We start from the raw sequence: 119,204 nt of genomic DNA on the forward strand, positions 1-119,204 counted from the left end.
GTCCTCCTGCTCTGGGTTTGGTGAAGTGCAGCCGCTGCCTGGTGTTTCAGGGAAGCAGATTGATACCAGAGACACAGGCTGAGCTATTGAGGAGCTGTAGGTTTGTTCAGCCAGGTTTGTACTGCGGGTAGTGCCCCACACAGACCTGACTGATGAGCCCTGAGGGACCCTGGCTAGCTGTAGCCTCCTCTACCAGGTGTTCCTGTCACTGAGCAGCACCAGGGTGCTTACAAGCCCCACTGAAAGCCAGCTTACTTGTCCTCTTCTGGTTTTTGTTTCTTGGTTTGTTTTTTTTCCCTTTGATGTGCCTCTCCATTTCTGTGTTTCCAAGGGAACTCCTCAACTTGCACGTGGACAGCCAGCTTGGGTCCAGAGGCATTCCTCTGCTGCTCTTGTGCAAGGAGATAGACTGCAAAACCCCAATGGAGTCAGCTAGGATCCAACATACTAACTAGGAAGGGTTTTCCCAAAGCCCAGCACCAGAAGTGCAGGGAGACCTGAGAAAGCTTGGAAGAAGGGTACCTGCCATTTGACAGAGCAGTGTCAGCCAGCACTGGTCTTATCAGAGCCAGGTTTAATTTAATCACTCATCTGCTCTCTGATCTCCAGGATCCCCCTGCTCTCCAGTATGCTGAATGATGGAGAGATGACAGTATTTAATGAGATTGAATGTCATCTTCATTACAATAAGAGCCTTTAATTATATCATTGAACATCATTTGATACCAAAGAAAAGCATGCTCTCTTAAATTTCAGGCAGTGACAAGGGGTCCAGAAGAACTGGGTTCCAGTCCTGGCTTTGCCAGAGGCCCATTAGGTAAGAGCAGGATAGCCACTGAATTAAAGGTTGTGTAAGCAGTGTAGCTCAGACACTTCCTAACTGTAGGGAGCAAGGCTCTGCAACCTAAACACTCTGTGTGTAATTATTAAATTGAAGCTGATTCAGAACCTTGACACATGAAGAGAACAACCTACAGGCTCTCCATCCTTTCATACAGCTTTACATTTCAAACAATTACTTTAAAAGGATTGGATCAAAAAGTTGGTGGTTGCTCAAAGGCCTAGATAAGAGCATTCAATTCAAATCCAAATTGTTTTTTTTTTTGTGTCTGTAGCAGTGTTTCCGTCACTCTGAGTATTTTGGCTTGATACTCTCCGAACTAGACTTGTGTCTGCTGGAAAAGAAAAGAGATGTACAAAAATATGGTGTTTTTTCCCAGCTTGGAGAGTGAGTAGATAATAGAGTAGGAATCAGGCTCTATTTTTAGAGCCTAGCTTTTTAATTCATTAGCTGTACAGAACTCTTCACAGGCAGTCACTTTTCTCTACTGGGTCAAGGCTAGTGAACAACTGCTGCATTACAAGGACAGAGATAAGTGAGAAAGTCAAGCTATAACTCTCCTAGTCGCTAATTACTTCATTCTAAGGCCCCCACAAAAATCACCAGTGAAATTCCATGACCTTCCGCTGCAAGAAAGGAGCCAACTGCCTCCTCCACCAGCATCTGTGCGTTTCGCAGGCATCATGCCAGCGTGCCTCTCCCAGCAGCACACAGCTGCCTCGGAGATTCCCAACGCTCCGGAGACAAAGCAAGGAAACAATTACACTCGCTGGTGATTAGTAAGTCCCTACTTTTCAACCTAGCTAGTGTTGCCAAGTAATGAGCACTTCTATTAGCTATGTGGAAGGGAGTTTACTACTTGCTTATTTAAAGAACATCGTAAATCATATAAACTGGTTTTACACATCCCACCTTTCGGGACAGAAATAGTCCCTTGCAACAAAAACTGAGTGATTAACTAATCTAGGCAGCTGACAGAAGTGTAATCCAGCCTGATAGAAGGTTACAGTCAACTATTTTCAACGGCACCTAAAACCAGGCTGAACCAGGCTGGTAGTGTACAGCCCCATTTCTCTGCAGTTTAACTGTGGTATTCATTTTGTCTTGCCTAGAAACCAGACAGCTCTTTTAATTACATCCAAAACATGCCTGCTCAGACTGAGAAATGATCAGCCCTGCAAACAGAGCCAAGTAGATGGCTTGGAAACAGATTACTAGATTCCTCTATGTCTTAATAGATTTGCCTAGTGAAATTCCTGAAGGTTCCTGTTCCCTCCCCCTGCCCTCCTTCAGCTACAGCTCGGTGTCCCTGTTTCAGGCAGACCCTTGGTGTCTGAACTCAAGTTACAGTCTCTCACTAGGATTGTCAGAGATTACTGGTTTCTACCACAATCTTAAGGAACACAGACTACTTGCAATCTCTTGAATTTGCATAACAGGTTCAAGAATCAAGCAGGAAAGGCAGAAATCACATAACCTCTCTCTAACCCTGATTTCCCAAGCCAACGACCCCAAACAAAAAAGTTTCTCCTCAATATTCTGCCCTTTTGAAATAAAGATTTTAATAAAATATAATTTGTCTTTCCGCTTCACATGGATTCTGCACAGCAACGTCCCTTCAAACCCAAAATCCTGTCTAAGAGCGTGATACACTTCCAGTGTGGAAAGACACTAAGGCAATCTGGCTTCTCAAAGACTTGGAATGAGCTGTGCATACCCAGGGCATCCTCTGAAGACACAGTGTTTCAAATTCCTTCATACCATGCCCTTTTAGACACACTGTCATCAGCGGTTTTCAATAAACTTTGGAGGGGATAATATTCTCCCTCTTATTTTAAAGTTCAAACAATTACAGGACCACAAGGGCCAACCTAAGGCAGGTCTCACTGCAGACACCTGCCATGTGCTGCAAGGTTTGAATGCTGGCAAAGGACACAGCATTAGTGCTGACTGCCTGCCCCATCACTTGTCACCCTCCTGCATCAATGGCAAAGGTCCCAAACAGCTTAATAACCCCTAGCACAGTATCATCAGTCTTGAAGTTGTTGCTTTAAAAAAAAATAAAAAACAACAAAAAAATCCCTATAGATTTGGGTTGAAGGAACCTTAAAGATCATCTAGCTCCAAAGCCCCTGCCATGGGCAGAGACATGACCTTTTTCTAGACCATGTTGCTCAAACACACGAAAGAAATTCCAAAGGAATGGACAAACTTGGCCACACTGGCACTACCCGAAGGCATTAAATCTACAAACCAGACATATCAGCCCCCTCTCTGCAAAAATCCCTTCCATGCTCAGGAGAGACCTCACTCATCAAATTTGCTCTGAGGAACTTCCACTTCTTGTCCTACACCAATTCAAGACTATCTTTCAAGAACACCACTGATACTTCAAAGGAGAGGCTAAAAAAATCCTCTGTCTTTAGAGCACACAGCTTTAACACTTTTTAACAGAAGACTGTTTTGCATTTTTCTTGTTTGAACCAAACAAAACATATCATCAAAGAATTGCCACCTTGAGCTGTTCTTCCTGGCTTTGAGAACACATTGCCTAAATGTCTCTTCGTCAGACTACTACCCTCCTGTAAGAACTTAAACTGGAGTATTAAGTGAATTTCTCAATTGAAGGGAGTCTTGACATGTTTTGTCTCAGGAAAAAAAAAAAATTCCACATCCTAAGCTTAAGTTCCAGGAAGACACAGCTACTTCTCAGGTCTTCTATCAACCTCTTTTCCTACCTCTATCTAATGGATATAGTCCAGAAGCTGTGGAAGCTACAATATCCATCCACCTAATTTACCAGGAACTGCATTTAATCTCTCAGCCTTTATGTGCAAACTGACTTCATGCTGAAAAGGTCACACTGTGATTTCACAAAAAGTAGTCTAAATACATTCATCTCTAGCTCTTATCTGAATGTGGTTATTTCTACCACCTAATCATGCAGAGTAAATTAAAATGCAGCTCCGTAATACGGAGACATATTTTCTGTTCTAGTATCAAAAGGAATGTTTAAGAAACTGTCCCCCCCCAATCTTGGCAAATTAATACCTACTCTACAGTCTATTCAGCCTAAAACCTTATCATTCTTTGCTATGTGCCCACATTTTAACACTGTGCATTGCAATGAACAAAACAAGCTTTACCTTTCCATTCAGTGCATAGCTGATTTAGACAATGTAGCTGAGAGGCCAAAGAGCTGGTACACTGAAGAAGTACAAAAAAATCAGAACTTAAAAAATAAAATAGCCATTAGTATTTAATCACCTATAAAAAAGAGATGAGCGCTTTCAGTTTACATCTCAAAGATCAAAGCCGGCTGTCAGTCCATGCACAGGACAACAGAGACCCCAACCTACAAACAGTGACTAAACTCAGACCAAGAGAAAAAGAACATGGACCAGCGCTTGGGCTTTCAATACGCACTGAAGAACACATGTCCTTCCATGTTACCAAGTGAAGCCCATCACAGAACTCTACACTCAGGGCCTACACAAGTAGCAAATTACATTTTCAATGCCTGGACTCCTGGCAAATTCTACGCTCATCGACGTAACCCAAGAAGCAGCAGAAGCAGAGTTAAATGGAACAAGCTGCACGACCTTTATTAGATGGGCACGTTTACAAGAACTAGCGGTAGCGGTGCAGCTGCAGGGTGTTGCGCCTCCTCCAGGCGGCGCGGCGCGAGCCCCCGATGGTGTGGTGGAATTTGTGGCCCTTGCCCAGCCCGCGGCTCTTGCGCCCGGCTGACGTCAGCCCACGCATCTCTCTGTGCTTGTGGACGGGCTTGGTGATCCATTGGGTGTCGGGGTTCCGCCTGATGGTCTTGTGGAAGGGATCAATCAGGATCACTTCAAAAAACTTGTAAGTGGAATCTTCGCCCACCCAATATGAGTTCAAGACTCTCAGAGCCCCACAGTGACGGCCAGCACGTTCCTAGAGGAAAACATAAATGTAACAGGCTGTAAAACCATGGATGCAGGGCACTCTTCATGCAGAAAGATTACTAACTCAAACATAAAATTTCAATTTTCCCTAGGGCAACCTCTTTTCCTATAAAAACCCTTCCAGCTGCAAAGGTGCAAGGAAAGTAATAGCTGAAAAGAATGCTGTGTTACAAAAAAAAAAAAGGCTGCTTGGATTCCTGCATGAAACAGGTTTTAAAGACCATGAGCAGGAGGGTGCTTGGCTGACAAAAGAAAGAACTCTGTGTTTACAGAAGCACCCAGTCAGTAAATACACAATGTCAAAAATAACTTCAATGTGACAGTGAAGAGCATGAGCTACACTTGGGGTCATGGAACAATCTTTTGTGGGAAGTTATGAAAGACTGATTAATTTGTGCATCCAAAGCTACAGAGGAGAAAGAAATTTCTGCAGAGTGTCAGCCTGGACTGGTAGGAGTAAAGGAGTAACTGATGTAAATCTTTGTACCTCCTTTGTGGTTAGGAAGACACAATCTTAGTTTAGAAAATAAAACCAAGCAGAATATAGCAATTATGCAACTCAATCTGCTTCTCATGTCAAGAATGCTCCCTATTTAAAACACACTGTGTTTAACTGTAGGACTTTATCATCATCATGGGGAAGCATGAACCAATGGACCCTATTCATTTTCTCACCCAATAGGATGTTAACCTATTGCTACAGCCTTCCCTAAACAGCCCTTGACTATTTTCTGCACATGGAGTAACATTTTTTTCAAGTTCTTTTATTCTAGTGAGAGCAACACCTGTATGAAATATTAGAACACCAATCACCCTTGACCAGCTTCTATCTGAGGATGGGAGCTCCAACTGAGGCTCTGCAGATCTGTAATCTGAAAACTGTAAGTTTTCCAGAAAGACTGTGTCAGATTCAGGAAATTTCAAGCTAGAACTGAGGGCAAATAACTTCTTCCATAGCTGTCATAAGTGAGCATGTGATTAGTCATTATCTGGGAATAATACATATGAAGAGAATGCCATGAGCACTGAAAACAGTAGCATTTTTAGTTCAAACTTTTCACCTGTGTTTCTTTTAAGTAGGCATGTCCCAACTGTATTTTTTCCCTGAAAAAAAAATCCCACCATATTCAACTTGCAAAAGTCACTCAGCAATATTTTCAAAGTCCTGAGAACAGAAGTGTCTTCTGCTTCAAGATGGAAAGGCAATGACACTCTGTCTTCTTCCACAATGTCTCACTTGAGAATGTGACCTGGTATTAACTCTAACCCACTGAAAAAGGTTTTTTTAGTAAAGGTGAGAACTCTGTCTCTTCCAGACTACAACCATGACAACAACGAAGCTTGCAAGATCTCATCAAAATTTACACTCTGAGTATTTCAGTAGCAAGATCTCACCTAAAAATAAGTTAGTCACCAAGCTGTGTGCTTGTGAGGTACCAGTTTTTTATAAGGAAGCAGAAGGTCTCTGGGACGCTGCCTTCAGCTCCTGCAACACAGCTAAGTGTGCTGTGCAGCACTGCTACTACACAAACAGGTGCTACAGGCTTCAAGACAGGAACTTGTGTACTTTGTGAAAGGACCATCACCTACAGCTGCTGATCCACACTACGTGGCAGGAAACATAGTAGTGGGATTTACTGACAAGTTAGACACCTCAGAACACACAAGTTCTTATTTCTCATGCCTAGCTACTATTTTACTGTGGCTTGGACTAGCTATGTGTTTTTCATAACAAACATTGTGGCATACTTGAGAAGTATTAACTTCACTAAACCACTCAAGTGGTTCTGATAGACACTATTTTTAAAGTCTGAATAGTTTTTTTATTGTCTCAGTAGAGCTCTTAAAGACATTCTGCTGCTTCCCTGCCACTATTATTCAAAATCTGACAAAGAATTTATTAACAAAGCAGCTGGTTTGGTTTTGTATTTTTTGTCTCTGAGTATTTTCAGCTTTTACAGACTAAAACTTTCCAACCCAAAGCTGTGAGCAATAACCCAAACACTCACCTCTGCTACAGACTGAAGACTGCGGGCAAACTTGAGCTGGTTAACACCATGATGCACAGGTTTGCCATAGGTTGCACCTTTGGGCACTGGGCGTTTGCGACCACCACGGCGGACACGGACACGGTAGATAACGTAACCTAAAACAAACAGTGACTTAGGAACTAGGACAATACTAGTAGCAATTTTCATCCCTGTACTGCATTTCCAAACCTCCAAAGTTTACATGAAATGCTGCAACACAACGTCATTATACCAATTTTTACCAGAATTTACAACTCAAGGTAGATAGTACTTTATGTTTTGTTATATTCATTACAACTGAGTAAGGAAAGTGACATGATGCAACTTTTTTTTTGTTCCAAACCTTTCCGCTATCCAGTCCCAAACCAACTAAGATTAGCAACAGCTATATCGTAATACAACCTAAAAATCCCCCCACCAAAATAAAAAAACAGCAAAACTACTACCCCAACTGCACTATTTAGATGGCAGTATTCACAAAGCACTGAAGCACAGGCCACACACAAACCCTGCTGAAATCTGGTCACTGAGAAATGAGGAAACTAGATATAGTGACAGGAGTGTCAAGTCTTGGCTTTTTATTTTCTTTGCGAATAAACATACTGGGTTTTTAACTGGAATTCCACAAGTTACACATGGATGCCCACCTTTCCCATTCCTTTCCCTGACCAGTAACTGCTTTTCAATGGACTACAAACTCCATCATCTTGCCCAAGTGCATGCAGCTGTAACACAGTAGTGTTACATACCAGCCATAGTATGGCTTAGATTGGAAGGAACCTCAAAGATCACTGAGCTCCAACCCTCCCTGCCATGGACAGGGACACCTTCTACCAGACTAGTTTGCTCGGAGCTCCATCCACCCTGGCTTTGAACACTTCCAGGGCTGAGGTATTCACAACTCCTCTGGGTTATCTGTTCCAGTGCCTCACCAGCCTCACAGCAGAGTTTCTTCCTAGTATCTAACCTAAACCTGCCCTTTCAGTTTGACGCCACGCCCCCTTGTCCTGTCACTATATGTTTCTGTGCAAGACTCTATCCAGTTCTCTTGTAGCTCTTTTCAAGGTGCTAGAAGGTCAGTCACAGTTCAGCCACCTGACAAAAGTCAAGTAACACATGACAAAACTTGGGCAGAGAAAGGACATCCCCCAAATCTAGGATACTAAAAACCCTGTTTAATTCTGTGGCACTAACATTGCACAATGAGGAGGCCCAAGCCAACCCTGCCAGAATGGCAGCAGACGGCACAGATGCAAAATTAAGTGAAGTTAAGGTCTTACACTGTGGGCACTGCTACCAACTGAGGACATTTACCATATTCTGCCAGTTTCATGCAGCACACCTCAGTTCATTGGGGGACAGCTCAGTTTCAGGCTTGGTTACCTTGCTTGGCCTTGTAGCCCAGGCGGCGGGCCTTGTCCGGCCGCGTGGGGCGCGGGGCGCGGTGCAGGGCCGACAGCTGGCGGTACTGCCAGCAGCGCACGCGCAGCAGGAACCGCATCACGTCCGACTGCTTCTTCCTCCACAGCTCCTGGATGTACTTGTAGGCACCCATGGCTGGCTACCTGCTGGGCAGAGAGCTGTTAGAACAGTGCACCAAAAACAACGCCCAGCTCCAACATCTTCCAGCAGTGGCAGTGCACCAAATCACACATGGAACAGCAATGGAACACAGGGAGCTCTCGCGCTTCTCTGCGCCACTGACACACCTGGGAACAGACCACACCTGGCAGCCTTCAGCGTGACACCCTGCAGCCACCATTCCCAGCCATTCTCTTATTTACTCTCAAGAGTTAAAACTCCTCAATTAAAAAATTTTCAGATGTGTTATGTCTGCTACTACCAAACCCAACAACTAACACCTGAAACAAGTTTTACACACAGATCTATCAAGAGCTACAGGACTAAGAGAAGTGTGGCCCTTATTGGTAACTCTGACTTTACTAAGGTTTTACTTCCAAGTGAAAGTTAACAGTTTTATTAGTAAGAGGAAGTTTAACAGTTGCTTAGGAAAAGAACTGGATTGGGACTTTTGCTTCCTTAGAGCTATTCACGTGGTGTCTCCCACATTCACTGAAACTGGGCTTTGAGTAAAATGGGATGTACTGATCACGTCAGACTAAAAAAGTGTCATCGCTCAGTGTCCTACTGCTGCTGGCATTTGTGTTTTGCTCCATGGATGTCCTGTGGGCTTTTTAAAAGTTGTTTTTAAAAATCCTCTTTGCTGAGCACCACCGGTGACAGTATGAATTGACAGAGCAAGGGCTCAACACAAAGTTCCTGCAGGTCAGATTTTGTCCTTAAGAAAACAATGATTATTACAAACTCCCTCTTCTGAGTTGAAAAAGGTCTTAAAGTTGAAGGCATTTCAAAAATCAAGAATTACTTTATTTTTTCATCGTGTTTACTGCTGTTTTCCTCTGAGGCCTCACACATCTGCAGTAACCAGCACGTGTACTGAACGCCATCAATCCCCCACCCAACTCACCATCAGGTACACGCAGCTCACTTTATTTACATTTTAAAACACGCCAAAAACAGTTCGTGTGTGATTCTGGATGCCCCTCTTGCTTCAAGCTGCCCAGCTATGGCTCGTGCATTCCCATCCCCAGCCACCCCACCTTTCCACGGCCTAACGGCACAAAAAAAACCCCACGAACAAACCGCAATCCCGTAGCAAAGCGGGGCGCGCCGCCTGCCACCGACCTGCACCCTGGGCGCCCCGCTCCCCTCCCCGCCCCACCGAGCGCAGCCCGCGGGCCCTCCCTCCTCCGCCGGCTCCCCGAGGCTCCGCGCCGCAGCAGCAGCCCCATCCCAGCCGGAGCCGGGCGGGCGCGGCGGCGGGACGGGCCGATGGGCGCTCGGAGCCCGGGATGGGCGCGGATTGAGGGAAAGGCCGCGCGCGGACCGGCCCTCACCTGATGGCGCCCAGCGACGGAAAGGAAAGGCCCTACTTCCCACAATGCCTCGGGCCACAGCACACTTCCGGCGGCGGCCGCGGTGCCTCCTGGGTAGCGTAGTCCGGCGGGGGTGAGGCCGCGCGTCGCTCCCCGCCCGGCCCGGCCCGGCCCCCGCGCTCGCCAATGGGCGCCGGGGGCGGGGCCCGCGCGGCTCCGCGGGGCGGCCGGACGCTCGGTCCAGGTGCGGGGCGGGGGGCGGCCCCGGGGGCGCGCTCGGGGGCCGGGGCAATGGGGCGCTGGGGCACGGCCCGCCCGGGGGCTGGGCCAGACGGGCATCCCCCGTAAGAGCCCCCGGTCAGGGGTTGGGGTGGGACCTTGCTTAAAACCCTGAAAAGAAGCCTTAAAAACAACAACAACAAAAATCTCTACAAAGATAATAATTTTAGAGATCGTAAGATTATGAGGGAGCTGGGTTTGTTTGGTTTCGAGAAGAGGAGGCTCGGGGGTACCCTCACCCCTCTCTACAACTCCCTGGAAGGAGAATGTAGTGAGGTGGGGGTCGGTCTCTGCAGTGACTGCAGTGAGAGGAGCAGAGGAAATGGCCTTCAGCTGAGACAGGCGCAGATTAGGACGCAGATTAGCTATCAGAAGACAATTTTTCACTGTTGGGGCGGTCCGGCGCTGTAATAGGTTGCCCGGGGAGGTTGCAGAGTCACCATCCCTGGAGGCATTTAAAAGGTGTCTGGATCTGGTGCTGGATGTGTGGTTTAGTGGTTACAGTGCTGGTTCTGGGTTGATGTTTGGACTGGATGATCTTAAAGGTCTCTTCCAACCTAATTATTCTATTCTATTCTATTCTATTCTATTCTATTCTATTCTATTCTATTCTATTCTATTCTATTCTATTCTATTCTATTCTATTCTATTCTATTCTATTCTATTCTATTCTATTCTATTCTATTCTATTCTATTCTATTCTATTCTATTCTATTCTATATAATAAACCCTGAGGGGAAAAAAAAAAAAAAAGCCCTAAAAAAGACCAATCCTAAAACCTTTTCAATGGAGGGTAGGGAGAAGGCACAATGGAGTCTCTGGCTCTGCAGACCATGGCTTTACCCACTGATCTGCTCCTGTCCCTGCTCCTGTCCCTCCTGCATATGGCATGGCACAGGCTGGATTTGAGCCACCTCTCTCATTGGTGGTATCCCCACCTGTGGCAGGGGGCTGGAAGGAGAGGATCTTTAAGCTGCCTTCCAACCCAAGCCATTCTATGATTCTATGGGCTAGGCTTTCCCAGCCTGCAAGTCCTTTCTGCTTCCCTACCTGCAGCTGCAGGATGACCTTTCTCTTTTTCAGTGTATGCTTTTCAGAGCACCCTGGCTTGTGAAGCATTACTTGGTTAAACGGGAATTGAAGCAGGACAACGCCAGCCCCTCTTGGTCCAGAAAAGGTACTCTTCAGCTCCCTCTGAGAAATGGCTCCTAACAGCAAACTGAGCCAAGGCCTGCTGCCCTGCCATGGCTCCACTAACAGAGGGAAGTGCCCCTAGCTGCTGGATGTCTCCAGCTAGAGCCAACCCCCACTCATCAAAGTGCTGAAAGCAGACTGAAAAACCTGCTTCTGCATTTGCTTTCCTGTGCTTCTGCCTTTAATTCTCCTGTTTTATAGTTCCTAGTCTGTAAAAACTAGAAGCTTTCTGTGAGCAGCATAAAAGGGAAGGAACCACCAAGTTTTTTGCATTTCCAGAAGCCATCCTGGTACCATGAGATTCCATCAAGCCCACTGCAAACCCAGGAAGCCTGATAACACCGTGCACACGCACACACCAACACAGCTCCTGCCCCGGGGGTGTGCATGCTCCAGTGCTCCCAGCCTCCCCAAACCTGACAGGACAAGTGTTGAGGCCGCAGGCAAGCATCAGCACCACTGGCAGCAGCCTAAAACCTGAGAAAGTGGTGTGGGAGGAAACTCTAGTCCTAAAAATATCAGTCGCTGGCGGGCGCTGGGAGGGAGCTGTGCCCCCGCTGCTTCGCGCTTTGCTGTGTGCCTTCCGTGGGCTTGGCTCCTGCCGGTGCCCATCCCTGCACCCAGCCAGGCTCCCAGTGTGCCAGGCTCCCAGTGTGCCAGGCTCCCAGTGTGCCAGCCTCACAGCCTGCCAGCCTCACAGCCTGCCAGGCTCACAGCATCCCGTGTCTGCACAGGGCTCCGCCGCGGGACCGGCCCTCGGGAAGCATGGGAAAGGGCTACAAGGTGGTGGTTTGTGGAATGGCCTCTGTGGGAAAGACTGCGATTTTGGAGCAGCTTCTCTATGGAAAGCACACTGTTGGTGAGACATTTTTACTTTTGGGGGGAGGTTGTTTCCTTTTCTAGCATCCTGTTCAGTGTGGGCCCCAAGCACCGATAGAGGAGGACTGCAAACTGCGCTGAGGTGAAGGAGGAAATTAATGTGGTTTTGTGGCATGTCTGGGCTATTCTTAAAAGTCATAGTCACTTGCTTAGGGATTTTTAAAAGAGTCTTGGAGAAGAACCCGTTCCGTGATGTTCCCAGTAATAAAACATAAGAATGTTTAAAAAGAAACAAACACTGAAAGTAGGTGATGTGCCTGCTGCATATTTACAAAAGAAATATCTTGTTCCCTGAAAGATGTTGTAGATGCCTGAAAAATAAATAGCTGTCACAGGATGAGCGTAGACACTGTTTAGACTTTTGTTTCATCTTCTTAAGCTTTATTTTGTTTGGTCTTGGCTAACATTTAATCAAAGCTCTGGAAAAAAAAACCAGCTCAGCTTTAGGTTCCACATTCTGTGCTGAATTTCGAAGGCCAAGTGTCTCAGCTCTCTAAGAAATCCTCACAGGGAAAACAGACTTGACAGAGGAACAGGGGATGCCTGATATTTGCTGCGCATAAAAGAAAGGAAACGAAGGCAAAGCCGGCACATTTCCCTCTGTTTCTACATTTGGCTTTGAAAGGAAGGGCAATGATCATCAGGCTGACAAATTATTCCCACCTCACCTAGAAACAAGGGGTGGCACCAGGGCTTTGACAGAAGATGTTTAGTCACTTGCATTTTTATTTTGAGCCAGTAAATTAGACGTCAGGATAAGCTGTTGGGTAAACACAAGGATTTCTAGCACGGTGCTTTACAGCACTGCACCTTTAAAATGTGTGGATGGGAGGAATTTGCTGGCAAAGCCTGATGCAGAACTGTGTGCTAATACCCGTGTTTAAAAGGAGGATTTCCTCTAATGTTGCAGCAACATCTGTTTCCAGCATCCTACCGAGCGCTAGGCACGTAGCCCCGTGTAGCTGTCAACGTGAAGGCTGCAGAGCTCTGCAGGCTGAGGGCTTTTGCCTTTGCTACAGCCCTGCCTCTCCTCTGTGCCAGGCTGGGTGACTGTCAGAGACACCCGAGCAGCATGAGCAAGGCCACGTTACTTAAATCTTATTGCCTTGCATTAATTCCTGCCTCCTATTAGCAACCCAGGCAGGAAGGATATTTGGGTGTTGCTGATCAGAGGAGCTATTTATGGAGCCAGCCATGTACGTGATTATACAGCGTCATGGACACTGGCTGGAGCTGGAGGGAGGCCTCGTGCCTGGGGTTTAGCCGTGGGTGTCCCTCTGTCACTCCCAAATACCCTGCTCCAGCTTGTCCATTGAGCAATGTGGACCTCCCACCCAGCCCCCCTCCACTTAAAAAGGTCATTTTTCCTTGTCTGCAGCTCTGCTCTTATTTTTTGGAGTCAGTGGTAAGGGAACAGCTGATAATGGATGGGGAGTGCAAGGGGAGAAGGAAGAAGGTAGTTTCCTGTTTTCTGTGATTTTAATCAAATCATATTCCTAAGACATTCAGAGAAAGAGGGCAAGTAGCAGAGTCCAGATCAAGATGGAGAGGATCATTATGGAGCTGCTGCAACCCCAAGAGTTGTGTGGCACAGCCCAGCAATTTTGATATCCCCTGCACAGGCCATCAGGCACATTTGGGGGGATTGGCCAATAAGCTGGTACTTTGGCAGTCCTGCTGAGTGATCAGCATCCTCCCTGCCTCTTCCTCAGCACATAGGCAGTTGTGGCAGAGGGTGCCTGGAGTATGGGCTGGTGGAAATGGTTCCCAGAAGACCTTCAGCTACTGTTCCACTCTGTATTGATTTAACTCCTGAATTGCAGAGGCAGGATGCCATTGTGAGGATCTCACTACGCAAGGACAGAATTTGAGGAATGGTGAGTCCTTGTCTGCTCCTTGGCTGAGCTTTACACTGCACAGTGGTGCTACCATTGTAGGGGTGCCCCTTCCTCACCTGAAACACGATCACAGGATCTTGATCCTCATTTCCTAAAGCTTGTGAGCTCCAGAAAGCTGACATGTACATCTTGGCTGCGGGCCTTTTTGGCTGGAGGCAAGAAGGGACTAGTGTATTTGCTGAAAGCCTGTTTAGAGCCAATCTACAAGGAAACTCACTGGGCATGGCAACATGGACACAAGCTGTTTCAAAACCTGTGCTTCCTGACTGACGTCAGGAGCAGCTCTGTGTTTGCTCCAAGGGCCCAGGAGCCGTGGGGAGGGTGGCTGAGCCAACACAGGGACTCTTTCCATTCTGATGGCAGGCACATCCTCCTCTCAGGGACCAGAGAAATGCTAGAACTTGGTTGGAGGCTCAGAGCACGAGGTCTGCTGCCACTTTCTGAGGTGTCACAGCCACTGTCATGAGGGCATCCTCCTGCCTGTAAACCAGCCCTGAGTCTGTCAATGCTCAGTGCCTCCTGTTGACTTTCCTGTGAAGAGGAGTGGTGGCACAGCTGGTGTCAGGGAAGTGATTAGAGTCCTTGGAGGTTTCATGCTGCTGTGTAAAGCCCTTGGCTTTGAGCCTGTGCTCCTGGCTGCCTGCTTGGTGATGGTACTGTAAACCCAGTTGCACTGTTTCTTTCCCTGGAAAAACATGCACCTTCAGGTCTCCATGGCTTGTCATGGATGAAGTCCCTGAGTGCCACTGTTACTTACATGGTCAGCAGCTAATACTCTTGCAGAGACACTAAGATTGCTTGAGGTCAAAAAGGAAAAAGTATTCAGGAAGGAGGAATACCCCAAAAAAGGACTGTCTGTGTCTCTATAGCATGTCATGAGCAATGATGTCTGGTATTGGATTTTGTGCTAGGCTTTAAATTGCAAGGGCATTTGCCTTCTGTACCAAGAGGGGGAAGAAGAGGACAAAGAGATGAGAGATGCTCTCAGGGCCATGTAAAATAATGTAGCTATTGCATGGCAGACACTCTTGCCAAACTAATACAAGGAATTAGGAAAAAAACAAAGGGAAATGTTTGAAATGGGTGCAGATTTAGCATTGGGTCATGTAGGGACTATATTGCCATAGCTCAGGGCAAATAGTTGTTAAGAATATGTGTGGTGCATATACAGCAGAGTACCCAGGTGGCCAAGAAGGCTGATGGCAGCCTGGCCTGTATCAGAAATGGTGTGACCAGGGCCAGGGCAGTGATTGTCCCTCTGTGCTCACCACTGATGAGGCAACACCTTGAATCCTGTGTTCAGTTTTGGGCTCCTCTCTACAATTAAGGCATTGAGGGGCTGGAGTGGGTCCAGAGAAGGGAAATTAAGCTGGTGAAGGGAAGGGTCTGGTGCACTGCTATGATGAGGAGCAGCTGAGAGAACTGGGGGTGTTCAGCCCAGAGAAAAGGAGGCTCCAAAGGGGGACCTTATTGCTTTCTGCAGATACCTGACATGAGGGTGTAGCCAGATGGGGGTTGGTCTATTCTCCCAAGTAACAAACAACAGGACAAGAGGAAATGGCCTCAAGTTGTGGTTTTGATTGGATATTAGGAAAAATGTCTTCACTGAAAAGGTGTTTAGGCATTGGAGCAGGCTGCCCAGGAGAGTGGTGGAATCACCCTTCCTGGAAGTGCTCAGAAACCATGTAGATATGGCACTTGGGGACATAGTTGATTGGTGGGCTTAGCAGTGCTGATTGAACAGTTTGACTCAATGATCCCAGAAATCTTTATCAGCCTAAACTATTCTCTGACTCTGTGATAGTCTGGTACCTGGGATGATCTCCTTTTTGTGACTTAAGTGTTGTGCTTGTCCTCCACCTTCTCTTGCTGTCCTGAAGAAAGAGGGACCAGTCTTATTTCCTCAGTCAAGAAAAGCCAGCCTTGACTGGCAGCAGAAATTGTCCCACTAAGTACCTGTGGTGTGGTACCAGGCACTGCTTGGCCTGACCTGTCTTGACCAGGTTGGGAGGCTTAGCTTTGGCACATGTCTGGGACATGTCTGTAAAGAGGATGGATGTTTTTCCTTAAACAGTGTCAGAAAGGAGTCTTCCTTCTGCCCTTAAAATATTTCTGGCCTCTCAGCCTATACTAAGGCTTATCAGCTCAACAGGAGAAGATGAGAACTCTCCCTTGTAGAAAGTTTATCTCTGCCTCCTGGCTGGTATGGTCAGGTTATTCATAAGCAGCTACTTGAGATCCTCTAACTAGCTAGGGATGAAAACACCATATATTACTGTGGTAGAAGGCATAATGACAGAAATTGCCTCTCTTGTTCCAGCTGGAGGGATTTGGGGTTTTGGCTTTCACACTGTGGATGTGGAGGCTAATTGACCTAATTATGCATTCATAGAATCATAGAATGGTTTGTGTTGGAAGGGACCTTAAAGATCATCTTCCAACCCCCTTGCCCGTGGGCAGAGACACCTTTTTACATCTTCACTTCTTAAATTAAAACTACCTGGTGACAGAGGTGCAGTCAGCTTTGCATTTTAGAAACAGATGAAAATGGAACTGAATGTATGTAAATGAGGGTCACAACCTGGCTATTTGTTGGTGAGACCAGTACTTCCCTAGCAGCTAAATCTAAACAGATTAGCTCCTCTTGAGGTTTTTCCAGCTCTTTCCCAAGTCAGGGATCCTCTGATACACTGTCTTTTTAAATCTAAATAAGAAAAGCCTGTTATTCTGTAGTTTACAAACAGAATGAATAACAAGTTTTAGGAGGTCTTTGCCGAATTCCTTTGGAAAAAGGGAAAAAGATTACATAGGAGATCTTCAAAAGTACTCAAGAAGACATAAAATTTGTACTGCATTAATGTTCAATATTCAACTGGGTACTTTTGAAATTCCATCCCCTTAGAAATTTTTATTTACTTAGGTATTTCAGTCTATCTGCTGTACCTAGCCTGTGTGTGCAGTATTCATTAGTATATCGAGACTTTTCTTTTCCTTGTTGGGAAGCCACAAGGGGTTGGAACAACACCCAATTTATGGCTGAGGCTTCCCGCTGCAGTTCCTCTGTGGCAGCACTTGGTGAAAAACAAAGAACTCTTCCTCTTCTCAGATTTTCACCAGCTGAGTAGCTGCTAGACAGTGGCATCACTTCTGTCTATTCCTCCTTTCCCTCTCCAACTTTTTTATATCTGGAGTCATCAAAGGAAGCTTGACACTGTGCACTATCTTGTTAGCTCCCCTTCACCCCTCTGACTTCTCAACCTGAAAGCTGCCTCCTACTGTAGTGCTCTGCTCCATGGAAAAACTACTCAAGCTGGCAGCAGTCTGCAGGACAGTAACTCCTCAGCACAAGCTGTCCTTACCCACCCAGGTATAGATGGTGGAAGGATGCCTGAGGATGCCAGCGAAGGGAAGGAGAAGCAGGATCTTTGTGGCAAGGAGGATGGGATGGTGCCAGCATCTTTCTAGGACACTGACTAGTGTTCCTTCTCTTACAACAACTTGCCTGACCCATGTTTGAATGGAGACCAAGGAAGTGTTTGAATGGGATGCTACTAATAAGAACTGTTAATGTCATTGTCAGCAAGATGTGGCTGGTACATAGTCTGGACTTTAGGAGCAGGACCTAAAATAAGGTGACAAAGGTATTTCTAACAATTATCTATGTTTACTTAGGAAACTACTTGCATATATTCTCTTCCTCAGTACATGTAGGTGAAATTTCACCTCTGGAAACTGATACTGGTGCATAAATTTCAACTCCCTCCTAAGTGCCCCCCCTATTTCACATCAAAATTTGTTGCTCTATTCTGCTGAGTTAAGTCCCAGGTCTTAAATTTTTCTCTTCATTTTTAAATTGGGTGTTAAAAGACATATTTTTCACTGCTGCTTTTAATGTCACTAGGAAGAGATTGTCACAGGATAACATGGATATATTAGAGGCTGTTGAATTACTGTACAATAATACTTGTTGCTTTTTAAAAAGAAAATTAGGTCCTTGTGGTTCTTTCCTTCTTGCCAAAGCCATGTTTACTGATTTCAGATATTTCCTTGACCTGTCTGTACAATTCAGCAAGGCAGAGCAAGAATATAATGCTGTGTCTAAACAACAGTGCTATATCCAGAAAGGGCTTTGTTACTACCTCAGTCTTTAAAAATGCCCCTTTAACACATTCTACAATCACACAGGATGTATTTTTGCTTCCTCTTTTTATTAACCTTTGTTTTGTCCTTCTGTTCTTCACATTAGCATGGCTGTATTTGGAGGCAAGATAAATTAAATCTTTGGAAACCTAATAAGAGTTTGATCTATGAAGGCTGCACAGAGAGGGGCAAAAAGAACAGCTTATGCCATTTTCCTGCACAGGAATGCTGCATACATCATGGGAAACCATCAGCGTGGGTGGAATGCTTTAGCTTGTTTGTCAATGTGAAGTGTTTTGAATAGTGTCAGTGAATATAGCAAAATCCTTATTTTCATAGGCCAGATAATCCTTTGTGTTTTCTTAAACAATACACTAAAATGGTCCCTTTCTGGCAGACAAAGAGAATAGAGCAGGACTCATTATTGTAGTCCTGCAACAGCAAACAATTGTATATAGGAGTGCAGTGGAGGCAAAAACGTGGGTAGCAGAGAGGAGAGCTTGTATGAATACTTAAAACCAACTCTGAAAGTGGCCCAGCTACAATGTACACAGATTGTTTCGACCTGTAACCTTATGCACCTGCATCCAGGAGGAACACAAAGCTAAGGTGATTTATGTGTTTTCAGGTTTGGCTTAGGAAAAATAATTTAAAATAGTTCAAATCAAGCTGCCTTGAATTATCTCACATTTACCGTGCGGAGATGAGGAGGGAAGGAGGGTCAGTGCAAATAGTCAGGGTGGAACAGGTGATACATATACGAAAGCTTGTTACCTCGTGCATGCTCTTGCCTTGCAATAAATGAACTTGTTCCTATTAGCAATCTGAGTCATTTTAAATCCCTAGGGGATGGAAAAAGCTCACTGTGTATTTGAGTAAATATAGTATGCAACTTTGTTTGCCTGCAAACATCCCCTTCCCTTTCACATATTGGTTAGTTGTACCACCAATACACATTCATTTCCAGAATTATTCCTTTGGCTCCTGCTTCTGCCTCATTATGAGGAGGCTTAAGATGTTAGTACTTGACTGCCTGGTGTTCCAAAAGGGTATGTTTGGGCAGGCTCGTTTTGCAGCATGTTTGGTGTGGAACTGGTACAACTGGGTGGTTGGAATTTGGAAAACTTGGGAGGAGAACATATATCTCATCCTATACTGAATGTGCCTGTTGTATAGATTAATTTTACAGGCATGATCTTGTGCTTACATATTAATGTATTTACAGTGTCACTATTGGAAATAGTGCAGTGATTATGAATACAGGTATAGATTAATTTTACAGGCATGATCTTGTGCTTACATATTAATGTATTTACAGTGTCACTATTGGAAATAGTGCAGTGATTATGAATACAGCCCTCCATGGAGATGCCAGGCAAGGTCAAGGCCTGGTGAAGTCACTCTGTAAAACATGCACTGAAAGCTACTGTGGGGGGAAAATTCTGCTGCACTGCAAAGAATTCTTACAAGTGAGGCTGCACTGGAACACTCCTGCTTGTTTCCAACCAGGCTTAGAAGAGGGTGCCACGATGGAAGATGTGTATTTGGCGTCGGTGGAGACAGACCGGGGCGTGAAGGAGCAGCTGCGGCTCTATGACACCAGGGGGCTGCAGGAGGGCGTGGAGCTGCCCAAGCACTATTTCTCTGTGGCCGACGGCTTCGTGCTGGTGTACGCCGTGACCAGCCTCGAGGCGTTCCAGAGAGTCGAGCTGCTCAAAAGGGAGATCGACGTCTTCAGGGACAAAAAGGAGGTAAATGCAGGGATGGCTAAATGCTGCATCAGTGACAGGAAGTTAAGGTCACAAAGCCCAGCTTTTGTTTCTCTAACGCTGTGTACAAAGGGAAATGAATGTACCCACAGCCTTGGGCAACCCAGCAAGAAGGAGGCCTTCACATCCCAGGGAGGCTTAATTCACATGCCATGCAGGTCATGCAAAAGAATGCTTTTTTTTTTTTCCTTCTTATTTCCTCTACTACAGCTAAAATTCAGTCAGCTGAATGCACCAGCCAGGACACTTATGACTAATAAAACATATGGTCTACAGCAGTGCAGCTCATGTTTTTTTAGATATTGTACAGGGGAAGTCAAGTGCATAGAATAATATAACGAAGAGCATTATCTTTGTTTGTTTTGTATTCATGTACTTGATGGCTTACAAACTAGTGTAATTGACAATGGGTCTCCCAGACATTAGTCAATTGGCAAAGCAGCTTTAATGTATTTTAACAACCATATTGAATCAATTCAATTGTGTGAAATGACTGCTCTATTTTCCCTTAGAAAGCAGCTAGTGTTTTCAGCTGACAGTGTTCCAGCTTAGCTAAACAAATATAACTTGCATGTGGCATTAGCATTACAGCTTTTCCTACAGTATCTGTATTCTGGGGTAGTTTTCCCTGTTAAATGTCTTTAGCCTCCAGCTTTCCAAATGCCTGTTTTATGCCGTTTAAAAGAAAAAAAAACCTGCTTGGAGAATTAATTGGATAATGGTAGGGAGACACTTTGCAAAAATGTAACTTGTTTTGTACTGACAGCACACAGGGTGGTGGAGGAAGGCAGGCTCAAGTTTGACGGAGAACGAGTGTGCAGTCACAGGAGAGGTATGTTAGGTGGTAGGGCTGGTGTGAGCTGCAGACTGTCACGTATATCAGGGATACAGGAGTCAAGCATAACTCCCCTGCAGGGCAAGGAAAGGTGGACAAGCAGGAAATTTTTCCCAGGCACTGTGTTTTGTGATGGCCCAGATTTGGTACTATACAGCATGTTGTAATGCAGAGAGGGAGTCACAGTCCCAACAGGATCTGCGTCCTGCTTGTCTGTGTTACCTGTCAGAGCTCTTCTCATTCCATGCAGGTATTTCAGAAAATAGCCAATTTGCTTATCCTTTTGGAGAGCTTAAAATTGTGATTTTGACTGAGGATAATGTAGTTTAAAAAGTGGTGGTCACAGTAAGATGGATAAAATAGTTTTCATTCCTGTTATTTCCATCAAAAAATAGGCTTTAAGGTGTACAAGGTGAGACCAGGAGTCCTATCTTAAGGTAACTGGTAATCAGCAGATTAATGATTCTGTGACCTGAAGTCTGGGCTCTGCTAGAATGAATTCTGTACTGAACTGGGGATGTATCTCCACACATGGTGCTTCTGAGCTGGCAGAGCTTCAGTTCGTTGAGTGGCACAGTCCCCTGTTGTGTGGCAGATGACAGAAAGCACTGATGGCTGGTTCCTTGCCTCTGCTGGCTATGGCGGCTCTCCAGCACACACCTTAAAGCCTGGCCAAATTTTATACTAAATAGAGGTTTTGTTCTGTTACACTGACAGAGCTTTGCCATAGCTAAAATTCAGCTGGAGCATGTGGTAAATACACATGAAGATTATAGCTTCTTTCAAAACCCTCACAGAGAGGGGCGGAAAAACCCCTAAGCAGCATTTTTCCAAACACCCTGGACTGCTGTAGAAAAGAAAGGAAGCCTCAGACCTCACAGGAACAGGATGAACATCTCTAGCTGGAAAGAAGCAGAACACATTCTGGAGTTAGCCTGATGAACAGGAAAGAGCAAGCAGGTGTGGCCACAACAAACCCCACAAATCATCAGCAAGATAGGACTTTATCACTTGATCTTTGTCAAACCACTAGTGTAGAGATGAAAACAGAGTTTGACTAAGGACCTTGAACTAAAAATGTAGGCATGATTTCCTCTAAGAGCTGGTAAAGCATTTTTAGAAAACAGTTAACTTATAATAAGGAGGAGCAGTAGCTTCACGCTTCACGTGGCCAGCACTGCCTTTGGCACTTCCTAGAGCTGAACCACTGGGAAAGCTTCATGCATTTACTAAGCTCAGCCACGCTGGATTATCTGGGTGATTCACAAGTCACTTGATGGATCCTTACAACTGCAGATCTGAGTTGTTACCACAGTGCTGCTTTCCTGAGCTAACCAGCTACTCTTGAAACTGCTTCCCCGAGGATGCTGCTGGTGTTTATCTGCCCCTCTCAGCAGATTGTCCCCTTCAGTCCTTCAGGGTGGCTCTTGGGGCTGAGCTGGGAGAGGGGCCCCATAGCCCAGCCTGACCAGGCTGCTGGCATGGCTGGCTTTATTTGCAGGATGGGGCTTAGGAAAGAAACAAACAGGGAAAAATCTACCACTGAGGGATCCAAGCTTTCTCTGCTGCTGTGCATTTTTTCACCTCTTGAGCATCTGCTGCTGTGACCTACTCGGATGTCATGCTCTTATCATTTGTCTAGGGCAGCTCAAGTGCCAAGTAAGTGGAGAATAGGGCTGTTTAACTTTGGATCTCTTGGGTATTGTTTTCCTTCAAGCAATCATTGAGGGCAGGGAATGGGGTGGCCAGAAGGGGAAGTCCTGCATATCCTATGATTAAAACAAGCTTCCAACCCATAAGGAGATGAGGCTAATTCAAATCCCAGATCCTGATCTTCCAAACTACATGCAACTTACCTTGTGCCAGTGCTGTTACAGAACAAGTCTGAACTGTGTTGCTGCCTGCCTGCTGTTTAAAAGGATTGTGACTGGTGGATGGTTTTGGTATAAAGCTCACCCTCTTGTTTGGTTTGTAGGTTGCAGTTATTGTCTTGGGAAACAAAACTGACCTCCTGGACCAAAGGCAAGTGGAAACAGAAGCAGCACAGCAATGGGCAAGGGCCGAGAAAGTGAGACTGTGGGAAGTGACTGTGACAGATCGAAAAACACTGCTTGAACCCTTCACCTTCTTAGCTAGCAAGCTGTCCCAGTCCCAGAACAAATCAACGTTTCCCTTGCCTGGAAGGAAGAGCAAAGGGAATAACTGTGAAAACTAGACTAGCTTAGCATTGTCTCCTGCTGCCAGGTCACAGTCTAAGTCCTTTTTGTGCCATTTGCTTCTTGCAAAGTTTCACTTCAAGCAATAATATCATTCAGCAATAAAATCAGCAAGTTTATAGCTAAGAGGTATCCTTCCTTCTCACAGACTTGGCTTGGAAAAGCCACTGGTGGTGAAAGCCACAAAAAGCACTTTATGAGAGTTATTTTGCAACCAGGGTTATGGAGGAGGAAGGGATTGATGGATACCTCTCTAGCAGGGGCTTTACTATGCCTGGATACAGCCATGTTGAGGGACAAATCAACAAGCTTACCAGTATATAATCCTCTTGCAGATCTATAGCCTGTAGTCACAAAAAGTATTAGCTGCAATAAAGCACTCAATTTGGAAAGGTGATATATTTGAAATGGCAACAGTTCTTTTACCTTGACCTTAAACAGGGCCACAGGGCTTTTTGATGCTGCAAGAGGCTGAGATCAGTGTCTTGCTGTATGAGAAGGGTATGGAACAGGAGAAACAGTTATCAGATTTAGCAAGAAAAAAAAATCCTGGGGAAAAAAATAATAAAAAAATCACTTCCCATATCTTCTGGGAAATACCCCAACATGTACCTTGTCAACAAAGTCTAGTACACAGTGCTTTCAGGTCAGGAATTCATTTGTAGAAACCAGAAAAGCTCTCAGAGCACTCACTGATTGAACAGCAACCGAAGGACAACATAGCTGTGGGTTTGTTCCAGTATGTCCACAACAAATCAGTCACTTTCCCATAGGTGGTGATTTTTCTGAGAATTATATATTGTATTTTGTATGCAGGAGGTATTGCTGGGCTCTGCTTAGGGCATGCTTACCTGGCTGCTAAGGCAAGCTGCAGCAATCCACCCTCCCTAGGCCAGATAACAACTGGTACAAAGGGCTGTGTGGCTCTGCAGGTGGGGGCTAAGGAGGGTAGGAGGCTGCCTTTTTGGAGACATCCCTGTGGGAATGCCCAGAAATCCCTGTACAAATGGCCCTGGTCTTCATGTGCTGCACACGGTCTGGCTGTGGGAGCACGACTGCATGTGCTATGTTTGGCTCAACACTGACAAACCTGTGTGCTGCAGGAACTGCTGTCCCAGGCCAGCCTGGCAGTAAACTGAATAAAAGGGGATATACAGAGTAACAGAATGAGCAACTTTTCCCAGAGACAAGTGCCAGATTTTGGCATCTAACAACCTCCTGTACTAATGGATGCTCGCTTTTCTTTATATTTGAAGGCAAGAGCAGGGAGAATGAAGTAACCAGTTTCTGCATTTTCCACTAAATTAATCCTCTTTTGAACAAATACTGAGAATTTCACTGTGAATCAGCAAAACCACAAGCAATATTTGCACTGTCATATCATAACTGCTAAATAGTGTGCTTAATGATGACAATTAAGCTCATAGTATTGTTCTTCCTGAATACTGATTAATAAAGCCTGTCAGCATTACTAAAGTCTGTCAGCATTATTAATGTCAGAGCAATAGTACACTTCACTAAAAATTAAGCAGGAATACCTACCATTATAATGAAGGCAGACGAAACTGTTTATGTGCTTTGCTCAATATAGTTTGAATTGCTGTGGCCAAGGAGTAAGATAAGAGAGCAATTATGAATGAGCAAACTCTTGTAATGCCCTGCTAGGAACATACAATTGTTTCCATTGCAACACTGCAGCTGAGTAAGCACTATAGCACGACCTCCCCCCACCTGGCCAGTAATAGTCATTGTCCCCAGCGATGCTGCAGGATGACATTCCCTCCTCACTCATTTCCTCCTGAACACACGTGTACTCCAGGCTTCTCCCTGCCCAGAAGACTCTGTATCTGCCTGCTTGCTTGGGAAGTGGAGGTGAATTCAGAGCAGCAGTGGTTCACCTCCTCACTGCAACCTCTTACCAAGGAACGGGGCCATGTTCCTCTTGGGCTCTGCAGAACCCTTCTTCTGGAAGGGACTTGAATCAGCCTTGGATCAGTCAAAGTGAAGATGTCTACTAACAGCACATCACTAAAGCTGACCCTAGAGGCAAGGCAGTGCAGGTTGACAAGTCAGAGTGAGCTTAAAATGCCTGGAGATGGAAAGAATGGGGATGACTGGTTCCTTTCCAGCTCTGCATGCTGCAGACTCGGTGCCAATTCTTCCGCCAAGACTGATGTCACCTGTAGGCTGCCAGAGCTGCGCAGTGCAAGTGTAGCTTGCTCCACTGGACTCCCAGGACTTGACAATGTTTTAAGACATGCAAGAGAAACAGTATCTTCTAAATGACTAAGGACATTTTTTCAAATAGACTACATAAACACAAACACATTTTCTTTGATTTGGCTAAATTTAGAGTTCAGATCATTCAAGGCATTTATATTACAAATAAATCACCACCCACGGTTTTCTTTCATAAACTTATTCTGATGTTTTTCTCAATATCATAGTGTTTTACTGACAAGTGATGGAAAATCTAGCATCTCCACTGCAAATGATATGCAGACAGTGGCTGGTACTGAGTAAAAATGAAACTTGCTGTAGTAGAGTTTAACATAGGGTGAATAAGCAAAGTACAGAGTATAACATAGTAGCTAATGGGCAGAACATTTTTTTTTTTTTGTTGTTCTTACTGCTCCACTGACTCAAACTGTTCTAGGTCACTGGGATCACTTACCTTCTGCAAAACCAGAGTCCCTTCACAAGATAATGGAGAAAAATATTATAAATAAGAAAAACAAATTAGTAAACTAAACTATCTGTCTCTGTTCTTCTAAAGCCTCTATCCTGCTGAATAAACACCCTACAAATCAGTTGCCCACACCGGTTACAACAGTTAATTTGACATGTCCTGGTGGCAAGAAGCTGGCAAAAACCTACTGAAATGAAGCCATTTGCATCTTTATTCAGTAGAGGAGAAAGAAAGATTACCAGAGATGATCCTAGTGTGATGTAACTATATACCAAACAGACAAACAGCTGAGGGAGCTGATAGACCAAAACATGCACTGTGTCAAATGACAGCAGTTCAGCCAGATGAGGGTATGGTGCTACTACCCACCCAGCAAAGGAAAGGACACCTCTAATTACAGATTACTTTGGACCAAGTTAGATTTGCTCTGTATCTAGGTAGGAAGAGAAGTATGTAAATGAAATACATACAGAATTTATTTTGAAGTACCTAACCAAATCCAAGAGTGCAGACAACCACCCAGCATTCCCAAGGATGTCGTGAGGTGAAGCACTTGCCATGTGAAAATGAATCTGTGCTTCCTGCCTTTACCTTCAGGGAGTGGTCAGAAATGCCATATCCATAACCAATTGCCCTGTTGTTACACACCTCAATGTAAACACTATGTCTCTAGGAGATAATCTTTATAGGTAGTTAAAGGATCTACAGATACTCCTTTACGGTGCTGTCTGCCACCTTACCAGGACATGATTCCTTCTCTTCCAAGTGTGAATAGACCACTCCATCAGAAAAGCATCAAGATATTATTTTCCTCCTTTTACTTTCTGCCTCTTTCCCTTCCAGATTGTACTTTCAAACAACATGCCAGTCCTGCAGAAGCAAGGCTGTGAAAACTTAAGTTAAAAAGTAACTATCGTGGACTCTGTGGCAAGTTACCTCCTCACGGCCAGGTCCCTGCACAACACTCAGTGAATGGTTGTGACGGTCTTATGCTGTCATTCATTGTATGGTTGTCTAGAACTGTCTTCCTAAAATAGCAGCAGTCAGTGCACTCACCTGCAGATCTCCTTGTCCTTAACCACAGCATAAATCCTTCAAAGCATACAGAGACACCATTCTGGCAAAATGACAAAGCAAGGGACTAAGCAGAAATCTTTTCTTCTTCTTTTTTTTTTTTTTTTTTAAACATCTTTTTATTAGCACAGTAACAAATGCAGACTTATGTAGCCCACAACATACAACCAATCCACTGAGTGACTCCTATTCCACACCTTACAGTTAAACAGCTTAAGGTATTTCACTACAGGTTACCGTAAGTCCTGATTAAACCCTTTATTCTTTTCACAAAGATAGATTGGCTTATAAAATAATACATTAAGTACTTCTCATTTCATATATGAGGCCATATATCCACCTCTCCATATCACAGATAATGAGATGACAGTCTTTAGAAAGAATTTGTTAAATACCAATGTGCCCTCCATAGGGGAAAAAAAAACCAAAACAATCTAAACATCTTTTTACAAAAAAAGAAAAAGAAAAAAACAAAACTCAACCCAGAACAAAATAAATCCCTCAAACCCAAAAAAACACAAAGCAAAAACAGTGTGTAGAGTCTTGAAAGGACTTTTACATAAATGTCAACCTATGTACCTGTACAAAATTAAGCTGTTTTAATCTTTTACATATTGCAAGCAAACTGAAAACCAAAGAAGTCTAAGAAGTTTACATTCTTCTCGGTACTCTATGTGAGCTAATATTGCTGAACTAATTACAGTCTTAAAGTATGCTATTCCAAATCCTAGCTGTCTACTGTAGCAAGATACCTTAAGTTACAACAACAAAATCTTAGGAAATAAAAGACTGAATAAAATCTGTTATAGAAATACCCTACTCTTTACCAGCACCCTCCCTCCCCCCACCCATTCAAAATCATAAGCAGCTCTTTCCATCACAGACAAATAATGTAAGAGTTTGACGAAAATCCAATTTATGTAGCGTATCTTTTGGTCCATTGTCTGGCCATTCTGTCATGCTCTGCTCTGTTAGTCATATACTGAGTGGCAATGCTTCCAACCAGGGGGTCAGCTGAAAAGGAAACACAGTGCTTATTTCAGACAAGTTACTGAATAAAACCTTTTAAATAAAGTTGAAGTGTGAATTTCATACAAGGCAAACACACAAGTACACTGTAACAACCTAAACACACTGAATTGATGATCTGTGTCTTCTCTGATTTTGTATATTTATGGTGATGTACTAATCTAAATTTAATAGAGTGAAATGCCAATAAAGTTTTAAGAAGTTTAAGATACAAAAATCCAGTAATATTTTACATTACTGAGGGTTTTCACCAATTCACGCATTTGAGGTTTATTTTATTCCTTCTAGGCTGCCTGAGATACTCATGCTAAGTGTACTTGTAAAGCTGCCTTCCAGGAAAGATAAAATCTCAAGAAAGGATTTAGTGCGCTGTGAAATCAGGCCTTTCTCTCCTCTTTAGACACACAAAAATGCATCCTGTAAAATGGCTTTGGAAACAAAGATATATCCCTCTTAACTCATGTGGACAGCGGGTAGGTTAGAGCAGCAGTGATGACCACTTGTGGCATAGTTGGTCACTTCTTTTAAACGGATGATGGAGAGTAAAAAGTCAACTCCCTGTTTTCAGAACTGTTTGTGGCTCTTCAAACTCTGTCAGTGAATTACTGTAGCCCTACAGACCAGTGAAGACTGGGTTGGGAAGGGGAAGGAGTTTCCATGTGCAGGAGGATCGCTGGTTTCCCCATGGGTCAGCCTGAGGAGCAGTGAACAGCAGGCTGGTAAGGTACATCTCACCTGCACCAACCTCCAGCCCCTCTCTGACTGCCCTGGAGAGGGAAAGTGCTCCACCAGAGGCATGAGCTGAGCCGGCTGTACCAATGGAATGAGGAGGGCTACGTTATTTAGGTGCTGGGAGGACTGTAAGGCGGCAGGTGGACTTACCGGGGTTACAGTCTGTGAGGAGGGAGCAGATGGAGAGGAGAACTTTAGAAATGGTTAACGCTGGACTCCAGTTGTCCTTTAGAATGTCCAGGCAGATGACGCCTTGGCTGTTAATGTTACAGTGGTAGATCCTTGTCCGGAACGTTACCTGCAAGAGAGGGGTGTGAGCGGTGCCGGGTGCCAGGGGCTGCGGGGACGGAAGGGCAGGAGCGCCGAGCCGGAGCGAAGAGCGCCGGTCCCGGCTGACCCACGGCGGGCTCCCCGCGCCGCCGCCGCCCTCTCGCGGCCGAAACAGCCAAGAGCCGGGTTTGGAACGAAAATGAGTTACAGTCTCGGGAGCCGACTTCCACGGTCAACGCAAAACCCTGCTGGTGGGTTCAATCTGATCTTTATTTTTAATTAATTTTTGTCTTTTTGTTCCCAGTGACAGAAGGGCCCGGAGCCTTAACAACAGCATTTTTTTTTCCCTTCTAGACTCCTAAGGATTTGTAAAATCCTCCAGACAGGTAAAGACACTTGGAATCACAGCTTCCATCCCTTCTAAGAGGCTCAGCAATGAGGGAAATTAGAATTACTTATTTTCATGATGTGACTGAGCTAGGGAAACACAAGCACCAGGAGCCATTCTCAGAACACCATGGGACCTGGGTCACAACAAACTGGGTGCAATTTGCATGGATTAGGATTATGCACATGAATAAAGGCTGTGGGTCCATATCCTAAATCCTCTAAATTTGTCAGCTATCCACACCTAGAAATTTTATTGTCTTTTTATAGGTCACAGGAGTATTTGCAAAACACACTTGGTAATGCAGAATGACAAGAACACACTAGTGCTTTCCCTTAAAATGGGACCAGCCCACACACAAACTTGTCAGTCAATCCTCATTTTTTCTACTGCCTTCCTGATGCAAAAAATTTGCCTGTGACCCTCGCTCTCACAGGCTTGGGGAAGAGGCACAGGGGACACAGCTACAGAGCCCTGGTGACTGGCATGTCCCCGTGCACTGAATTCATGCAGTGTTTCCAAGAATGCTCCCAATGCACAGAGCACATGGGCTATTTTTGGATCTGCAAAAGCGGTTACTTGTCACACAGGAGACACCCACACTGCATGCTTGGGGAGATTTTATGTTTTATTTCTTGTGAGCTGCTTGGATGTTGGATTAAAACAGGAAGCAAACAAAGGCAACCCCAAATCCCTGCACATTTGCACATTATGGGGGAAATAGCAAAATGACTGCAAGAGAGCAGAGATGTGTTACCCTCCCACACCTTCTGCAACACGCTGCCACTCCAAACCAAGAACTCCTGGTGCTTTCTACTTAGGGAGCCTTAGAGGTATAGCAGACAAGAAACCTAAATGACCTTTGTTTCCCAGATCATCTAATCTTGGGAGGAAAGGCAGCAATTACTCCCTGCAGTCATGTGGAAGTCCACGTGCAGCAGCCTGAGCAGAGGGCGGGTCTGCCTCTGCTGTACCTGCCCCAACCCACACTGTTCAGGGCAAAACAGGCTCGTGGCATTTGCACTTGCTGGCAATGGCTCTGCCTCGGGTTCCTCAGCCCAACCCTCAGCCCAGCCCTGCTGCTTGCTCAGGATTTCTGTGTTTGACCTGCACCTTTGGTCTCCTTCCAACAAGGTTTTGAACTATAAGAGAGGTAACAATTTTGACAGTTTAAACACTTCCAGAAGGGGCAGCATGAAGTATTTCCAAGTTGATACAATAAGGACTAAATTAACATAGGTCAACAGTTCTAATTCGTAAAGACAGAAAGTTGTTAATCCTGATTCTCAAGACAAAAGCTAAATACTCTGTAGACAGTCTTTCAGTCCAGTTGACTAATAACTGATAACAAAGCATGAATGCTGTTTGCCTTTAAGAGTAAGATTTATTTAAAAATTATTTTTCATGAAGGAGGGGAAAGTGAAAATGAAAGAATACTCCCACATACTTGCATAACAGCCTGGTTCCCTCACACACCTTAAGATATAATCCTTAAGGGATATATCCATGGCACTAAAAACAGTTTTTTCCAGCTAGAGAAACTCTACCAAGCACTGTGGAAAAAATCTAAATTTGTTTTCACTTCAGCAGCAACTCAGAACTAGGATGGTGTTAGACACATGTAGTCCAGCTGTTCGCCATTTACAATTTCTGCACAAATGGAACTGAACTGGAAGAGGGAGAAATTGGAGGCTTTCTTGAAAACAAACAAAAATATTTAAAGTAAATGCTCATTACAATCTAAAGAGGGAAAAAAAACCCCTCACATTCAGACCAAAATCAAAAGAAACTGAGTTACTTAGAAGGTAGTGAAGAGAACAGCATGTGGATTAGCAGAAAAATATAGTGTAACTGAACAATCCTTTGGAAATGTCCCACCTGAGATTACATTAATGCAGTAACTACATGGAGTTAAGCACAGCTTTTGAAAATACATAAAAGAAGCTAATCTCAACCTTACCCTGAAGTGATAGCAGAGGTTAATTTACACAAGCAGCAGAATAGGAGTGGGTGGAAGGAAGTGGTTAGAGGTTATTAATACAAATGATCAAAGCACACACACCAGGTCAACATAAGCTACTGTTTTCAGCTCAGTAAATGAAATCTAACCCAACTATAATGTAACTCTTGGGAAAATGTCCATTGTAATAGTACAAATACTGAACTCTTAAATTCTAATTATACTTGTTTATTGGATTCTCCTAAATTCAGGCACACCCAGCACGTGCCTGACTCATTTGCTATCTGAAACATAGGCAAAACCGGAATACAACACAAAATGAGAAAGCATAAAAAGCAGAGAACAGATTAACTCTAGCATTTTCAAGGTATTGTACAGAATGCTCAATTAAATGCAAAAGAACTCCATTATACATATTTAGGACATGAAAGAGAGTATCTGTCCCTGTATCAGATTTCTCCCACTGAAGTTCCTTGTACCATGCAACACATTTCCAAGTCAAATTTCAAGATCTTTCATTTCTCCAACCTCAAGCACAGTAGTGCAGTCCCTCTTAATATCCTTACAGGAATCTAAATATCACTTCTAGCACAGTCTTTTGGCTCTCTTACAGAGCATTTGCTCCAACATACTGAATCAAACCCTCAGCTGGAGCTAGACCCTCAAAGGCTACACCTGTAAATCCTTCATCACATGCCTCTAAGATTCTCATCAACCACACAGCATTTCTCAGTGTTTATGCCTTATCATCTCTCACACATATTCCTAAGGGCTGGGAAGCTTGCCAGGATGACCATTTTCACCTAATTTTATTTAAGAAAGTAAATCTTTTAATGACATTTCATTTTCAGGTTATGAAATCTGTTCAACTACAGGCACTTCACCATTGGGCAGCCCACTACAGCAAGAACTGTCTTCACAGGAGTTACCAAAGACTCACAGAGATTTCCTTCCACTGGTCTTACAGGGCTTACAAGGAAGATTCAAGGGTTACTATTCCTTTTTCCTTACAGAGCTTCATCTTTTCAGAGATCAAGGATTTTAAAATTACTTTCTACTCTATTTTAAAATTACTCCACTGTTCTGTGAGTGCTTATCACCAAAGTGATATACACTAGGTTTTGTTTCAACTAGCTATTTCTTTATTTCTTGCCCTAAAAGGCACTTACAGGAAGGCTACTGTAATTACATTAGCCTACCTCCTAAACAGGATCCACAGACAGTATCTACTCACTACTGCAAGTAGTTGGACAGTCTGAAACCAACAAAATAGCAGGAATAAAGCAGGAGTGATATGGTAATCATATTTTCCACGTTACCATTGATTAACACTAGTGGAGATTTTAATACAGGAGCAGCTTTGGTTCTCAAAGGAAGGTTCTCCATCTCAACCTGAAGTGCCCAAGTAGAAAAAGTGTGTTCTATTACAGCACCACCATGTTTTCTCCCACATACCATCTCAATGAGACTGAACTACATGTGTTTGACTTCCATGCTTATATGTGGTTTGTGAACCAACTTGGACCTTGCTGGATAAAAGACTCCATTTAAATGGAACTGCTACAATACAGTGAATTGCCGCTAAACTTGTGTTTTAGGGCCTCAGTAGGTGGTGCCTATCTGTTCGGTGTTTTAATGCCACCTTCTTTTCATCTGGGTGAGGGTTTAGAGCCAGAGATAAAGAAATCTCAGTCAGAAGCACTGAGCAGAAAGCAGGGCTGAGCTGGAATGACATAACTGTTAATTTGGTTCTGCATGAGGGACCTTGGCATGTAGGGCTGCCTCAGTAGCTCAGTAGTTACTGGCATCCTACTTGACCCTCAAAGCAGCATGGTGGGAACACATCTGAGAGCAAGGGCTGCAACTCTGGCTGGGGTGTCTGCACCATCCACCCTGCCAGTGGCAGGTTCTTCTGCCCAGCTGGAGCTGCTGAAGGGAGAGGCTGCACAGTGGGCCTCAGACTGCAGGCAGTGCTGAGACCTTTCTCCTGGGCAGGACAGCCAGCAGGCCTGCCTGCAAAAGGTGCTGTCCAGGTGGAGGACCTCCTGCAGCAGCAGGTGAGCTGGAGGAGGCAGAGAGAAGCCTGTGTGGCATCAGGCCTGCTGAGGAGGAGTTAGAGTGCAGCTGGTTCCAAACTGCACTGAACCCACAGGCTACAGCAAAACAGCCAGAAACTCCCACCAGCACCCAGGGAAGGGAGGGGGGCCATAATGCAGAAGAATGGAAGCTTGACATGGCAAGGACCTGCAGGAACAGACTTCCCCCCAAAGACTGAGGTGTCCCCACAGAACCACTTTGCTGTTCTGAGATTGGAAACACCCATGGTATCAGAAAAGACACTAAAGCCACACAAGGCACTCCTGTGAGTAGCAGGAAAGGACTCTGGAGCATGGGTAGTTTTTTCATCAATCCTCCTGGTCAAAGGGAAAGGGTTCAAAAGGGCTAGTCAAATCTAGCAAACCAACAAATGGTTATGGGCCTGGTGCCACAGCCAGGGGTAGCCAGAGCTACTTAGACCATGAGACTTGCTTTGGAAAATCTGGTCTGCTGAGCACTGATGAGATCCATCTGTCAGAGAAGGGAAGGGGCCTGCATGGATGAACAAGGAGCTCCTGGACAAACTCAAACACACAAAGGAACTGTACAGAAAGTGGAAGCAAGGACAGGAAGCCTAGGAGGAACAGAGGGAAGTGGGCCTGTGAACTCATGAAGTTCAACAAGGCCATGTGCAAGGTCCTTGCACCTGTATCTGGCAATCACAAACACTTGCAGAGTACTGCATCCAGCTCTGGGGCCCCCAACATGAGAAGGATATGGACCTGTTGGAGTGAGTCCAGAAGAGGGTCATCAAGGCTGGAGCACCTCTCCTATGAAGAGAGATTGAGAGAGCTGGGCTTCTTCAGCCTGGGGAAGAGAAGGTTCTAGAGAAACCTTAGAGCAGCCTTCCAATACCTAAAGGGGCCCACAGGAGGGATGGAGAGCGACTTTTTACAAGGGCATGGACAAGGAGTCCTTAAAATGAAAAAGTGTTCATTTAGGTGAGATATTAGAATGAAATCCCTTATTGTGAGAGTGGTGAGGCACTGGAACAGGTTGCTCAGAAAAGCTGTGGATGCTCCATCCCTGGAAATGTTCAAAGCCATGTTGGATGCAGCTTTGAGCAACATGGTCTAGTGGAAGGCATGCCTTCCCACAGTAAGTAGGTTGGAACTAGATGATCTTTAAGGCCCCTTGCAATCCAAACTATTCCAGGATTCTATGATGGGTCTGAACAAGCCTAGGCTGATAAATGCTTCTGACCTGTAGCATAGAAAGCAAATGTGTAACAAAACACACATGGAAAAGCAAAAGATCCCTCTTAAAATGCTTACTGGGCTCACAACATAATAAATTGCATACAGCTTGTTGGGCACCAAATTATTTAGCAAATTAAGCAAAACAAAAACAAATAAAAAACTACTTTAAAAGTGAATTAAATTCTGACATGAGAACTATCTATGTTGCCAGAGAATCTCCAAAAAGAGATGGACAGGTGCCAGCAGGAAAGCATTAGAGATGTCTCAAGGTGGATCACGCTGTTTGTGAATTGGAGCCTTATCTCAGAAGTAGAACTTAAGGATCTGTTGGTACTACCAGAAACCCTGAAGTTATGTGAGCAAGAACAGACAAACAGTTTCCTCAATTTGGCAAGCTTGTATTACTTTGTCTTGAGTAAGCAATTAGCATTGCTCTGTTGAAATGACTGATGGCCTGATGAAGCCTTTCTGCTGCAGACTGGACCAAAGTCTGAAAGATGGTGCAGCCACTGGCATGTATCTCATCAATCAAACAACTTTTAAGTAGAAAGTTAAACATGCACATAAACGCTTTCAGATACAAGACAAACACCAAGTGCATACACAAGCACCTCTTGTAACCCAACACCTTTCCTGTGGCCACATATTGGAACCACGGGATAACATTCACTTGCACTGGTATCTGCCTTAGAGCACTGGAACACAACAACACTGGAATGTAAGAGCTTCACAAATATAACACCCCTACCGAAAATTTATTACTGTACAAATAAGTGAACAACACAAGTGTCCAACAAAATTGAAAAATTAAATACTACTTTGGTGGCCAAAACACATGCAACTTATGCTTACAGAACACGAGTTGTTTGAGAAGTTAGTATTTGTAGCATTTCTCCTCAAGTTTATTTACTTCTCAGTTTCTCAGTCCTGTCCCAAAGCTTGCACTAAATGCTTAGCACTTCTTATAAACAGAAGCAGGAAGAAAAAAAAGCTCTAAAATAATTATCAAGAGGACTGGAAAAGCTGTTAACACTAGCTAATAGAAACTCCTGTAATGTCTAAAATGAGCTTAAGTTTGTTCTTAAGAAGAGTAGATTTCAAATGGGCTGCGTTCCATTTACACTACATACTATTCATGTTTAGCACTCATGACTTAAGATGTTAGCTACAGGTCTCTTACCTTTGGAGGCTTGAAGGGATATTCTGGTGTAAATGTGATGTCAAGGAAGAAAACACCTCCCTCATAGACTGAACCTGGAGGTCCTAGAATGGTTGATCTCCATTCGTAGATGTTATCACCTTTGGGGCCAGCGCTAAGAGATAAAAAAATAATTTAGAAATACTACCACAGCTCAAACAAATATGACTTCTTACATTCTTCAAGTATGGCATGGAAGAGATATTTCAGAGTTACTCTTCATACACCACCTGAACTAGACACAGGGATTAAAGGAAGATTGAATGCTTTCAAGCACTCTGAGATCTTATCTGAATTTATCAGCATTCCAGATTGTTTAGCAAAGCTGAGAAACTAGAGGTGGGGTATGGTTTCTATCTTCTCTCCCGACAGTTACAACAGCATTGCCCAGAACTACTCTGAAACATACTACACTATCAATACAACACAAGAGCTAAGTTTCAAAGAACAATTTCCTACCCTATTTCAGAAATGGCTCTTACATTTCAGTCTTAATAAAACTGTACCACATTAAAGACCATACTAAACAAATTAAGGATTTATGTTCATTTTATTAATCTTGTGTGTTCTTTAAAATATATCCAGCATTACTGTTAAGCAAAGGCTCATAGTATATTTGAAGGAAGCTAAATTAATGATTACACTGAAATACCAAAATTTTCCACACTTTTATAATTTTTCTGCACTGATTTCTAAAAGGAGGTCACATGATCTTACTCTGCTGATATTGCCTGAATTGTGAAACTGCTTTTTAAAAGGGGAATTAAAATCACTGTGTCAAATTAAAGCAGCACTTTCTCCAATTAGCTCTGCTTATTTGAGATTCTGCCTAACCTTCCAACAGCATACTACAAGCAGTATAAACTGAAGGTGTGGCAGAGATCAAATGTCTGCTTGGTAGACTTAGTTTTACTGATATCCTCAGCAGTGTGCCATATGTGACTGAGTATTTTTAAATACAGCTTGATCTATAAAGCCATTAATGGTGTAGGACTCCTTTGCTGCCTCTTCCCCTCTGTGCTGCTATGGTAGTATTTTGTTTGTAAGATGCCAGAACTGGAAAAACCTTTTGCATAATGGGAGATGCTGACATAGCTTTTTCCATCGTGGATGTACTATGGCTTCAGAAATCTCCCCTTGTTCTGAAGGGAAGGTAGCCTAATATTTCTAATACAAAATGAAAACTAGCCTTGCTCTTCTTTCCTCCTTTTCTTTTAACAAGGCTCTTCTAAGACAGAAGGTAAAAACTAGGCTCTTTTCATATCAGTATAATCACAGAGCAGTACTACTTGTGAGGGAAGGCAATACAATAAATTCAATATACGCATGACAATATGCATTTGATTAACATGCAGGGAACCAGAGTAATCACTAAGTGTTAATAACAATGTTACAAACAGAAATACAATTGCAAGAACATAAATTGTCATAATAACTACAGTGATCAGAGACATTTTTTTCCCCTTGCTCTTCCCAGTACTGGTGAACATGTTCTTGACAGCAGGGGAATCAGGAAAGAGAAAGGGAATTAATTCTGTTATCAAACCTGTTTTGGTTTGGTTTGGTTTTTTTTCCCAGATTAACCTAATAATAAAATTTCACAATATGTTGGTGCTAGATAATTCAACAATAGTGAAGTTATAACTAAAAGCATGCTTCTAGGGAAATGAAAGCATGTAAGAAAGCAGTGAAGGAAGACAGATTCTCTGCAAATGATGCACCAGCCACAAGGGAAAGATTTTTCTCTCCAGAACACAAAACCCCACAGAGCTCAAGATCAGTATTAAATTAAAGTAAAAGCCATTCCATCCTGAACACCCCTGGCATCCCACTCCACCTTAATGACTTGTCCCTATCCTATGCAGGTCCATATATTTGGGCACTCAGTACTCTCCAGCTACCACTTGTGCGTTGGACTGGAACAGTGTTGTATTTCGATGGGAAGTTCTGCCTCTGGAAAGACACCAACTTAACTGCACAAACTTACTCAAAAGGACTCTCTGGGGCACCCTTAGCCACCACTCCAAGGAACCACCTCTTTATGTACCTATTAGCAACCTACTGGCACACTGTCATTGCTGCAAGTTGTGCCGGCAATCATCCTCCCCTCCCTCCCCTAAAGGTGGAGCTACTGAACGGGAACAGCTACTTGAACTTCGTTAGCACGGATTTACTGCTGGAATTTATATCACAGAACTGCCAATGGAGAGCACTTCAGCACTCGAGAAATGTGATGTGTGATTAGCACTGAATACAGCCCTCTGAACCAATGAGAAATAGTTCAACAGTTCGCATTTTATTTCCAGCTTCAGCCCAAAGGACTGTCAATAAAAAAAAAATCGCACAGACTTTAAAAATATATTATCATTAGTAATAGTCTTAGAATTCTCTTGTATCCTATTAGGTTTCAAATTAGAGCTAGCACTGCACACAAGTAATATACTGCCATATTAAGAGTGCAACATCTTTGTAAGACATCAGTAGCCTTTAACAATGATGTGCTAAAGCTTTCCTTTTAAGCTTTTCATAATTCAATTAACTGAGTAAAATAGCTGTGCACGTCCAACTTTTACACATTAAGATCGATTTCTTATAAAAGAATGACTGAAAGAGGAAGATGCAAGTCAGCTTCAAGTATGATACTGCTTAGATTTAACTTAGGATTAGCAATATCAAATAGCTCATGAAGACCTAGTGCATGATAGAAAAGTGTCAATACTTGACCACAGTGTAAGAACAGTGGCATTAACTTTTGGTGGAGATAGGGAAACTGTCAAAGGCTAAAGATTACATCCTTTGTTTAAAATCCTTGCAATTATCTGCTTCAGAAAGAAATTCACTGATGCATGGACACAGGTCTCACTGGCAGAGCTGTCACCTTGCCTGATATGTGTCACCACTGCTCAAATTAAGTGTCCAGATCTACTAATACAGAACTTCGAAGCTGTCCAACATATGATCATTAGGAAGACAATTTTAACCAATTAAATAGAAATTGTTTCCACTGCAAGACGAGAGTGTGTGAGCAACAACTTTCTGTATTAACTCAGCAGACCACAACCTCTTCACTTCCAAAGAAAGAAGTGAATAAAAGATCAGCAATTCAGAGTGAAAAATGACATCCGAAAGAAAACTGAAAAGATCCCAACCCGTTATTATTCTATCAAGCAGCATGTGTTAATTGCAGTGCCACTGAGATCTCTCTTGGAAAAACAGTGATATATTCAGTGCAGATGTATTGTACCCACTATAACAACTGATCCTGATTGTTCCCAGCGACTCTGGCTTATCACCCAGACCAATGTTATGACAGAAACACCCCTTGGGAAACCTCCCAGAGCCAAGGTATTGTTCAAAGAATATCTAATTTTCCAAATCTAGAAGAAGGAAAATGCAAGGTATTACCATCTGGTAGATGCAAGGCAGAGAGAAAATCTCAGCACAAATGAGACCAAGCTCAAAGTCCTGCACAGGCCAAGTCCTAACCAGCCTTGTGCTGCTTTGGAAAAACCTGATCTTGCTCTGCCTCTCTTTGCTGGCAGGCGCCCTATTCTTTCCCAACTTCAAAATCCAACAGGTAAATTAGAAACGCCTGGAGCAGAGGCTGGGGAGCAGAATGTTGCCCAGGCAAATTAGCTGCAGATGCCTTGCAGGACTGAGTAACTGTAAACACAGAACTCTGTCTCAGAGATTCAGTGTTCATGAAGGAGACACACACACGTTCACTTTCACAAATGGAAAAAGCTGAAATGACAGTCAGTCTGCAAGAATACCCAGCTTGTGGCTTTTTCATACTAACCTCCATCACAGGTCTGCAATATATGATATGCACCCTGATATTTTGCACTCACAAACTCAGCTTCCTCCTCTGCCCTGGCATCCTGAGTGAATCACCCAAAATATGCCTATGCCACAGAAGGAAGGCAGGACTTTTTGGTGCTCACCACAAATATCTAATGTACGAAAATCCCTGGGAACACAGTGATGGTACTTTCCAGGAGAATGAATCAGAAAGAGTCCATTGTTTATGTAAATGTGCTAATTCATTTGGAAACTACCTGGTCCTTTCTAGGAGTTGACCAAATGATAATAAAAGTGCTCCCTTTAGTCAAAATTCAGACTGGCAAATAGTTTAATTTCTCTTCTTAGAGATACAGATGACAATAGCAGATCACTGCAGTGATTAATCAAAATAGTTGATGCTACAGACCTTAGGTTAATACCCTGATACACCAAAGCAGCACATACTCCTTTTAAAAGCTAACTAATTTAGCAGAGTAGTTTAGAAGTGTCAGAGACTGCTGTCCGTCAGGGTGATGAGAAGAAGGGCAATTCCATGGTACGATGAAAGAAATAACACCTAATGAAAACCTACAATATATTTCAGTTAAAATTGCAAGTAACAAACCCATGAACTCATACACCAACTACTCCATATCCCTAGGTGCTATTTTTGAGGCTATTTCGCCCTCAACATGAGAAGTCTGATGCTAGTAGCTAAGCTGTTTTGAAGTTGCACACTTGGGGAAAATAAACATAAATTCTAAAAACACTGCAGACATGACCTTTTCCAAGGGACATAGAAAGCAAACAGCACATGGGAATTTCAGGGCGGCAGAGAATCTAATGATTTCCAAAGTAAAACTGCACCACTACAAACTGACAGCAACATCAATTCTTTTTGCTGTTGCTTTGTTTTCTAGTAAGAAACAGTTAATGGCTGAACACAGAAGTGCATCTTTAGTTATGGGCTTACTATGCAGCTCTATGAAATACTTGAATGGTAGAAGGTCCCTTTTCTCTCTTTCCCCTCTCCACTCCTATTTTTTTTTTTCCTTTCTTCTTCAAAATGTAAGCTCAAAACACATAAGTAGTTTTGGATGCCAGGCAGGCAGTGTATCATTCTCAACAGGTTCTGTTGCACCTTGATTTTCCTAACTAACCCACCCCCTACTCCTGAACTCAGGGTAAATACACTTTCTTTTCCTGTAGCCCACCAGGTGGGTCCACCCTGAACTTGCTCACATACATTGTCAAGCTGAATCCAATAAAGAGATAGGAAAAGTATCCCAGAAATCACTGGGGGAGGCAGGTGCCACCTTTATAAAGCAGCAGGACAGCTCATCCATCTTAGCCATTGAAAACAAACACCAAATCCCCCATTCAAATAAATTTTGTCCTACAGATCTTTAAGCAAGCTGTCTTAAAATGGGAGTATTGAAGGACAGAATGAAAACCAACAAAAAAATGCAGCTAATCCTTTGGCCCAAACATCCCTTCAAAACCTTCATATTAATGCACAGTTCTAATTTTAGAAGTAAATTGTCTCCTTCTGTACATGCTTTAGCTACCAAAAATCTATTATTATTTTTATTACTACAGCACTGAGACATTCCATTCATAGGCAGGACCCCACTATGCCAAGCCTGCTATAATACAATCCAAAGACCTGTGTACACAATTTACAAAGGTTTTCCAATTATAAAATAAGCATTAAAACATTACACAGTTATTAGGAAGAAATCCAAATAGACAAAACAGAAGCAGTTAAAAGGATACCCGGGGCCATCCATTTAATTGCTATTTTTTGGCAAAGTAGTTTAACAGTGAGATACCTCCCATTTTAGGTCAAAGAATGGAAATTAAATAAAGGAAAAAAAAATAATCACAATACAAAAAAAAAACCACTCCTGGGCAACCATGGCAAATTAAAGGTAACATACTGAATTGCCATGTGCCTATGTGAACCAGTGGCAGTTTTTGCCCACAGTCATTACACACAACCAAGTTGATCCTCTGTGTTAAAATAAAAATGATGGCTTGATATCAGGTGAAATTCCTGCAGGCTCAATGAGAGACAGAGAGAAAAGACAACAAGAGAGAAAGTTGCAGCCGGCTTTAGTTAAAATATAAGAAGGGAACAAAGGAAGTAGAGAGGTAAATGAGCAAAGATGGAACATAATATTGCTACAGCAATCCAAACATAACATTTTGAAAACAGAACTTAATTCTCCTTCTAGTTCATGTTCAGGGATATGGTTTTTCCAATACAAACCTGAAAATATTATTTTTTTTCTTATAAGTCATTGAAAGTATTGTGTTTTCTGTCTTCAGTTTAAAATGCAGTCACAATATTATTGCACAAGCATAAGTGCCTTACAAATCCCACCACGTTTCTAACAGACTTAGAAACAGTATCATTCTTCTCTGCATTTTCATGCACAAAATTTCTGGTTTAGCATCTGGGAAAGCTTTTCCCTTAAGTATCAGCCTAATGTAAAATTAGGAAGGTTTGAACAATTGCACAAAGCTTAAACTGGCGGATAAATGGTGCAGTGAATTACTTTCTTACTAGGTTAAAAAAGGAACTAAATAACTAAATAGCTCTGATAATGGAGCTGATAAGGTGTAATGCAGGGATTTATGGGACTTCAAGGAAAACTGATCAGGGGGATTTCTTTGTGGGAAGAAAAAAAAAAAAAAAAAAAAAGACTATGCTTTCCAATTTATATAAAAAATACTTGGCAATAAGATCACACAACAACCAAGAGTTACCACAGCCAAGATCTCATTCTTTTTCAAACAGAAATGCCATGGAATGCTTGCAAATTTAGGACTTTTACCTGAAATATTTCACTCTCTGCAAAATATCACTGAGAAGTTACTACTGAGCTACCTGGTGAAAAGGCCAACCCTTTTAAACAATTTCACTGCAGAGTCTGATTTTTAAACCAGGCTTCAAAGATATAAAATAAAATCTCAGTTTTGACCTCAGGGAGGTCAGGAGGAGACTTACGATATTTTCAGGAGGGTGCTGCAGCTCTATTTAGTTTAACAATAATCACTCCAATTTAGGAGCAAGTCCTTATAAAAAGGTTCAAGAGAAATTAATCCATTTAGCATTGGTTCCAAAATTGAAAATAAATCCAGCCTGCTCAGTTTTCAAGAGTTTCAGTTTTTCTTTCCAGTGGCTTTTTTGCACCCTTCTCTACTGCAAAGTACTGGAAGTCTGTCCCACTACATACACATAGGAACAATTTCAGTGTCAAACATGACTGCAGAAAGGCTGTTTCTGGAAGTCTTAGACTTTAGTATGTACAGTACAGAATTACAGAAAATGCCAGACTAAGTAAACAATGAAATTATTTTCCTTGTATGCAAATATTTTTCTTTTCTTCTCATAGATTTAGTTTAAGGCCGTGACCAAAAAATAAATAAAAATGTCCCAGCTTATATGTGACATTACATATCCCATGAAATAATACCCTGTATAAGAAACAATAAAACAAATTGGGAAAGAGTAACAGAGAATCTGACACACCCAACAATTAGCAACATCTCATTTAAAATGACAAGAAGATGTGATGGTAGAATCTGTGGTCTACCAACATAATCTGATGTTATTTTTAAATCAGTTTCCTTTCTCCATTTGTCTGTTGACTTTCAACTACCAACACAGACAGAAATTAGTACACATCATCAGACCTTATTTCCAAATTATTTATGTATTTATAGCACAGATGTGTAATTTACAGTTAGTAATCAAAACCAGGCAGTTTCACAAATGCACTATTTCTGCATTTTTAGGGACCCTCTTCATATTCCAATAGTTTTTTGGAAATTGGTGTAGAAATATAACTAGTGAACCCATTTATTTCTGTAATTTTAATGGTTGCATAAAGCAAGCATACCCTAAACTGGTTGCCTAGCATCAAATTGACAGATCTATAATTAAAGACAAATAAAAGACAATCAATACTACTAACAAATATGAAAGTTCTTGTGTCACTAATCTCAAATGTGGTATACTCCTGAAAAGAAAACAGAACTACTTCCTCCTGGCACTTACTGGGATATAGTAGGTTCTCCATATATAGAAAGGGAACTACCCACCCTGACAGCTAAACAGTTCAATAATACCCCATTCCCCTCCATAAGCCCTAGAGGTGCTACACTGGATGATAACAGGGCTCTTTCCTAAATACTGTTAAGGAAAATATAAATCTACTACAACTAACCTGCCATTTCAAAATCAAGCTGGGACCTACATCTCTGTTTCTGTCTGTCATGCCCATCTCCTGTCCTGCTCTCATCACTGTGAGAATACAGAAGGTGATCTCACTAAGCAGATAAAACCCCTCAGTACATCATAAATATTTAGGAGCCCAATAGTACACCAATTGTAAAAGTAATAAATTTGAACCCACATGTCTGGATGCTTCTGCCTCTTCACAGGTTGCTTACCCTGTTAAGGAAAAAAAAAAATAGAAGATCCCACCCATTTAATAAGCATACCTATCCAGCACCAAGCTAACATAGTGGAGTGTTTATGTTGGACTTTATCATACATTTGCTCTATTGATTTCATTGTAATTCTGTAGATCAAGAAATGCATACCCTAAGTTCAACTGAAAGGGCAACAGCAGCTACAAACCAGCTTGAAAAAAAACAGCCCCAGAAAGTTAAAGATGATGTGTAATGCTTGGCAAGATGCCTCTGCTGTGATGAAAATTGAAAGCAAACAAGACTCCAGAGCATCCTCAAACTAATAAGGACAAGGTTCCTGAGACTTCACTCTACTGCCTCCTTGAGCTAACTGTCTTACTTCCATGAGGAGAAAAAGGGCTACTAGACAGAGAGGAGTCAATGCATTTCCAGACTAGAGACACACTACCATCTCTCTTGCACTGAATGGCAGGAATTCTGTACTCAGAACAGGTGAAGTAGTATTTTAAGATTACTAGTTTATAGGCAACTTTTAAGTTTTCAAGAGAAGATAACCTAAGGGAAAAAACCTGTTCCTGTACCACACACTCCTAAACTGATTTACCTGTCCCATCACCTACCTACCTACCAACCAACTCACCCTAAAAACATGGGACAAATTAGAACAATCCATCAGGCAACCAACAAAGAGAGTCTCCTTCCCATTAGATGTACAACAGGTAGAGTCAACATCACTTAGCCATAGAAACAGGCCATCCCATTATCTTGGCTTCACATCTTTATACTGCTTCTCATCAGCATGCCAATGCTGATACTGATAACATTATGTTGCTGAACAAAATACAGTATGTCTTGAAGGACATATCTTAAAGATTCACAAAAGATAGAAAAAAAAAGTCTAATCTCAATGTCTTCCCCTTCTCCATTACTTACATTAAACCTCTTTTCCTTGCCACTCACTAAATAAATCAAGGTCATTGCATTTGGATGAATCTATTTCATTGTGGGTCCTAACAGCAAAACTACACAAAATAGCCAATAACAGCTCAAAATTTGGTTATTCTTCTCAAAACAACAACATCAACAAAATATTCTCAATTATGCTGTACTACCCAGAGGAACTCCTTCCTGATTTTCACAGTTCTAAACTATCAAAATTACCTGGCAGAAAAGTAAAGTAATTTGAAAACACTGCCTTTGAGTTTTGAAACTCTGGCATGCACAGACTAGAAACAGAAATCTAAGATGAGAGTTTGCTTTAAGTAAACCAGTATTACCTACACTGTAATACAGCACAGCTGCCAGTCAACGACATAGCAGCCACTAAAAATGGTTTATATACCGCTGCAAGCTGTTCCCATTAATAACATGAGCCAGTCACAATAGCTAGCCAACATTTACTGTAGCAGATAGAAATATTTCAAATAGCTGATAAGAGGGGAAAACCTTAACAAAACCCAAAAAATCTAGCAAGAGATCTAATAAGAAAAATAGAACTTTTATTTTTCTACAGCAGATTCACATGCATAATGATAGACTAAACGGTGACTTTCCATACTTTTATTAAATTTTTTTGTTTAAATTTAATCCACATTAGAAGCCACAAGAGGACTAAGCAGTGCTCTTAAATAATATATGCAGTTTTATGGCAAACTTGCATGCCTTAACTTGAAGAACACGTACAGTCCTTCACAAATTATCTTTTTCTTTTCTCCAGAACCTTATTTGGCAATTGATATTAAGCAACTTCCCGATGCAATGCAAAGACCTCATAGATTAATTTCAAACTTCCCAATACCTTTACTTCATGATCCTTTTATTTGGAAATGTTCAAATGTCCTGAATGTAAGGAAACATTAATGACAATGAAGCAATGAAGTGACAGGCAGTAACAGTTTCAACTTAGAGCATGATATCACCTACACCTCTTATGAAAAACATGTTACATTCACACAAGCCAACACTTGGTGCCTTCTCCTCCCTAATTTCCACAAAAGAGAGATGATTTAGCAACAATTTAATAAGCTGAAAGACAACTCCCATGTGTGGCAGTCAAGTTCTGCTGATGGAGGACCACAGCAGGCAGGGAACAGGGAATTGCTAAGGAGCACAAAAAATTCAGGCATTCTCCTCAACATCACTCCTGGTCCCACATGGCTTAGAAACTTGCTTCTTCAGCTGATCACTGACATTCTTAGCTTAAACTAAATTTAAACTTTTCAGTGCCATGAGGAAAAAAAAAAAAAAAAAAAATCATTCTAGATTCACACTTCCATAGAGGCTTTTCTAGTCAATAAAAAAGAAAGGCATTTTGCTCACAAATTTCTGGTGCAATCCAAGAAATTTACAAAAAAAAGAGGTCTAAAATACACATTTCTTCAATGGATGGTGATAAAATTTTAATTGGTAGTAGTTCTAGCTGGAGGTTTATTATTGTAGAGGCAGGAGGAGGAGAGCACACCTCACAGAAACATCCAAGCGTCTTAGAGACGGAGAACAGCACACATTTTCTAACCTTTTAACCTCAGCATTGTTACAAGTTATACTTTGAAGCAAGAGTGACAAGATTAGGCGTATGTTTTGAGAGCTGAGCCTTGCTTTTGTTATGCTGTAACCATTTCCATAAATGCCGAGGAAGCTGCAAAACTGACATAGAGATAGATGAGTAGTTTGCACCTAATATTACACTATTAAGTTTTTGAACACAAACTGAACACATTGCTTCTAATTAGGCACAAATACGAGAACAGCAAAATAGCACACAGTGGAATGGAAAGAATACCACTGTGAAAGAACCTGGAAGAATTGCCAGCCTTAATACCCATGCTTGATGCAATTTTACATACATTACAACATAAGAGAAATAAATCTCCCACTAGCTGCAAATCGCAGGGTTTTCAGGTATGAAGGTAGGGAAAATCTCTGTAAGCACAAACAAAAGTGATTTGTTTCCAGTCACATCAGATTCATTCACTTTGATTTTTCTTTCTAAAAAGTATTTAAAGTATTTCTTGTAGTGAAATAAAGGTGTTCAAACAGCAATATGTTTACAACATAAATACAGTTACACTATTTACACTATGTTGGAAAATTTCTTATCCAGTCTAGACAACCCCACCTGAACTTTCAAGATAAAATAATAAGCAGGTATTTCTTCATTTACTTCTATGTCAAGACCTCAGTTCAGAAAGGCCAGTAAACAAAACTCTCAGAGTACGCACAAACAGCCTTCTTAACAAATTAGTGAGAACAGACAATTTCTAAAGGCAGCTGACATTCTCATCATTAAAAGTGACTTAACTTTTTTTTTTTTTTAATTATATTGGGTTTTTAATCAAATGTAGTTACAGGTTATGATGAGCCAACTTTTTTTCCAGTTAAGGTAAAATAGCTGAAAATAACTCTCTTCTGCTGAGTTTGTACATGTCAGAACAGTAGAACACATCACTCACAAAAAAGTCATCCAAATGACCATGTCATTAAAGATCAGCAAACTAACCAATACTTTTTTTTAATTCACTCTATATAAATATACACAAAACTCATGCAACTTTCAAGCCATGAGTTAATGTTACTAGAAATTTGAAATCTCATCAGGTAAAGACAACCTTAAGTATTGGAGTAAAACACCAAAGTGAGTCCTTGTTTTGTGCTTTAAGACTCAATTCTCTGAGAGACATACTAATTTGATAAAAACATAATAGAAAATACTTTTAGAAATCACACTTAATTGTGGTTTTGTTATATACATACATATATGAGAGTGTGTTTCATACAGCACAAAACTTTTAACAACATGACTTACAAAGATTGTTTTCTAAAACACATTTTTTCTCCTATAAAACAATGTTGAAATAAAGTTCAGTTCACACTAGAGATAGTATTACTTAAAAGATTTTGATCACAGGTCAAGTGCAAATTTTATCTATTAGCTTATCAGAAGAAATACAGATCCACCAGGCTGGATCTGATCTGAAGTCTACTTAGTTTAACACCTCATATCTCCCTGGCTTCCAGGGTCAAATGGGTCAGAGATGGGCATCAGAAGGTTTCTGCCAAGTCTTCTGTTTTCATCTAGCATAGCAACACCCTCAGTGGTAACTGCTTGAGCATCAAGATCAGGCATTCACATTTTCCTTCTGAAATCAGTATTATTAATAAGCTGCAGTAATTCTGTCTGATTTTGCCCTCCATAGAAGCCTGAGACTTTTTGAGGCTTGCTTAATTCCTGCTTTCAGTAATGCAATACAGCATGGAACCCCTGTGCCCCATTTCGTTCTGTAAAAAGTGAACAAATTAAATTTCACTATCTTTTAATCTCATTCCACATGCCTTTGTTCTTGTCTTAGAAGAGGGAATAAACCTTCCTCTCTATTTTCTCTGGAGGTTAAAAAAATAAGGAAAAGGCTCCGGTTGCCCAGGGAAGGGGTCACAGCACCAAGCCTGATAGAGTTCAAGAAGTGTTTGGAAATACTGTTGGGCACACGGTGTGATCCTTGGGCATGGTGCTCCACAGGCCCAGGAGTTGGACTTGATGATCCTTGTGGGTCCCATCCAACTCAGCATATTCTGTGATACTGTAAATGCTACGTTTGTTGGTTTGGTTTATTGTTTGTTTTTTAAGGAAACAATCATTGTGCCTTCACAATGAGAAGTCCTCTAGTTCCTTTTTTAACAAATTCCATCTCTCTCCAAAATCCAGTTACTTCTCCAATACACTCTTTTAGATAAAGCAGATAGCATTCCACAGAAGCTGATAGATGAGCTATTACTTAGTATGTATTTGAATTAAGCCTTTTTCTCATTCACACAATCCTTTTTTCAAGATGAGAAAACTTATCACCATGGGTGATAATGTCCCTAGTGAGCACAAGGCCAGTAAAGAGCAAGTTTCTTTCCCTACTTCAAAGTTTGTGGCAAACCACTCATTGTTAAAGATCTATCCTGTAAGCATAGATTTGTCAAGTCTCTTTCTAAAAGCAAGTACTTCTGTATCAGTCTGGGCTAGCTAAAGTCAATGACAAAAATTCCATCAAGCTCAACAGAACTAATTCATATGCAATGCAGGGCACAGAAATCTCTTGGGAATTCAGCAAAACCCTCCCAACAAAGCCAGCAGCAACTGCAAAAGCCAGATCACTGAAGAGCACTTGGATTGGGGGGTTGCTTCATTACACTTAGCCCAGTCAGTAATTATGGCATTCCTAATTCCCACCGCCAGCAAAGAACACTTTCGAAAGCATCCTTGTTCCATTTGCATCCCATGAGAAGACAAAATACTCTATTTTTCTATGGAAAAGTCTAAAAGTTTGTTATCAACCAATGCTGCTGCTGAGCATCATCAAAATATAAAATAAGCTTTGCTTTTGTCATTAAACTCACATTAGTTTATAGATAATAACAGAAGAGCAGAACCTTAAAAGGAAAGCACAGAGCTTTGCATACCGCTGAACTCCTCTACAGGAGACATTTTAAGGTTCTTTTGTTTAAAACCACACTATTAATTCAAATTACTTTTCCTACACTCCCAATATGAGAATTTGGAGGCCAGGAATATTTTAACTAAAGCCTAGTTATTTCTAATTTTTGTTTCTATTAGTTTTTGCTCAACCACCTTTTTCTTTTCTCTCTGAATCTACAGATGTGGGTTTGTGTTGGGTTTTTCTGTTATGTGGTTTTGGGTTTGGGTTTTTTTGGAGTTTTTTTAAAAAAAAAAAAAAAATCTTTAGCATATCCAGATATTTCTCCTCTCTAGCTCCAACATGTAGGAACCGTGTAGTTTAAAGTCCTGCTGAGATTTGCAGGCATAAATGTCAACTATAATAGTCTAGCCTTTTAACATATTTCTTTCTTCACTCCTGATATTTTTCCACTCTGTGGAATTAATTCTGTAACCTGAAGTGCCACTTATTAAAAAGCAAGCCATGGTAAAGAGCTTGCTACCATCATCACTTCCTTTACAGAAATATAGTGATTTCACTCATCACAGCACACTCAAGTTTAATCAACACTGTGGCTTCTGCTCTGTGTAGGTATTAATCATTTATAAGTCTTTGGATTCTATTGCTCACTTTGTAGGTCATTTCTGCAGCCATTCCCTTGCAACCTGATCAGACATGATGCATAAAAGTAATTTCTGGGATGACCTGATATGGAAAGGGATGTGGAAAAAGAGCATGAAAAAGGACAAAGTCAGTATGGGAGGAGGATTTCTGGCCCCAAAGAGATATAAGACAGGAGTGCACATCTATGTGGAAGGAGGGATTAAACACTCTGTGCAAGCTGGAATTGGACAAAGATTTCAATGTAATGCTCAGAATTAAAGTGGATGTTAGTCTATAGGCATGTTTAATTGGAAGAAACAATTTCCCCCCAGCCCCAAAAAAATCCCTCCACCATGCAGTTCTGGTACAACATCTCAAGATTACCTTGCTTAAACCGAGGAGCATGAGTTTAATATTGCTCTCAAATCACCCTAATTAATAACACTGACTTTGAACATTGATGGTAGCCACATGTCAACCCAATTCTATTTCAAATTCTGTTATGTTCTTGGCCTCAATAATTTCCTATGACAGTAAGTTCCAGAGATTAATTATATGTGTGAAATACACATATAATACCTTCCTTTTATTGCTCTTCTATTGCCATCTTTGATTTCAATAGAACATCTCTCTTGGTTCTTCTATTATGAGAAAAAGAAAACAGATGTTTCTAATTTATTTTCTCTTACACTAGAATTCAGTGCGGCATGAAGTTAGCAGTTAAATGACTGAAGTATTTCATCCTGATTGTGTTCTTCCAGACAGAGTAAAAGTCTGTTCTTCAAGAATGAACTTACCTATCTACTAGAAGAATCAGAGAAAAATGAGCAAGGAGGTAAAGAAATTCAAACTTATGAATTTAAGGCATAAGATTTATGACAGAAAATGAGAAAACAAATACGAAAAGCATAAAAATGCTCCCCTATTTAATGCTGGTATGCCTATATTTGGAAAAAACCCAAACCAAACAAACCACCCCAAGGAACCACAAACTAACCAAATTAAATACAGTGTATATGGATGAAGATGCCAGTGAGGGAGAGGGACAATTAAAAAGGCAAAAAACTAGAACTTTATATGTAATGTCACCCAAACCTCTGGTATCACACATACTCAGCACGCTATTTTAAATCTCACTGTAGAAGTAATTACAGTCAACAGTTGCAGCTTCCCTTGTGAGAGTAAGCAAGTTCTCAGGTACCATTATCAGGGTCATGGATGAACAGCTTAAAAAGGGATCAATGCCATCGTTTTGCAATGACATTTCTGGACACTTGCAGGAAGGGTGTACATCTGTATTTGCGTGTAACTACCATTATCTGGGTGTGAGCTTCATCAAACAAAAGAATTACTTCAATCAAAACACTTTATTAAATAAGGATGTCCATGTAGAGGAATTAAATTTGTAAAAGCAAGTGGAAATAGATTTCAGAGGGAACTCACCAAATTGCAGACTGATGACATTGGTGTCACAATTTCAGTGGAAACCTTGCTTGATTTAGTTATTGCAGGACAGGAAAGGACAATTCAGAGAATGACAGAGCTTTTATGTTACTTCAGCTACAGGATTGATCCCTAAATACAAAGGTTGCCTACCCTTAGATCCACTACCAGCCTGCACTGCATCCTACTATACCCAATTCCAATTTTCCTCATTTATTTTAATGGAAGCAATACTTAAATTGAAGAAAAATACACACTTCAATGCTTCATTCTGCAGGATGATGGGATCGTTGATCTCTACACTAAATTCATTAGCATACATTTGATACACATGAAAAGGCCTCACCTATATTGCCCAGTTTTCAGGACTTGAAAACAAATTTCTGGAGCAGAGAAACTCTTGTTGACAATATATATCAGATTCGGATCAGATTTTTTTTAAAAGGTGTATTTTCAACAGTGAAACAGATAATAAATAAATAAAGTGTTTTTATACAGTTAGGAAGTTCATTTTTCCAAGTCAAAGACTGGAAGAAAGCCACTAATCTGCTATGATGAGCCAAGGGCATGGGAGCACAATTAGTTCTGACTTGTTGACAGGATCAGATACAAAAAGGAAACCCAGGTGAGTGATATAGAAAATGAGGTGTCCTGATTAAATGTGACAACATTCAGATTGAATTTTCTAAAAGCATCATACATCTTTTAACAAACTTGTGTTATAATAGTCCTGTTATATCTAGCTCTGATCATACAGACACTATGTCTTGTATAAAACTGGAGTACACAAAACCTATACACCCCCATAGCTGTACTCACTGTGTTCAGTGACATGTGAACACACACACTCCTATAGGGTATGCCTTTACAGTGGATCTAGAATTGTACAGTCATTTTTGCTACAAAATAATTACTAGAATATACACTATGGCAGCATTGATCCCCTCTCAGTCCTGAAATTCGACTTTACATTTTATACCATTGGTATTAACTGGCAAGTCAGTATTATCCTTGGAGTCTGTTTTGCATACCCCTGAGACTTTCCTACGTGTGCTTCTTCTCCTGGGTGATGCAATGTTTGCAGTTTATGAAAACACATACTGTCAATTTCTACAAGTCAAATTAAATGCTGAAGAAAAGGACACTTGATCTAACAAGAATTCTTTTCCACACAGCTACTTCTGAGCATTTAGGAAGGGAAAAATAAAGAAAAAAAACTCTTTACTTTCTCAAAACTTCAACTGCACTGTGGCAAGCGAATGCAAAGTATGTGTTTGCACACACATACATGCTTTAAACACACTGCTGACAAAAAGCAGATCTGATTCAACACTGTTCCCCTAGAGCTGTTGTCCTAGATAGCATCTAACAGTCTTAAAATGTGCAAATTACTATGAACTACCTCATAATTTGCAAAATGAAATGGTTGGCAAAATAAAAATCAAGCTAAAATCTACTTCATCATTTCAAAGTTGTTCATCATTTCAAAGAAGTCTGGTAGTGGTTCAGTCTTCTTGAACAATGCAACTACTGCAAAACACATATTGAGAGGCACCATTTAGAGTCTTCCTTACTGTAAGGGATTTACTTTTAACTGCTGGCAAAATCCAAGTACATGTTCCCCCTCCTGAGCATCTTTTAATCTTTATAGTTTCTGTTCCTTTAATCCATGTAGAACAGACCCCCACCAAGTAGGTACATCTCCCCAGCCCAGGTTACAGAGGGAAGGCAGCTCTGGTTCAGTGTCAACTGAGTTCAGGTGTATTTCTGAAAAGACTGGAAAGCAAGATCTAAGCTGTGCAAGCTCCAATTAAAGCAGAAAAACAGCTTAAACTACGAAAAAGTCTACCTATTAAAAACGTCTTAGCAGCTGTGACCAGCATGGATGAGAAATGGTGAGAGAGGTTGCCCAGTGGCTGTTGTGCTGGTTTCACACACTTTTCCCACTAGAGCAAAGAATGATCAAGAGACTCATCATCTCAATGAGTACTCTTACTGGAAACAACTTTTGTGGAAAGTCAGACCCTTAAATGTATCCATGTCATAATTTTACTCCTAGGAGACAGTGTTCTACTACATATTTAAAGAAATACACAAAGAATCAAAAACAGAGGATAATTTAAGCCCTTGTTTTCTTCAGTGCTACTTCTAAAGAGAAACCTGAGCACACAAGAGAAATCAACTTTCATAACTCTGAGAGTGTGCTAAGGATGCACATGGGCCTGACCACCCACAGGCATGCAAGCATTGAAGAAAAGGAGTTAAACAGGCCTCCTTTCAACCAGATCAATGTCTTACTGCACATACATTTATCTTCTTCCTTTGTCTGCTGTATGGCCACTAGGTCTACAACTCCTGAAGTCTTCTAAATCAGAGGACTTTAACAGCCAAAGCAATGCAAAGAAAAGATAAAAAAAACAAGCCAAATCCTCCCACCAAAAAATACCTCAGCACTGCCTGTCCTTCCTATCTTTTCTTATACTGAGAAACAGTATAATAGATATGAGTAAGGCAGCAATGTGAATCTGTGCATAGCATTACCTTTTTTTTTTTTTTTTAACAGTCTATATGTATGCTTTTCATTAGCTCCCTGTGGTGGCAAAACTATAAATGTAAAAGTTAGAGACATAAAGGGAAAAAATAAAGTAGCCAATAGCAAAGATTTCAAATACACTTACACAACCACAGTTTGTTTTACTGCTGCTTTACATAACAATAAAAATGCAATATACCATGGACTTTTGGCAGTGTGCAGCGAAGCAGCATCAAATGCCAATAATGGAGTAAACACAAATGATCTCTTTGGAACAATTAAGCAATTTTAGAAAGACCATTATGTCCAACAAGTAATGGGTCCAAAGAGACAGAAAGGTGAAAAGTGTGTTTCTCTGTACTGACCAGAGATCATATATATGACCCAGTGGAAAAGAAGATGACTTCATAGTCATATTATATAACCCTTACTAGAAAATAACCCTGTTTAGCACACTAAACAAAAATAGAGATCTTTCTTTCAGATGCCAAAGGCAAGAATGCTTTCTTCCATCCAGTTGTCTCAGCATAATTAATAAATAAAAAATAAAGACAAAAAAATGCTTACACTCTGTGCACAACCAGTTGAGAAAATCATTGCCCATATGTAAAATAGCGAAGTGCTCACATAGTTCAGTAAACAGTTCGGCACTTTAAAGAAAAAAAAAGGTAAATAATACATATTGCACATTAAACTCTACAGAACTGTTTTAGTGACCTTGAACTCTAGTAATATAAGCAGAGAGATGCAAACCCACTTATTTCTAGACACAGTTCATTCACTATCTCTAGCAAGGACTGAAATTTAACACTGGACCTAGTGTGTCTTTAGGATATGACACATTATCTTTCAGGAAAGCAAATCTAAGCAAACATTATAGCTCCATTATTTTAATATCTAAAAAAAAATGAGATGCTTCCTCTGAAAAGAAATCATTTGCTAAAACAGCAACTAAATGACTTTCTAGATGTGACATTCAATGTGTACATGGGAGGAGGATTAGTAAAAATACTGAAGACCAAAGAATCTTCCATTTGGCTGGCATACAGCTGTCTGCTGCATAATGCTCATACAGGCTCACCTTCCACACAGTCAAATGTCCTCATAACTCCCAAGTGAAGTTTAGATGTATCCTCTTGACTAGAAACCTTTCAAGCTAATAAAATACTTTTCCAATGACCAAAGAGTACTACATAAAGAAAGATGACAAATTTCAATTTCTTTATTACCTTGCAACACAGGATTATGCCATGTGCCCATTTTAAGTACTTTAAAAACACTTTCCTCTCTTTCATCAGCCTACTCTGATTCATGACCAGATACTTCGCCAATTTAAAATGAAAATCTATATACACATTCAGTAGTTTAGCTGATCACTTCATTTGCAAGTAAATTAATAAAACAAGAATGGTTACATCTGCTTATTTTTTAATTCCTAATATAAATTTTATTTCTGTCAACAACACAACTTTGCCTCTTCAGTTCTCTGCAGACATGGGCTGCAGACTTTGACAGATGCAATGGCTTACTGCTGAAGGATCAGTGCAGCCATCAGGAAAGAGAAGGGACCTGAACATGCTCAGCTCAGAAGGGTAAGGAGGCAGGAGACACTAGCACTGTTCTTCACAAGGCTGAGATGGCTTGCAGAAAGAGGCCCAGCTCCATGGGCCAGAACAGGCACTCTAGCTCTTTCTTCCAGAACTTACACCACACTGGTGACTTGGAACACATTGGATTATGATGAAGGAAAGGAAAACCTGGAAGTATAGAGATTGCTCAGAGTCTCTGCAAGACACTGTAAGATTTACTAGTGGAAAGGGATCTGGCAATATACAATTTTTCTCTCTTGTTCCCTGATTTTAAGAGTTACATCTAATCCCACCCTATATTTTCACTCTTTCCTAGTATGTCATAGTTCAGCCATCAACTCTAGTTCCATCCTTTCTTTCCTCATTTGATCTGAATCAGTGAAGACTGTTGCAAACAGAACAGACTTCAGTAGGTAAAATACAGCTCTCCTTTCTAGATCCAAAGCTAAATCAGCACTCCACCCCTACCTCTCTTTAAGTCCAGCTGTGAATCACTAACAAATCTCCCCCAGCTGTTCAGCCAGCCATCAAAGAGGTCACAGCGCATCCCCACTTACCCACAGCCCTCCACTCTGCTGCTACCACTTATGGCTGGACCCTGCCACCTTGTATCCTCACTGCAAGGTGTTACCACACAAGCCTCTGCTAGCTATCCAGTCCCTACTTTTCAGACTTTCCTGACAAAATCCAGTACTAGTTAATAAATACATCCTAAATGGCTAGTTCTGCACTGCTCAGCATGCAGTGAAATGTGCACTGGGACAATCCCAATGCTAAATGATTTGTCTGGACTTTACATCTCCTCATAAATAAGACTCTTCTATGAAATATCAGGCAAAATCCTTGAAATGCAATGCAGAAAGTAGTGACTGCACAGTCACACAGTCTATGGGGTTAGAAAATTTGTGGTTTTTGTGGGGAAAACAATGTACAGCACATACCTGATACATTACAAAACCTCATATGTAACATAACATTTTTAGTCATTAAGAGTACACACACTGAATACTAAGTACTTGGAAACTGGAATGTCTCAACACATGTAAGAGCTATGCATTTTAACTCATATTTTCTTAACAAATAGTTACAGTCCTCCTAGATATTGAGGTGGAAGGTGAATCAGGAGCACAAAGACACCAAAGAAAGAGATTAGCTGTTGGACAGCTTCATTATTTCTCTGCCACTGTCCCGGAAGAAAAAATCCCCAACACTAATACATCTCAAAATACACTATCCTTTTACAAAGTAGTAGTATCACAAAGTAACAGCTGTGATAACCTTGGTGTGCATAAAACTGGAAAATAACCAAATCACATATTCAAGATAATACAACAGCTGCTGAATAAAACAACTCACTTATTTACATCTATCAGATAAGGAAAAAAAAAAAAAAAGGCAATTTTGCAACATAAGCAGAATGTTTTTGGAGAAGGGAGAATAGGGTGACACCTACAAGCCCAAAGACTAAACCTACTTTATTATTAAAGAACATTTAAACATAGATGGAAATTTACATGTCACTTTGCCAACACTGACAAAAATTAAAGAAGTGCTTTACTCTGAAAAGTTTACAGTCTAAATTCAGCAACACAAGTGCATGAAGGTTAATCCTTCACAAAAGCAAGGAGAAATGGCTAAGTGACAGGAAACAAGAGCTTGCTTTAAATGGCAAAGCATAAAATGAAGAGAGGCAAGAAGGGCAGAAGTTGAGCATTTTCTGTGGCTAAAAGCCATGTCAATTGGAACAAGAAAATAGAAAAGAGTCTGAAGTTAGTGGAGTGGAATGAGGGACAATGGGGTGGGGGAAGAAGGTCATTCTGTGGGTATTCCACATAGAACCTAAAAAGACCATTTGGGGTCATTTAACTCAGCACCCTACTGCAGGCAGTGGTAAGAGCCCACTCCTCAGAATAGGTGATGGTGGACACTCTCTGTAGTCCATTCCCTTTGTACTCCCTCAGAATCCACACCCACTGGATTAGGAGTGCTAAACAATACATGCCCGACTTTTCTCTTTGTATCTGCTTATGGACCTGCTGCTCATGAAATTGTTCAACCCACCTTTGATACTATCTGCCTCCACAAGCTCCTGCAGAAGAGTTTCCAAACCCTCACTGCCTACTGGATAGAAGGACCTTATCTGTTCTAAAATGATCTTTTAACAGGTTCAGTGAATGTATTTCCAGTATTATGGAATTTACTGAATAACAGCTTTGGCCACTTCTCTTCCAGTTGCTACAAAAACAAGGTATGCTCATTTGGGAGATTCAGATTCACAGGGACTTCAACAAAATTAATTTGCAACTTTCTGTCTTTAATACTAGTCTGTTGGGTTGGGATTGACTGAGTCACTTGTTTCTCTCTCCGTTTTTTGTCTTCTTCCTCCATTTCTCTGCCTACCTTTCACTCCCTCTGCTTCTTTGCTTGCTATTACTTCCCAGTTGTTTTTTTTTTCCCCACTAACAGTTTGTTGGTTTTTTTTCCCCCCAAGCAGCAGTTCCAGGAGGTCTGTAAAGATACAGTGGGGCACCTGTTACATATACTCTTCAAGGTATAGTATGCTATTCCCACTATGAGATCATATAAGTGCATTCACTTTATTACTACATTAATATTTCATCTCCCAAGTGGGGGTGTAAAACAATCACCACAGAAAAACTATTGTTGCAGCTTGTATGGTTTACTGTTTCAAAAATCTACTCATGTCCAGGAAGAGGGTGGCCCATGGATGGTCCTCCCCATCCATAAAGGGGAGGATGCCCTATGCCTTCTGTTCCTCACAGTGCAAGGAGCAGAAAGCAGAGCCAAATTGCTGGAGCAGAAAAAGCACCAGTCTTATCTCTACTTCCAACATTGCTGCAACTGTTCCAACAGCCAGTGCAAAATCACCTCAGTCATCCTGATGGGCCACCTCTCTTCTGTCCCTTATAGTCTCCATTAATACCTTGCACAATTTTGCTGCCTTGAATGGTTTTATGTCCTTTTCTGTTCCTCATCTGCAACTCATTCATCTCCCAGTCTTACCAAAACCTGCAATCTGATTAACCTCACAAGAGGAATGAGGGGATGGAAAAATTGGAAAGATGCTATTCTAAAGAAAACATTAAGATTCCACTAGAGATTTCAACCCTGGGATGCAGCTGAAAGAAGCAGCAGGGCAGCTGAAGGCCTGGCACTGGTTACATTCAAAACTCAGATCTCCTAGGTCACTCTTGTCACTACTGTACATCTTTCTGCCTGATTTCCTAGGTTACAAGGGTGCTGTTGAAATTCAATTTAAAGTAGGAAGGAAAGCATCACCACAACTTTAATGCAATGGAGAACTCAGTGAGATTCATGATATTTTGAGACTTAGCATAGATATTTAAAGCCTTCAGTTTTTTCTCTCTCCCACAGTCACCCAAGTGTAAGGAGGCATAAATACTCTTACCAGAACTCAAAGCACTACCAAATATGATGAGAATCTCAAATTAAGAATTACCCTACCAAAAAACCTAGACAATTCTTGTGAATAAATAACTTATAAGGAAGACAAGGAGGACACTAATTATAAAGGCTTGTATGTATCACCTAATTTACTTCCTTTAAAAAGGTTACTAAGACATACAGAAAATACTGTGCAAATACAGTATTACAACAATCTGATTGATCAGAAATTTCTGATAAAATGACCTTTTGTGGTACACTACAGTATATTGATCTAATTACTTTAAAACAGTATTATTACAACTGTACAACTGTTTAGCAATCTTTCAAAGCCACCTGCAGCAGCTAAACACTGCATTAATGAAAAATAAAAAAAAAATAAATAAAATTTGCACTTTCTCCACCATTTATAGGCCACTTCCCAGACCAGTTACACTTGCTCAGAGTGTACACACTGAAACTTTCTAGAAGTTGCCCACTTAAAAACTGCAAACATTTGACAATCTGTAACAGTCATAACCTAAATTAGCACCTTAAAATGTCAGTGAAGATATTCAAACTGCATCTAAAACCTTTGAGGCAGTTACCTTGGCAGTTTTCCTTGTAGAACACTGTCTCCAGTAAATCTGACCGTGTTCTTAGACCATATCAGAAGTAGGTTGTTTTTTGTTGTTTTTTTTTTTTTTTTTTTTAATCAATTCACCTATTGTGAAAAGATACTTTTGATTTTAGAATTAATTTTTAATGTCTGGGAGTCTTAACTCCTGCGTGCAACTGCTGTATGATCCTAGGCATCAAAAGAAAACACACCAGGACCCCTCTCCTGATTTCTCCTAGTGAGACACTGGGATTAGCACACTGGCCAAAACATATGGCACAGATACCCACAGCAGAAAAAGCATTAAATATTAGAAGTCCACCTGCTCCAGAAAGCTCCTCCTCATTTTGCTTCAGAATTCTCAGTACCAGATCAAAATTCTCTGTTTCCAGCAAGTCCAGCAGCTCCAGAGGGAGAGATGAGCAATCTTTTTAAACAGTCATTTATACTGATACCAAGTACAAAACTTATCTAATAACATACTTATCTGATTAAGTCCACACTCACTTTTGACTCTAAAGTTGAAGCTCCTGGAAAAATTCAGACCTAAATTCTGCACTGATTCACAAAAACACAGAAACAAAGAAATCTAACAGGACTCTACATCATTAATTGTACAGTGTCTTTAATCCAATTACTTTGTATTTTCTCTTAAACAAATTAACTGCCAAAACTTGGCCTGGACCCAGTTCTCAAAACAGCTCAATTTCATCTTACCTGACCCATATTTTCAGCTGTGAAATTATGGAAGAGAGGGAGGGGGAGATTCAAATACCACATCTGCCCCAAGCTACAGTCTGCAAGCCCACTCTCCTTTTCTCCCCCAGCTTCCTTCTCCCAGAGTTCAGGTTTATAAAGAACACTGCAAATTGGATATTGAAGTTAAGCATACAGCTCTGCAACACCTCCTTGTAATGTCAATTAGCCCCTTACACACAGAAAATATGTATTAAATGCATGGTTGCAACCATTACACTTTCCCCAAATGCCTTGGAATTTTAATTGCATGTTGCTGAAATTTGCAAATTGGCAAGAGAAACAAGAAAACCCCTCTGAATTCCTGAGTGCGCTGTGCTTATTTTGACAGTTGTAGTTTATTTATAGTACTTGACAATACATGTTCTCTCCTTGGTTTTGTAATATAATGAAGTGAGTTTTTAGACCTCCACTGTTAAGCCTCAGAGGGAAAAATAAGTATAAATTTATTTCATTCAAATAAATGTTACAGATTGGCAAGATTTTACTTATAATGACTAAATTGCATCATTAATTTAAGTTAGTTGGAAGCACTTTGTTTTGTGGAGAAAGCATAGCCCTTAACTTTGAGCGTGGTATGTGTGTGCACAGGTGTGCAGTAACCTCTTAACCCATTCACATAAAATGGTATCCCTTTTTTCAGAACATTAAATGCTTCTGAAAAGGTGCTGCATGGAAGGCTGGTCTGTCATGTACAATTACAGAAGAGTGCAGGCAGAGGCTGCAGAAGTTTCACTATGCACAAACTAACTGATAACCTTAATCCACTGAGGAACTGGTGCAGGTGAGCTCCATTTCATCCCCAGCACAGCCCCCTCCAACAGCAGGACCAAAGTGAACATCTGCCAGACACAATGACACCGGCTCTCAAAACCAACCCACTCTTCAGAAACCACAAGGCTCTGGCAACCTGCTCTTGTTGAAATCTTCAAACACAAACCCATCCTCCTCGATCCCCTAGACAAGCCAGTTATCCATGGTTAATTTTGTCTTTATATTAAAAGGCAAGATAGATTCAAGCCCTAAAGTATAAACAGTGCACATACATTGTTTCCCATTTATGTGTATGAAGTATCATACACATACAGTGAATGCTTCTTAAAACAAGACATATAAACTGCTGCTATACACATATCCAATATAAAAATCTAGACAAGTAGCACTCGAATACAACTGAAAAACCAAACAAGACTGTGTAACCAAGAGGAAATACAAGAATCTGACAGATAAAACATATATGCAGCATCATAAAAACAGTTGCACAGTGCCCTCCAAGGGCAGCAAAACTGAAAGTCAAATAATAAAATTAAGTGGTATACACGGGAGTGTGCACAGAAGGGATTTCAATCCTCTTTGTTCTTAGCCATGATACAATTTCAAAGCCGCTCTCAAGATTCATCGTTTCCATGTTTGGCATGCAAGAGCACAGAATGCAGTTCATTTGGGAATTACCGAGCCAGGACGTGCCAAGCAAAATCTACCACAGCATCAGCCAGCTCCTGCCACAGCATCTGAAAAGCCTAGCCATCAAAACATTTCTGACAGTTAAAATAAAAGCAGAAGTGGCTTCAGAAAAGTTAACTCCTGTAATATTAACTAATCAATCCTCAGGAAAGAGACTGCTCCTGTGCAGCCTTTGTCTGAGTACATCGGGCAGAGGACTTCGCCTGCAGGAGTTGCTACCTCCACATACTTAAATTCAGCCAGTGTAGAAATGTATTATTTTTATGGTTTGCAAGCTAGACCATGCACAGCTGCAGAGGATCTCTAAATTAGTTAATACACCATTTCAAAAGCAAGAGTTATTTCTCCAGGGATCATGTGCCAAACAAAGCAAAGAGGGAATGCTTAGCCACTGGTAGTTTATATGACAAAAGATATTTTTCAACTACACACAGCACTAATTATGAAGGTCCTTCCTATCATACATCTGGAAATTTCTCACAGAAAACACATTTTCAACAAAGCACGAGGGGAAAAAAGAAAAAAAAAAAGAGTTCTAAAACCACTTTTGTAAGCTGATAATTTCACCTTCCTTAAAGGTGATAATAATTTTTTATTTCTACAAGGAAGCAAAACCTGGCATTTGTGCCATTCCTGACCTAATAATTTGACTGTGCATACTAAGGAAAAAAGTCATAATGAAATTAAGCTTGTTACTTAGAAAGACTGGAAAGTTTATGCTATAGAATATGATTGTGTACAGGAAGGGCTATTTCGCACATGAAAATAACAAAAACAACACTGATATTAGAGCTTAACAGTGACAATCCATCCTTAGATAATGCACTAGATTTAAAAGCAAAAGCACTTAAAGCATTGCCGGAGTTGGAAGTATTGAAAAAATACATTTGCAAAAAATTACAAGCACCATAAAAAACAAATGTAAGCAAGACAAATGCCAGACTTGCATGGCATGCAGATGAAATATATTAATTATAATATGAAGCTGTTGAATTCAAAACTGCCTTTGAGCCACACATTTTATGCAGACTTCTCTCAAGCCAAGAAATCTTAATTCCACATTGCAAAGTTTTGAAAACTATTAATATTCTGTATGTTATAATGGAGAGCACTTCTCCCCACCATCTTTACTGAGACACATATTTATTAAGTGCTGACAGCTAACTTTCACGAGACTCTCAAGGAGATCTGGTCCTTATTCTGCAAATTTACAAAAACTGGGATGAAGGTGCCAAGAAACACAACTGTATTTTATTATTATTTAAATAATGAATTTGTGATAGCATTTTACTCTGAAGTAATGGTAAACCCTGCAGGCAAATGCCTCCTTCAGCAAAAGCTTGAAAATTATTTTTGTTTAAATAACAGCTGGTCTTGCCTATATGGACTTAAATGAGCCATGTGGAGACAAACTTGTTTCAGTTTGGCTAAGACAGAGTAAAAAACATTAATTCTAATTAATATCCATTTTGGTCCCTCTACACAGATGGGAAAAATAACATTATATTGCCATGCTTACATACAGTCAATACCAGACACCCAATAAAGCACAAATTCAAAGCCCTGCTCATAATGCAACTAATGCACACAGTTCCAGCAGAACAGCTCAGCTGCAAGTTAGCTTGAAACAAAAGAGATTTACATTCATTTCTCCACTTTGCCAGAGACTTCCTGCATGACCTTGGACAAGTGACTTGCTTTTTGTGTGCTATAACTCCCCACCCCTAAAAATGGGGAAAAGCACTTGTTCCATAACCTCACATCAATAAGCAGATCTACCATCAGGAGATGCTTAGATACAGAGGTTGAATAAAGGACACAAAGTGAATAAAGAGTACTTTAAGCTTTAATTAACTTCTCTTAAAGCTTTGGACACTTCATCATAGGTAGAAGGAAAGCTTTTGCACACCACTTTAAGTGTTACCAGCAAACAAAAGTCAGGACTGCCTACACAGCAAGATGGAACCATATTTTGACATCTGCAAACCCAAAGCAAAGGCATGACACCTCCTCTGTCACCAGCATAGACCAAAGGTAAGAAGCTCCTAGTTACCTTCTTTGAGCTTTAAAACATGAATTAATCTGTTTGACATAAAACAAAGCAGGAGAAGAGATCACCAGATACACTCTTAAAAGATTAAAAACACTTTAGGTCCAAACAGTCATTCTCCAATTCATATTAACCACTAACCACCCTTTGAACTTGAAAGTCATATTTAACTTTCATAACTCAGTATTAGTATCAGGAGTCAAATCATCTTGCAGAAATTAAAGACCTCCAGAGCACTGGCCTACTGAAAATAATGAAGAGGACTAAAATCCATTCAGAAGTAGTTGCCAAACATACATTGCATTAGGACACTTATGAGACAGCACTGCTCCCAGCAGGAACCCAGGAATTTGCAACATATATTAAATGTATCTTTTTAGAAAATGCTTTCAAGTCCAAAAATTTACTTTTTGAATACAGGACAAACAGAGACTGTTTCCATGCACATCTCTGCACATCTGCACAAGTAACTGCACTAGCCTGTGAAAATCAAAACTACAGCCTGAGGAAGGAGACACAAGTGCAAAGGGACTTGGAGAAATGAACCAGCCAATGAGACATAAGCCCAGGTAAGCTTTTGTGGGATGCAGGCAAGCTATGGAAAAAAACAGAAGCAAGGAAAGCACTGAGGAGAGAGGAAATTCTGGAATATACTTCCCCTCATATTACCCACATATGTGTAAAAACCACAAAGCTGCTCAAGCACAGGGCGTTGAGAGTGCTTGGAGTTTGGATTTTTTGGTTTTTGTTTTTAAACAGATGATCTGTGGGTTAAATACATGAAAATACAGTCACTGAAAGCTACAAAAATAAAAATGAAACATTTATTTTTAAGCTATTTTGTTTGAAATGTCAAATGGCTGTCATAATTTGTAATTTCAGCTTGTATGTCATATTTTATAAGAAAAACACCTCGTTGTAAAATGTGGTAAAACAGTTCTTACTAAAAATCATTCACAACCTGAACCTTTGTCTTTCAATACTCAGAGCTGCTCTGAGATGTGTTACATATCTTGAACTCCCATTACTGCAATAAGACTGAAAGAAGAAAAGTATTTTACAGCAAGACCAAAAACTAAAGCACAGCCAACCATGAACTTATATCAAACATCGGGCACAGAACAGGGTGGTGGGGGGTGTAAGAACAGATGTCCAGAAAAAGAAAAAAGATTATAATGTTTCCAACATAACACAGGATAATGTTTCAGTCAAACATTTTCAAAAGTGACTTGAGGATTTGGCAACCCCTAAAACTGACAGCACAACAGGTAGTATGTGGCATCATACCTAATGCCCTGAATATGTCAGTTCTAAGATTAAACTTGCAGGAGAGAGAGAGAGATGCTTAAAGAGAGAAGATTTGCCTCTCCTCCAGTGACCCCAGAAAAAAGTCTCTAGAGGCACAAATGCAGCAGAGATATGAGGGGCAGGAGGTCAGAGGAAAGGTTAGAATAAGCAAAGTGATAAAGGCAGGAAATTGAAACTAAGTTCTCAAACTATGTACTTAATACCTTCTTCACAGCATGCCAGTCAGTAATGTTCATACCACAGGAAAAAATATAAAGGAAAATAGTGACACTGTTAGCATGCTTCCCAAGAAAAAAACTTTTGGCAACCTTAAACATCATGCAGCAACCAGAGTCTCTCATTTGCTTAATCTCCTCACAGTCATAAACTGACTATTTCTTTTTTTCACAAGAGGTGAATTTTCCCCATAACTGCAATAGCTGAATCTCACTACTGTGGCAATCAGCACCTGCCTGCCTTTTTACAAACCAGCTACAGGGGCAAACTCCCAGTGCTTGAAGCACAACTGGAGCCTTGTTAGCCATAAGCAGAGCTGCTCTTCTTGGCTCTCAGCACCGTATTTACAGAAGTAGGATGACTTCACCCCAAGATGAGCAATACCAAAACTCCTTTGGTCACACACACACAGAGCAAACCCCTCCACTCACGTTTTACTACCTATCAACATATTAAAACTACACCAGTTTCATGCATTACTTGCAGGAGTTGCCAGCCTTCACTGTCACTCATCTGAAAGTCAAAAGGAATGCAGAATACTTGTAACTCAACTATGGATGAAGATTAATCATCACTACCTGTACTACAAACTAATTTTTCACCATTAGAAATATTTGTAAAGGCTGAAATAACACAAACTTTTTATGTGGGCCTTGAAGCGCATTATCCTCAATGGTCTACGTAATTAAAAAAGAAAAACCAAAACTGTACTGTATTTTGAGAAGTAGTCTACTAGCTCATCTTTACCTGTGAATGAATCCAATTGAAACTAGGACAAATTAGGTTTCTAATATCATTTACACAAGCCTTCAGAAGAAACACGCAATCTAATGTACTCATATACTATCACAGCTTTTGGATAGACTTACAAAGTTCAGTCTGAAGTCCCAGCACCTTGACCATCCAGACTCAGCTATCTAGAGAGCAAGTAATAGTGCCTGAGATGTGTTTTTGTGTTTCTTTCCCATGAAAATCAGGTTAAAGTAGGAGGAGGAGAAAAAAGTGTGTGGGCTTCATCCTGACACAGAGCTGGGATGCACATGGGACAGACATCTCCAGCCCAAGAACTGGAAATTTTGTAATATTCAGGTAAGTCACTACTGTCCCTCAAACAACATTGTCACAGCTAAAGATTTCAAAACTTGTTGGCTATCATCCAAACAGCACAAAAATCTTCTTAGTATCAGATTAGATGTCACACATCACATTCAATCTCTCCTTTAATTAATTGTGATCCTAGGGACTGGTACTGAAAGGGTGGCTCTGGACCTGTCAAGCTAACTCTTGTGCTAATGCCTCCCCACAGACTAACAGCGGCAAAAAGCTTCAATAAAAAGATTCATATACATTTGCGGGTGGAAACTCAATACTAAAATGACCAATTTAAACAGTTATTTATAAACATAATTTTCTCTGATTTCTGCTATTACCAACATCAAAAAGACATCAAACCTCAGCTACAGCAAGATGGGAGCAGAGCTATGCATTGGCAACTACAGAAAACACAGACCAGACCGAAAGCCTCTTTTCTCTTGAATGAGCAAGTATGACCAAAGATGTTACTACTGCTTCCTCTGCAAATGCAAAGAGGTTCAGGGACACCATGCAATGAAACAAATCAACCTGCTAGCTGTTTTAAAAAAACAATACAAGTTTCTAAAACATATTTAAAAACAAGCTGCTTTGTAAAGGGCAACAGAATATTCCTGCTTTCTGTTTCATCAGCTAAGATGTATGTTCCAGTGGGGCACCCACTGAGTGACAAATTCACACTTCTCTTCCACTGTCAGCTGCTGCTCACAACAGAACTCTGAGCTAAAAACCTCAGAGCATTCTCTGCTTCCTTGGCAGGACTCTTATTTATATAAGATTAGTGCAGTCAAGCATTAGATTTATAAACCAAAACCAAAAACAAACAAGGAGAAAGTTTTCACACTCTTCTTTATAGACCAGTTTCTGAAACATACACATACAAAACAGTATAACATATAGAAAGGCAATTGTGAAAAGAACAAAACAACCCCCATAACAAACAAAAAAACTGGTCAAAACACAATCTCTGGAGGTACCTCCACCTGGAAACTATTTAAAGTCATGCAAGCATTCACAAAAGTACTGTTGGCCACCTAAACAGCCATTCCTCTGCTCCATGCAGAGCATCCAAGGGCAGTGACAACACACCAGTACACTTCAGCCCCTCACCTTCCCCCACCCTCCTCAGGTAAGGAATCGACACCAACCTGCAGTTGGGAGGTGGATCTAAGGTGATGTCAGCCAATTCCTTCTGAATCCTGTGGCAATAAAGCAAGAAGGAACAAAGGTAAGTCACTGTGTGGGACAGCAGTTTTCCTTGCAGACATACTGTCACTGTGAGCTTGCCACAGTACATAAAAGAGGCACTCTCAGCTGCAGCCTCCCAGCAGTCCAAACCCCCTGGGCAGGACAGGCACCCTGCCCTGTTAAAGAGGCAGGCAGAAAAGCAGACAGGCATCCTGCACTGAACCCAGACAGGTGCACTGCTCTGTACTCCCACAAAGATGCCAACCACACAGGGGAAAAGATTGTCCTCTTTGCTCTGCCAACCAGCCTGTAAATGTGGGGAAACCTCTGCAAATGTGATGCACCAAGCTGCAGTCTGAAAAGGAATTTTGTCTTATGGGATTGAGAGAAACAGTCATTGCCAGATTGGCTCCCTCCTCTTTCCCCCAGCTTCTCATCACCATCCTGAGGAAAAAAAAAAAAAACCCACAGCCCTGAGGGAGACAATAACTGCGCCATTCTCAAGGACACTTTAAGGAAGGTGAATATCTATTTCTGAGGCTCCTGCACATCCCTACCACCTTCGATTCTCTCTTCTCTTCACCCTCGAGAGGCACACAATATCCCCATGTCCCCTCCCTAGGACTCCAGACATTCCCTCTCTCCACTGTGCTCAGCCAACACCCTGTCCTCCCAGCCCAGACTATTCTGGGCTTACGCTGCTTTTGCCACAAAACGCCCAAACAGCTATCATCCTCTTCCCTGGAGTCCCATTACTGTCACTCAGGCTTCCCTTCCAGATTTCCCCACCCAGCATTCAGCCTGCCTCCCTTCTCCTTTAAACTCAGCCAGCATCTCCTGCCACTTGTCACACACAAGAACCACAGCCTTTCCACAGGAGGCAGTTTAAAATCTTCTCCTCAAAAGAGTGAAGGGCACAACACGTAAACACTGCTTGCCACTATCTATGTCAGTTTACCATGGAAACCTGCTGAGTGGAGATCTGGAATAACCAAACTGCCTAAATTCTACAAAGCCACAGAGAACTTAGTTGCTACGACAGGGCATTTGCATAAAACCCCAGTCACTTTAGACACCTACTGATACAACCTCTCAGCTGCTTGGCAAAGCTGTTCAGTGAAATGGTTTATTATTCTTCCTGAAGTACTGCAAGTTTGCTTGAAAACCTCCATTTGTCAGCTTAGCTCCCTGGAGCAGGATGGTGCTGAATGCAGGTGACACACAGAATAAGTAAGAAACGGTAAATTTATTTTTTTTTTTTTTTAAAGATGAGTAGCTCCAAGACCCTGTCCAAGTGAACAAAACTGACTGACATAGCTATTCTAGAATTACTATTCTACACAGGTGTCTCTCCCTACACATTATTCTGGAATAAAAATTACTTTATTCTCAAAAAAAGCCCAAACCCACTCCGTACTGTAAGCAAAGACTATTTTAGAGCACAAAGTCCGTAAGTGGGCCTTATTTATTCCAGTCAGTATCCAACCATACACAGAAAATTCAATATAAGTGATGAGCAGACAAAAATAACAGTAATGTATTTGTTGGTAAAGATCTGGGGCTATATTAAACCCCTTGCACTGGAGTGCACTCCTCCAAAGCAAGCAAACTCAAAACTTCACAAACATTAATTAATCTCCAAATCAGTCCTGGAAAGAAAAAAAAGACACTCTAGACTTAAAACCACAAGAGAGGGAAACAAATGTTGAAAAGCAATGCCTTACTTGGGACTATATGGCTTCCAGTAGCAGAGAAAAAAATAAGGTCTAAATGTCAATCCTACACCATTCCCATAACAAATGCTAGTAAGGAAAAAGGAAAAGACACAAATAATTGAGGGTCAGAATACCAGCCCAGGAGAAGAAAAGACAGGAAAATATTTGGAATAAGCAGGAAGAGTGACCAGAAAGCAGTAAAGTTGGGCAGACACTCACTGCAGCAAGACATTGAAAACAGTGAGACAATAGCAGCTTCATGTAGAAAGGTTGAGAACAAGGGCTAGAGATGAGGAATGGGAGCAGCAGGGAAACAGAGCAAAATAAAATTTTGGAAGAAGGGAAGATGCAACAAATCAGTGAAAAAACTGACTGCAGCCTCACCTCTTGGCACTGGTAGATAGCAGTTTAGAGTTTTTACTCATGCTGACTTTGCTTTCCTTCTTCTTAGGCGTGCTTGTCTCTTTCTCTGTCTGTTGGTTGGAGGATGAAGATGAGGAGGAGCTGGTGCTGGCCCTCGAATCGTCATCCGACATAGCGACCCCCCCACCACACACCCCAACCTGGAGAGGAGACACCATGGGGCGTGGGGAACAAACAGTGAACACAAACACACACAGAGAAAGGCTGCTGACAATCTCGCTCTGTGTTTGGGTCATGCTCCTTTTAAAGGATCCTCGTGTCTCCCTCTCCTATCCAGGCCCTACAGCCACAGCAGGAGGAGCAGCAGCTTCCCCTGCACTAGTAACAGGGGGAAAGGGACTTTAAAAGCTTCCTCTCGGAAAGCAAGTGCGGAATGAGAGAGACTGGAACGAGGACAACTGCGAGGATCAGGGAAGCTCAAAGCAATTCTTTCTAATCTCCCTCAAACTGCACACACAAGAGGAGCCATCACCACCCACCACTATCGAGCCTAGGGGTGTAGGAGATAAAAATGGAACAGCTCCGGTCCCTTGGGTTCCCGGGAGGCACGTGGGGGAGGCAGGAAGGGATGGGGCCGGGGGGGTGACCGTCGCCAGCTCTAAAATGGAAGTGGGGCATCACTGGGAAGACCCTGGCAGATGTGTGACCTGCGGCGGGGAAACCCCTGCCTGCTGGATAACCCCTGTGTGTGGATCGGGTGCTGGAAGCCGCGAGGGGAGGCGGGCAGGAAGGCAGCAGACCACGGGAGGGCCAAGCAGGGAGTGGGGTGCACTGGTGGCACCCACCGAGGCCCACTGCACCGAGGGGCATGTGCCAGCGGAGGGGAAGGGAGCAGCGGGTCTGTGCCGGGAGGAGGGCCAGGGCCTACGAGGGAGAGAGTGGAGGGCCCGCAGCCGGTGTGAGGGAGGGGGCAGCGGGGCCAGGGGGAGGCAGCCCGGTCCATGCGGGCACCCCGGGGGCACGGGGGAGGAGGGCGAGCACGGCGGGCTACCGAGGGCAGGTCCGCAGCCCAGAGGGGCGAGAAGCCGTCGGGAGGGATGGGGGGGGCTGGCAGGGCACCCCGGGAGAGTTCGGGGGAAGGGCTCGGGGGCAGCCGCGGGCCCGGGGAGAGGGGGGGTGGCGACGCACGGCCGCCTCCCTCGCAGGGCCACGGGCCCCCGGGGAGCTCCCCTGCCCCGCCGGCCGAGAGCCGGAGGGGGCCCGGCCGAGCTGCCCCGGCCGCGGGCCCGCAGGGCCGGGGGACAGCGGTACCTGACAGCCCCGGGCGCGACCCCCCTGCCCCGCCGGCTGCCGCCCCATCGCCGGGCCGCGGCCGGCCCTGCCCCTCGCCCCTGCCCCCGGGGAGGGCGGCGGGGGGTGCCCCGTCCCCCTACCTCTCCCTTTGTGTCTGGCTGCTCCTCCTCGGTGCGGCTGGGCCTGGCCACTCGTGTCTCTCTCGCTGGGAGAGAAGCGGAAGTGCTGCAACAGCAACTATTAAACAGGCAATGGCTTCCCTGGCTGCCTCCCCCACCGCCGAGCGGGGCTGGGGGGCGGCGGGGCCGGGGCGCCACCGGAGCGGAGCGGGGGCGGCGGGGGCGGGCGGCGGAGCCCCGGCTCCGGGGATGGAGGGGGATCCCGGCCGCCACGGCCCCCTCCCTTTCCCTGCCCCCCGCGGAGGGAAGAAAGGGGCACACGGAGGGGGACGTGAGTTTTTAATGGAGACCCTCTGAAAAGTAACCTGCAGGGGTGTCGGGGGGGAGAGGGACAGGCGCCCTCCCCGGCTCCGCTGCTGCTGCCGTGCGAGAGCCCCGCGGGGACGCGGGGGAAGCAGGTGGCTGGGAGAGGGGCAGCTCCCGGGGCTGCTTTTTTTAAGGCTCAGAGGGGGGTGTCAGGCTCGGCGCGGGAGCTGCTTGCTTTCCTCCTATTCTCACGACTGTTTCAACCCCAAAGCTTCTCCCCCTGCCTCACCTGCTTTGTCCCTCCGGCAGCAGCAGCAACTTCTCACCTGTCTCAGTTTGAAAGCAATAAGGGGGAAAAAGAAAGAAAGGAAAAAAAAAAAAAAAAAAAAAAAAGAGCCTAGCGCAAAGCCCACTCGCCCCCACCGATCCAGGCAAAAGGAATCCCCGGCAGCTTTCCCGTCTCTCACCTGTTTCAGCCCTAAAGCAGCAGCTGTGTCCTCCCTTCCCTCCCCCGGCTCAGCCCTGAACCAGCAGCAGGAGCAGCCGCTTCCCACTCGCCCTCGCCCGGAGTTCAGGATTCCATTGTCCCCCACACTGCATTTGGTGACATCACTGACACACAAAGAAGGGGCACTTCGTGATGTCATCAACGCATGCTGGGAGAGAAAACAAAATTCTGGGCTTGGCAGCGACAGCACTAACACACAGACGCACACAGATACACATGCAGACCTTCCAATTTTCCAAAGGTAAAAGTATTAGGGATTTTTTTTTTTCCCCCGGTCCCCTGATGGGGAGCCCGTCTGCGGGAAAAGGCGTGTTGTATTCCCTAGCGTGTTGAAATCGCCAGGCGATTTACTAGTTTCTCCGAAACCTCTGCTGTCCATCTCTCGCTCCCTGTCCACCCAACGGAGAAAAGTGATTTGCCTGGAGCGCCCACCGCCCCCGGCCCAGGCTCGGGGAGCAGCCCCGTGGGCTCTTCCTGGAGGTGCCGGACCCACTGGTGAGGGGACAATGGGGACCAGCATTCCCACCGACCTCCCCCGGGACACATTTGGCTCGGTGCCGCCAGTTTCCACAGCCTATCGAGGGATCGCCTATCGAGTTACTTGGTGTCTTCAGTGGGCCGAAAATACACTGGACTGTCACCACCACGCAGCACGATAATGGATCGGAGTTTGTGTGACCCGCAGGCACACAGGGCTGCTGGCTCCGCAGGGCGCTGTTACGACACGACACCTGGGGAGTCCCGAGGGGTCAATTACAAAGCCGAAGCCGCAGGAGCGGCGGGGGCGGGGGGACATCCCAAGGCTGGACATCTCGGCCACGGCGGGGGGAGCGGGGGCAGCCGGGGCCGGCTCCTGCTCAGCCCGGGCTCCCCGTCTGGGCTGCCCGTGCCCGGGCTGCCAGCACGGCCCCGGCCGGGCCAAGGAGCCCTCCCGGGGTCGGTGGACAGAGCTGTCCCTTAGCTAGGGCAGAGGCTTGAGCGGGATGAAACCCTGCAGGCTGGGGTCGGGCACTGGGTGCCCGTGGCTTCCTTTGCTGCCTAGGGATGCTGAGCCTTTCCTCCACGGGACACCAGCTTCACACTTTGAGACTCAACACAAGGCTCATGGCACTGTCCTTTCACCGTTTGTAACCTGTAATATTTGAGCCAGAGGTACCCCTAGAGTGGACATCCTTGCAATGACAGTCTTTTCCTTGGTCACCCTCTCCTCTGCTTCATTGGACTTCTGCATCTGCTGCTTCTCTGTCCTTATCCTCTCTCTTTCCCTTACCTCACCCATTTTCTGCATACATCTCAGCAGCACCTCGTTTCCCCTGGGCCAATCCCTAACCTACCTACACTCCTGAAACTTGCTGCCTAGACTCCTGTTTTGAGCCATGCAGTGTGCTAGATATGTACATCCCAGTGACACTGCGAGTGTCACCCTGACAGCAAAAGGAATTCCACTGTAGTGTCACACTTAAATGGTCTTTGTGTCTGTGTTTTGAGTTTGGGGCTTTTTTTTTCCTGCTAACCCTGCTTCAGTCTTTATTACCTGTAGTACCATATATTATAGGCTTCAGTCAACTTTCTTCCAAAAACAGTTTGCTAGCAGAGACAACCCATCCAGTCTGACTTGTGGGAATGATGCTTGGGAAGCGATGGTCATCCTATCTTCTAGGAACTGTAGAACAGTGGCACTTCCACCATTGACCATGGCCCTGAAGACACATAATAAATGTCGTGAAAGCTGACATTTAGATAAAGGTGGATCTGATTGCTTCATGCCCCTCATTGACAAAACAGGGGCAGAATTCAGTTCCTGAAAACTGCAGTGAGCCCCTCTGCCAGCATTTTCCTAACTGACCCAGGGGGCTGTGGAGGATGGGGCTATGTGTCAGGTGAGAAATGCAAAAGATGTGAAGACAGAGCAAGGTGACCAGGCTTATCAAATTTCACTGCTTATATGGAATAGCTCTTTTAAAACAGAAAATCTTCATTTTCATCACAAAAACCCCAAAAAAACTGAAAAAAACCCAAACTCAAGAAACTCCAGCCCTTTCCTGTTGTCACAGGAAACCTTTGGCGAAGTTAAGCGAGACAGTTGATATATAATAATGAAAGCCCTCCAGTTCTGTAGTAAGGGGCAGGGAAAATGTAAATATTGCTACAAAATCACCCAGGAACTTTTGCTATATTATGTTAATAATCTTGGTGGGGGGGTTATCTGTAGATTAACTTTTTCTGTAGCACACAATCCTTGGTAACCCTGTTCAAAGTAATAATATGATAACCAACAGCAGCGGTTATTTACTTTGAAGCCTACCCAAAAATGCTTTTGCTGAAAGCACCTACTAATGTCAGCGCTTGAGCAGCTGTTACAGTGGCAACTCCCATTGTATGACTCACCTCCTAGGTCAGGGTTAGGATCAGCAATAGGCTGTTCTCCTGTGCTAGCCATGCCATACCCAGAGCACTGGAGAGAGAGGGAGCCAAGAAGCCGACTTCTATGCCCAGAAATGTTTTTGCAGCTTGCCCTTCTTCCATGCTTGGCCTCTCAGCTCTGCACAGTCACAAAGGGAAGAGAGTGTAGTACATGATTCTTTTTCCACCCAATAGAAGAACTACCTCCTCTAATCAATCTCATCCCATCTTGGGAATTTTGACAAAATGCCACTGATCTGCTTCTATTTCTCTCCTGTAGATTGTGTGCACTTTATTGGGTGAGCTTTCCTCCTTATCAGTGCTTTCTCTTCCTGTCTCCTTAGTTTTGGTTGTTTTTTTTTTATTTTCTTGGCCAAGTTGTGCAAAGTACTTGCAGAGGAAAACTGACCCAGATTACTCATTTTCCCTGTGCCCCAAGCTTTTTTAATCGATGGCACTAGTTCAGTGCAGCAACTGAATAGGATTAGTCACTTTTCCCTCTGGATTGAGTTTGGAAGAAGCTGAAAAGATAAATTACTGGAATTGAGTTGCCTTTGGGCTTTGAGCTTAATTCACAACAGAAGGTAGCCAGTTCAAATCGCTCTGAGTCTTCTGCTAAGGGAAGGTGACTCAGATTAGTCCTTTTGTACCATCTCAGTTCCAAATACCTTTTCAGCATTATTTCTGGCTGGTCTGTTTGGATCTGAGTAAAAGTACTTTATATTTCCAGCAATTCCAGTGAGTTTTGTGTCAGACCTTTTGTGGGGAGCAGAAAGAAATTATAATTTCTTTGGCTTTCCTAATGTCAGCTTGCTGGTAATGTCACGCTTGCAAGTGACAGTGGCAAAGTGAGAAACATGCTGATACCTCACACAGTCCTGTGATGACACACTTTGTCCTTTCTGTGTGACCCTATGATACAAAGTGAGGTGGCAAGGAAAAGTTACAATAAGCTCAGGACTTATGATACAACTATTTGAATAAAGCTAGACAGAAACTATTCCAAAAGAGGAAGGAACTTCATTCAAATGAGACAAAACGTAACAGAGAAAACACAAGTGACTTACGTATGTGACACAAGATAGTGAATTTACCCACTGGTTTCCTGTTCACAACTATCTTGCCATAACTTAATAACGCTGTCCAACTTCCCTTGCTGTAATTTTCTCACACAATACAGCTCTTAGTCCTCAGAATTACATCTTTTTCAGTTCCTTACAGAAGGATGAAAGGGTCCACTAGCAGAAAAAGGCTTGTTTCCTCTCCTTTTATTCCAGTACAAAAGAGGACTTAGTTGTGAAGGAAAAGTTTGGGTCTCATTGTCAGACTCTTGCTATTTACTACTTGGTTTTGGTTCTGTTTGAGACTAGTCCTGGGGCCTTGTTGGGAAACTCAGTGTGGACAGAAATACCTGAGATCTGTTTTTGCCTTGTTAAAGTCCTGCCTGAACCCCTGTGGATGTAGAGACTGGCTGGCAATTAATCCCAAAAGCTTAAGCAGAGAAGTATAGCTGCATGTAACTATACATATCTTCTGACTCTACTGTGCTTCTTTTGTGCATATCCTGGTGTATGGTCTGGTTCATTTTGGTAATTGAAAAACTGGAGATGCTTAGATCAATTCAATTTCACAGCCTCACAAGAAGTTTCACGAGATATATTTCCAGGGGCTTCTGCTTCACTTCCAGGTGATAAGATTGAGCCTTAGAATTGCTTTACCTTGAAGATACAATGATTGACTGCTTTCTCAGTTTGCCCAATCTATAGCTATTACTTAGCAATCAAGACTGAAAGATATGTGGTGCTTCCCTTGTCTGTGTTTCTGGCATTGACTCCATATTTCTGATCTTCATTTTCCATCCTGTAGAAAAAGAGAATGATGTTTATCTGGATTTAGACTGAAAGTATAAATAAAGATGCACATTCAGACTTCACTCATAGCCACTCATTAGTCTTTTTTGTCACTTCATTTTTTTGTGCCTGATGGATTGATCTCCTTTTAGGCAGAATGCTGCCTCTCTGTTCTTCCAGAGGTCTCTGTGCTTCCTTTGGGCTTTGCAGTACCTGGCTGTGCTTTTCTCCATTGAATCATAGAATGGTTTGGTTGAAAGGCACCTTAAAGATCACCTAGTTCCAACTCCTCTGCCATGGGCATAGACACCTACCATTGCTCAAAACCACCTCTAGGTTCCCTGGATTGCTGTATTCCAGACTCTTTGGCTTTTTCTCTTCTGGCAGTGCATGCTCCCCTAGTTCAGGTGTTTTCCCTGTTTTTGCCTATTTTTCAGTTTCCAAGAACTGTTACTTTATTGATCATCATCAGCTTTCCATTTCTACCCCTTTTCCTTGGCAGCAGTACTCAGGTTCTGAAGGAACTCAGATAGTGGAGGGATTATACTGGACTATGCAGTAAATGGACTATCATCAAAGAGTACTGCTATAGGAAAGATCCCAGGGTGATGGCATTCCTGTTGTCAGGTGCTCTAGAAGAGATGAAAGACGTGGGCCAATATGTTCCAGACTAATGGACTCCTGGAAGTGATGGATGAAACTGCAGAAAATACACTGCTTTTGCCTTTCTTCTCTTGCTAGCATGCAGGAAAGCAAAACTTGACATTTAAACCTGTGTTTGCTGTTTATTTGTCACAACTAACTGGCCAATGACAATGTCCAAATCTCTAGCTGATGTATGGTTAGGTTAGGACATGCCTATGCTGGGGTAACTCCAGATGTAGTGTAGCCCAGTAAAAGCCAGTCTAAAAGACTGGTTTACCAGCAGAAACATTGCATTTTGTCTGTACAAGTGTATTGCCTGCACAGCTATCCAAGAGATCTTTTTCTGGTGTAAGCTTAACCTCAGAATGTCTCTGTCTTGAAACAAAACAGTCAAATAGGAGAGCTAGTGTAGATATTCATAGTGTAGGCTCACAGTTTATGCCTCTGCCTTTGATTTTATCACTTTGATTAAATCAGATGGTAAAGGACAGTATTTACCATATGGTCACTGGAATGTTAGATTGACCATGGAATACATACCCTGGAAAATCACTCATTGTGGAGATGCAGATCTGCAATAAGACATATAAAATGTCAGTCAGTTGCACTGAATGGGCTGTGTAAGAACTCAGTAATAAGTGGAGAAAGTAATTTTCCTAGTATTTGAGATAAAGGGGTTTCTCGCTTTATAAATAATATTTACACCTACAATCCTTTTTTCCTTCACCTTCAAATATTTCTCAGTGTCACAGTAAGTGTCTCTCTGGCTCAGATGGGTTAGTACAAGAAATTCTGCTTTGCTTGCTCACACGCTGAATTTGTAATATTCTTCTAGCTTATTCTTTCTAATAAAAAATGAGAGATTTCCCATCTGCTTCAATTCCGTGGATTTCTAAATCCATGTGAGGAAAAAAAATCTACATGTCCTAACTTCTTAGAAAATGTATTTAGTGAGGATTTCAATTGAGTCTTTCAACCTCTGGCTCCTCATCTAACAAAGGTTCTTCTCAACAGAGAAGGATCAGGAGAGGTGTTCAGGGCTCAGTAATTTCAGTCTGTGGCTTGACTACAGTTCAAGACTTCAATGGTCTTCAACTGCAATTTTTCTCCCTAGGCCTTCTTATTATCAGGGCCTTCAAAAGGAAGCAATAGAATCACTCAGACTTTTACAGATCCCTGATGCTGCATTCTTGAGAGACCAGTGTATTACAATTCTTTTCTTCTCTTTTTGTCTGACCAGTACATGAAAGCAGACAATAGAACATGAGTCTGATTGTTAACCAGTACTTATATTTAACACCTGAATCATATAGTTTTTAATCTTTATTGAGCGATAAAGTATTCTTCATTTCCCATGTAAATAATTGAAACAAAAAGTGCAAGCTGTTAAAAACTCCAGCTTTAGAGAGCCCCTCATTTCAAAACTTCTTAAACATTATTGTCTATTTTTTTTCTTCCTGATAGACCATGGTAACTCTTAGATTATGCCAAAGGTTATAGAAGTGTTCACAGCATGGACTAAAACTTCACACATAACAGTTTTTCATTATCCCTTCTCTCATTCATGTTCATGAAAGTTCCACGTAGCATTTTCAGCAATTGCTGACATGGAAGTATAAGCCTAGGAAGGCTAAACATTTCTGAATACCTGTCTTTTGTTGTTGTTGTTGTTGTTAAATAACCTTGTGCTGTTTTGTTCTGTTCCCATACCATCATAAAAGATGTCTTTGAAATGTGACTTCTTGCTAAGCTAAAAAGAAATGTCATGTCTATGGCCTGAAGGGTAGCTAGGTACTTCAGACTTTATCCACACAGGCACGTTTCACCCTTCCCATCAATGCAACCATACTGATACAGTTAAAAAAGCATAACCCTACCTGTGAACTCCTGTCCCACCATAAAAATGCTGTCTCCAGTTCAATTAATAGCCTTTCTAAGCAATATAAGTCCAAATTGGAAAAAAGTTCACTTTTAGAGTGTTCACACAAGGTACTGTATAATTATATAACATTATATAATATAACAACCTCTTTGATTGCACAGACTTGCTTTGGAAAACTTTATCCATGGTGTAATGAAGTTTCTTTGCCAATCTCTTCATTCAACATTTCTGTTGAATTAGAACTGGAGCAGAAGGAGCTTCCTTTAATGCTGTGCTTGCAACTCTTTCTCAAAACATGTATTGTGGCTTTTCTAACCCACTGACTTTTTCTTTTACTTCCCTCCCCCTGAAGCACTGTCTTTCTCCATATTTGTATGACCATGATTCTCTAATTGTTTTGTACCTTTTCAATTTCTTCTTCATTTTCTTTCTACTTAACCCTCTGCAAGTGATTCCCTAAATTTTGACCACTATGTCCAGTCAGCCAGATTTTTTTCTCCCATCATCTCCAAGCATACAAAATGGTCAGTTTCCCTGGTAAATGCCACTACATGAGTTCCCTCTCCATATTTCCTGTTTCTTCCAGGCTGCTCCTTGAAGGGCCTTGCAACTGTCCATGGAAGGAGCTTTCTCTCTATTGATCAGTACACAGCAAATGCACTACAGCCTCTCAGGTCCATAGCAGCCTACAGTCTGAGAACCACTACATCTGGCACCAGTTGATGTGATACAAATAGGAGCCCTCTGGACATGAGCTTTTCACTCAGCATAATTGGGCTTTAGGCATTACCACAGTATGAACAGGACATAATAACATAATTGCAGAATTTTAAGTCCTGTTTCAAGGGTTTTAACTCCTTTATTTATTTTTTTGGTACCATATCTCAAGTCAATAGATATTTCCATAGAAATAGGATGCCTCCCAGCCAAGAGAGGTGTCTGGTAAGGATCCAGTGACGTTCATGCATAGAACAAAGCAGAAGAACATGCCTCCTGTAGAGAATACAATGTTTAAGGTGTCAGTGAAACTGCACAGCTCTGTGGCACTTTGGGTGGCAATTGTACCACACCCTGAAAGGGTTTGTTTTCAAAACTGAGGTTGAAAAAAAAGCATAAAAGACACTGAACAAGAGATATCAAGAGTACTTCCTCTGCTAGGTATAGTCAGAAGGAGAGTTTCTCTTTGAAGATTTGCACATAAATTGTCGTGTCCTCAAAAATGAAATTTGCATTTCAGATCTCAGAATTTATGTATTGAAACTACAGGCAGTCTTTGCAGCGTAGGCTGATATGAAACCCATATTAATATGTTTTTTTAAAAACAGCTAATAAGGAAGTGGAGTATTACCATTTTTTCTAGGAATTTGTTGGCAAAGAACTTGGAGATTTTTAAATAGCAGAGACAGGACCAACACCTTTCCAATGCTAATTCTAAATTCTGCCATTATTTTTGCTTTAAACATCTGCTAATCTCAGAAGATGCCCATTTATTTTTTTGTCCATGCCACAGAAAGACGACACTCATCCTACTAAATATACAGTGTCACATGGGACAAAAAACCTGAGAAACTGTGGGTTTATTTAAAATGAGAGTATTTTACCAGTTTGCCTTTTATTTATGTTACTCGAACCTCATGTACTGACTGATGAAGTCAACAAGATTATTTTCATTAGTTTAATATGTTTCAAATGAAGCCATTGGGTAGGAGTGGATTTTTAGAAGCAGCTCATTAGTGGAAATGCTGCTGCTTTCTGCAGCTTGAACATTGCCATTGGGAGAATCTTTTAGTTGCCTTAACATCCATGCTGCAGCTGTGTGTTGTGGATGTGTTACCCAGATATTGTGGGTTTCTTTAATTTACCTGCCTTAATATCCATTCAGTTATGTTTCTTCCACTGCTGTGAAATATTATTTTCCTGTCTTTCAGTTTCTGTGCTATTGGCAGCCCTTCCTCTGTGCTTATCAAAAAAGCAAGAGAGGGGACAGTGTCACACTTGAATGATTTTTTATAAGGTTGGGATATACTATGGGTTTCACAATAAGATAGCCTGGCCAATGGAGTTTGTATATATAGATTTTTCAGTTTTGTTGCAGCTATGGGATTAGGCAGCACAGTAAAGGAAAAAAAGTGAAGAGAGGAATTCTGACTTTGCCTTGGCATAACTCTGTTGAATTCAGCAGGCTTGCTCCAGATTTACACTGGAATAAAGGGAGCTCAGAGTCAAGCCCAATAGATCAGTTTACGGTGCTTTTGGAGGCATCAATTTACTCAGTCACTTGGAAAATCTTACTCCTCTACTGCCAAAGATCTAGGACAATTCACAATTCTAATATATCTGTGGGTCTGCTCTGTGGTGTGTAGATGTGTTTGCTTAGCAGAATTAGGAATCTGTTAAGCAAATTTCATACAGCAAGCCCTTCCCTCTCTTATGCTCAAGGGCAAAGTAGAAAATAAGATGCACAGGGAATTTCCCACCCCTGTAGGAAGACAAAAAAACTAATGAGTGCTGCTGGCCTGTAGCAGACCTGGATGTAGCCTTCCAGCCACTGCTTGCTTGCACAGCCCTCAGAAGCTAACTCAGACACAGGTCTGAGTGCTCTTGTTCATGAGGAAAAGGATGCCAAGAGCCTGCTGTGAGGAGCCCTGACTGATAGGATTTCTCCCACGCTCAGCAGTGGCTTTTCTCCCCTTCATTGGCTGGACAGTATTTTCATTTGTCTATTAAATGGCTTAATATACTACCCTTGTTCTGTAATTGAGCAGGCTTAAGCAAACTTGGAGATGTAGGCAAAAAGGCTGTTGGCTTCCTGTATCAGTGGCAGCTACATGAAATCTAAGCTTATCTCTGTTGCTGTTTGGAGGTTTTTTTTTACAGATTCATTTGTTGCTTTTTTTTTTGGTCCTCCCCAAGTCGTGAATCGCCATTTGCCAAAAAGTATCTGGACACTAGAATGTGTCACTTGGTGCCCTAAATGTTTATGTCCAAGCCCCTGCCACTGATGACACAACATGCTGCAGGAACAAAAGTGTGTTGGCTGGAGTCTGAACTGGTTTCCTAACTCACACCTGTGCATTGGCAGACAAGCAGCCATCAATCACAGACTCTTGCATATCATGAGTGAGCTCTTATGGGCAGGGCTGGAAACATTTCTGAGTGCTGAGGGGAGGGATTAGGTAAGAAAAAAACAATAGAAGAAAAGTAAGAAAGCAAAGGTAACAGATTTATAGGAAACAGGGCTGCAAAGGATATCAAAGGGCTGAATTGACAATGCTGGTGTAATTCCTGACAGACAAGATTTTATAAAATCTCTTTGAAATGTGTTATGGCCACAGAGCCACAGATACAATTTGTTAGAAACAAATTACTCTCTACATCTGCTAAATCTTAAAACACCTTCCCAGAGTGGTAGACAGGAGTTTGAGTTGCTGTACAAAAGTTGCTATATCTTGTTTTATTTGAGTATGTATAAAGTACCTGTATAAAATATTTATCCACGGGATGGAAGAGTATAGCTGTGCATGATTTTTGTAACACTCTGACAAGAAATGGAATTTTCTTAGAGTAGGACTTGTGCAGCGTGCTTGAAATTTGGCTCATAGCTAGCTCATATTACTTTCAGGTCTATGGATGGATTTTGTGTTTAAGAAGTAGAAGTAAATAAAAGCAGATAAAAAAATTCGACTACTGTGCAGCTAAATCATCTTTAGAAAGGTATCAAGGCCAGGACTCCTCATTAGTTTCTTTCTTCATTAGTACTGGAAGAACAAAGAACAGCATTTACTCTATATTCTAAAGATTAATTGAAGTGGGGGATGGAGCAGTGAAATTGAATTAGTAAATTATTAACCAATTTCTAAGTAATAAGAAATAATCTATTACAGAGGCTATCCCTCCATCTAGAGATTTGTCTTAAGCATTTGTCTTTAGGAGAGATGGAAGGAATAAAGGGATACAGACTAGAGACAATCCATCAAGTCAGCTATTGGAACATGAATAATGAAGACCTTTGAACTTGGCAAATCTTCCAGATCTCTCTCTCTTAACTGTGACTTACAGATTGTTTCAGGGTTGCTGCTTAATCTAATAGTCTCTTTTTAATTTTGCCGCCCCCCCCTCCCCCTGTTATTAAAAACGTTCCTATTATAATCTCAGCATCTGACACTGAAAGCAACAGTTAACAAGGCCCGAATCTGGCAGGGTGTCAGCTTAGGAACTCCCTCCAGCTTGCAAATACAGCTCCACCCACTCACATTTTCAGAAGAGGAGCCCGGTGCCAAGGCAGCGCTGGCAAGGTGGCTGCTGGGGAAGTGGAGGTTCTGGCTTCTTTGATTTCTGAAGCTGCCTATGAACAGCTGAGTTCTTTCTTCCTTTCTGAGTCAAACCTCACTTTGATGGCTGGAAGGTTTCCTCATTGCCTGTTTCTAAGATTAAAACTCTGATTTACTTTTAGAAACCAAAATAAGTAACACTAGTGTCCAACTGAAACCAGCAAACTTGCCTCGTGTAAAGTTCTGACTAAGAGGAAAGGTCTGGCTCTCACTAAGAATATTTCTCAACAGCCTTGTGGTTTAAAGGTGTCTTGAAGCAACTCACAGGGGTAAGAATTTAATCTGTCCATCCCTCCTGGCATAAGGGATGCGCTTCCAGCATTTGTGAAAATATTGGGAAGGAGGAGGGGAAAAGGCTTATGGGGTACTCACAAGCATCTTCATCCACTCCAGCTGTTCAGTGGAGGTTATGGCTGTTCTAAGTCCACCTGGCCCCCTGGTCTGGGGAGGGCTTTACACCAGGTGTAAAGCTCTGTTCCTCTCTGCCTGTATGGTCTCCTTCTGCCCTGCTTCACAGATGTACCTCTCGGCTCTCAGCTGCAGCCCACAATACAGGCACAGTCTCTGCTCAGAAACACACATGTGTTTTGTCCCAACATCTAACTGTGCTCCACAGTCTATAGGGCCCTATGAATGGCCTTGATGGATTTTAGAGATGGGAGTGGGGAGGCCAGAAGTTGGATTTTTTGGAAAACATACACCCAGTGGTATCTGAGCTGTGCCAGATTTCCTCTGGCTGGGCTGCAAACTGTGCAAACACACACTGCTGTCTCTCAGACTTTTGCTTAGGCTTTAGTGCAAGCTCACAAATGAAGTACTGCATTCTTCACTCCCACCCCTGGTGTTAAATGAATAGCTGCTTGACTCATTGTACTTCATGCAGAGTTTTAATGAATCACTTCAGTTCCAGGGGTGAGCCTCTCTCCCCAGCCTTCTTCCCTGTGTGTTCCCTGTGTCCTTCCCACCCTAGTCCAATGGCTTAGACCATCTTCCATTCATTTCCAGGGCCTGCCAGGGGTGGGAAGTCACAAAAGGACACAGGTGAAATTGTCCTGTGCCTGGAGTTTTCTTCTAAAATTGTGTTCCTTTTATTCCCTATTAGCCCACAGCTCTCAGCTCATATTCAAGAGGGGCTTGAATCGAATTTATCCTTTACTCCCTCCCCATCACTCATGATTGTTGGCTCTGGTTTGTAAACAAGAGAACAGCTACATACCTCAAGTAGCTGGTTCAGAGTCTCTTCAGAATATACCCTACTTTTGAAAAAGTGAGAGGAAGCTCTTGGACTTGTTCTGTTCAGCTTCACTGTGTAATTGGGCTCTAAACCACGTCAGACCCAAGGGTAGATCCACAGTGATTGCCTGTTGTCTGGCAACACTGACTGGAGATGATTTCTCAGCAGAGCTTTCGCCTGGAAAACTTAATTCCTTCTGAAAATGCTCTCATGACACTGTGTGCAAAGATGAGCTTCAGCAGCATCCAGAGCAGATGCGCTTCTGGATCTGGCTCTCCCATCCCTCACACCTCGTGCAAAGTTCTGCTCTTCCTCCTGCTGTGCAGAGACACACTGCATCTAGAATGCATAGATGGGGAGAGCCTGCACAAAATTTTTCTGGCTACAACGCATGTGGTGCCCTCTCTCAACACTAGTCTGCATTCATTCTTCCTCTGTGACTCAGGGGCAGGCTTACAGCCTCTGAAAAATTCTGTTTTCTCCTTCTTATATCCCAAGCCCGTAGAGTTAAACCATGACAAAGGAAGATACAGAGATTGCAAAGGAACAAGGGATTTTCTTGTAATTTCAGCATTTATTTCCTTCTTAAAGATGCAGTTGTATAAAATAAGTGATGTCCTGGCAAAGGCTAGTGTTATGCTGTGCCAGACAATTTTATCACCCTAGCCCATGAAGGCTCTAGCGTACAACATAAAGCTGCTTTACTTTCCAACATGCCAGGTTTTTCTCAGTGCCAGAGCTCACTTGGCGGCGCCAAGGAGTTTTCCTTTAAAACTAGCCCCTCTTCAGCATCCTTCTGCCCTGCTGCGGGTAGCAGGGCGGCGAGCCGGAGCCGCCCCGAGCAGAGCGCGGTCTCGGCGACAGGAGGGGGAGCTCGCAGCGCGCCGGCTTTAACAACCGAGGCTGAATTCACAGCGCTGCAAAACCACCGCTGCGGCCGAGATGGCCACAGGGCCTTCCTCCACACCTCCTCCCCCACCCTCCGCAAAATCAAACAGAGGAAAAAAGGGAACAAGCGGGCATTGTTTTGGGATTCGGGCAATGCGGCCGCCGGGAAGTGATGGAGAGGGTGGATCTTAATATTTATTTGTGGTGCTAGCAGTGATGAATAAGATGCTTCCAGCAGTCTATAACACATCCCCTCTGGTAGACTGGGACAGGTTCACAACTGGTGTAGGCTCCTCAGTTCAGCTGAGGGATCAAGGGTTGTGCCCTCTTACACTAGCACTGAACTTAGTTGTGCATGTGCTAGGAGACCCATGGAGGAAGCAAAACCCATGCCAGTGGAAAAGTCTTTGTTTCCTGAAGTGAGACAGAAAAGCTACCACTCTCAACATGAAATCACAAGACCCATCAAGCTCTCCTCTGGAGTATGAATTCAAGAAAAGGGTACTCAAGTCTGTATTGTTGCATGGAGTAGTAGGGTCAGAATTTGGGCTCATGCACAAACTTCCTTCCACACCTTTTGGCCTGACCCAAGGCTCAGCCCAAGTTGACGTCAAGCTTCTCACAGTCAGGATGCTTTCCTTGAAAATTCCTCTCAAACTTGGGGGCACTGCAGTTTACTTCTTTTGCTTTTGCTATTTTTACTCTTTTCTCTGGAAAGTCAACTGAAGGCAGAAAATTCCTAACCTGTCAAAGCATCTTCCTGGAGACATTTCTCCCCAAGAATGCAGAGGAAACTGCAGCTTTCAGAATGTGTTTGTCCAGACAAATCTAACATCAGTTGTTGTGGATCTCAGCCACAAAGAAAACCTGTGTTGGTTTGACAGTGGTGGTGAGAGCAGGTTTTCCTAGAGGTAGGATGGAGTAGGGCCAAGCCCTGCCTGCCCTTGTGCACAGCCTGCTGGTGCAGCACTGCAATTGAGCTCACCTCTAAAATGGGTGCAGACAGCCCTGTAGGAAGTTATTCTCCTGATATTGTAGTGATAAATTGGAGAGACATTTCTTTTATGGCCCCCCTAAGTGCCTGCATAATTCTCCAGTATAAAATCCATGAAAATTCCCAAATTTGATAACTGGCAATCTCTCATGAGATAGCTTTTTAAGGTTAAATATCCCCCTCCTTATCTATAAGCTCATGACCCTCATTATTAGTGCAAGCTGAGCCTATGACTAGTAAAAAAGAGCTTACCTCTTGACCTAGAGGAGAAAGAATCTAGAGAGATCAAAATATATAGTGCCAAATTAAATAATTTCCTGAAGAGCTCTCACAGATAGAGGGTTGCATCTTCCCTTGCCATGGAAAAGGACCAGGTTCTCTGCAGGCACAGAAAGCTTTCTACAGATACAGCCCTGTGATACATTTAAACAGAATGAACCTCATTCTTAAACCTATCTAAAAATGTTAGTAGAATCATGAACACTGACCTTAAAATGAAAAATGATTTGCAACCTTTGCAGAGGTGTCTTTATCATAGTGCCATATTTTAAAGTATTTTATCCACTCAGCTACACAATCTTACCATTCATTTGCAGTTGTCATTTTACCTATAAAAGAGTTCACTTAATATCCCCCAAAGCAAGAGAAATGTAACGAGTATTACAAGGGGAAAATTATTACTAGTATATTATATAGAAAGGCTGTAAAGTTCAAACAGAGGGAGTTGTGTGTGCACACCACGATTCATGCAAATTACGCTTAATGGTTTAACGCTGCATTAAATTTTGCCTCCTGAATAAAAATGCTTCTTTAGTTATTTTTCTAATAATCTATGTAACTTTGGGGAACTAATTAAGGCAAACCATTTCCAATGTGCCTGTTTAGCTGCCTATATCAAGCAGCCTGTTTTTTAAAAGTGCTGACTATTGAAGCTATAGTAAATATTTTGCATCCCTCACTATCTGGTAATTTTTATTGGTCAGTATAAATTTAGGAGCCCTATGTCAGCTATCAGTGTGATACTTGTGGTTTAATTATTTACTTGTAAGACCATAGCTCCCAGTAAGAAAATTAAATCTAAGAAACCTTTTTAGTAAGCTTATTTCCCCTTTCCTTTTTCCCCTTCTGCTCCAGGAAAAGATGCCGACCTATAAGTCTTTCAATGTAAAGGTGTTTCTGTAGCTGCAGAAAAATGCTGATATTGCTTCTTGATTGCAAGAGGAGCATGTGACACATAATTAATCCACATATGGACAAGGATGTCTTCCAAGAGTAGAAATGGAAAACTAATCAAGAGCACATATGACACACTGGATCCAACACACACGCCTCCCTAGGACTTCTTGGCTGCTTCACATCTGGCTGGCTTGGAGTGCAGGCAGAGCAGCACATGACTGCCTGCTTGCTTTCATGGAGATGATTGCTGGTCTGAAGCCTGGCTTTGCCTGCAAGGCTTCAGTTTCATCAGCTCAGTGAGTGCTACAGCATAGTTTATCTTGCCTGGACTAGGGTTTTGAATGTATTCATTTGCTTCCAGTGAACTAATACTGTCCAAAATGAATGTTTTTAATCTTAAGCCTTTGCCTTGGTGTATATGCAGGTTTTGTACTGATGTAACTAACACAAGTGCTAGCATGATTTTTAAAACTTTTTTTTTTTTTTTTTTTTTTTTTTAATTATCCAGGGACATATCCCAGAGAAGAAAATCCCTGCTGGCATCTGACTTGAAAATTGCATACAGAGACCTTATTTTGACTACTGATACAGATGCTGAGTTCTCATTGACTTAAGCAGAGGATCTGCTTTAGAAAGGATGGAGGTGTCATGTTTTATATCACTGTGTTGGCTACTGGAAGCAGCTATGCTTTCCAGTCACAGGGAGAATTACTGAAGTCTCAAAGAGGATGCTGAGATTCACATGGCTGAGCACCTCTGGAAAGGTTTAAATTTGGTTTCCCAGAAACTCATATCATTCTTCAAAATGGAGATGAGCAGGAAGACAAACTAATTCTTCATTCCTGGATGCCATAGTTATGTGAAAATTTACAGAGCTGCTTGTAGCAAGTGCTTTGACTGTGCTGTTTACTGCTTCAATGAGAGACCAAGCAAGATTTTTATATTCCTCTTCCATAATATTTAATGAGCAATATTTATGCTTATGCCAGAGATATGCTTTGAGCCGTGATTATTGTCTGCAATTTTGCACTCTAATATGATGTCCAACTTCAATACTCGCTGTTACGAGGCACCATTATGAGTCAGTGGTCCTTGTCATCTGATCTTACACAATGTAGAGAATGGTTATGGTTTAGGAGGCTGAAAAGGTCTGTGAATGTGAGTAGTGAATTATGAAACTGTTGAATTTTTGCATCCTGAATCTGAGGAGCAGCCAACCAAAGCAACATACCTACAATATATACGTACACACACAATATATGTGTACATGCACATAAAAATGCACACATGCACACACACAGAAGCAGTACAGGTCTGGAGACAAAGATTCAACTCCATACATGTGTCCTGAATCAAATATACTGAGATAAATCTCAACACATTGTCTCAAAAGCATCCCATGAATAGAAAAGCGCTCAGACTTGTTTGACCCTGCTAGCAGGGTACCATGCCTCATCTGCTCTGTAGTACCTCACCTGAAGTATCTGACTCCTGCCATGCTGCTCCCCTTGTACCGTGGGCCAAGGGGATGGGCACAATCTCCCATCTCTTGGGGGGCTATTTGCTGGGCCTTGTATTGAAGGCAAGAGTCTGAGCTCTGTTTCTGAGGGAAAGAGATGACACAAGGCTAATTCAAAGAAAATGTAAGGGGCAAGACCTTAATGTAGCCAAAACACTGTAAATGTATCAAAGTGGGAATTTGCATCACCTCAAGACAAAGACTGATGTACTTTGAAAACCGAGAGCCTTAATGAAGCAGGGCATCCTTTCTCTTTAAATATCTGTTATCTGACACAGGTCAGATCCAATCAGCACTTCAAAATGCAATTGATAGGCAATGATTGAAAAAGTACTTCAGGCTTCCCTCAAATTCCCTTCCCTTAGTAGAATGTGTTCAAGGTACAAAACTTTCATTGATATCTTTGCAGAGAAGCTTTTAATCATTCTCATTGAAAGATGGAAGGAAAGGAAAGCAGAGAGCGAGCAACACTCATGCACAGGTTCATGAGAGGGGGAGGGAGGGGATTTAATGTCAAGGAAGTTGTCAAATCCAGGAAAAAGCTATCAGAAAGGGCTTTCACAGTAGCTCTCTTGGGGAGAATAGTTCTTCAGGCAAGTTCTCTTGGGGCTGAATCACACAATTCATTAGAGACAATTGGTGGGTAAAATAGTAGCAATGATCTTTGAAAAAGAAAGGTCCAATTTCCACTTCCCATTTTGTCATAAGCTGTCAGGAAGTGTTACATAGTGCTATTTAACAGCTGCTGCTGTTCTTCTTAAAGATGGGTGATGTAATGCTGGTAGAGAGCCTTGCTCTCAGGAGATCTGTGAAATGGGATGGAAATACTTCTGACCCCCATACTATAATGCTGTGAAAATTTAATTGCCCTGGTTTTCTTTCTGAATTCAAGAAATTCTGTTTTGTTCCCTGGGGCACTTTTGGGTTGGATTTGAAAATGTTTTTCTTGCAGGGTTGTGTCGCCAGCAACAGTCACTTTGGATGGTTCCAGGTCTGGATGAGGAGGCAGTGGAGAAAGAAGAAAGAGGATGGTGCAAGAGGAGATGATGGTCATTCAACTAATGAAGGTTCTTTAACAGCTAGTCCTAGGTACCACTTCAGTGTGCTTTTGTTTGACTGCTGACAGGCAACAGTTCTGTAGTGATATCTACACTCTGTTGGGAGGTTTGGAAAGGAATTAAGACTGCACTTTAAACAGGATCTCACTAGATCCTGTTGACATCTTCCTGATAGATGCCAGTGTGGATGAGAACAGTCCTTAGGGCTTATGAAAAACCCCCATATAGCTAAACTAATATTTTTTCATGTGATTAAAGCTAGCAGAGTGTTGGTGCTACCTCAGAGAAATCTGGATCAGTACCTAGTCACTTTGGTCCACGTTCCTGCTGTTCTTCAGGCAGCCAAATGACAGCGAGACGGAGGAGCTGTGATGGATGTGTAGCAAAAAAGGACAAGAATGCAAGAAGATGGGGGAAGAGGCAAGCAATTCCCTGCTTCACAGCACCACCCAGCAAAGACTTCTAACTCAGTGGTGCAGCTGAGGCTGTCAGCCCTCATCTGATGGAGATGGTTTGGATGCCTGTGCTGAGTTGTTCAGTGCTCACTCCACTCCATGAGCCCAGCTGATGCTGTGAGGCTCATGTAGCTGTGTCACCACCAGTGCTGCCAGCCCAGGGCAGAAGGGTCCCAGCTGGCAGAACAGCCCTCCTGCTCAGGTTATCCTACCTGCAGCAGCTGTGGAATGCCTTTTGTTGCAAGGCATCACTAGGCACACGAGGGGTGAGCCTCTCACTGAGATGGATCTTGTGGGAAACTGCAGTGGATAGCCTTGTTCTTTAACAAACTCAGCATCTCCTGGGTTTGTCTACTAAGAAGATATTTTTATGCCTGCATGCAGATAGTAGGTGTCACTTTGCAATAATTTATATTTTAAGGCCTCACAGTCATTGGTTTAGACGAACTGCCAATTCAGATGCTCCTTTCATCACACAGCTGTGAAGGAGCTGTTTCTGGGACACCTTCACCACTGATCCAGCCCAGCAGCAGACTGTGCAACCTGAGACACTTAAAAAGAGCTCCCTCCCACTGCCACTAAAGACAATGTCTATTTTCACAGTGTGAGGGATCAAATGCCAGTGGGAGAAGCCAAGAATTTTCAGGCTTCTCAGAGGAATATTATAAACAAAGCAGAGTAAAACCAAAGGTGTATAAAATGCCTTGACAGGGCCTTTTAAGAGAGTTACCATGTGTTATTTTAGCCAAGTCTTTATTCTTTTCTACTTAATGTCATGTGCTAAAGTTCTCAAAGCTGCTGGCAATACTCAGTGGAATAATTTTAGAGCAACCTTAATAGAATGAGCAGAATAAAGGATTGTTCAAATATATCATAGCAAGATAGCTTTTTAATAGAACAAGTTATTCAAAACAGTGATGGCTAGGGCTTGTGAATGGAAAAAATCTCCCCTGTGTTTAATTACCCCAGCCTGTCTTTATTTCCTTTGTATAATTCTAAACACTGTTCGCTTGTGCTGGATGTAGTCCAGTTGGAAAGTTGGTATTTGTTCAACCATGTGTCCTAGTCACAGGCTGGAGATCCAAACTGGATGGCTACAGCCAGCCATCCTATCTGACCTCCCACATAATATAGGTTATGCCATTCCACCCTGCAAAACCTGCAGTGGAAGGAATTACTCTTTGCTGCTATTCCTGATTCAGGAAAGCATTTCTATTTAGAGCAGTACTTAAGCACACACTTAACTTTAATGATATGCTTAATTCCCATTTAAATAAGCAGTGAAGTGCAACTTTTGAGTTTGCACTTTTGTGAGCAAACATTATGGAGTCCAGTAACTTGAAAAATGTACTTTATGACTCCCAGAGCAAAGTTAAATCTGAAGAGTTTATTCAGAACAGTCAGATGGCTTGCTGATGTGACCTCCAGGGAGGTCAATTTTATTTGGGGATTTTCAGGCCTATGGGGCTGCACTTGTGTTGCCATTTTCAGTATGAAGCTGCTCAGGAACTATATGTGATGTCCCTTTTCATTTCACTCAGTAGAAAGGATATATGAATCAATAATATTTCATTAATTCAGTAACAACCTCTGTTAAACCTCTCAAAAGACAAGAAAGAAGAGAAGCTGATTTTGTCTTAATTTCCAAGGTTTTTTTCACTTGCTTGGGGAATGGAGAAAATCTCTGCTGCACCATAATACCCTACCTAATTGAGCTCTTAGATTAATGTTTAAACTTCATTTGCAAGTCCATTACCAAATCTAATCAGTTACAAAGGTACCATTAAGGATAGGATTTTTTTTTTCAAATCCACTTCTAATTCACATTTCCCCTCACAACTGTCCAAGGCACTAGCAGTGGCTGCAAGTACTGTGTTATAGATATTGTACTTATACCAGGAGGGAAAAAGAAACTACAGAATATTTTCAGTGGAGATAATAATATACAAAATTACATGAAGTTCATATGCTGGTATGAGCCAAAAAGGGATTGATTAAATCTTGAATCTACTGAAACTTTCAATTATCAAAGAAAAACAATACTCAGTCTCTTTTAAAGTGATGATACCACCTTTGAGAAGGTGTTAGATTGATTGCACTGAAGACTTTTCCCTAGATCTATTACCTGCAAGAGATGTGCAGCATTATCCACAGATTCTTCCTGTGAACTCAAATCCTGGAACAGCCCAGAAATTTCAGGTCTGCTTAATTTTAAGTGCTCATGTAGTCCTCAGCCATGTTGCTGATTAATGCTCTTTGCATTCGAAGTGAAATGTTCCTTTTGAGCTGCACACCAGAACAGGACCACCAACTTCTCAGCACTTGGGATAGCAGACAATATAAATGCTAACACACAGCTGACCTGACCAAAGCTGAATGGGTGACTTCAAGCCAAAGGCTGTCTCTCCCATTACCTAATCCCTGAGACATCCAGACTCCCATCCTCATCAGCACTTAAAAAGAAAAAAAAACCTGGGCTTTATTTTTGTAACTGTTCTCAGAAGATAAACAAAGCTGAAATGAAGATCAAGAAATGAGCAGGATGATATTATACAGACACCATTATTTTCAGGCAAATCAAAATTCTGCTGTTATGTCTGTGTAAGTGTGGAAAGCTCTGCCTAGCCAGGGTGGTCAGCCCGAGCTTTGGAAGGCAGGGCTGTTTAGAGGTAGTTGCTACTAGTCAGGGGTTTAGTGACCTCTTCTAAATCTCCTGATGCATATATTCATTTCCTAATCCCTATGCACTCTTTGCAGCCTGCTTACCCCATCAGCCTAGTAATCTCTATAGGAAGCAGTGATTGGGAAGGAGTTTTGCAGAGTGCTGAGAAGAAAGTAACCCAATTGCTACAGTAAAGATAATATTGTGCCGTGCTGGCTTGCTCACTAAAACAAGGATATCTTCTGCTGGTCAAAAATTCTCTGATTAGGGACAAGAGAGGCCTTTCCACCAGGTTTCTTTGCTTAAGAAGCACATAGCATAAAACTGTGGAAACTCTGTCTTTTCCATGCTGTATCACTGGCCTGCTGTGGTTTGACAAAAACAGGAATATAATTGTTGTATTACCACTTACCTTTGTAGAACACTTGGAGATCTGTGGATAAAAAAGAGTGCTGTGTAAGTACTTCTGCAATGATTTGCTGCTGCCTTTCTGTCTCCATGTGCAGAAAAGAACAAGAGCAAAGAGCAAAAAGGGAAGCAGGTAAGAATGATTAATAAATATTCAGCCTACAATGGCCTCTCTCCCCAGATAAATGTAATAGTGACAATGAATGCAGAGGAGGAGAGGGGCCAGCGTATGGCAGAAATGGAAGTGTAGTCAATGCCAGTATTATATCCACAGATCCTCGTCTCCATGGACTTCAGTCACTACTGTGTGCTTGAAGCTGGTCAGAAGAATCCCCAGCAGATGTATCTGACTACAGGCCCTTAACATAGGATCACTCTGCCTGCTTCAAACATGAATTAAAAGGAGGGCGGAAGAGCCCCAGGGTTCAACGTCAACAAGATCTAAACTACTTGACATTCTCGTTCTGAAATGCCAGCTCTTAAATTATCAAGGCCTTTTTTCTTTCCTTTTTTTTTTTTTTTTTTTTTTTTTTCCCCAAGAGCTCTGTATTTCCCCATGTAACAGTGAGCAAACATTTTATCAGCAAATACCGAGGGGGTGGGGTGGGGTGGGTTGTGCGTGTGTGAAAAATCGGCTATCTGGAACTGATAAAGCCATTTGGCACAGACACAGCAGCCATCCCTTCTAAATGGCTGTGAGGTTTAGCAAGTGGCAGGGATGGAGTTGTGGGTGCTCTGAGGGTGAATGGGGAGCTGTGCCGTGACATTCCTGCTCGGCTGAGCCCCAGGGAGCGGGAGATGCTGCCCTGCCGTGCGGCACCGCGGGATCGGGACCAGCGCTCCAGCCGCGGTCTCACCGCTCCTGGGTTCCACGAGGCAATAATCTGATCCCCATGTGCGTTAAATGAGGCCAAAGGCTAAATAGTTTGTTATAACCAGGGAACAACGATAAGGCTGATGAAAACTAGAGGTCAGTGTTATTATTTCTGTTATGACACCCATTCATTTAATAATCCTTCTGTTCATATCCTAGCTGCAGGGATCCGTGTCCTGGCTTTTCACGGCAGTATCTGTCCCCTAGTAAAGGCAGATATTATCCTGCTGTCTCTCGTATCTAACTCGGCTCGCTCTCGATGTGGTTCCTCATTACAATCGCATCTGAGAGGCTCCCAGCATGGCTGTGGACTCCAGGACTGCTGGAGAAGGACCAGAGAACTAAAGAGATTTTATCTGCATGGCCTCGGGGTACCAGCAGCAGGCTAGGGGACTCATCACAGGTTTTCTGCTTCTCAAAGAGCTTCCCACTTAGAGGATGCTCCTTCATTTCTGCTGCATCCTCCCCTCCCCCCAAAGTATCTACTCTTTACTGACATTCCCCGCTGGGAAAAAATATTCCCAGTATGTGTTAGGATATCAGTGAAACATTTCTATAGATCTTTCTTTGGGTTGTTTTATTTATTTATTTATTTATTTATTCTTTTTTTTTTTTTTTTTTTTTTGGAGAGAGAATAGTAGCATAGCTGGTCTGCTTAGAATGGGCCTCAACACAGAAATATTACTGGATGTTCTTAATCACAGAATAAAACAAGCAGTGTCAAGCTTTCTGGATGGGAAAAGTTTCCATGTGTATGAAATGTATATTATGGTATTTATAATTTTGTTAACCATCTAAATAAATTTTATATATATAAATAGAATATATTTTATATATAGAATAGAATAGAATAGAATAGAATAGAATAGAATAGAATAGAATACAGTCATAATATAATATTGTAATAATATTATAATATTATAACATATTATACTAAAAATTTAATAAATAAAATATTCTGTATTTTTATATAGACACTTATTATAATACACAATCTGCAAATATCCTGGATCCACCCACTTTATTCTCTTGTCACCCAGTTCAACTCCTGTTAGGTAAATTCCTTCTTCATCTCACTACTGGCACATATTCTTCTGCCTGTGGAGTACATATATAATTATTATTACTATTGCTATCATTATTATTATTATTACTTATGATGCTGTGCTGGCTAGCAGAGGCAATATAGTGGAATAATTTACATGGGCCAGTATGTGCATCTTGTTTTTCACATCAGCTGTGGCCAAAAACATTGTTATAAAATGAGATGGGCTATAGAAAACACCACTAGATGAACAGGAGCCTTATTGTATGTTTTCTAACTCATTTAATGTACATTATTTGGTATTAAAATTGCTTAAAAAAATCTTACTGATATTAATAGTTAGAAAATTTGACTTACAGTTCCAGTGATATCAGCAGAAGTAGAGTTGGCTCTAATGGTCCACATCCAAGATCTTTACTTTGCTTAAACACATTTTTTGGGGTAGTCCTAAAGGACAAATTTTCAAGAGGTTTGATGTAACAGAGAGGCAGGCAAGGCAGACAAAAAAAACCTTTTTAGAAAAGGGCATTTTTATTGTAGGAGCTAAATGAAAACTATTAGGATGATTTTTTTTCAGGTCTTCTAGAATACTGTCTGTTGCTTTTGGGCAAAATAGGGAAATTGAAAAACAAAATTATTAGGTACTGGTATGGTGAAACTAAATTTCATGATGGAAGTCAACAATCTCCTAGTTGTCTTCTGGAACAGTGTCCTGGAAAAGATACTGAATCTACAGAATAATCCAAATCTTGGCAAAATATAACTTGTTGGGTGGTTTATTTTAAAAAAACTAAAATTCCTGCACAGTGCAAAGTTTGAGCCAATGTAGATGGGCTTCCCTGGTGTGCATCCAGATCAATGCCAAAGTACTGAAGTCCATTCTATTGACCAGATGTGGATACCAGACAACTTCATTATGACTGACTGAATGTCAGTGAATCTGATAAAACTCCTGCTCAAGGAACTCTGAGGAGACTCCCTTTAATTTCAATGGTGTTTAGACTGGGCTTGGTATTAACTATTTGTCACAGATAATAATGGGAATACCCAGATTTTTGTTTCATTTGGTAAGCAAATGAAAACATTTGTTTAAGCAAAAATTGAAAGCATAGATTTTGGCTTAAGAAAATATAGAAAATCTGTTTTCCAAGCCTATTGGTAGGAAAGAATTTAGCAATGGAAATTCTTGCCCCCCCAGAATAAATTAATTTCTTGCCTTCTAATATTATTACTGCAGAGTAAAGTTATAACTAAAGTAGCAATCTTCTGGATGTTAAAGCACCCTCCACTCCTCCCTAGATGTCAGAAGCACCAGTGCATCCTCTCCCAGTCATTAATATGCTGTAGTACCACAATCCATTCCTTTAATTCACCGATGCACAAAACTTAAGGTGAAAAGGGATCATTAGATATTTGGCATAGCCTCCTGTGCATCACAGACCATTAAATTCCTTGCAGTTATATCTGTAATGAAGCCAATAATTTGCATTTGGCAAAGGCATAGCCTGATTTGAAGATGCCATGAGACAGAGAATTACTTGTTCCTTTGGTCATGTGTTCCAATGGTTGATCAGCTTCACTACTTAAAAAAATCCCAAACAAAACCCTTACTTATTTGATTTGAACTTGCCTGGTAATAGTTTCCAGCCATTAGTCCTTCCTACAACCTTCTCCACTAGGCTGGAGAGCACTTCTATTTCCTGCTTACAACAAAGGTACTTTGTGCTATAATTCAGTGCCTTCAATATGCTTTACAACATGCTAAAGCACTAAGCCCTTGCATCTCTTGCTGCAAAGATCTCTCTCCTTTCAGATTTGTTTCAAATACCCTTTAAACCCATGGACACCAAAACCAGATGTTGTATTCCAATATAACTTGCTCCAGTATTCTACCCAGAAAATAATTTCCTTAGTCCTACACAGCAATCATCAGTTTAGAAGTCTCAGAGTAAGATTTCTCATGTTTTATCACACAATTGCCTTTGGAGTCCATGCTGAATTGCTTTTCTGCTATAATAATTTTCAGATCCATTCTTCTACAGGGTAAAGTCTACAAGTTTGGCTTGATTCCACACTGCTAAATGAATTGCTTTACATTTCACTGCATAAACCCACATTTTGTCAGAATGATCCAGGATTGCTAAGCTCTTGGTCAGTTTATATGAGTGGTCTGTACTAATAATTGTCTTTATGTCATCTGCAAATTTTATTTGCAGCGATTTTATATTCATTTCCAGGGCATTATTTTAGAGATGTTGAATGCCCCTGATCCTAATGCTGATGCTTACAGAAACCTGATAGAAGCCCCTCAATACCATGCTATGAAGTTATTATTACTTTTTGAACTCTTAGTAGCATGTTTCCCAGTCCACTGTAGGCTATCTCTGTGGAAATTGTATAATGTGAAATTTAAACACAGTGTCATGAAGCACTATGTCAAATCCATCAGCTGGTAAAAATAACTACATAGCCTATAACACATTTAGTTTGCTTTACCTGTTTTCCACTATGTCTGTTGATTGGCAATTATTATATTTTGGCCCTCCAATTCTTTATTAATTGAGCCTTGTATCATGATTTTGGTTTTTTTCTCCCCTTTGGCTGAAACCAGCCCAACCACTCTGTACATCATGTGGTGACCCTGGAACCTTGGGGTGACATCTGCTAACTACCAACACAGCAGCTATGCAATTTATTGTCTGATATATATGCAAACCTAGTACAGGGCAAATCTCATATATAAAATGTATTCATAAAACTTCTGTAAAGCCAGCTTTGTAGCAATTGAATTCACAGATGCTCCTTAAATCAGACACAGCTCACTGTAAAATAACTGAGGACACAAGGTATTGTTACAAATGTCTGGGGAGCCAGCCAGGACTGTGGCTTGTGTGGTCTTGAGATGCCTGGAGTTGCTAGCACAGGCTCAAGCTGCAAAACTGGGGCAGACTGCCCTGCATCACACCAGGACCCCTTCCAGCATCCGAAGCAGGCAGGACCATGGGAGTGTTCAGGCAGCTCTGTCTTCCCAGTGACAAGAAGTTTTCTGCATCTCCTCTCAGTACATGTTGGGATGGTTTTTCTGCCTCTGTCCTCCTTGACACAAATGTGTATTAAGCAGTGGCTGGCACTTTTCACAAGGGCTAACATGATGTTTGCTCTCTCTCTCATATTCATCCCAAAAATAAATAACACAAAAAAGTAGCATTAAAAATAACAAGGTGCCTGAAGACATTAATGCCTTTATTGAACTGCATACACATCATAAGACATATGAGCAGCACTCACAGGCAACTGATAGTATCTTTTGTCCTGTCCTATCTACAAGTCATTGCCATTATGAGTCTCAATTTCCCCAACTTGTACATATCCAATAAACAGCCATTAGCACCTGGTGTATTTTTATTCTGTGCTTGAGAACATAAAAAAAAAATAGTGATAAAAATAGAAAATCCCCACTAAGGACAAATACTAATGCTATTTAGTACTCTGAATAAAACCAGAACTTGTTGGAACCCTACAAGTGTAGATAGCTGATATGCCAAAAGTATCTCATGAGCCTCCCTGAGCTCAGTCAAGGTTTTCTTGGTTTAGACGGATAGAGCAAACCTTACTTTTTTTTTCTTATTATTGCATTTATTCAACATGAGTATCCAATTAGAATTGCCTGGATCAGGACTCTGATTTGCTTGCAGTGCCACTGGGGAGAAGCTCTAACATGAAATTAGGCCAGAAGTGTAGTGATAGGAACCCACCAAAAAAGTGTGCATGGAACACCCCCTGAGGACATGTGTGGCAGCAGGAATGCTGCAAAATACTACATGTAGATGAAGAAAAAGAAAGCCCAGTGGTTCAGTCCAGGGGATTAGGAAACCATGTGTCTGCTGATGAAGTGCCATGCTTTACAGCTGGATGTCACAGCCAGTGCCTGATCCAGGTGATGCTGGACAGAACAGGACATACTGAAAGACAACATTCCAGTCACCAGCCTTGCTGCTGGAGGTGCTGTGAGCTTGTTTCTCTATTGCCAGTCTCGTTTCCATTAGGCAACACAGCTTTTTATGCTTTTAAAGAAAATAGAAGCAGCAATCTGATATTGCAAGGTGAGCTGCAGTCATATATGTTATCAGTGGTATCTGGAAACACATGAAACAGCAATCTCTTTCCTCACACCAGCTCTGTGCTGCCTTCTTGTGTAAAAATGGCTTGCACATGAGGAGCTAAGAGTGGGTTTATTTTTGCTGCCCTCTGTGCAATTCTTTCATGACTTGTGCAGCCTCGTGTCTTGAAGGGTAGCTCCTGCAAAGTTGGTCTGCTCCCAGGAATAGTTCTGCAGGCAATGGAAGTGGAGATGCCACTGTGGGAAGCACCACCCCTGCACCTTCTCTAGGTCTTAAAGGAGGAGTTGGACCAACAGTTCAGAGGGCAGGGAAAGCAGTGGTGATGTCCTCCCCCAGTTCAGAACATCCACCAGGCAAGATGTGGACTAGATCTATCTAGTCTTGGTCCTAACACAGGTTGTCTCCAAACAGCAGAAATACCCTCCTGCCTCTGTTTCTTTGCCTCTGACTGGGAACCAACTCTGCAACAGATTAAAAAAAGGCAGGATAGTCATCCTCCTTTGATGAGCGGCACATGGAGCCTCTCAGGTGTGAGAGCTGCAGCTCCTGCTGCCCTGAGCTGTCCCCAGGGGAGAGGCAGGTGCTGGTGCTGTGGCGTGGGCAGCCCGTGCAGGGACGGCTGCCACAAATTCCTTTCATGGGAGGGACAGGAAACTTTTTCTGTAGCACAGTGGAAAGCAAACCAGTCACTGCTGTCAGGGTTTCGTCTTCTCACAAATAAGACCTTTGTTTAGAAATGTGGCTTTGTAGTTCTGTGAGAACTGGTAGAGTTGCACTTCCACGAAAATATTAATGATTAACCATAAATAAGTAATGAGGGGTGAGAGCTTTGTGGTGTTTGCTGAGAGACAGCAGTTATTTGGCCATAGCTGACAAAAATCCCAAGCCTGTGGCCTGTGAATGCTTAGTTCAAACTTCCACTTACCCAAAATCAAGGCACATGTCACACTGCTATTCTCCACAATTATCCAGAAAATTTCTTCCCTCCCTTCAGCACATAACCTTGGGGATTCTTACCCCAAACCTCCCCTGGCCCCCCACAGCAGATCAAGGGGCAAGGACTCAGATTTGCCCAGATTCAGTGAAACCAGGCTGAAAAGTCTATTAATTTTTCCAAGGTAGGAATTAGTATCTGTTCTTCCTCCTTATTCCTCCTCAATCAGCACCAGCTGCTACAATGTCTATTGCCCTATAAAACACTTTTTGTTGGATTCTGGTGCCCTCAGGTGCCCTTCTCCTCCCCCATCCTCCCAGATGAACACCTGTGAGAGGCAGATGGTACAGCTAATCCAAAATATATTTCTTGAGTCCATGTAGAGAAGCTGCCAAGCTGCTGATTTTTGGCACCGTGCCTTGTGGCATCCATGGCTGGTGAGAGATGCAGATGCTGCCTGAAAATAGCTGAAGAGGAAATTCTCCCAGTGTCTCCAGAGGTCCAGGGAAGGCTGCTGCTGCTGCTGCTGCTGCAAGGTTCATGGGCAGATGTCCCACTGGAGCCCTTGCTGGGAATGCCTTGTGAGCAGAGCTCCTTCCCTCATGTCTTAATCATCCCTTCCTCCAGCTCCACTGCAGCAGGCTCCATGGGCACTGCCTTTCCTTCTTGCACAGAGTGGTGAGAGGCCATTTCTGGTTGGACATGCCTGGCAAAAGAAGGAAATGTGTTTGGTTAAAGGTGTAAAATGTGTTAAAGGTGGGAGCTGTTGTTTCTGCCTGCAGAGCTTGTGACCAGGCACACTCCAGCAACAGACATCTCTGTTCATTTGTTTTCAGAGAAGATAAGCACTGGCAAGTATTTATGTCTGCCAGGGGTATATAATACTCACCCTCTTAACCACTGAGCTTTGTCAGAGTGGTTGCACAGGTAAGGGAGGGCAACTCCTCAGCAGCCAGGACCCCCAGCCCTCTGAGCTGCAGTGACAGTGTCCCTGGCACAAACCACCACCAGCAGTGGAGGTTCAGCTCCTTCTTGACAGGAGAAGTGCTTTTCCAACATGTGGTTGTACCTGGGAAGTAACCTGGCTCCCACATGAGGAAATGAACTCTGTGGGAGGATTCACACCCAGGTACAGCCACAGTACCCTCCTGACATTCAGATATTCATCAGGGCCTATCACAACTGAACCTGGAGGCCAGCTGTCACCAGGAAAGGAGCTGAGACCAGTGCACCAGCACACAAGGCCAATAAAAAATATCAGAGTCAAGATACTGTGCTCTTCCTGTTATGTGGAGCTTCAGGGCAGCACAAGTCCTTGCACAACCTGGCAGGTTCTAAAAGGCACATTCTTACTGCCCAGGATCTGCCAAGCACTTTGTGGACAGGAAGGAGAGCACAGTCCTTGTCTGAAGGGGATAATGGTCACTGGCAGACTAACAGTAAGGAAAAGGAACAATTAAGATGAAAAAGGCATGTCAGTGTTGGAAAGTGTGTGGTTTGCCCCAGTATATTCTGAGAAACTGGAAGAAAATGATAATTTTCTTTTCATTATTTATTCTTCACAAGTTCTATAGCCTTAAGACCTGTAACTCAGGTTCTAAGCTCTTTCATTCCCAGTATTCAGTTTTTTCATGCACATTTTGCAGAAAAATACTTCTTGCTCCTTGCCCCCACTTCTTCCTCCTCCAAAACCAGAGCACTACACCCAGCTCCTTAAAAACACAGGTGTACCTAACCCCACTGGGATTAAATAGGCTTTAGGTGATCTGATTTAGGTGCCTAAATACCTTTGAGGATCTAGGCATTAATCAGCTAATTTAATGAGCTCCTGTAGTCAAAATGCACAAAAAAAACCCCTTAAAGCCAGTGGCTTTGAGACCCAGTGCAGAACAGGCTCTCCAAATCCAGACACCAAGGCAAAGGGTCAGGGAAATTCTCAAAAGGTAGTACTGAGGTGGATGCAGGTATCCCACTTCTGAAGCAGAAACACTGTGTCTGCACTGGGTGATGCAGTAATGATCAAAAAAGAGCAGTATCTGCAGCAGACCTGCTTTCTGCATTCCCTGTAAGGCAGCCCCTCCTGATCCTGTCTTCAGAAGGAACCTGATTTCCTGCTGAAGGGCAGGTGATCCAGAGGCAGGAAGGCACCATGGAGAATTTCAGCTGTGCCAACACAGTTTTGGGAACTTCCCATTAAAGGACACAAATAACAAATCAACATCAGCCACAAACAACTTAGTATTGAGTCTGGAAGGAACTCACAGCTCCTGTGGCTGCTCTTGCTGCCTTACCACAGAATGGAAAAGAAGCTTCCTCTTGAAAATAATAATGCTATTCTCATACCCACTAAACCCACTCTACTACAGAATATAATTCCAGCAGGTACTCTATCAACAGAAAACAAAATTAAAAAGTAGAAAAAAGTTGCCTTTAGGCTGGAGAAGTTTAAAAGAAGAATAGAGGGTGCTATGAGCAACAAGAGGCAGTATTGCTGCTGCAGCAGCTCAAACATAAACAAGTCTGGGCTGTGGGTTTTGGTAAAGTGTCATAAGAAGAGACAGGGATAAATTTTAGTAGGAAAACAAGATTGCTTTTTCAGCAGTTTATAGGCAGCCTGTGGGTGTGAAAATGTAGATGATGAGGGCTGAATAGTGCAATGCCATGGACTGTGGCAGTGCCAACCCCAAGGCTCAGTGAGGACTCTGCTCTCCTGAGCAGATGGCAGCTGAGCACGAGGGCTCAGGCATGCACCCAGCCTCTCCAGGAAGTCACTTATCTGCTGCCTTGCCCAGGAGGTCTGACACAACCATACACACATGATTCATGCTTGGGCTGCTTTGTTGAAATGCAAACAGGTGCTATAAAAATAGTCCTCTATGCCTTTCACAGGGGATCTTGGCTTTGATCATGTAAGAAATCAAAATTTATTTTATATTATTCAACATTTCAGTGCCTCTGGATTGGCTGGCAGATCTCAGGAGCCTGTTCTAACAGTAATATCAGGCTGGGGAACCATGGGCCCATGACTTAAAATAGTCCTGCACCATGATAACAGTTTTCACTGCAAATTCATCTAGGAAAAGCCATTTCTTGGTATTATTACATAGAAGGGTACACTGATACTAAATTATGTGTGTGACCTTGGAAAATGAAGAGGTAGTTTAACAACATCTTTTGCAGGAGCTGATTTCCACAATAATCAAGACAGGTGATAAAAATAGTTCATAGTAATAGTTAACCATGGTGAACACAACTCCTGGATTTACTTTCTCAAAGAAATGTTGAATGAGCTGGAGACATGAATAGAAGCAAAGAATTGGCTCCACAGCTGGCAGAGATGTCTGGTGCTTCTCTGTGCTCCTCAGGCAGGACTGGGGTGTAGAAACTGTTTTATAAGGATTGCAGCATTACATGAGGCAGCAGAGAGCCCTCCTATCTAACCACAGATGACCCCTCAGCATTGCCTGCTGCACCTGAAGACACTTCTCTTTAACCCAGTCCAGGGCACAGCTCGCCTGCTTTGGTGTTTATCAGGCAGCAATGGGCCTTGATGCTTGCAGCATCTGCAGGATACATTAGAAGGGGCAGAGGGAGCTGGGAACCACAGCTTGAGTAATGGCAGCTCTTGGAGGAGCTGACACTTCTCTTTTATTCAAGTGGTAGTTGCCAGGCCCAGGGCTGTGCTGGCAGCAGACCTCCTTCAAGGCAGCTGTTCTAGAAATCCCTCCATATTTCATAGATTGCTCTCCATTCAAATCAGCACCAGTGCCCACTCCAGCCCTTCTCTTGCTCTAAGTGATGTGGGAATACTCAGACCAGCAGATCTGGAAAAGAGTAAATGGCAGCAAGAACCTTTCCCTGGGCACTTGTGGAAGTGTCACTACCCCTGACTGTACTCCAGGCTACTGCTCTCTGTAAAACACCTGCTCATTTTGAGGCTGCTAGCCCAACCCTCAACCCCTCTGACACAGCAGCTTGGGTGAGAACCACCTGTTCCTTCAGCTGCAGCCAAATCTGCTGGACAGGTGATCCCTGGGCTGGCAGGATTTAAAGAGTTAGGGAAGTACCTGAAGACCAGTCTGGCACTTCTACAAATTCTGTGAAGTACTGGTGCAGGAGCAATGCTGAACTTTTGAAATCCAGAAGAGCTGAGGACTAAGCCTAAAGAGACATTTTTAGAGTGCAGATATCTTAAAAACATGTCCCATCTGAATTTTAAGGAAAATATCCTCCTTTCAAGATCATCCTCCATGGTTTCTTTTTCATTCTAGCAGTGCTCAGACTGCTGTCACAGCACTTCCAGTGAAAAGAGGCATTAGTGCAAAATATAATCAGGCCTGAGGATTCAAATCCTCCCTCCAGGTACATCACTGTGACCCTGGCTCCAAGGGGGAGCACTGCTCCAAGCATAAAATTGGAAGTTCTCTGAGGTCAAGATGGATTAGAAATTCAACTCAAGCCCCACACAGCTGCACTGTAACCAGTGTGGGAACCCCTGCATACATATTCACCTTTTAGGCTGGCTTTTCACTGTAATTAATTTCCTTCCATAATCTCCATTTCACGTATACCAGCACTAGATTCTTAGCTGATGTAGATCAGCAGTGATCCATTGCCCTTAAGTGAGTGGCATTATTTTATAGCTGTTGAGGGGATGGCCCCTGGCTGTTAATTTTGCCTTTCTCCTCTCTCTTGACAGGAATAATCTCTTTTAGAATTTGAGACTAAAATAAAAAATCACCCCTTGGATAGCTGAATCCTGCCATTCCCTCCTGGCCTCCACTTCTGCTTGCTGCCAGTGGAAAGGAGGAGCACTGAGCACCTGGCAGGATCAGGCCCTGGGGTGGCTCAGTGGCTGTGCCAGCCCTCTAATTCTGGGGTAATGATAATAATGGGGCTTGCACCAAGTGTTGACACATATTTATTAATTGCAAGGTGCGGCTGGCTCTGCGCTTTGCTAAGACAAACACTGGCAGAACAATGTGCACAGAGGATGCTGGCAGCCATCCAGCCATGTGTCAGCAGCAGCTGAGAGGGGAGGAAATTGCTAAGTGTCCCACACAAGGAGGCTGGGAGCTCCAAATCCGTCTGGAGATGGAAGGATCTCCTTTTCTTGGGTTCAGCTTTCCTCTTGGAGAAACCTTTCCTGTTCCACCACAAAGCCCCTGACCTCGCCGTGGCCCCAGCAGCTTGTGACACAAGACCAAGATGACACAATTGGAGCCAGGCTTGGTGCCAGGGCTGGCAGTGATTTAGTGACGTTCCTAGAGAGCAGGGGGAGGAAGGCCCTGGCCCACAGGCTGAAGGTTATTTGAGCAGAGTCATATATTTAAGGTAGGAATCACATGAATCCCAGAGTGGTAGGAAGGGAAGGGAGCTTGCCTGCCTGCCTGCCTCCCTGTGGAGTGGCTTATCCTATAAACTGCTGCAAAGGAGAAACCAGCAATCAGACTGGGACAGAGAAGAGCTTTCATTCTTACTTTTAGTACTAAAATAATAGCAACAAGTGACTACACTGAATTTATTTACTGCCCTGTAAACGGGGCCCAGTGACTCACTCCTTTTAGTGCTTTCCTTTATCAGTGATGAAGTTACTCTCTCCTGTGAGCAACTACTTTCCTTCCTTTCCCTTCAGCCTGAGGATTTACATAGAGCAATACCAGATAAGCAAAGGCAGTGCAAGACAGCTCACTGAGTTTATACCTCAGCTTTGGCTGAGTTATGCCTGGCAAAACTGCAGTTAGCTTGAATGTGTCTGTGGGCTCTTCCTCACTGTGCCTCTTCCTGCTTTCCCACACAGCTGAGAGCACTTTGAAGCTGCTCTTACTCATGTCACTAAGAGCAATTTTCAAACCCCACTTAACTTATCTGCCCTGTCATAGCCGTGACCAGCCTGGCACTAATCCGGATGTTCAAGAAATATCAGCCAGTTACTCACAGTTGTCTGAATCAGCCAAGAGGAGAAACTTCCTTTCTCATTTTAAGGAGTTTCTATATGTCTAGAGACATGTTACAGAAACAGAAACTACAGCTGATAAAGTGCCAGCATTAATCCATTTGATGTATTTAAGTGTGGCTGTTTAACAGCAACATATCAAGGTAATGTGATACTGATGGAATAAGAAATGGCATCAGAGGGTTTCAAAAGATTTCTTATCACAAGGAAAAAAAAAAGGATTTTGACTTCCCATTTCATTTCTCAGTGAAAGAGAACACCTTTGCTATTTACATTATTTACTGTTTACTGTAGTGGAGTCACTACTGAAAATCAAAGTGATTTGCAGAGCCCTGCCAGTTCTTTTTATATCTCCTTCACTGACTCAATAAACATCTGACACTCCAGTATTGTAACTAAGTGTACTGATTCTGCCCTCATTGAAAGCATCTTTCTAAGAGAAAGGAATTGTTCATCTTCTGCTTAAAAATGTGATTTGTCTAGCGAAGCATTTGTAAAAGCTTCCCCCCCCCAATGTTACTGTGGCAATTGTAAGCAGTTAGGCATGTACAGTAACTTGAGAAGCTCTGTGAAATCTTCTGATATGCAAATGCACTGCTGTATACATGGCAAAGAAGAGTTTTGGGCACATTTACATGAAACAGTGTAGCAATAACAAACTATTCCCTTATATGTCACTTTGAAACAAAACTTGATCCTGAAAAATGATGCAAAGTAAATATTCCAAAAATCCTGTGGTAGTAAGGAAATGGTTCTGAGTTCAGACCAGTTCTGCCCCAGGCTAGTTCTGTTTCTCCTGGTACAGCCATCTTTAAATAAAATAGAGCAGGATTGAAGGAGACTGAGCAAGGTGCAGCTCTGGTAGCAGCTGGCAAGGATGGGGACTTTGTCTCATCAACTGCTCAGAATCAAACTGGATGGATGTCCCAATGGGAAAAGGTGGCCTTCCAGTCTGCAGAGGGCACATTGCATCTGGTCCATATCTGCTCTTACATACAAATTCAGGCAGGGACGGGAAAATGGGAAAGAACTAATGCAACACCACTATGGTGTTCTTGGATGGCAGCCATAGGAGAGTCTTCCAGGTAAGCATGGAAGACAAAGGAATTATGAGCACATAAATCATAGGAGCTGAGGATGGGCAAGGCCACTGGAGGACTAGTCAATGCAGGTCTGTTTTCTACAGGGATTTTCCCAATTGACAGTTTTAAGAATTTCAAACAATAGGGCTTTAACTTTCCTTTGGAAGCAATTCAAGGTGGTTAGGGACCTATTTGAACCCTTCAGCATCTCTTTTTGTTTCATGAGACTAACACTCTATAGATTCCTAGCAGCTCTTCCTGCAGGCTTTTAGATTCAGGTTTTTTTTGGGTTTTTTTTCCTGTTTATTGCAGGCTTATTCTATAATGAAGCAAACCCAGAAGTGAAGGTAGTCACTTCAGGTTTGCCTGCACTGCAGGTTTCCCCATATTTCCTCTCAGGTAAACTGAGTCACCAGGAAGTGGTGTTGTGAAAGGTCCCTGGGTGAACAACCCAGGGTTACAGGGAACTGGGGAATGTATTAAAATAATGGAACAAAAAAGCCTGTATGTATCATTATTGTGGGGTGGCTGCAATGTATTGCAGTTACCCTCTGCCATAAGGTAGTCTGTGCAGCAGGTCCCTAAGATTTGAGCCACTTCTACAAATTGCTCCTAGAAACTAGGCTGAGTTTCAACAAGGCAGATCACATCTTCAAAAGGCTTTGCTGGTCTGCACTAGGCAGGCTGTTCATCATAAGCTACTCCACAATAGATTCCCAAAGAAGAAAGAAAGGGCACGCAGAAAGATTGAGGAAACCACCTCTGCCCCTTACCTCTGAGAGTAAGACTGTTAGAACAGGAACACAGACCTGCCTGTACTTAAATTCCACTTTGTGCTCTCTGTAGAGATGAATAGAGTCTGTTGGCATTTTGCAATGACTGTGAAGAATTTTAGTGGTTAATTATATCCTCTGTTTCTTTCCTTGCTATCTCTATGCACATTCACACAAGTCCTAAAAGGAGTTTACTGTTCAAATGCCTAGGCTCTGGGCCAGGAGCAGTGCCTAGATAGAATACTGTGAAACATCTCCTCATGTGCTGTGATAAAATGCTTGGGGACATACTATAAAGAGCTGTGAGTATGCCTGCAAAGTCATGAAACGTTATGTCATCGGTCCTGCGAGCACTGCAAGGTTGTGATCTCAGAGCAGGCTCTCAGCCAGAGTGGGAGAGTAACAAATCCAGACAGCATTCAAGGACTGTGTCACCATTAGATGGTCTACATTTGAACTGGCTGGGCCCAGGGTGGGACAGAGGTGGCTGGCCAACAGGTTAGTGCAGTAGAAGTGGGGGAGTAACACAGTGGGTGACAGGAAGGACAGGGTGAAAGGCAGGTGATAGCAGTGGTGGCATAGTGGCAGGACAGGGGAGGCCAACAGAAGACTCCCAAGGCAGTGATGTGCTTAGCTATTTCTTCTGGCTCTGGGTTGGTCACTTGCTGATGTTGAGTGAAAGGGAAGACAGTGGTGTGCCACTGTGGCATGCCAGGTGAGAGTCAGGAACGGGGGGAGGAAGGGGGTTTGGGACGTGATGGTTAAGCCATGGCTGGAGGAAGAGGGTTTGTGTTAGCCTATGGTTTGCTTGAATTGATCACCACCCTTCACCTTCCCTTTCACATCAGTCTTACCATCATTTACATTAAAATGCTAATAATATGTAAAGAAGGACAGACACTTTCTACTGAGGTCCCTTGCCCTGGACTGGCAGTCTGCACATCCACATTTGTGCACAATCTGCCTTCTCCACACATCTCTCCCTTCTGTCTTACAGGGACATCCTTGCTTACAAGCAGGGGTGCCCTTGGGGCCCAGCCATTGAGGCTGTGCCCTGAAACCCTGGTCAGGTGAGGGGAGAAGGACAATATAGTTAGCTGAGATAGGAAGCAGTAAACACATCCAGTGCTGAAATGGAAGAAGGGACTTACCTCCTAGCTTTCCCCAGTGCACTACAATTCTCTGGCTAGGTCTCACCAGATACCCTGCCAGTCCCAAAGTATTCAGCAGGCTTGAGGCAATCACAATATAATATAGTTCAGTAGGAATGACCCATGACAAGGCCCCCTCTCACCCATCAGAATTTGGCAGGTAGCACAAACCCTGCCAGGATGTGACTTCTTTCTTTACAAAGCACTTCACCTCCAAGCACCTGATTGAGAGTTACAAGGTGCCCTGACACGTTCTTGCTCCAGCAGTTCATTAGCTGTGCCTTTCCACAATGATTGCTGTATTGCAGTATTTCTTCAGGGCTCCCTGGCTCTCCCCAGGAGACAAGGAGATGCAGGATCAGCAGTGGGGCGGTGCATCAGGCAGCACAGTCGTGTCCAGAGCTCAGCTTTGCTGCTGATTCCAGCAGATTGCAGTCATGGGAGAGCTGCACTTGAGTGCAAGCCTGCACTGAAACACAGCCTTGGCCATCTGGCCAGCGTGATTGCAGATGGGTGTGCAGGTACTGATCCATTTTGGCATGGCACAAAGGAGAGCAGGAGGGCAGCTGGAGGCCAGTCAGCCCAGCTGAGAGCCTTAATCCTCACTCACAGCACGTTATTAGTGGGCAGAGCAGGCTCCAGAGTCCATACCCACTGGAAACTGCACTGTGTGGGTGCAGGGAGTTTCAGTGGGGATAGAGCTGGGCTTGCTGGCAGTCTTGTGCCAACAGGCTCTGACAGTAATAGCAAGTGTGGGAGATAGGAAGCATGCTGTTAATTTCTGTGGGTTTCCTGGGACCAGGTCCTTCCTCTTGGCCTCTTGCCCTCCTCCCTGGTACTGGGTCATAGTGACTCCCTTGGAGCAAGTTCTGTGCCTTCAAAGGGGTGTGAACACAGTGGCTTGAAGATCTGGTTTGGATAACTTCATCTGCACACTAGTTCAAATATTCACAGGGAGGTCCTTCCTTGCTGAACTCTCAACCTGTACTAACCCCTCTGCCTGTGTATCTGGCAGAGAAATACGTGGCAGGAAAGGGTTAACTTGTCGGGGGGGGGGTGTGAGGGCTGTTTGCAGGCAGAAGGGAGGAGCAGGGTAGTATTTCTGTATTAACATGCAGCTGGTTAATGCAGCTGAATAGCCCTGGCTCAGCTGTTACCTTTCTCAAAGCCAATGGCAAATGATGAAAAACCGTGGTAATATCTATTAAAAGTTTGTGGAAGGGGCCTGCTCAGTGGGAGCTTTTCTATCTCACATACAAGTGATGATTTAGAACAGAGAAAGATCCCCTCGAGGGGATTTTGTGAACCATGCAATGCTAATTAACTCCATTGTTGTATTTTGTTTTGAACATAAGAGTCCCTCTGGGATTGCAGCACTCTTTTCCTCCTGCAATAGATTTCCATTTTGCACCACTGTATAAAATCTTCTCCACATCCCATCAGCAAGAGGGATTAACAATAGAGAGAAGCATATGTGCATAGTTTTATAGGGTTCCAGGGAGGAATGTCTCTCCCTTCACCTCCCAGATGCATTCTCAATGGGGGTCATTTTGCACATCCTTGCTTTCGCTGTTTCTTTAACCTTGAATTAAGAACAAGTGTACATCAGACCCTGGGTACATCTCCCTTTGATCTTTAGCATATTCAAACCACTTCAGAACATGCTGTGCTAGAGTTTGTTTTAGTGGTTTGGGCAGAAATGCAAAAGTTAAAAAAAAAAAAACCAACAAAACTCAGCCCCACCAAAAAAATCAACAAAAGCCATCATCACCAGGAGTGGAAGCACTGATGAATGAGTGATTTGCTCATATATAGTACATTCTGAAAGGAAACCAAGAGAATAAAAGCTCTCATCTCTTTGAAGCCCTTACTGACTTGTGCCAACAATGTTCAGAAGAGATTTGACTCCCTCTGTGCTGGATCAGCTCTTCATTTTCTGGACTTCTGGTGTCCCACTTCAGTTTGCTCCAGTTTGCCTTGACCCTCTTCTCTCTGCTCACTCCTTTTGTATTGAACAAAGTAGTTCCTGGCCCTGGTGCTCTGGTTATTAAAATTTAGCAGCAACTCCAGTGAAGTCAGAACAAGGACAAGAACAAGGTCTTTCAAGTGAATCAAACGGCTTCTTAATTTTTAAACTTCAGTCTCTGGCCTCTCTCCACTCTGAGAAAGCCCAGATCTTCATAGGGTGTCTTGGATATTCTCTTCTCTCTACTGCCTTAAGGTTCAGCTCTGCACAGCCTAAAATTTAGAGTGTTGATTCCCTCTTTAAGCAATTCTTTAATTCTTTCTTTAAGCAATTGTTTCATGGTAAGAAATACTTAGCAAGCTGTCCCAAGGGAGTGGCTATTAATGTACTGGAGTCTCACTTATGTCTTCTGGATGGTACTGGAACTGCACTGGGAGCTGCCTGCCACCAGCTGTAATGGAAATTTTGCATGAACTTGACTAAGAAAAGCAAAGATTTGCAAGTAAGAGACTTTTTTGTCCACCTTATAACACTGTAAATTCATAAGTTTTATTCTTAAATTACCATGGAATATATTTAATTATGATCAGGGCAATTTTTGTGTCCTCTGCATGAATAACTGGACAGATATTTAACAGCATCTTCAGGAGTGTAAATAACACAAGTCATAGAGGAGCCCAAGCACTAGTGCCTTTGCACTGAGGAACCAAGGGCATGCCTGCTGCCCCTACCCTCCCATCACAGCCCCAGTCAGCTGAGCACAATCCTGTGTATATTAAACAGCTTTATCAGGGATCCTGTGGGGATGCTTATTGAGGCAACAACCTCTGTGGCATTGGTACTAGACTGATGAAGTAAAATTTTTCTTGTAAATCTCCCTGTTCTCTCTGCAACATCCCTCACTTTACTGCCAACTCCTTTTTGCTTTCCAAAAAGAGAGTAATCAATTAAAAATATTTATTCTGCCTCTACTCCAAAACCTTCCAACAGCAACATAGCTGGATGGGTTTTCCCTTGGAGTAGTGCATTCAGTGATCCCTGTAGAAGGTGCTCCTGACACTCTTTTTGTTCAAATGTTATGACATTGTCTTATGCTATAGGCTCTTGAGGGTTATTACTACATCAATTGAAGATGTCTATCACTGTAGTGGTCTACAGAACATCCTGGTGTGTGTAAAGCAACATACTGAAAGGACACTGAGAGTCATTCTTTCTCAAAATGTTGCCTAATCTTTTCTGCTTGAGTGTTACAGGTCCATCTAAATACATATTTTTCACTTTTTCTTTGCAGTCTCTTTATACAAATTGTCAGAATCAAAAAGGCAAAATTCAAGGGGAGGATCTTGACATTCTAAAATCCTTAGCTTAATTCAAACACACAGGCTTTAGTGAGCTCAACTTCTCACTCACATCTGTATAAAAGGTTCACCCCACTCAACATCCAGAGAAGGAATAGTAAGAGCCATCCCATTTTTGAGAAGCATTTCCATTGCAGTGTTCTCATTAGGATCAAATTTATCACATCATGCTGTTTTTTCTTTACCTTCTAGTTTATATAGCTATAAGGGGAAATTTCTCTGAACAGAAAACAATCCCACAAGTAAATTTTTTCTAGTCCACTCTCTAAGCCGGTGTTTCTTTACCACTTGCTGACTGCTGGATGGTAATGAGCAGGAGGGGAGAGCAGTGAAGGCTCTGCCAGCATGGTCCTCATGATGCCAGCCTGACAAGAGTGCAGTGGGGACACCAAATGCCATGGGAGAAACAGAGCTTTGCTGAATTCTGAGACCACAGTGAGCCACAGAGCAGCAAAGGTTTTCTGCAGATATAGGGAGTGTATTTTGGCTGGAGCTGCTCCTGTTCCTGGCACCATGGAGGCATCACACCCTTTCTCTCCCAGGCTAAGTACAGAAGACAGTTGAACTCCCAGAAATTTCACTGCCCCTCGGAGTTTTGCAGCACAGCTCTTGATGAGCAATTCCAGCAGCCCAGGGAGGTCCCCACAGCCTTTCCTGGGGCTCTGCAAGAGGCTGCACACCCCCAGTGTGCATCCCACAGCTGGGCCTGCCCACCTTTGGTGCCCTTCCTCCAGCAGCAGCATGGAAGGGTTTTTGTAGTTTCCATGGTATGGATGCATAATGCCAAGTCCATTTGCCCTCTGTTACATATGGATTTCCACACTCTGCTAGAATGGCTGAGAAACAACTCTGCTGCTACTTGAGCAGCTTTGGCACACTGTTAGGAAGAAGCTGGATACAGAGAAGGGGGCACAAGGAAGGAGGGAGCTTATTTCACAGCCCTGAACCTTCTGGCAGCCCCAGAGAGCTCCTTCAGGTCAGGTCCTCAAAGTGCCCAAAGTCTCCCACTCAGCTGCCAGCCAAGTGACAGGAGGCAGAGGAGGCTGTCATGCCAGGATGCATTTCAAAGCAAAAGAACCCTTGTTTTAAGTCTGTGCAACAACCTTTCTCCCAGAAGACTGGTGAAAAAGCTTTTAAAATTAATTTGCATAATTGGATCTTTAATTCTCTTTAAATGGAAACCAAAATGGCACTGCTCTCAACAAAAAAGACTTCCACAAAAGCCAAAGGATTGGTTGCAAGGTGGAGATGTGTTACTGAGCTGAAACTAAGCCTAGATAAAAGATAATTAGGCAGACTGAACAAAATTCTGCTTACAGACAGAGGGGAAAGTCTGAGGGAACAGCATGGACTTCAGTAAAATTACTTCACATTCATGTCAGCATAACTGAGCCTTGGTCTAGAGTAACTACTTTAAGTTTCCAGCTCTGTGGTTAATTAGCAACCCTTTTCATTAATGTGGCTTTTTTAATTCAAGAATTTATTAGATTAATAAACACTGCAGATATTTTTGTAACAGCGGGGCAAAAGTTCTGTTTTTGCAAAAGACCAAGACACCATTTGAGTCAATCTGACTGTGATAATTTAATTCAGTGGAAATTTTGGCCCACTGAGATGCTATTAGGAGAGCTGTGCATAGAAAACCAGAAAGAGTTCAGATAGTAAAATGTTATTTTCATGTACTTGTAGATGAACAGCAACCTTTCTAATGAAGAACAATGTATTTTATGTTGCATCTCTCCCTGAATTACATGTGCAGGTTTATATGGTGTTTTCACCTTAAAATAATAAAGAAAAAAGGGCAATTTTAGTACATATAATCCACTTGTTTCTGAAGAGCTGTTTTTGCTGTTAAAAATATCCATATGGCAAGGTACAAACCTGTTCTACAAGAGAGCTTGGTTTTCTCCCCCTGCTTGCAAAAATTCATTCTTTAATCAAATACAAAGGAGCTCCATTGGTGTCCTCACCAGGGCTTTTAGTTAGTCAAAGCCTGAGCACCAGCTGAAGGCATATGGCCATAACCTCCTCAGCCTTTGCTTCAAAACTGTGGTGAAATAGAAACAGAGGAGCTGGGGCAAGCTGGCAGAATATAAATGGAGTATGTCTGTGACATGTCAGTCCTCCTGGGTGCTCCACCACTGCTTGTGCCATGGAAACACAGCCCAGGCACCAGAAGCACATGGAAGCTCACAGATAAATTCTGCTCGTGGGTGGCCTGGTGTAGATCCAGAACTGCACCACCAGAGCCACCTGATTGAACTAGGATTTTCATCTGGCAACCACAATGCCTGAAGAAGCAAGACATAGCTGTCTTAAAAAGCTGAGCTGTCAAGGTTAGTTGCAAGTAAGTACTGCTGCTTCGATCAATTTTAAATAGTTTACAGCTTTCACAGATATCAATATTGCCCTTTTTTTGGGAGGGGGTTTACTTTAAAAAAAACATTGCCAGAATAAAACCTGTGCTGCCATAAATTAGAAAATCCTCATGAAATACAGTGAGAGCAACACATACCACACTGTGGCACCAGGGATGTGATCTGTTTTAAGAAACACATGGCTTTATGTTTAATGAAAGGAGCCTGTTGAAGGATTGCAGACCAGGAGGGCACACTAGATTTGTTGTTTTATTAGTTTCTGGGTTATGTACTTCTCCTTTTGCTGCATATCTGACAACACATGCCATATCATTCAAAACTGGATGGGCTGGGGGAAGGAGGGCAGAACAAAATAATTTAGGAAGGATTGGAGCACTTTATTTTCTACCTTTTGATAAAAGTGTTAAGGAAAAAAAATGGTGTCATTTTGCCTAAACTAGAAACAAATGGGAAGAAAAATGGAATTTAAGCAGAGAAGAACAATTACTCTCCACAAGCGCAGGGAAGGAATTGTTAGAAACACTTCAGTTCACTCACCAACATCCAGTTCACTGAAATCATGCCCTTTAGATGCAGAAAAAATTATATCAGGGCCAATTCTTGAAAATACTTCCTGCAGGATGAATTGCAGGCACTTTCCATCACACATGGGATAATTTTATGGGGTCAGAAACTGCATGGCCATGATCTGACTGCTGACAGTTATGTGCTCAGTGTTCCATCTCTGGAACTGCCTGAAACCAGTGAGTAAAGGGCACTGCTGGGACTGGTTTTTGCTACCCCTCCTCATCCTGCACCATGGTAGGACACTGCCAGAAGGGTCAGTCCTCAATTCCTCTCTAACACTGGCTGCCTGTAGGGTGGTGTCCCCACCACATTATTTTGGGTTTTGTGATCTGGCAACCAGTGCTACTCCATTTCAGTTTGCCCAGGTTCTCTATGTCAGAAAGCTGCTCTTTCCAGACATGCCCCAGAAACCTCTTGACATCAGGTTAGTTGTGCTGGTTTGCCTACAGATGTGCAGGAGTGAGATTTGAGGCAAAAAGTGGTAAACTGGAATCTGGGGCTCAGGAACAGGGAGGGCTGGATCATCCCTTCCACCAACAGCTCACATAGGTGTAACATGAGGCCATATATCTAAAATGTGATTCAAAACACCCCTCAAGACATCCAGGCCTGTACACTGAGAAACTTCCAGAATGATCCCATAGAAAATACAAACAACAAAAGTGGGGTTCAAAGTCCTTTCCAAACCCCAAACTTCTGCTTTGGAGGATGGCTGCAGGAAGGTTCACTTCTGCTTGTTTGAGTTTCATAATCCCAGGCTGACTCCCGAAAGACATAGAAACCTCCTTCAGACTTTAACATGATAACCTTCCACTTAAAATGTTGATTTGAGATGTGTAGGGACTTGGGCTCATCTCCCTTCAAACCCAGAAAGGAGTTAGACCCATGTCTCCTAGAAATTTAAGGAGCAGGTGGGAGTGAGGACAGGGTATTGAAAGTCTAGCACTGTGTGGCAATGAATACAAACTCATAGAGCTGCAGCTAAGCAGAAAGGAGCATTAATCCCCATCTCCTCTCCTCAGTCACTGATTAGGGCAATGAGTGTGAGTACAAATTGCTCTTCAGCTCTTCTCTTCAACATCTATCCACACCTGAGCCTGTTCTCCTCTTTGGAGTATCACAGATTTCATGCATTTGGTGGTTTGGTGCTAGCAAAGCACTTAACACTGGCAGGACTTTTCCTAGTCATGGCTTTGGTTGGAGTGCTTTAAGCCAAATTGCACAATTATGGCACTCTGTTCCATGACATCACCACCTCAGCTGGCAGCTCTGCATGATTCCTGCTCTCTGATGGAACCCCTTGGAGAACACCTTTCAAACTGTTTGGTATGAGTGCTCTGCACAGGCTCCAAGATTTTAACACTTGGATTTTCTCACTCCCCCACAGTGCAAATATCCTTTTATTAGCTGCTAGAGCTACTGGATATGCTGATGACAATGTCATAACAAACCTCCAGCACTAGTTCAACTAACAGACCACATATTTACAGCCCTTAGTCCTGGATATATAAATAGACTAAGGCTGTGGAAATCAAATATTTCTCCCTCACCTTTGCTGCCAAAGAATAATCAGTAAAGAAGTTGGCCAGGCAGAGGTGTGGAGGTCCCTCTCTGGTGCCCCAGCTGTGTGTCTGGCAGGGAAGGTGTGTTCCCTTCTGCTAGAGAGCTGCATGCAGCAGCACTGCAGAGATGGGTGTCCAGCCCCTGGGATCTCCCCTGGGGGAACATCCTTCACTTTCAGTGGTAGAGGCAGATTTCAGTTTTAAATCCATGCCACTTTTTTTTTTCATGACCTCAGACTGTGACTCTTCAGTGAGAAAACCCAACACATTTTAATATTTCTCTGAAAACATTCAGAGAAAGACCCAAGCCCATGGGGTCTTGTTTATAATTGCTGCCAGGCTGATAAATCCTGGTGACAGAGGCATCTATTTATTAAAAAAAAAAAAAAAGATTTCCAGTAGCACAGGAAAACTTGCAATACCAAGCTATCATCACCTTGTGATAGACAAAACATTTATAGTTTATTGTCAGGAGGACTCTGGCTACAAAACCTTTCCCTGAGCCAGAGATGACTGACCTTTTGCAGTAAGCACAATAAGACAGCAAACATGGTTGAGCTGTCAGAACTTCTGCAATAACCCCAAATCCCTTTTGATAAGGGACTCAAAAGCACACAGCTCTCCACCACCCCCTAATAATGCCCATGACCTCAGCAGTGCCTTACAAATCTGCTGAGTAGTTTGAGAGCTAGGTGCAACACCTGCTTCCTGGCAGCAGCCATGTGTTTTCCTCTGGATAGGTTCTTGGGAATCTCACACCTAGTTCTCCAAGCTGAAGTGACAGAGTTTCCATTTCCTATCATGCTATCCAAGAAGCCTCATTGATATTACAAGCAGCAAAGAGTTTGACAACTTCCTCCCAAATGACACCCTCCCACTCTGCTTTGTGCTCTGTGGTTCATTCCTCACTGGGTATTTTTGGAATTCTGTACATGCAGTTGAAAGTATGTAGTCTTTAAGAGTCAAAGTGCATAGCCCCTACTCCTATCACCTTTTGAGGCACCACTTAATAAAGAAAAAACTCACAGAAAACTCCAAACAATCCTGAAATGGGTACAATTGCTTTTCTCTCTGTATTATGCACTTCTATATATATACATGATAGAAATACTTAGGTTGGAAAAGAGCTTTAAGATCATTGAGTTCAACCATTATCCCAGCACCAATGTGTTCATCACTAAACCTTTTCCCTAGATGTCATATTCACATGCCTTTTGGACACTTCCAGGCTTTGTGATTCCACCACTTTCCTTTCCTGGGCAGCTTGTTTCAATGCCTGACCACCCTTTCAGTGAAGACATTTCCCATAATATATCTATATCTATATATATATACCTATATATCTCTATCTATCTATCTATCTATCTATCTATCTATCTATCTATCTATCTATCACATATATATATGCACACACACACACACATATATATATATAAATAAAAACCCTGCTGTATCACATTAGGGAGTTTAGCAACTGGTCCTCACAACTACCTAGCCTACAACAAAAGCATCAATTCATTCAAACCTCTTGCTTGATTTGCATCAAAAGGATCAATTTGTTTTATTTCACAGAAGTTCACTAATAGGGGGAGTGGGAGGAAAAAAAAAAAAAAAAAAACTTAAGGAAAAAAATGAGAACTAGCCAGATAATGAATCATGTTGGGAAGTTACCAGCCTTGGGTGGTGGACATGAAATGCAAGTCCACATTTAGAACCACGGTACCATTGCCTAAGCCACAGCACATGTGTTCAGCTGTCTGCTCTAGAGAAGTTTAAAATCAAAAGGGACTTTAAGCTTTTTGGGTTTAACTGCTATTTAAATTGGTTTAAACTGTTATTTAGATATTTGAGTTCCACAGATCCCTTAAAGTCCCTAAGTGCTCACTACATCAGCTTGCTCAGTGTATTCTTTACACCCAAACCTCCTCCTGTGCTGCTGTCATTCCTCTGCCTGTATAGGGAGTCCTTTGCAAAATGATCCTGAGCTCAAATAATTTCGTTAAATAACTGGATGTGACTTCTCTCCTTAGAAAATAAATGCAAACTTGATCCAAAGAGGGTAACAGTTCTTCCATGTGTCTTTGATTCAGGCAGTGAAATCCTAAGTAGAAGGCAGGCTTCTCTGTTTCACATT

At 42.5% G+C, this 119,204-nt stretch overlaps 3 protein-coding genes across 6 annotated transcripts; 1 reads left to right on the forward strand and 2 right to left on the reverse strand.

Annotated features, from left to right (window-relative positions):
* Positions 1-4,420: 4,420 nt before the first annotated feature.
* On the reverse strand, positions 4,421-9,818 carry RPL15 (ribosomal protein L15). Its single transcript, XM_056483458.1, has 4 exons — positions 9,737-9,818; positions 8,202-8,383; positions 6,798-6,934; positions 4,421-4,777 (listed from the first exon to the last, which is right to left on the reverse strand). The coding sequence occupies exons 2-4, from the start codon at positions 8,371-8,373 to the stop codon at positions 4,472-4,474; spliced, it is 615 nt and encodes a 204-aa protein (XP_056339433.1). The 5' UTR covers positions 8,374-8,383; positions 9,737-9,818; the 3' UTR covers positions 4,421-4,471.
* A 41-nt stretch (positions 9,819-9,859) lies between these two features.
* Positions 9,860-27,164, forward strand: NKIRAS1 (NFKB inhibitor interacting Ras like 1). Its single transcript, XM_056483459.1, has 5 exons — positions 9,860-9,959; positions 11,078-11,171; positions 11,923-12,047; positions 19,615-19,856; positions 22,685-27,164. Exons 3-5 carry the CDS (start codon positions 11,954-11,956, stop codon positions 22,922-22,924), a joined length of 576 nt encoding a protein of 191 aa, XP_056339434.1. The 5' UTR covers positions 9,860-9,959; positions 11,078-11,171; positions 11,923-11,953; the 3' UTR covers positions 22,925-27,164.
* Positions 26,780-71,952, reverse strand: LOC130249080 (ubiquitin-conjugating enzyme E2 E1). Of its 4 annotated transcripts, none has more exons than XM_056483454.1 (6): positions 71,758-71,952; positions 69,594-69,682; positions 67,455-67,505; positions 35,544-35,676; positions 28,600-28,747; positions 26,780-27,702 (listed from the first exon to the last, which is right to left on the reverse strand). In XM_056483454.1, exons 1-6 carry the CDS (start codon positions 71,935-71,937, stop codon positions 27,605-27,607), a joined length of 699 nt encoding a protein of 232 aa, XP_056339429.1. In that variant the 5' UTR covers positions 71,938-71,952; the 3' UTR covers positions 26,780-27,604. The 4 variants fall into 4 exon arrangements, with proteins under 4 accessions (XP_056339429.1, XP_056339428.1, XP_056339431.1 ...); XM_056483453.1 differs by having other exon boundaries at positions 69,594-69,772; XM_056483456.1 differs by lacking the exon at positions 71,758-71,952 and adding an exon at positions 71,350-71,416 and having other exon boundaries at positions 69,594-69,772.
* Between the last annotated feature and the right edge of the window lie 47,252 nt (positions 71,953-119,204).

This window comes from Oenanthe melanoleuca, chromosome 2, assembly GCF_029582105.1.
Source record: "Oenanthe melanoleuca isolate GR-GAL-2019-014 chromosome 2, OMel1.0, whole genome shotgun sequence".
Lineage (NCBI taxonomy): Eukaryota > Metazoa > Chordata > Aves > Passeriformes > Muscicapidae > Oenanthe > Oenanthe melanoleuca.

Excerpts from the sequence above, each read along its gene's own strand:
- RPL15 (XM_056483458.1), bottom strand. The coding sequence starts at position 8,373 with ATGGGTGCCTACAAGTACATCCAGGAGCTGTGGAGGAAGAAGCAGTCG. Across the intron at positions 6,935-8,201 it reads GGGCTACAAGGCCAAGCAAG|GTTACGTTATCTACCGTGTC; the intron begins GTAACCAAGCCT and ends TGTTTGTTTTAG. Across the intron at positions 4,778-6,797 it reads GTCTTCAGTCTGTAGCAGAG|GAACGTGCTGGCCGTCACTG; the intron begins GTGAGTGTTTGG and ends GTTTTCCTCTAG.
- NKIRAS1 (XM_056483459.1), top strand. The coding sequence starts at position 11,954 with ATGGGAAAGGGCTACAAGGTGGTGGTTTGTGGAATGGCCTCTGTGGGA. Across the intron at positions 12,048-19,614 it reads CTATGGAAAGCACACTGTTG|GCTTAGAAGAGGGTGCCACG; the intron begins GTGAGACATTTT and ends GTTTCCAACCAG. Across the intron at positions 19,857-22,684 it reads TCTTCAGGGACAAAAAGGAG|GTTGCAGTTATTGTCTTGGG; the intron begins GTAAATGCAGGG and ends TTTGGTTTGTAG.
- LOC130249080 (XM_056483453.1), bottom strand. The coding sequence starts at position 71,937 with ATGACATCACGAAGTGCCCCTTCTTTGTGTGTCAGTGATGTCACCAAA. Across the intron at positions 67,506-69,593 it reads CTATCTACCAGTGCCAAGAG|GATTCAGAAGGAATTGGCTG; the intron begins GTGAGGCTGCAG and ends TTATTGCCACAG. Across the intron at positions 27,703-28,599 it reads CCTCACAGACTGTAACCCCG|CTGACCCCCTGGTTGGAAGC; the intron begins GTAAGTCCACCT and ends TTTCCTTTTCAG.